This window comes from Calypte anna, chromosome 1 (assembly GCF_003957555.1).
Source record: "Calypte anna isolate BGI_N300 chromosome 1, bCalAnn1_v1.p, whole genome shotgun sequence".
Lineage (NCBI taxonomy): Eukaryota > Metazoa > Chordata > Aves > Apodiformes > Trochilidae > Calypte > Calypte anna.
Window position 1 is genome coordinate 122,700,717 of NC_044244.1, and position 127,462 is coordinate 122,828,178.

A 127,462-nucleotide genomic window follows, 5' to 3' on the forward strand; every position below is an offset into this window, starting at 1 on the left:
TTGTCATGGCTTAATGCTGGAAGAATTAATTTACTGCTAATTATTTCCTCTTTTATAGCCCCGCTCTTTGGATAGCTGTGACATAATTCTTAAAAACTGCTCTAGTTAAAAAGAAGTACACCTACCTCTCCATCTCCCTGCCCATGCCAGCCAGCTCCTCCCATGTTTTCCTTCCCTCAGTTTCATCTCAGCTGTGATGAGGGGACAAAGCCACTGCCCATGGTGGGGAGGTGCTGGGGAAAACATCTCAAATCCTCCCACTGCTCCTTGGGCATCTCCTCCAAGCAAGGGGCTGCTGGAAGCTTGAAAGGGTTTTTCCTTCGTGGTGGTGCCACCCAGGGTAGAAAAGAGAGCACCTCTTCAGGCTGAATCACAGAGCTCACTGAACTCTTGACAAGGAAGGGCCTGACAAAGTAAAGATGAAGTCTTGACTTCACTGAAGCCTAAGGAAATATGATTTCACTTTAAATAAGCCTCTTTCTGTCTCTCTCGCATACACACAATCCCAATGTTAAGTGATTTCATCTTTCATAGTTGAAGGTCAGCCATTTCAACACTGTATTTTTTCCACAGCAAGTCACAGTTTCTGCTCTCCTGGCAGAGCTGCACAATCGACATCCTAGATAAACCACAAAAAAAGCAAGGCAGCTTGAAGTTATTGGACACTTTTATTTTAACGTAGCACCCAGCTCCATATCACATATATTTTCCAAAATTAGATGGGCATAGTATAGAACACTATACATTTTGCAGCTTATCACGTGGACAGTCTGCAGCTGTGAAAACAAATTGCTTAAATCTGGCTATCTACTTTATAAGTTAAAATTCAAATATATAGTAGCCTCAGGGTAATTTTTTTTTAGATTAACAATGATAATGGCTTGCAATCTGATCTTTTTATATATAAAAAATCAGTAACAGAGTAAAACATAATGCATATCCTCACAGCACATTATCATAGAGATAAATGAAAAAAGCTTCAAAATACATCATCTCTTCTCCAACATACTGTATCTTTTTTTTTTCTGAAAAAAATACTTTAACTCCTCAGTCAATAAAATATGTGGCTTCACGAAGGCCACTCTTCCTTCTTTGTGTATTTTCTTGTCAAGGATTATGTGAGCTGAAGGCCAAAGGCTGATGGGGCTGGAAAATGGACACACCTCATTCCCTGGCTAGCAACTTTCCCAGGCTCTCCTTCTCCTGATCTGGAAGCTCAGCTGGAGGAAAGCAGCTTACACACCACCAAAAGGCAATTTTCTTACCATGCTTCCTGTGGAGGGTTCCAAGTCCCAAATATCCCTTTGAGGTCATTTTATCATGCTAGTCCTCACCACCCGGCACTGGTTAGTACTGGCAGTGTCAAGCTGGGACTTTCTGGGTGATGGCCAAACAAGTTCCACTCTCCAACTTGGATACAGAATTCCCAGCAGCAAAACTACTGCCACACATGTAAAGACAATTTAGATATAATCTTTTGAGTTAAAAAGGATATTCACCAACTTTCCCATAACAGGGCTGAGCTGCAATTTTTGCTACATCAGCAAAACCCTCTGGAAGAGAGAACTGAGAACTGTCTGGAAAGAGGTGGTAAAGTTTCCACAGGACATTGATCATGAAGGATTAATGTTTACTTACAGATTGTTTGTTTAAAGAAACGCCAGTGAAATGGAAAGTGTTTGCCTTGCTTAATTACCAGGTCATTGTTTATATCTAAAGGCTTATATAAAAATGGCTTGATCAACAAAGGCAAGCAGTCCTTGCACTTGTCTGAACATGTTTCTTTTTTATAACGATTTTCATTTTTTGTTTGTTTTGTTTTTTTCTCTAAACAGATATTTCATGATATGAACATGAACAGAGCCATAAAGAAATGCATTATCAAAAGGAAGACACGTGAATGCACAGATACATTGAGGAGGATCTTTACCTGCCCCAGGTAGTCTTGTCCCGCAGACAAAAATATTTAATTATCCAAACCAGAATAACTGCGTAAAATTGAAGACTTAGAAAAGGGCACCAGGTTCATGGTCTGCACATCTGCTCAGATGCTAGGAAGCTGTGTTCCAGCTCCTGTTCCCAGTTATCCTCTTCCTGGGAATGTTCTCCTCTGCATAAATACTTACAGAAACCATGAACTGAGGAGTGTGATTACCTCATGCATGGGAAACTTCTCTCTTCCCTTGGTTGGGCTGCAAGGTTGGACAGATGCCCTTGTTACTGTTCTGGGTCAGGGTTATCAGAGGTTTAAAGCTGATTTCTCTCCTGTTGCTCAAGAAAGTGCCATGAACATTGAGCAAACTGCTTGTAAGGTCTCCATTTCTAACCAGACAGCCTGTCTTGGGTCAAGAAACATCTAGGAGCATCTCCTATCCAAAGTTTCAGAAAGTAAAGGTTGCTGCAAGAAACTGACTTTGCTGTACCCACATTAAAACAAACACACACCCAAAGCACTCCAAAACCTCACATCAAAAAAAACCCCAAAACAGTACAAAACAAAAACATGCAAAAAAACCCATCCCAAACTGTTTGAGAAAATCTGTGCTAATGGATTTAGATGTGAATTTTGACAAGCCAGGGTCTGTTAATAGTAGCCATGAGTGTGGCTTCATAAAACAACTGCCAGAAGCACTGTCATAGCTTCCTGATGCCTTCCCCTGTCCCTCTCAAAATGCTAATAGCTTCCCAAAATCAAAGGCACTTTTTCATTTTGCATTGGCTATCATGAATGTTTAAGTAATGAGACAGATGAAACAATTTTCTGCATTGTACACATATACACTGACATTTCTTATTGAACACTTTGCTTTACTCTCTATGTGAAGTACTGTATCATAACCAACATTTCACCAAAGAGAATACAAATCAATTCACACTCTAAGTCTTGAAGATGAGTGGAACATTTGATTGCATCTCTAAAAATGCAAGAATGGTTAAATTTTAAATTTATTAAGATCTGTGATAGAGTAATAACTGAGTAAATATTTCATTGTTGGCTAACCAGGTGCCCTAATTTCAAGTGAATGAAAAAAAACCCTGTATGTTAGACGAGAGACATTAAAAGAAAGACATAGAAACCAGACTTCTCCACTCTTCCTTTGAACAGCATTTATTCCATGAATAACCCAAGTCAAATAAATAAGGGGTTATTATAGAGGAAGCTCCTATCAAACATGAAAAAAATCCCTCCACTGCCTTAAAAATACAATGTGCACACTTCTTTGTAATCATTGAAAAGCCTTCCTCTAAAAATCACCCATAAAATAAGAAACAAATGTGCCACATGATTACTTCCTATTGAATACCAGGGGCTTATTAACCCAAATGACAATGTAAGGACTAAAAAGCAAAGAGTGAGCACTGAACCTCAGCAAAATCTCAGGAATGACTCAGCGTTATGAACATAGGAAATAAATGACGATAAATTCTGAAAAGTACCACTACCAGCAAGGGGGCAGCGTCTGTTTTGCAGCTTCCCAGAAAAGTTTGCAGTTCTCGTGTTTTGTCACTGACCAGGAATGGCTGTCTGACCCCAGCTATGCAACAGCAGCACAGAAGAAGTTCCAAATCCAGACGAAGGGTTGTTGCTTGTTACCACAATGATACTTAGTAGAATCAAAACCAAAGTGTTACCAAAAAAAAAAAAAAAAAACAGATTTCCAGTAACAAGTTTGCAAATTATTATTTTCAATTTCAGACTTCTGGATCCATGTCACACATCCATATCCCTTTCAGCAAAAGCTGGCAGCTTCCTTGTCACTTCAAACACTCCCAATGATGTCTCTCAACAAAACATTTGATTGCTCTGGTGTCCTCCAACACCCCACTGTAGCCTTTCCAAAGAGAAGCTACCCAGCTGCTTCCAACTTGCTTCTCCATCCTCTCAGCCCTAGGGCCACCTTATCCTATAGCTACAGGGAGAAAGCATCACACCAATGATGGTAAAACCATTGGTAATACGATTTTACCTTTTACAGTGGTAAAAAACTGCTGCACCACGTCTGCAAGGCAAACGCATGCACTTAAATTAGGTCAGTGAAAACCAGGATATGAAACACATGCAGCGTCACCTTTAAGAAGGACAGCAGGTAGGTGACACTCCCTGGCAATGAAACATGCATCGTATCTATAGGAGGAACAGGGCTGACATGGCTGTGCCTGAAGTAGCCCAATACAAGAGCATTGGCCCAAAAAATAAAGTGACATTATTTTTAGTCAGCTTCCACTGCAAGAATAGAGACTAAAGCCAGTGACTGCTGCATCCATGGAAAAAATTCCCATGACATTCAGTTAGCCCTGGATCACACCCAGGTAAAAACTGAGCCTTTGCTTCTTCATTTGGAAAACAGATGGGCATTACCAGCTTCATCCTATCAGCAACATCTCCAGCAAGGTGCAAAGAAACCCTTAACAAAAGGCTATTATTTCCATCACACGTTTTATAACCTTACATACAGTACTTTTGCTACCTTCCTTATGCTGGAAATACAGTTGTTGTATGCATCCTCAAAACAGATCAGCAGTTATTAAGACAAAGCAGACTACTACAAACATACGTACAATAGCTTTTATAAAAATGCCCAGAATGCATTTTAACCTTGTTAGAAATACAGTTGGTAAAAAAAGAAAACAAAACACTGGCAGCTGCAAGCAAGTGATCAAACACTGGTGATAGGAAATAGTTATAACTCAAAAAACAGATTTCTTTTTTATTTGTAATTTCCAAAATAATTAAATTTTATCCTTTTTTACTTTTCTCTCATATGATTTGGACTTACAAAATACAACTTCTCTAACATCAAAATACATCCATGATTGCATAATAAACAGCGCTAAGAAAATAATTATCTGACACATGATTGTAGATAAAGACTCTGTACGTCCAGCGAGTGTTATTCCTGTAGTACATTACTGCTGGTACTCTACCATGATACAATCCTACAGGAATCAGTAACATCCAGGAGCTCATCTCAAAGGACAATATTTAAATTTTAGCAGGAATTCAGGAACACTGTACCTCTTAATGATCAGGACAGGAGGTGCTGCCAGAACGAGTATAAATCAGGATTTCTTTACATAAATAAAATACTCTCAGGTTACTGGTTTCAGTGATAAGCTGCATTTACACATTAGGCTGGGAAGAGGAAGGAAAGAAGGCAAAGCATCTCCTAGCTCAAAAACGTCTGACAGTCCAAAGTTTGTTTATCTTTTTCACCTGCAAAGGCAATTTGCTCAGCGGGGGTTAAGGGAGACTGGACAAGCTGGTCCTTCCTGCCACCACCATCACCTTGGTGGAAACTCTGCCCAGCCACACTGCTCTCCTCTCCTTGCAAGGACGTTGGGACACACGCTCCACTTCCCCTGCTATACAGCTGCTGCAGGAGGTCATAAGACAGTGACGGGACGAAGCTGCTCCAGCTGTGTCTCCAAGGCAATCCGTTCCTTGTGAACCTCCTGCAGGAGGAAGGAAAATGCACTGTAACTTTGGGGATACTCACATGCACTGCTCTGCCCTGGTAAACTCTCAGGCATTAAATGGAGGCTTGGGGTTCTGCCATTTAAGAAACTCTGCTTGTGATCTCAAAACCCTGCACCAGTGCCACGCAGCCACCCCACACAGCCACCTCCTGCCTCCTCCTTACAGTGGGGCAACACGGAGGCTCCATTTCTTGCTAAGATGAAGAGGAGGAGTAGCCATCCACTGACCAGAGGAATATCTTGGGATGCAGCACCCAGGCAGGCTCACAGCACAGCCTGGGAGTGAACCTAAGCGCTCCCCATGCCCTGGTGCACACTGTGCTTGAGGGGTACTGCCACATCTTCTGATCCCCATAAAAACAACAAGGCTCTGCTCCATCAGAGAGCTTCCAGGAAGCAATACGACTTGAAGGACAAGTTCAGTTCTCTGCTCTTGTGTTAATTCAGGCAAATCTTTCTGTCTTCACATTCTTCCTTCATCCTACTGTAAAATACAGGTAACTGTACTGGCCTGTTTTGTGAAGATTAAGTATGCTGAAGATAGTGCAGAGAAGTAGGTAAGACCTGAGCCAAAGAATGGTGGCAACGTGTTGTCATTAAAAGCCTTCATCTTCATGCTTATTTCAATCACTGTCCTGTATTTTGCTATCCTTTCAGTACAGAACATTCACCCTACATTTCTTTTGGGAGATGCTTGAAAGCCAGTGAAAAAATTATGTTGAAGCAAAGTTTAACATGGAATCAAACTTTCACCTTGATTAAAGAAAAGTGAAACTGGGGGTCTGTTTCCAGACAACTATGTTCATAATAGGCAAGGGAGAAAAAGCTGTAGCAGATATAAAAATAAAGTCTGTACTAACTTTGGACTGAGAAAACACTAAAATCATATTTTTAGACACCAGAACTGATATAAGAAAAAAAAACTCTTGAGAATATGCTAAAAGACAAGTCAGCAGACATTAAAAATCAGTGTTATGTGTTCACGTAAAGCAAGGTGACTTTATCTAGTCTGTGCATATCAAATGTCTGACTTCAGGAGACACTTATGTAGCACAAATCACCAGAAGACCAAGATACAGCTGAATTGCTCTTCTGCAATGAGTGACACCATCACATTATTTGAACTTTTCAGATAAAAAATTTCATACTTCTGACTTATTCTAATTGCCTGTGGAACTGCAGACCCATAGGCTATAACTTTTTCCCAAAAGCCTAATCCTATCCCCACACACAGTACAGTCATTCCCTTCCAGAAAGCAGGAAACAATGCAGAAAGTTTCAGCTGAGCAGATGAACTTGATTCTGTGCTGGAGGTGACATGTAACTGATCACAGGGAACTCTGTCACCAATTTTCATTGCATTCCTTACCTTCAGCTGCTGCTGGAGCTCACTGTTCAACCTGGCAAGCACAGCATTGGCTTCTTTGTTTTTTCGTATGGCGGTCTGAATAGCCCTTTTCTGCTTGGAAGACTGTCTGCCAGACAGATAAATACAAAACATTTCAATTAAGAGTCTCACCAGTGGCTGATGCCAGAGGACCAGCCATTCATTTTGCACATCTGTACTCTATACACACTGGATTACAGTTCAAAGACAAGGTACAAACTACACATTTAAAAGAAGAAAAATGGAACACTGAAATGAGATGGCTGAATCAGGTAGAGTATTTGAAAGAAAAATGGGCACGCTTGTTAACCTGAATGACAGAGACATTTTAGGTTGTCTCAATTATTTCAGAATCACTGCATTCTGATCTTAAGAACAATCCCTGCATATCTGTGCATATTGCATGCAGCATCTCTGCTTTAGCTGTTTTCAGACATTCGTAGAGTTTAACAATTCAGGATTGGTTAAAAGGGAATACACAACATATTCTAAGTGGAAAGAAGATTAAAATACTGTATCAGATTTTGGGGGGCACTGCTGATTCTGCATTTCAAAAATTAATTTTTTATTCATAGCAGCCATTTCCAGCAAAAACGTCTGATGCCACAAAAAGCAACAGGTAGATGGCTTATGGACTTTCCTCGTCTCTTTTGATGCTTACATAAAGGATTTCTATCCTATTACTATTATTACTCTTTAGCCCACGGTAACTGGAGTTTGGAGTTAGGCAGACAGATACGAAGAGACAGCTCTTTACATAAGGACCAACCTATTCCAAGAAGCAGAAGTAACACGAAAAAGGCAAGAAAATACAGAAAATCCTGGCTGAACAGACAAGCTCTTCAATGACAACTGTGATCTAACAAACACGCCTGTTTTACATTAGGTCTCCATTAGCTCTTTTCTCTTAACAGAGCTGATGGCACTGATCTTTGCAACAGGATCTGTTTCACAGCACAGGCCTGTCTCTGTGCAGTTGTCTTCCAGTGAACTGTCACTTTTCTGTTTCATTATTTTGCTTCCATCTATTCTCCATAGGCTATGAATAATGATAGGGAAAAAATAAAGAAAAAAAAAAAGAAAGGAGGAAAGAACAGGGTGATATACTCTCTGGTCATCTAAACGTGTTAGGAAAAAAATATAGACAAGACAGGACTAAGCTGAGATGAATTAAAAAATGCTGTTTTCTTCATTTGAACCTCTATGGATTATGCACTCCCAAAGCACAAAATAGCACTTTAAGGGCATCCTAGAAGTCTTATTACTTATGCTAATCTCCAATTACACACCACAGATTAAGCCTACTGATAAAGAGTTTGCCAAGAACTGCTCCACTGATTTGGGCACCTTGGTTTTGTTCCAAACTGAACCAGAAGTCTTTCCAAGGCTTCAGGTGAAATTGGGCTATCATGTTTGCACTCTACTTCAGCTAAACCCAAGAGGGCTTCAAGTACCTCTGCTTACCATTTGTACAGCCCCTTCTCTACTGCTATGAAATAAATACATGGTGAAATCTCTACAGGTCTTTGTTGTTGATGGCTTCCTTCAACAACTATATTTATGAGACTAAGAAACACATGCTGAGGTTTGACAATTATCAAATTATTACAAATGGTCTATGGCTCAGCTCATACCAACAGTGAGCTCATTTCCAACCTGCTTTGTGATGATGAAAAATTGCAAGGATATGACCAACATCAGGCATTGCATGACTCAGTTGCTTGGCATTTATCTGGCCATATCTGTCCACGTTTGAGCAAAATCCAGAATATGGATAGAAGGCAAAAAAACATACCCACAGAGCTAAAAGTAGTCGTGTTAGAAAGGCTGGTTAAACAGCTAAGCTTGCTCTTTACGCATGTCTCCCAGATACAGAGGTAGGACATCTTTGAAGAGACTATCAATCAAATATTATCACATTATACAGTCACTACTGACTTAGTCTGCATTTGAGAAGGCAGATGTAGATTTCGGAGAGCTGTATCTTCTGAAGCATTCTAAAAACCAAAACTCTTAAGCACAAAGCTATGCAAAAAGCAAACCCTGCCACACCAGATCTCACAGTGCAGTTTGGCACAGATGGTACAAGTTTATTACTTTTGGACTGGGAGGTGAGGCTTGACTGCTGGCAAGGAAGAAGTCACATTTATAGTGGGAGAATGCTCGGGGGTTTCCAGCCCCTGTGTCTCTGTCCGGAGCTTCCTGCGGGCGGGTTTGGAGGGCGGCTGAGCAAGAACAACCTCCTGCAAGGGAGAGACACAGAAATGTTCTGTCAGGCTGTGGGCATCCCATGGTGAGGCTGGGGAATCCTTGTGGCACAGACATTGCTGACAGCTGGCCTAAGATTTCATAATTTAAAACGGTACAGAGCTTAATTCAAATTTTGTAATAGCCCCTCAGGATTCTGACTTTGAAAAAAAAGGAACAATAACCCCTCAAAGCCCTTAATGAATGAAAAATGAACCAAAACAAGATTTTAAATCATGGTCAGTTGGTAAAAATCAATAATCAGTTACTTGCATCCCAAATTAATACCTCACCCATCTGGCATGAAGTCTCTCCCTTCTCCTCCTCTCCCCTCTAACATGAAACAAGCCTGAAAACAGCTTAGAAAGACTCATGTATAAAATAAAACATGCAGAATTAAGATGTTGGAAGTGTGGGAGGACATTTACTTCTCTTAATAAGTTACATCGGAGAGATAAGTTTGGTTTTAAGTTGAAACAAAAGGTCTTGATTTTTATGCCTTTAATGGTGTTTTCATTAGCTTAAACTAAGACATCCTTTCTTTTGCAATGAGAAACAGTTTTAATGAGTTAAAGCTGTTTTAAATCTGAAACATAAATATATCCGTTTCAGAATGTTTTATTAGATCTCTTTTGCAAGAAATGTAACTATTACTGCCCCATTTCATGAATGAGAGAGCTAAGACTTGAAAAGATGAGGCGATTTGAAAAAGGACATTTAGTGATACAGTCAAGATCAGAGACCAGATTTTATTATCACTAGCACTGTGCACTTTTTCCCAGGCCAGACCATCTTCATGACTGTTTTGGCCAAATATTAAAAAAATAAGTTAAATGAGGAAGCATTTAAAGACCCAGCAATCATAAGAATAAAACAAAAAAACCCTGAAGTAAGCAGCCTGACTCACCGGAATAGACCACTGTGATACAGAATGAAACCAACACAAGGCCATCAATAAATAGTTATTGATAATAAACATATTAACATAAACATCAATAAATAGCTATTAGTTATTAGCAGGATTACAATTATTTTATTAGAGAAATCAGAAACAAAGGATTTCAACATTACTGAAAAAAAAAAAATCTAAAAATGAGTTATTCTGATCAGGACATCAGCACTGCATAGATCTCAGATAACACTGTGCTCTGAAGTTTTATGCATATGTGTAGCTCCCTGGAAAAGCAGAACATAGGGCAAGTGAGGAACCTGTGTGTGCCTTCTACAGCTATAAATTGGGGGGATGCCAAATGCATAATCCCAGACTGCCTGCTTGAACTGCCAAAAACGTACCAAATCCATAGGATAAATCCTGCTTCCATGTCAAATGCAATACTGATAGAAAAAAATCCAGTACTCAAAAGCAAAGCCCTCCACAGGTGCTCTGGGGAAGGCTGCTGTCACATCAGGCCTTGGAAGGTGGGTCAGCCCATGGCCTGGGCTGCTCTAAAATACTTAGGGAGCTGGGTGGGATGAGGGCAAGCATGAAGCAAATGGACCACAAGGATTTAATTTCCTCAGGAGAGCTGCAAAGCAGAGCAAGGAAGAAGCAAGGTGAGGCTAAGGAGTAGCATGCAATCAGCACAAGTGGAATGAGAACATTGCTCTGAAAGCCCTTCTGCATGTAGGAAATGGTAACATTTGTCTGTGCCCCCCATTAAGGTAAGAATTATGATGATGCTCCCTGGGCAAGGCAAGCACAGTAGGGACATCACCTGCCAACACATCTTGGTTGCCCTGAGCAAGGGTCTCGTTCCAAAGCTCCTCGCTGCAGGAGGGGTTGGAGAGGAGAGAGTCTGCATTTGCCCCCCATCAAAAACTTCTGCTGGCTGGGCCTGGTGGAAGGAGGTGGTGGGAAAGGCTCACAGCCATTGCTAAGGCCAACCCATCCCTAAGCAACACCCTGTGAAAAAGTCCTATTGCAATTCCAGTGTTTACTTTATTCTAACAGTATGTTCATACAAAAAAATATGTTAGCAACTGCATAAGTTAAGCAAATTTCTTCCAGTCTTTACACATTTAGTAGCAGATTCTGACCTCTAGCAGACAGGTGTGTTTACATCAAAACCCAATCCTCAATCACCGGAAGCAAGGAGTGTGTCACAATTTGGAAGAATTACAGCAAGACAGGGGTCAAGTACAATCAAACTCTCTTTTGTCTCCCCTAAGGCTCCACAAGCCCCTATTGATTTGAAAGAAATGGCAAGCTGCCTCTCAAAGCATGTGCATCGATGAGAATGTACTAAGAGCTTTCTTAATGATTTATCTCAGCTGATGTCACAAGCAATCCCAGTTCTCCCTAGGGTCTTGACCTCCAGAGAAGGTAAACATGTGAAGACGTAACCTTAACCCCCTATTTAATTGCTTTAAAACTTACAACAACCCCATTTGTTGATGAAGGCAAATCACTCCACAATGGTACAATGAGTGCAGGTCTCACCTTTTTTGCTGAACTGTTTTCTTCTGCCTGTGATGGGGGTCTATTCAGCTGAGGATGTAATTCAACCTCAGATACTGGCTCTGTCTGTAACAACAAATCAGTCATTGCTACACCCACAAAGCGATGAGCAGTCACATACAATAAAGTCAATGAAAGGAAACATTACACACAAAAGAAAAGTTTCTTTAACAATTCAGCAGTAGGGGAAATGGAGATCTAGGGTGACAGCTGAATGGATGACATATGTCTTCTGCAGATTTCTAATGAAACCAGTTTCTTGCATTTTATTGTGCTAGGCAAATATGAGAAAAGGTTTTCTGTGAAGCATTAGGAACCATGTCTCTGCGTGTAAATGACCTAGTACCCACAATTTCTTCTAGAGTTACCTCTAAGGCCTGAATACTCAGAGAAACTCTAATGGGGGTGGATAAAAGCCAGACAGATCTTGGTTGCGCCCTGTCACCTTATCATCTCCTGAAGCTGATGAAAATTCATCAGAGTAAGCCCCTGTCTTTGAAGTTTGCAAGGCTGGAATGTGAAAGTCTGAATTATACCAAAAATTGCAGCAACTGTGTTACTAAAAACACAGTCATAAAAGAAGCCAAGAAAATCTTTCCTCCTCACAGTTCATACAGAAGCAGAGCTGAACACTCACTACATAACACAGGTCTGCTCTTCAGCAAAACAAAACACCCTCCCCCAGCATATGTGACTGAGCAGCAAATTAAAACAGAGGGTTAATCCTTTGCTTCACCTCTCCTGAAACCTCTCAGCATCTTGAGATACTTCTTGAGGACAGGGCACAACACATCACCCTGGGGAGGGCACCGGGATTTGGAGCTGTTGTTCCGCAGGCAGGATGCAGCAAACAAGAGTATAAACATGCTGTGGCTGTTTTCTGTCCAGGAGGTATGGGCTGGCTCCAAGTCAGGGAAGGCAGGCAAGAGCAGGAGGCTGAGGGCACTTGGCACTGGCAGATCGCCTCTTCTCCTCTTTCCTAACTTCTGCCAAGTCTGAGCCATGCTGACAACAGCCCCCAGGCAGGAGAGGCAACCTGCCATCCTGCTTTCTCTTCAAAAAAGGCTTGTTTCTACACAGGTGAAAGCTTGCATTTAAAAACCAAGTTCAAGGCAGCCCTGAGAGAGGCCAGGATTTTAGCCATAATAATAATAATAATAATAACAACCTGTCACACCTGAAGAACCTAATTTACTGATGCCAAGAGATTTCTGCCTGCGCCCATAAAGCTCTGTAGAAATCACAAGTTTCTCAGTGCTTAAAAGCAAAAGTTAAACAAAACCAACAGAAAGCACATAATTTGGCGTGTGTATTTTAAAAATGAGGGAGTTTTCATACCACTTCCTCTGTAACATGCACACTACCAGCTGTACAGTAAGATGCAGGGAAAAAGTGGTTCTGCCAGGTTACTGCTGTTCAGCCATACGGTATGGAACATGTGCACAGTGGAGAGAGATTTGGGATTTTTTTTAAAAAAGCATGTGAAATTCCTCAGGAGAGGAGGGAAAGGAGTTTTGGCTGACAGGATTTCTCTTTCCCCATCTTCTAAGTGTGATAGAACTGCAGTGTAAATGATGGTTTAAAAAACCTCAATTACAACAAATCCACCCAGTAAATTTCCAGTATTATTTGAATATTAATACCTTAAATATTTGGATTTCAATAACTAACACTTTAATTCTGGAAGGCTTGGGTTGAAGTTCTGCTTCTATAACTAGATTTCTGGTACACAGAAGAAAATGAAATGGAAAAAGCAATCTTTTTTTTCTGTCTCCAAAAATCAAAGACCTTTGAAAGTCCATTTAATGCAACAGACAAATATCAGCACTCTGAATAGCCCATAACCTCCCTGACTTCTACAACCACTTTTTTATGTATTTGAAAGAAATGAAAGCTTTAAGCACTGGTAGCAGTAGCTGGGCAATGTCCATGAGGCTTTCAGGAATGATTTGGGGACAGCAAAGCTCAAATATTTAACAGAACCACATGATAAATTTCAGCCCAAACTGCATCACTTTGACAAACCATTCATTTAGGGACAGCAAGAGCAAACAGTCTTTCAGAGTGCCATGTAATATTTATACTATCAACTATAGCTTTGCTGCACAACACAGAGAAATGATGGAGATATAGGAGAGCCAGCTCTTTATGACCTTTCCTGAACAGAGAGCACTAGATTACCCCCTAACCTGGCCAGGCAGGAAGTCTCTGGCGTTCACACTGTTGTTGGATGCTAGATCAAACCTTGTATCAAAAGCAAGAATACAGGAACTTGTCCCACAGAATGAAGAAGAAGAAAAGGAGACCAACTATATGTTATGCAGAGATAGAATGCAGCTTTTCAAGAACCAAAGTGTTTAAACAGTGTAAAGGCAATTAAATAGGCCAGTACTTGACAATGTTAATTTTAGATGAGCAGGAAAACTGAAATCACAGTACAACAGAGGACCCCTTTTTAGTGGTCTAATTGGAGGAAAATATTGCTTTGAACTGAAAGGAACTGAAAAGGGAAAAAAAGGTAAACTTGTTCTGGTAGAAGCAAATAAAAATCAGAATGCTGACATAAAAAGGTCTAAGATTTCAACATTTTCAATGGTTTGATATCACAGTTCCTACTGACACAGGACACATTTTTTACTAGCAGAGTGCTGTGATGTGGCTGTCAGCTGAACAACTGTGGCAACCACTATCTGAAGTTGGGCCACTGGGCTGGCTACTCCTCCCTGGTGCCAGGGTGAGGGTGGCAATGCTCAGCATGCAGCAGGCAGGTGGGAAAAATAAATAAACGGTTCCATTTGACAAAGAAAAGAAAAAAGAAAAAAAAGAAAAAAAAAAAAAAAAAAAAAAAAAAAAAAAAAAAAAAAAAAAAAAAGAATTAGTTCTGGTGGTGCAGCTCATGTCTCATGAATAAACTACAAAAGCCAAGGGACTGTTATGTCCCTAAAGTGCCACCTAGTGGCATGTGGGACAGGTAATTTCATAGAAACACAGAATGGTTTGGGTTGGAAGACACCTTAAACCATCTAGTTACAACCCCTTTGCCACGGAGGTCAGGGGGAGTTGTGTGGACACACAACACCTCCTACTAGACAAGGTTGTTCCAAGCCCCATCCAACCTGGCCTTGAACTCCTCCAGGAAGGAAGCATCCACAGCCTCCCTGGATAACCGGTGCCAGTTTCTCACCACCCTTGCTGGAAATAATTTATTTCTCATACCTAATCTACCCTCTTCCAGTTTGAAACTGTTCTCTCCTGTCTTATCACTAAATGTCCTTGCAAAAAGTCCCTCCATAGCTTTCCTGTAGGCCCCTTCAGGTACTGGAAGGCTGCTCTAAGTTCTCCCCAGTTCTTTCTCTTCTCCAGGCTGGACAACTCCAGGCACTTTCAGAGCCCTTTGCTTAGAAGAGAGTACCAGAAGTCAGCTGTCAGCACTGTTCAAAGCCTACAGTCAGAGCCTACCCCAGAGGGTGGGCAGACAGCCTGGGCTCTCTGGAGTATCTCTTTTCCCTTCCTTGCAGAAGCCAGGTCTGTGCATTAATGATCTGCCAGCAGAGCAGATGTTCTCCACTATGAAAGATCTCCATTCCTCAGAGCCATGTGCCTCTGACACAAGTGCCGAAGCGTAAAAAAAAACCCAGGATGCTGTTGCAAGGGATTTTGTTCAGGGACTGATAGCATGTACAGGCTAAAAATCTTTTGTTATCTGCAGTGTGCATCAATGCAGAGAAGGCTTGCTGATACAGCTGACCCAACAAAATCCTCTAGGCAAGGCCTGAGAGGATTTACACACGTTTTAAAAAGCTGGCACCTCCCCACAATGACCCTATACAGATTTTATACGAAAAAATAACTCCCTCTTTTTCTTTTGGCAGAGGGATTCTTCAAATTTCCTCCCCTTCACTGATTTGGACAGAGAATGGAAATCAGTCTGTGTAGCCTTCAGGTCATGGGCATAGTGAGAATGGCTCCAGGATACTCCCTCTAGTCCAAGCTCCCATGGAGCTTACTAGACTATGAGGAAAAAAGTGATCCATCAGGAGTACCTGAGGTTGGTTCCCTTTAATTCTTCACTGTTTTTATACCATGCTTAGTATAGTCTCTGGGCAACTCATTTCTCATTCAGAAACAGAATTAAACAGGCTCACTCTATCACAGACATAAATGTCTGAAGTTTTCCCACATTTTAGAAATTCCTCACTATTTTAATATTGGGGTATACATACTTCATCACTGATTTATAAAACTGAGAATTTATGCAAAGGAAAATTCACAGTTACATTAGTGAAAAAAACACCTAAAAGTGCATCTTATTCACACCCACAGAACTGAGTAAGCTCCTGGCACAGGAAGTGCTGCTGTGCTGGTATGGCTGGGTCCACACCCAGGGTTACAGTAGCTGGGTAATGAAAATCCTGCTCATATGTACTACCAGCAGTGTAAAAGAGAATTTGCAGGCGAGGCTCAAGAGTATCTTGGTTTTGGGAAGAAGAATAAGTGACCACAGAAAAGTGCAAGATATTGTCCTATTCCAGATCTCATGAAGAACTTCTCTTTGTCAAGACCAAAGTCCAGTTGTTTATAGGTAGTATCTCCTTTTTACCCAAAGCAATCTCTTATCACCTAGGAATAGCCATATCCTCCTCATTCTTCCAGGTAGCAGCTAAAACTGGCCAACAAAGTTTCTGTACAACGCCCACAGCCAGAGGCCAACCTGTGGCCAACATTGAGCATTAGAACAGATAGTTCCTCATCATTAAGGAGAGCATTAGGAATCGCAAATGCTCCGTATTTCATCGCATGATCCTTGATCAGCCATTCATGATCTCCTCCCTACTCCATGTGATGATACTTAACAGTCCCTTTCTAAAAGAATAGGTTATGCTCACTTAAGCACTAAGTGCTTGGAAAGCCTCAGATGAAAGATTTTCAACACTATAAGAGAACACATTTCCGTAACAACCGGTTCTTCGCTTACATATCCAGTTTTTTTGCTTTGCAATGCTGGATTATATGGAGATTTCACACCCACTTTTCAAGACAATCCATAATTGATCTTCCAGAACAGAAGGTGTATATGGAACTTTCATATTTCTATTACCTGAGAGCCTTTTTGCAAGAGGTGAAGTATATATTAAATCTTTCCCACAATTCAATCTCTCCCACACTTACGCTCTGGGCTAACTTTACACATGGAAATAGACCCATTGTAGTCAATAGCACTACTCACAGACATGAAATTATCTCTGTGAATACACTGAGAGAGCCCATAATCATTACCTATAAAGTGCCACTGCTTAGGTTTGCAAAAAAGAATTGTGAACAGCTTATCTGTAAGAAGAAGTAGGATACTAAATATGCTCAGTGCTCAGTATGGGCCCACCGCAATCTTCAATCATCTCTATGTAACTTCATTTAAGAGGTATTTTGCTCCTTTCTAAACATTCATATTTTTACTCTTAATGCCAATTTCTACAAAGTTGAGATGTCTCAATTCCAGCTTCTGCGAGTATTGTGTATTCCAAAATGAACCATCATTTTTTTTTATTGCTTGCTACAGAAACTGAAAATGGTAAGACAGAAAGAAAACTCATAGGGATGCAAATGCAACAAGCTGCCAGGCTCTTAAGTGTGCTGGGTGCTTTCTCAGCTCTGTGCAGCCCTTAAGTTTTGATAAGCTTTTTCTTTCCCCAAGCTATCTGAGAGCTGGTGATAAGACTGAGGAAAAAAGGCTGTAAATACAAACAAATTGCTGCAATGTTCAGCCCATTCGAAAGGAAAGAATAGGACCCAGATGGAAGCATTAACAATCTGTTTTAATACTCCACTTTCAAAGAAAGGGGTGTGTGCATTCCACTAGAGATACAGGCATTGGATTATCTTTTTTTTTTTTTTTTTTTTGCTATTATACTAAGCTTGAAGCCAAATTCAAACATTATTACAACACATTTTAATTAAGATATTTGCCCTTCCTTCCACACCCCCAGAAATCTCTTTAGAAATTATTTTATGGCATCCATCAACTACTTCCCATATTCAAATTTAACTACGCTACTTTCCACCACTTCTTAAGCCATAATTTATTTTGTCTGGCTGTTTTATATTTAATGTATAATTTTCAGGAGAGCAAGATAATCCACTTGTATTTATATTAAGGTGGCAGATGGCAAAATCTTTCATGTTACGGAAGACTTCCAGTTTTATTACAGTTATAGGCTTCTTCAGTACCTATCACACTGATTATACAACATATGTTACTGTGCAGCCAAAACTGTGGGGATGATCAAAAAAGCCCACCCTCTTTCTGTACTGTAGTTGTAAATGCAAGGTAAAGAAGTATTTATTTGGATAAATAGAAAATGGTGGTCTGGTAGAATACTATCATGTATATAAATATTATGTTGGCAAAATCAGATTTAAAAAAAAAATTATTTCTGTAACAAAAAATAAATCCAGGTGTTCTGCCAGCATTTGAAATTCCTCACATAATTTTACAGAGAAAGGCTGCACCTCATCTGGATGAACGTTTTTTCAGAACAGCTCTGTAACAGAGATAAAACGAACCCTACCTAATCCTCCATGCATCTCTGCTTGACCCAAAGCTGCTGTCTGTGGGGGATGCTCAGACAAGATCTCAGCAGAGAACCTGTGGGTGGCCATCCTGCTCTGGAGGCTGACAGCTCTCAGCAGCATGGAGGGGAGTCCATCCCCACCCTCCTGGCTGCAGATGAGGATGGGCACAGATAATTGACTCTTACAGCCCCAGCCTGAGCACACCCCCAGCTCCTGGCCCTCTGGGGATTCAGCAGAACAGGGAGGCACGTTAGCAGAGACAAGTTGTTGAATTGGGTCCCAGTTTTCACTTACAATTCTGGATGATGAATGGCCAAAAAGCTTCAAGGGATTGTGAAGTATCAAGTAACATTTGGAGTGCAGAACATTTGATATGTTAAAAAGAGCAGTAACTTCTCATTCCAACAACAAAAGGTGTCTGTGACTGGGTATGGTGACCCATGCATCCTCACTCACATTTTGTTTCCAGGATTTCACCAAATCAACAACATCTAAGGTAACAATGGACACTAAACTGATAGCCTAACACTCATAGCTCACACAACTAACTCTTACAACAGTGGGATCTTAACCTTTAGGAATGCAGCATATTCAGGACACATCAATTCGATAACAATAACAGCTGCCTACCTGCTCCACTTCACTCAAGCACTTTGCCTTAGTCCATAATTTTTTCAGCACCTGCCATAACTGCCAGCCTGGAATAAGTGGGAAAATCAGGTCCCAGCATCTCCAGAAATACAAATCCTGCACAAAGCAGTGTGAATTTACAAAACCAACAGGTTTAAAATTTAGACTCTGGGAAAAGACTACGAATATCGTTTTTTTCAGCCAAGATGTACAATGCTTTCTTCCAGTCCCACTGCTTTCAAATCCCCACAATACAGAATAGGCAGGATTGAAGATATGCCTCTATTACTGGACAGAAAGGTACTGAAATAGAGCAATTTAAACAAAGGAATGTTGATCTAATTGGGCAATGTTACAGATAGCAAGCTGATGTTGGATAAAATCCTGAAGTTATATTTGCTCTTCAGTATTCATCAGTAATTCCTATTAGTATAAATGTGCTACTGAATCTGTGTAGTAGTGCAGCTGTGGTAAATTACTTCTTTAGACTTAAATGACATCAGTAATAAAATATTATTTTGTTTTCCATTAAGAAAAACAACAGAGGCTTATACAAGATATGCATGACCACCCAAAGATATTCTCTATCTGAAATCTCTGTCAGTACAAATAAGCTACATTTGCTATTGTGTTCCTAACGTGATTCTTGACACCTCCAAATTTTCTGTGTACAGTTCTGGATCTGCATAAAAGTTTTGGGGCCACCTTTATGCCACTTCTCCTTGATGACTTAAATTTACCATCAACTTAGGAACATTAGATCTGGAAAAACTACCTGAGCTACTGAATCGAGTCCTCTGCAAGCCCAGAAGAAAACACAACTGGTATGTCAACCTACAGGTTATCTGTTCTATGCATCATCACTCAAGGTGGAGGGATAACAATAGGAATGACACAAAAACCCTAAAAACTAAAAAAAAAAATTTTTTTTTTAAAGAGTGGAAAAGCCATAACTATAGCACATCTTGAGATGTGAACAAGAGAGGTAAGGCACTGACAATGTCCTAAGTCTATACAATAGACTGCAGCATATTAAGTATTTATGGTCCAAAGAAATACAGAAACTGATACAAATAAAATTATCCTGAAATCCAAGTAGCTGTTTCACACTTCCTAAGTATGAGAAGTGCTACTAGGCATTACAGAAGGTGTCAGTGAAGTAATAAACAGTCATAAACAAAAAAGTAAAACAGTTCAAAATCACATATTATACAAAACAAAATTCTAGGCATATGCCCGTTTCTATACATAATCTTTCCAAGTGCCCTTTATAGAATTTAGGCAAAACTTGAACTACTTTCTTTTTTCAATAGGAACATGAGGTGAGAATTCTAATAAAGCATTTCATACTGCATTTCACAATATTTTACTGGAAACATCAATTCAAAATGGCTCTCAGCCCAGAGAGATACAAGTTGGCATTTGGGTTAAAATATCCTAAATTGGAGATAATGGTGCATTCACATTCTGTAAATTTTATTTTGTCCATCTTTATTTATTAGATTTATTGACAGTCACCACAGGGACCTCAGATGAAAGTACCACTGCATCAGATAAATGTCTCATGAAAGCTCTGAAGAAAACTTGGGTTCTGTTTGTGGACTGATACTCGCTTTTTACAAGGAGTCATATGGAAAAGACAAGAGGTAACAGGTGCAAGCTACTCCTGAGGAGATCCTGGCTGGACATTGGAAGAAAATTTTTTACTTTGAAAATAATCAGAGACTGGAATAATCTCCCCAGGGAAGTGGTGTATTCACTGGACATTTTTAAGACTCAGCCTGACCAGGTGCTAAACCCTGTCATCTGAACCATGTTCCTACCTAGAAAGGGTGGAGCAGATTATCCTTGAGGTGCCTTCCAACATGGCATTCCATGATTCTATGATGTCAACAGGAAGCTGACTTTGGTAATGGAGAAAAATCCCAAGATGGAGCTACCATAACCTTTTACAGGCCATCAATAAAGAAAGAAATGCTGAGTTCATCCACCAACCCTAAAACCCATCGTGGAGGCAGGAAGAGATGTAGGACACTTGTAAAGGTGTCTACAATAATGTTTTCCTTAAGGTTGAAACAAATTCTACTAAAAACAACAGCAACCCAGGACCAAAGTCAAGAGGCCATGTCTATACTGCTATTGACAAAACTCACAGGAGGACTTTCTACTCCACTGAAATATAACACTTACCCCTTGGCACCTCTCTTCTGTGCACTTTGGCCTTTACATCTCACAAGACCTTTACTCTCACTCTGAAGAGCCAACTGGTCCAGGCTGCTTCTCCAGCCATCCATAGAAAATTGCAGTCCTCAGAGAAATTATTTCCCTCTCCTCCTCCATCAACTCATTTCCAAAGCTGAGCCAAAATAATCACACCATGAGCATACTTATATGGTGCACAGCCACCTGAAATATGCGAGGTTCACTTCTTTTCCAAGCTACATTTGTCATTCACAGTGCTTAACTGCAGGCATATAGCAGAATGTTCCGGCAATAATAAAAGGGTTTTCAATAACATTGTTGAAAAATAAATTAAAATAGAAATTTAAGAAGAGTTTGGTAAATCTTGAAAGGGGAGAAAGTTGAATGTGTCATTTCAGCATCGTGGCTTTTCTTCAGTTCTTGATCCTGCCTCAGTTTTGAAAGCAGATCCCTTCCTCCAACTTCTTCATGCTCTTTAAATCAAGGGCCCCACTGGACTAATGTAATCCATATGCTTACTGTTGCTTACATGCTCTTCGTAAAGGTCAGCTCAGCTGAATTATAACCCCATCACACAGACTTCCCTACTGTCTGTTACCTTTATCACAGACAGGCATGCTTGGAGATAAAAATAAACAGCAGGTGACAAGCGTGAAGTTTATTGTGTTTTCAGGAAGTGGTTTTATGTATATTTTTAACAGATACCAGAACAAGAATATTTGATAAAATACCTTTTAAAATACTCAGAAATTAGAGTAAATAGAAGTGATGCATGTAAGGAAAGGATCAGCTATATATTCATGTTTTAACAGACACAGAGGCCACTTGCCACTGCTTTGTTTTTTTCTTTCAGAAAACAGACTTTTGTATTGGAGATGACTGGATCTAGAATTTCACAGGAGAATCTGCTTCTGTTTAGCATTTTAGAAAGATCCTAGATTTTCCATGGCCAAGAATAGGATGAGCAGCTGGCTTAGTATTTACGATGTGGTAAGAACGTTGCTGGACATTCACAAACAAACATATCTCCTCACTGCCCTGCTATGGAAATGCAAATCTATCGCAGGAGAAGAAAATGAACAATTAGAACAACCTTGCTTGAAAAAAATGGGGTTGGTTTTCTTATATTTACTGCTTTTTCCAATGGCAGCAGAAGGGCTTTTTGTGCATGAAGCCAGTTGCTGTGGCAAGTCCAAGCAGTAGCAGGAGGGCCAGCACAGATGCTGCAGGCTCAAGGCAGAGCCATTCCATGGGATCAGAGGAAGCCAGAGGGAAACACTGCTCTCCGAGAAGCAGTAGACCAAGCAGGAAAGTGATGGGTGCACTAAGGAGCATTATGGTCTTAGAGGCATGGCTAATGCCCTAGTGACTGGGGGAAGTATGACAGCTCCAACCAGAACATGTTACAGACCTCAAGGTGAAAACTGCACTCAGGTGCTTAAAAATGGTTGAGGAGAAGAGAACAATGAGCTACTGGTGAAGCTGGGGGTGGCAACAAGCTTTGTAACACTCCTTTTCATAAGCAGTGTGCAGCAGGAGGTGCTCAACAGTACCCAGTCAACATCTACTATCAAGAGTAGATCCAAAAGTCAAGTGAGGACTGTTTATGGCCCAAGGAAGGTGTCTTACCAAGTTTTTATATGCAGTGGGTTGTTAGCTCCCTTATGGGCTTGTTTTCTATTACACACTTCACCTGAAGGAGCAATACCTGAAGCATGCTGCCACCAAAGACTCAACAGAACCAACAACATAAAAAGAACAGGATGCTGATCCTCCATCATGTACTAAAATACGAGGTATTTGGATGCAGAAGACACATGAGTTAGTAAATTTGCATAGTCCTGTGGCTGTGTGATGCAAACAAACAAAAACTCATCCAAAAAGCAAAACAAAAGTACAGCACTAATGGGCTGAAACTTGATAACATAACTGACATCCCATTTAGTGTTGTTTTTTTTTAACCCATGGGTGAAATACACTTTTACATGCCACAGCTCCCTTAACAGATGCCCTGTGAGCATTTGAAGCTTGAGAAGCAAATAGCTAGTTATCAAGTCCATACCTTTCAGGCATGAAACCCTTATTAGTCAACCAGACTTACTAGCCTTTAATTTCCAGTATTTTCTAGTGGGTGCATGTCAGCTGCACTACAAAGAGATTTAATTAGTCTGTAATTTTGACATTGCAACACACTGGCTAGACAGACCAAGGAAGGAGGACATGTATGGAACTGCAGATTTGCACTGATTTGGAAGCAAAAATAATTGCCCCGTGCAAGCCAACTTGTGCTAACCACTACAACAGTAGCATAAATAAGTAAATAATACACAGCAAAGTGCTAAACGTTTGTCCATACCTGAGATACTGAAGGTCGAGGAGGCAGTGCGGGCGGTGGTGGAGGCAGCCAGCCAGACCTCACAGCTGAACAGTGAGAGAAGAAATTAAAAAAATAAAACAAAAAACAAACAAACAAACAAAAACAAACAAAAACAAACAAAAACACAAAAAAACCACACACAAAAAAAAAAAAAAAAAAAAAAAAAAAAAAAAAAAAGAGAAAAAACCACATTAATTTAATTCCAAATAAAACCAAAATTAATTTCCGTGATAATTTATAATGAAGAGCTCGTATTCAACATTTTAATAACAGGAACCAAACTTGATCTTTATTAAGCAAACCTGTTTGAAACAACTCCATGAGGAGTGACCGAGTAGTGATTTAATTGCTGTAAGAACCCACAATGTTATGATAAAAAGCAAGAGATGGAAGCCAGTCAGCCACAAAAGATGCAGCTAAGGCAATCCAATTCTAGTTACAGAATCCCAGAAACAGGGTCTGCTTGTCCTTGGGACTTTCCTCTTTGTCATTAATATTATTGCCATTTTAAAAAGTGATGCTTTACCATTCAACGTAGACATTAGCATTCAGTCCAGATAAACACACTACTTGATGGAGTGAAGCTTTAAAAAGAAAACATCTGCCATGGAATTAATAGGACAAAAGCCTAAATGAACCAAAAAGAAATCCCTTTCTTTGGCTTTGTATTTGTGTGTTATCACTCACTGGAGGTATTTTGGAGGGAGGAGGAAAGCCCTAATGGTGAGTTTAAGCCCCTTCAACACAACTCAATGTCAGCTTTTAGTTTGAGTCAGCACAAAGGGAGGGTAGCAATCATATAGGTCCAGCCACTCTATTTCTCAGTTTCTACAAAATATCTAAAACCCAGCATGGGACAAAACTGCAGACATCTGCAGAGAGGCGGGCTAGACTAGCAGAGACACCAGCCAAGACGAGAGGGAGTCCTTGGGTGGTTTACCCTCCCCAAGCTCCTTTCCCACTGAATGCTCAGCACTTGCACAGATATCAGATAGCCCATCTTGCACTAGTAATTTGTGCAGTAAAAAAACCCCAAACCAATATTAAACTTAGAAATGCCTTTTACCACAACAGTGCTAAGCAAGCAATTACATTTATACACTTTTTATTTCCCATGCATATTTTTGAAAGCCACAAAGACCATTGTTAACAGCTTAGCCATTAACATGTTTTTATGCACCAGGTCTTAAAAAGTCTACAGGGTTGAGAATATGAAGACAAAAGATATGGACCATTAAGGACAACAGTGACATAAGAGTAAATGTGTGGATGACAACATTAAGAATAATCATAATGACTATGTACAGCAACAAAGAGACTTAAAAAACACTGGGGCTTTTTACACCTTTTGTATCACCCTCTCTTTAGTCAAAATGTAGCCTAATATCACATAGTGCCAAGGAAAGAGGCAAAAGAACTAAAATCCAATTTAGGGTAACTAAGGGAGACACTTGAAAGTAAGGGAGACATTTGAAAAATTATCTTCATTAGAACTCTTTTTCTCCTGTGTTTAATTAGTTTGGTTTAGAGGGCCACCATAATAAGAGAACAATGTTGCCACTATATTCTCCATCTCTTCTGTGCCACTAGTCTCTAAGGAAGGAATAGTCCAGCAAGAAACACTTCTTTCCTTTAGTCTGAACTTCAGGTTATTACACATTTATCTGAGCAATGGCAATGGTTTTGGCAAGTAGAGCTAATAACAATAATTGCCAACACCGTCTGACTCAAACACCAGTGCTCTGTAGGTCTTAGTGGACAAGTGGACACATGCTCAATATGGTACCTTGATCTTCAGGAAACCTTGTTGGAGCTGTGCTGTGGCACTCCAAGAAAAACACCTGCATGCCCATCACTTTCCCACCACCACCAGTGACTATCACTACGAGGGTGTCACTTTGCTCTCCAAACAGCTCTAATGTCACGGGAGAGCTTCCTAAGGAGCCCCTGGCAGCCCAAACACATGGAGGGCACAAGCATGGGAGCTCCCCCAGCCCTTCAAAATGTGCAGATTCCCTTCAAGGGGTTCATCATTTTTCTGTGTGCTGTCTTATGCTTCCAGAGGCCCTCAAAAGCTTTAATGCAAGAGCTGCATCCACTGAGAACTGGCCTCATCTTCCACTCTGAAGGATACAACACTTTATGTCCTTGCTCACTGGTTCTTCCAACACTGTGATATATCTAGAATAGGAGCAGTGTAGTCTTTATGTAGAAAGATGCTGAGAGAAGATGGAAGATGAAAGAAGAAAAGACTTTATGTAGAAAGATGCTGGAAAAGCATCTCCTGAAGTGGCTGCACACACTGTGAAACCCTTTAAGTCTCCTGAGATTTGGCCCTTAAAATTCCAAAGGGAAAGGTAAATTTTCTGCAAGATGGTCATATTACAAAAAAACAAACAAAAAACAACAAACCCAAAACACCCAAACAAAACCAAACCAACCAAACAAAATAACCTAAAGCCCACTCTTTCAGATTTCAAAATATAACATGTATGAATTTTGCATTAAAGAAGTTAGATGCTTACACCATGTGCATTTGACCCAGTTTCCTCTTTTTAATCCTTAAAATTCTAACTTAAGCTACTCATGAAATATTCATAAAATTCCTGCTGTTGCAGAACATCTTCGGCCTGTTAGAAGGAAATTATGCTTATGTGAGCACAATTGCTAGCCAAAAGTTAGTTGAATTTTGAGGACTCATTATAACTTACAAAAAAACCCAAAACAACCCTCACTTTCTTTCCCCCGCAGGGCACTGAAAAAAAAATTTAATGATAGATGCTTTATGCTTCAGTCTTCTGTAGTGTCACTACCCTAAAAGAGGGCAATATTAGGATATATTCATAGATTTTTATGTGTATCAGCAGGTGAATTGCACTATTAGATTATTTCAGAATGCATACCTGCCTGCCTGCCTTCCTGGATAGTCTGGTTTTTGATGTTAAGAGACAGCATTACTACATTAGCTCTGAAAGCAAACCCAAACACAGGATGACATCTTTTTCCAAAATGAAAGCAAGTACCTTGGGACCCAGCAGCAAACAGACAAATGTCATCCTTCCAGGTGCACACCCCGGAGCTGGGATAAGCTGCATGCCATAGCTCTTGGAAAAGAAGCCTTCACACCCTGAGCAAAAGCAGAGGGAGCTGGAAGGAGCAGGATGAGCATCACACACATCACCTGTTACTGAGCAGCTTGGTGTCATTCACACCAGGGTGAGCAATGTACAGCAAATCTCAGAGAAAGCACTGTGGAAAGGCCATTAGGGTACTAAAATAAAGTGGACTTAAGCATATCCAGCATCCATATCACATGTAATCCTGTAAACTACAGCATTTTCATGCACTAGTTATTCTCACAAAGATAGTGGTAAGGCTTTCAATTCAAAAATCACAGGTCTTTACTTAGTGTGTTTACACTTTAAGGCGGATTATCTACATGGAAAGTTTCCAGGACCATTTTTCTTCCCTATTTTGGCAATTACAAAGGTCTTATATCACTAACAGGGCACCACACTAGATAAAAAAACAGGTTTTCCAATCTGAAGCTAGATTAATATTTTAAAACAAATACCAGGCTGTAATGCTACACTGAGAACAGGTCATGCCGTCCTATCTGGACATACTGCTTTTCTTCTTGCTTCCCTAGCAGACAACACCAAATGCCATATATTACTCATAACAGAGAAAAATATCAATAAGGGTGACCAACCAAGTAGCACTTTTACCTGCCTTATTTGATCTAGGAAGAAGAGGCCAAGGAAAAACTAAAAAAAAATCATAGTCCAGTCAAACCTACGGGAAGTAGGTCTTTAACTCACCAGGCAGACCAGCAGAAGAGGATGCCAAACTCAAGAGTGGAACAGATTTAGGTCCTTGAGATCCTTAAAGCAATGTGAAAGAGCAATGCACTGCAGCTCTCTCACCCAGTGACAGTCATTTGTCCTCTTGTTTCTGAGTACTGAAAAGAACTGCCACAATACACTGCACTGCTGGACATACGTTATCTTTTAATTAATAATTGAACAGCAGCACATAAAACTACATTTCCTGAAACATTTCCATGCCAAGTACTTTATTTCTGTTCTTCATAGCTGTCTTCATTCTTAGTTTTATATGTCCATCACTTAGAAACCTGAGAATCATCTCAGACAAGTGAGAGCTGCTGGTCATCATCATCTGAACACTTTCATAAGCAAGCATCCTGAAAGAGGGTGGTTTTCCTAGGTCAAGGGCCATTTTGTACCTTTCTTGCAAAAACGAAACAAGATACTGCCTGCCAAAGTAGGCTCACCTTATCTCACATCAAAAACCTACACACCTTTCATCCCATGACCAAAAGGACACCCAGAGTTTGGTTGCTCCTCTTATTCTGGTCACCATTCCCAAGGAGGCCAGAGCTGTTTCTCAGCTCACACAAAGGCTGCAGCCCTAACCAAATGCAACCTAAATCCAGGCTGACCAGGATCCAGATGGCCTAAACCCAGGTTCTTGGTTCTATTCTGCTTCCCCACCACCAGCTCCCCTTCTGCAACTGGTTAGGGACCATCCCAGGACTTAAAACTGGGGAAAACTCTGATGAGGTTTCCTCGGTAGAGTCTGGCTGATGTGTTTCGTATTTTTCAAGTGGATGCTTCAGCACTGTTGGATGAAGGGAGAGGCTGCTTGCATGGCAGATTTACAGCAGTCTACACAGCTGCAGAGCTTTTAGCTTCCAGACCAGGTTTAACAAAAAGATCAACCAACTCATTTTATAAGGAAACAAAGGATCTGCAACAGATATAAGCCAAAAGAATGAATTATTCTTCAGTTCCCCAAACTACCTAAGGCTTCAGTTCCTTAAGTAGTGGGAAACTGGCATTTTCACCCTTCTGCTTTAATGATACTTTGAGAGTTTTCTGAGATTCTTTTCCTCTTTTGTTGCCAAGGGCGGACTGCAGGATAGTTTTGTGCCAAAGCTGCTTTCTGTTTACCTCCATCTTACAAAACCTCCCTTCTTGTTCATGGAAACTGGTACTTGGATAGCCCATAATAACACTGTCTGCACTCCTTCGTTTATTTACATTCCTGAGAGCAGTGTTAGGTGATTGTGAAACAACTGTTTTTCAAAAGATTTGATTTATTAACTCTCACTAGTATGTCTGCAGAAACTTGCAACAACAACAACAACAACAAAAAAATATATAGCTGGAGCCAGGAATGTGAATTTAATGAAGGATTCTAGTAAGGTAGTTGTGAAATATTTATTCAGGGATCTATTTCAATAATCCTTACTAATGTCTCATCAGAAGGTAATAGCAACGTCAGAAAAGATTTTAGGCTTCTGATGTTAATTTTGTTATCAAATTTGTAAAAGGCCTCTAGAAAGCATTGCCAGCACTCTCTTCCCACAGCTTTGTGAACCTGCTTAACAGCAAAGCCTCCTGTGTCACAGGCACCTGATGTTACCAACACACTCTTGTTACAGGTGTGCTTTGTGTGTTTAACATACAGAGAATATCAGTCATAACCTCAACTACACGGAAAATTATCCAGGTACATTTGAAGCGATTAGGAAGAGACAGAGTAAAGCTTTAATTAATGCTTCTGCATTAGGTGTGACTTTGTTTAAGGACACTGGTGTGCTTAATATTTGATTTGGGCCACTTCCAAATCAAACAAGGAAGAAGCTCAAAAAAGTGCTTTTTATGATGTTTTTTTCTAAACACCCTACCCATGAAATTCAGCATGTTTTTTTGCAAAGCTGTGAAGCAATTACCTTTTTTTGTGAAAAACTATTTTCTGTTTTGAGTCCTATATATCCACAAAATCTGTATTTTTAACTTCCTTTCCCTCATTTTCCCTAAACCACTTAATTTCCTAGTTACTGTTTTCTCTACCCCTTTCTTTTCTCTGTGTTTATATTTAGGGACTGTTTCTCCCTTCTGCCTTCCCCCTGAAATGAAACTATTCAGAATTATAGATCCCTCTCACTTCAGCTTTTGCTTCATTTTCCACCCACAGGGAGGCACAGTCCCTTCACCCACCTCCCACGGACCCATGTTGCCAGAGCTTCTCTCACCTCTGGAGATCCCACTGGGAATGCTGGGGCCTCCTTTACATCTGTGCCAATCTGTTCTATGATGGGCCAATATTTTTCCATGGAACAGAGTAACCCATATGGGATCATGAAAATAGGTCAGTGGGGCTGGCAGGCCTTGCTGAGAACATTTCAGCTTTAGCAATATTCAGTAGAAAAGAGGTTTTAGATTAAGATTTCATTATTAACAAACTGCAACAGAATGAAAACAGACTGCAAACCATTTCTTGATCCCAGAAAAACTAGGATTAAAAAAAATAAACAGGAAAAAATAACTTAAAAGAAGTTTCATTTATACAAATTGGCAAGAAAGAGTTACACTTGAAGGACTGGTAAGGTTTACCCCAGTTTGCACGCAAGTACTCTCTGGACTCAGTCCTTATAGACAGACACAGAAATTTAAAAACACAGAAATAAGTTACCCCATCAGTTGCCTATCATTTGATAACCATTTATCCTTTTATGTCCTATTTTCTCCAGTCTGTTCAACCTTAATTATATCCTTGTCCAGTATGGCCAAGAAGTTACATGGCTGAAAACACATAAATCCTTCATAAAAAATTCTAAAAGGCTGAGATGCGTAAAACTCTTCCATTCAAATCAGAGTGAACACATTCATATTTTATTCAGAATAATCTCACTTCATATAAATTGAAGACGACCAGGAAAAAAAAACAAAACAGTAGCTCCAGTAACAGATCAGAAGCTGAATAAAAAAAAAAAAATTCTGCTTCAAAAAAGAAATATTTGTGCAACATTTATGCTTAGAAAGCATTTTATAGTATTTTCACTACAGTAATAATAGTGCCAGAGAAGACTAGTAACAGCAGCTTAATAATGTGTCATCTATGGTATATGCATAAAATACATTTTTAATTTAAATTGCAATTTTTGTTACAGCCCTTACAACCAAAGTTATTAATTTGACTGCAATCAACTCAATATAGCCAGCAACATTAGAGCTCTTGTATACTGTGCAAATGATGATCAGCAAAATGGCATATTTTGCTGATGGTATTTGCCATTCTAAAATGAAGGTCATTCAGAATTGTCTTTTTTCTAATTTAGTGTTTTGGTCTGATTAACAAACACAACACAGTAGCATATAAAACAGAGTAGTACTACAGAATGAGTAAAATGCAGTCCTATTACCCAAGAATCTTACCCAAGATTTTACTTAATCAAGACCAATACGACAGGAAGGAGAAGAAGGAGTCCTGAAAATTAGTTACTCGATTAACTTCATCAGGATCTAAATCCAGCATAAAAAGAGGACACTAGTACTCTAGGCCTGCCTTGTCACTTGAGCTTTGAACCAAAAACTTAGTTGAGAAATCTGTATTTATGGTGACAAAAGCAACACAATCCCCTGCATAACCCCTTTAAAGTTTGTCTTCAGTAAAAGTCACGTGCATTTGGGTCACTAAGCTAAAAACCTGATGTATCTGAAAACGGCATAAGGGTAAGTATTTGGACCTATTTATATCAAAATATGTATGACAATGGAGAAAGAATAATTTCAACTCTCAAGGTCCTCTTTCCTACACAATTACAGAACTGTTTTATTAAATAAAATTTGGCTGTAGTAGGGCAAACCTGAAAAAAACTAAGATATCTCAACACATACCTACTATTCAGAAATATCTACACTTAGTAAATGAAACCCAGCAAGCCTGCACATTGAAGGAAAGGTTGTGCTATTTGAACGAAGTAATGAAGGTTCGATGAACTAGAGTAGAAGCAAAAAGTTTACCACTTCAAAGGTTTGAAAAAAAGGGTACTGAACACCAGTCTTCCTCTAACACTAACCAAAATGAAAGGGTGCAAGGAGAAGCTTGTACTTACTTTTGCAACAAGAAGTATCACTTTAAACAGTGTAGAAAATATGTATACAAAGGGGCACAGAAGTGATGTAGAGACACATTTATATCAGAGGAATGCTGATGCACACGAATAAACCTGTTTGTTCCCTTGTTCTTTTTCTATGAACACCACACAGAAAGCAGAGGGGACATTTTTGTTTTCTTGTTTTGGCAGTGATCACCGGCCCAGCAGGGGTAAGGAGAGGTTACAGATCTGATTGTAGTTAGGAATACATCACCCATAACAGAAAACACTGTGCTTACAATAAAATGCTAATCAAGCGTGGTACTTAATACCTCACATTCTAAAAGGAAAAAACCCAAAAATAGTAGCCAGCACCCCAAAGGAGTGAATGCAGGTTACATGAGTACTTGCTTACAAGCCCATGTAAGTAATGGTGCCTGCATTCCACACGTTCCTCACTGCAGGGACAGCCACAGCAGGAGGTGAGTTTCAAAAGCAAATGACCCTTCAGTGAAAAATTCATTTGTAAATACTTATATAGCTATTTTGATGAATTACAGAGATATTCGATCTTCCTTTTATATCAACATGGAACTACACTGTTGGTGACAAATACGTTGTTTCATCAAAGCAGAATTCTCTTCTCCGAATAAGTATCCTTTGTTTTACAAAACTGTTAACTAAAAAGAAGTTATGCAATTCAGAAATGAAACTAGATGGAAAAAAAAATGTATTTCAGAGCCATCTGTATCGATCCAGCAAGACCCAGACTGCTGTCACTGTCTACAACTGTCCAGAAGTAAAATATTTAATAGGTATCACAGGCAGGAAATGTAACCAAAAGGCCAGAAGTCAATGGATGTATTTTTAGGGCTTAAGCTGGGACTTGTCCCAGCCCCACAGTTACCCCCAGACCCTAGCTTACAGATGCTATCAAGGGTAAAAGATGGCTGGGGGCCTTGATGAAGGACCACCGGGCTCTGAGCTGCAGCAGTTTTGGCCACCTCAATACCTGCTCCCTAGCCCAGATTGCAGGACAGACAGAAGAGCACAAGGAGCTCCAGAGAGCAACTAATTCTTCAAAACCACCTTTGCAAACAGTGCAGGAAAGTTTTGCAGGCTACAGGCTCCCAGTTCTTACTCTACGAGCTCTTGTTTTGTATCTGACTAGACAGTGGGCTAGAGAAGAAATGAAGATGTATGCTGGGTCTTGTATGTATTTAAAATTACATTTTTGCTTCTACTTAAAACCTGCTCTTAGTCTTTCCAGGAATGCAGAAAAACTCAGCCAAATATTTTAAGATGTACATAGGCCACATGCCAGAGATTATATATTCAACAAAATAAATATATTGAGAATCTAGCAGTGCTTAATTCTTCTCAGATGCTAACAAAAATATTATACAGTGATAAAAAAAATTAGAAGATATGTCTATCTCTTAACAGAAATTCACACATGGGTGTTTCAGAACATGGGGTTCTTCAGCAAGTTTCTATTTTTTTTATTTTTCTAAGTAGACACTAACTAAAGTGTCCCAGAACAACAACACAGCTATTGAGTATGAATGAAGGCATCTTCTCAAGTGCAGTTATGTCTCAGTTCAACTATTTTAAAGCGCAGTTTCTCTGGCTATTATTACATTGCTGGGCATCCCAGCCATCAGATAAATGTTCTCTGTGTATACTTCCCCAGGAGAGAGGCATGGTGGAAGAGATGCCACCTATACTTCCAGGTAGATGGTGGCAAACATGACATAGCAGCAGTAATGAAAAACAAGTAAAAGACTCCCCAAAAATCCAGCACTCGCAACAAGGATCTGTCACAGACTCTGACTGAATTCACCAGAAGAGATTTTTCTTTTTCTGTCCTTTAAAAACAAAAAAAAAATATGCTCCAAGCCACTGGTGGCTTTACAATTAAAGAGATACCTATAGATCAATGTGACCAAAAAGCAACTGAAAATAAAACTCAATACTACTGAGCACTCCTTTTCAGGTGTGGGAGCAAACTCACAAAACAAGGATTATTTGTGAACAAGAATTAGTAAGACAAAATGGACAGGGCTCTGAGCAACCTGGTCTAGTGGGAGGTGTCTCTGCCCACTGCAGTGGGGTTGGAACCAGATATCTTAAAGGTCCCTTCCAACCCTGAAAATTCTATGATTAAAAACTGATGTATCAAAATGGGATTATTCTAATCATGTTGGATACGCTCTGAAAGACACTAAAATGGTTGATTTTACAGCCTGTTTTTCTGTACTGACACTAGGCAACAAAGTGGTGCTAGAAGGGATGGTCATTCCAACTAATTTTTGTGGTTCAACTGTGACAATGAAACTATTTTTAAAAAACTGAGAAATAATGAAGGCAGGGAGAAAACATCAAGTAAAAATTCAGTCGAGAGTAAATTAGGACAGAAAGTAATCAACTGACTGGGGTAGTTGTGTAGAAACACATCAGACTCAATATTCATGCCAGACCATTATCCCAATAGCCAAAAACCTACACAGTACAAGACCACCATGTCATCTACATTTCAAATCTGTAACTGTATTATCTGATGGCAAACAGAAACTATTCTACCTTCATTTTTTATACTGTCATCAGAAATAAGAATACAGCTTGTTATTATACAACTGCATGTAATTTATTTCACACAAACAAGCACTCTCTTTTTTGAGAGGTTCTTTGGTTTAAGGAGACAGTGCTCAATCCCTCTGTCTTCCTGCAAACTGTCTTTTTACAAAGTACACCAAATAAAGAGTTTGGCTACGAAATAATGACCACTCCCTAAAGAAGGATAATCTCCAGATGAAAAAGCCTTCCAAAAATTATGAGACTGGAATTTCTACTGAAAACCAACATCAGCAGGGAAAAAGATGGAAAAAGGTGAGGTGATCAAAACAGAGGTAGAAAAAAAAGAAAGATGTGTAAAAGCACATTATCAATAGGCTGTTGCAGAATAACAATTATTTGGGGCTTAATGACAGGGAAAAGTAGGCATATGTTTCCTAATAGAATAAAGAACTGAAAATATGACTACCAATGCAGACATTTTATTTCATAGCAGAGTAAGGTAAATGCACCATGGTACTTGGGCATACTGGCATGGACTGACTGAATCCCCTTCTTCTGATGATGCTGATTTATTTGAAAATAAATTTATTAATAAATTAATAAATATTATTATAAATTTATAAATTTGATATTTGAAATAAATTTATTTGAAAATAAAACCCCTTCTTTGGGGTGGGCTAAAAGTTATTAAATAAGTCCTTTCTTTAATTTTTCAAGGCTACAAATGCCACCTTATTGCTTCCCAACATTTTTGGCACAAAATGTAATAGTTCCATTAGAGGAAGATGACCACCCCAAATATTCAGTACTGATCAGGACACATTCAAAAGCATAAAAAATGCCAGGCCAACACCTTGACAGGTATAGGAGGAAGCTGGACCTCTGGGAGATTTTCCACATTTCTGAAATTTGGTGTCACCCCATACTTCAGGTTTTGTCATCCTAGAGCAAATTTTTATTCCAGCTATAAACAGTCATAAATTTGAACCAAATACAATTAAGTTTTATAGGGCGACCAGAGCACTTTCTCTGTTTGCAAGTAATCAACTGCCTACTGTTACGTAATTACCCCATTTCCTGTGAAGAAATCCTGTAAAAAGTATTGATAGGATGAGTAATCCTTTCCTGCACTCACTGTCAGTTGGTCAAGTTGCTCAGAAGAAATAATTATGTTACTTCAGAAGTAATGGTGACTTTCAAAGGAATCCATATCAAAAGCAAGATGTTACTCTTCATTCACAGAATGACTTCTTGAGAATTTACATTCTCCTTTCATTTGCATTCCAAGAGAAACTTAAATCCAAGTTTATTTCCTTCCAGTTATACTTTTTTTATCTGGACTCTGAGAGGATATGCTGCCTTAGAAAATGTGTACTTGGCTCTGCTTGGGGTTTTATTTCAATATATAATTAAATCAAAATTGGATCCCTGAACAGGAACCACAGAAAAAGTCCACGAATTGCTCCTCTGTGTAAGGCAGGGGGAAAAAAAAATAAATTTATTCTTAGTGAGTTTCAGGGTTCAGCACACATAGCGAGACTCTTGAATTCTGTCTGCTGTTTGCACAAAAAAAAAAAGCCCCATATAGCAAGAAGTGAAACTTGTTTCTACTCCAACAACCACAAAAGAGAGACCAGTTAAAACATTCCTTGACACAGCCAAGCCTTGGCTTTCTTCTGAAGCATAAACATGACCATGTTTAACCTAGTCCTTGAACCAGATGATTGGTGTGCACCACACAAAGCTCCAGTCTGGTTCAAGGACACCTCTAAAGCACAGTGATGCTGGGCGACTGCTACTCTGAACTAACAGCTCCTCTTTCCACCACTCACTGTGCAAGGCAAAAAGGATTGCTCAAACAGCAATGGGCTGCAAAGGATTTTTCTTTTAGTTCACTCCAGTTACTATTCTACACTTTCTTTCTCTCCCCTAAACACGCACCCATGTCAAAAGAAATTACCCTTTCTTTTTTACTCAAAGAATGGTTTCTGATTGGCCCCATCCATATGGAAGACTTCTACATCAAAAACGTTTGCACATGAGAAATTTTGTTTTCTCCCAGTTTAAATACTAAGGGTTTTCTTTCTGCTTCTGAGCTACAAAAAATTAGTAGTAATAAAAATCAAATATATTCTAGTTACTGATTAGAAGTGTCTAAACAGCCAGACTAGTTATAAACAGTCAGTGATGACAGACTACCATATGTGAAGCTTCCCATTAATGTGCCAAAACACGTTATAATCACCTTAATTATAGCAAATGATTTTCCCCCTCAGTGGAGAAGTAATGCCAGGAAGTGTAACTACTTCTGCTCTGTAGTGTATTGCTGTCTATAGCAAAGGCACACATAGCTTATGCACATGACCACCAAGCATTCATGCAAATGGATCAAATTGTTAAATATGCAGCTAACCTAAGTGGTCTCAAAAGAAGGAAAGAATGCAAACTTTACCTTGTGTGTTTTGTTGAAATATTTTGTTTAGATCCAAAGAGGAGGCTCTGGAATGTGATTTCTGTGGCCTTGGAGGTGGAGTAGGGGGCTCTTCTCCCTTTTTCATGGCATCTTCTATTGACGTGCTAGAATATGACCTAAGGAAGAATGGGGGAGGGAGAGAGTAAAGCAAAAAATATTTTACTTCAAAAATTCATTTTAAACAACTATACAGAAAAGCATCTAAAAATACAGTGACCAGAACTCCAGTTCACGGTGGAAATTCCTTGTCCTACTGACTAACAGTTCCCTTTTATAACAACACAGATTTATCTGGCAACAGAGGGACCTATGTGCCTGGGAAAAGGAATGGGTCATGCTTATAGAGCTGATACTTTAATAGAAAAGGCTTTAAAAGAGCTTCAGGTTGTTCTCATGTGACTTTAAATGCTGATACAATAATTGTAGCAGCTATTTTGAATAAAATCAGTAAAATTCCACCCTCCCTCCTCTATAGTTTTTATTGCCTTTCCTAACTGAGAGGGTAGTGTTTATACAGGTACAGTTTCAACCTACCTCTTGCAAGTACCTCTTTTGTCTCTCATATTATCCCAACTATCATAATAAATTTTTCATTGCAAACAGCCATTTGATTCCACAAAGCCAGAAAAAACAAATGGCTCCAGAGTGACCAAAACTGGTTAAATACATGTCCCATTACAGCTTCCTACGCTCTTCCACATCCCATTAATCCCAATGCAGTGCATTTGCTAAGAATTTTGATTTTGCTGAGTAGCGTCCAATATTTTTAAGCTGTTTTAGTTACTATTTTTTCTGCAAGACCAAGAGCTTTGTTCAAAATGAGCACTGACAATGCGAGATGTTACACTTAACTGTAACGCATTATGCATGACAGGCAAGACCAAAAACACATTCAAGTAGAACAGAAATAACTCCCACTAATGGGAAAGGGATCAGCTTTTTGCCAAGCACGCTGTTGTCAGGAAACAGCCCTTTAGCAGGACAGACATTTGGCAATGCTGAGCCTATGCTTCTTTCTGATACAAACTTTAATAAACACAGGAGTGAAAGATTGCTTAAAAAATGACACGTGACACAAAAACCTCTGCTGATGCTGAGCTTTTTTATCTTGGTAGAGTTCTGACTGCAATAGCCCTATCATGTAAAACCCAACCTGAGCCCCCTGAAACAACTGGGAAAGCTTCGAACGAGGATCTTAAAGGTTTTATACTTTCCCTATCCATACTCTGCAGTGTATATTTCACTTACATTACAATTGTACAACCTAGCACTTTAAAATCTTTCATTTGTTTGAAAGATCAAGGTAACACCTATCAGGCAAAAACATGCCAGCCTCAGCAGTGCCAACACAGAGCCCTGCGACAGCGAATCATCACTCCCAGCAGGCAGACCTGGCACTTAAAACTCAGCAGCCAAGAATCTGCACAACTGAGACAAGAATTCAGGCTCCAGAGCTGAGAGCTGCAACAGACTCAAACTGCAGCCTCTGCTGGTCTGGCACATCTGAAGACAGAGAGCCTCAAGGTTACAGGGCTCTCCAGGCAGGGCAAGCACATCAGAAAGTCAGGGTTCAAGGATGTGTTTCCTGAGTTCAGGAATCTTGAGTTTCAACTTCTGCATTGAAGCAGTGACATACAGTCATATGTGAGACAGTCATATGTGACACAGCAGTCACATTCAAGTGACTTCTTTCGAACTTGTGGGAGCGTTTGCTATTTTATGAATTTTGGCATTAAATAATTTTAAAATACATTTTGCATATTTGAAATTCATGATTCAGTAACATAGCAGGAAATTTTAAAACAGTAAGACAACTAAAAAGCTTTGGCTAGAAGCAGTAAGATAGCCTGCAAGGCAGTTCAGTTCCTGGCTGTAGATCCTAAGAACAGGGGAGGATGTAGGTCCTAAGAAGAGACTATTTCAGTCCTCATTCATCATACATATAGCTGATCCTCTCTTATTAGCAGGCTTTGACAAACTTCTAAGAAGGGATCTGCTCCTGATTTTACTCTCATTACCTACGTAAAAGAAATTAAGCCCTCCAACTAGTACACACAAAAAAGGTTTGAAGGTGGATGCACAATGTCTATACAACAGAATGGTGAAAAAACAAAGCCAACACACCATCCATTTACAGAACAGTATTTTCTAGGACAGGTTTCCCTTTCCTTTCAAATATTCAAATCCAGTGTCATTTCTTGCATACAACAGCATAAGTCCATAAGCTTTTCCACCACACCCAAACCAGCCATAGCAGAACACACGCAACAAAAGGATTCACTCACCCACATCCACGAGCTGAGCTACTCTTGCTCTTTCTGTGAGAGTGTACAGTTTCTCCCTCCATTGGCAACCACCATGCAAGTTTCAACAACACAAAACTGTTGGGAACATTCCCCACGATGGGGTGGTCCCTGCTGTCCCACCACGACACCCCTGGGGCAGGGATGGAGGCAGTCACCACTCCCATGAGCAGCAGGGCTGGGCAGAAAGGCAAAAGTCCCAGCACCTCATGACCAGAGATCACAGGGCTCTAGGCAGTACTTATGTAGGGTCTACAGCTTACAGACCTATCCTAGTAAGTATCTTTTATCTGAGCTGGACTTCCAGCACAATGCCAAGTAAAAATAAAAAACAAAGAATTAAATATTGAACATCAGTTCTTACACCTTGTGTCTAACACCAGAGAAAGGTATGGATTCTGAAACAGAAATGAAAGCAGTACCTGGAACGTGGTCTGGCTTTAAGTGCATGAGATTCCTGAGCAGCTGAAACAGAAAAGAAAAAAAAAACTGCTAAAACTTCATGTTTTAAATAAATGCCCTCATCTGCATCAGTGTTCATTAAAAATGTGAGTGTTCCAAATGTGGATGTGAGAGTGTGCTCATCTCACATGAGCAGCGGGGACTTATTTTCACTTCTACTTCCCCTTTGTTTCTGTAGTGTGAAAATGTCCCAAGAATTTAAAAGCCCACACATAGTCACAAATTCACCCATTACTTAGGTAACCAAAACACAGGAAAAGTAATAATGATGGGTCTGATGGCTCTAATCTGTACTCCTGAATGTAACTGTGATAAAGCAACATCAGGAATAGCATAGACTTAGCACAGAAAACACCTTACTTGTAGTCCAGGCATTTGGATAAATTGCAAATATCCTGCCACATGCAGGTTTAATGTGATAGGAAAACAGCATTGCTGACTTACCTTCTCTGGTTAATTCCTCACAGCTGTTCCTTGGTTTATGCAGTCTTTTTGTGACTTTTCTGTTACTCTCTTAGTAACATCAGATAACTTTTGAGAAAACATCTGTGTGACTGCTTTCAAATTCAACCCACTGAAATATCCTCAAGGTATTACAGCAGCATCAATTGTCCCAATGCACACACAAAGTGAATCCTTGTATTTTCCCATTATTCTGCTTCAGAGAAGCAAGTATGTTATGGGGGAAAAAATAAATCAAAGGGTTTCTAGTTCCTTCAGATATATGCCTACTTCCAAGTCAGATACTTATCACGAGCTACTACACAGCACTACCTGAGAATACAAGAGATGCTCCAAAACACAGAGCTACCTGTGGTAGCAGCTGGCAAATACTGACTTTTAATGGCTTGCACTGTACTACTGCTCACATTTCTCCCCATGGGAGGCTTTAGGCTCACAGAAGACAAGCAGTGACACATGGCACATGTACAGCCACACACTATTTCTTCATAAAAGAAAGTGCTTTTAGAGTCACACAGTGCTAGCTGTGACTTTGGATGGAATGAATCCAAAAGCAGATGGCAGTGACACAAATGACCACTTATAAACCAAGTTCTAGTAGATTATTGTCACCAACAAACTGGCTCACAGTCACGCAAATTTCTGTGCAACAAACTCTCCCTAGAAACTAAAGGGGAGAGAGGGAATTATTATTAAATAGGCAGTGGTGATAATCCTCCTCTCTCGCTGTATCAAACTCCCAGAGAAGACAACTTCAGACACTGCTTCCCTACAGCGATGTGACCCAATTTTCCTAGTGCTGAAATTGCTGATTATTAAATTACATGCACAATTAATAAATAGATGCCTTTTAGAAATAGGATGTATAAATCCTTTTCAAGCTAAGCCATGTTTAAGAACCTTCAAATTTTCCTTTTTATGGAGACCATAATTCTGTTCATATTTCTTTTAGAAAGTCTTTTGTCTAAAAACCTGCAGGTAAAACTGACATTCAGACTCTATAAGGACATCTTGTTGAGGTAAACAGGAAGGCACACAAGGAAGAAAGTATCCTGAAATGCCTACTAATAAAAAGGATAGAACACTGACAAGGATTTTCTTTTAAGCTTTTGAAAAATCAGAAAATTCAAGGCTAGAATTACACAATACCTAGACTTAGCTTTACCTTTTGAAAGAAGTAGTACAATATAAAAAAAAATTATAAAGCAGGTATTTATTATTTGGACATATAAATAATTTTGGCAGGATTTGTATAAAAAGTGAATTTATTTTTGTACACTCAGTCTGTGCATACTTTGCATTTGAAGTGCAGGATTATACATATATACAGTGTCATCATTTAAGACAATGCAAAAATATCTATGCAGTTTTTGAGTTTTCTATATTGCTATTGCTCTGGATACCTAAGCTTAACTTACATGAAAGTGAAAAAATAAAAAAACCTAAAGTTTTTGAGTAAATTAATTACATTTATTTAAAAGTTTGAACAATTCCTGGTCTGCTGAATTGAACAGCTTGACCTGCACTAAGACACATAAAATCATAAACTTATTCACTCCCAGGAGAGTGTGAAGATTCTTTTTGGGTGTTTAAATGTTCCTCGTGACCCTATCCCAATCAAAGAAATAGAGTCTAAATCACCCCACTGCCTCATCTCTTAATGGTGACCTAGGCAGAAATGTACAACTTGAATACTCACAGATTTGCTGCTTAATCCTTTAGAGTCTAAGGCCAACAGTGATCTTGCACTTAGAAGCCTAAATAAACTGGCCAGATCAGATAGTAAGAGATGCTGAGCATATGAAGTCTTTACTGTTTTTTCCAATTTCTAGTCCTCCTGGTGGCAGAGAAAACTTTCCCATAATAAAAGACAAAACAATCATCCTTCCAGAATTTACATAAACAGCCCAAATCAATAATTGAAGAAGGATGTAAAGTTTCTTCTGCTTCATCCCGAGTTTTCATCCCGAAGGGCAACGATTACAACCTTTTAGAATGATGACCAGTTCTGAAATAGCTGTCCCATTACCGTTCTGTATCTAGCTCACTGCACAGATAAACATCTTTATTTCTAACACTTTACTTCTAACTATGAGAACTGCTTGCTCAAACCCTCAATGTGCAGGGCAGCAGGGGTGAAATCTCTTCAGTGACAGGAGTCACGATGATGAGGCAGAACTCTGCCACCATCTCCCTTGGTATAAGAAACACAGCAACACTGCATCCAGAAGACCTCCCTGCTTAAGAGATGAAAGACATGAGAGAAAGAGGATAGTGGCACAGGAGATGTGCATATGACAGTAGGTTGTTTTTTTTTTTTGTCCTAAGTGTACTGAAGATGGACTTGCTTAACTGAAAATAAAACTGCATTGGGTGCTCCTGGGCAAAATGGGAGGGAAGAGTACAGAACCAAAAGTCTCACAACCACCCTCCTCTCCCACTGAGAGGGAAGTGTAAGAGTGTGTGTGTCTGAAAGAGAAACAGCAATCATTCAGGAATAGGAGCTGAAGATATGAAATCTGGCAACTGCTAAATATTTGGGGAAAAGCCAGGAAAAAAAAAAAAAAAGAGTTGGGAAATGAGGCATGCAGCTGTTGAGCAGCCACAAATAAATCGAGCTGTAAGACAAAACTGCTGTGACAGACATGTGGGGTAATTTTTCTTAATCAAGGATATCTTTATCAGTAAAAACATCTATGCAAAAGGAGAAGAAACTAAGTCCAAATTTTAGCTTGACTGGGACCACAGAAGGCTTGCAAACACTTGAACCACCCTAGGGAAGAGATTTACGAAGGGGAAGGCCAGGGAGGTCTGACAAACTGAACTGAATGCATGGGATGTTTCTGGAGCAGCTAAGTAATTTTGGCATATACCATTCCAGAAATAATATTTTCCACTGTGACAAGAACAAGGAATATATGTTGGATTTGAAGAGAGGAAAATCAGGGGTGGTTTCAACAAAGAAAAGCCCTCCAAATCAAAAGCTGGTGTCAGTGCTTCAAGTGCCCCAAGGTCTGTGTTTCCAAAATGCTATCTAAACTTAAACTCAACAGATAATATGAAGACTCAGTTTTTTTCAAATATACAGGATGTTTCAAAATAGTTACTGAATTCTTATTCCATACTTGAGAGGAGGTTATATCAAGATGTACAGTGTTTGTGCTCTGGAAACTTGTTTGTAGTACAGAAAACAACAATTCAGACTGCTTAAAAAATGCTATGGTAGAAAAAACTTCCCACACACGAAGAATGCACATATGCTAACAACGAGGGAAAGAAAGCAAGAAAACGTTTTGACAACCTGTACTATCAAGTTTAATTTTGCAAGAAGTAGTCCTTATGAGGTAAAAGCTAATTTCAGTAGTATAATAGCATGAGAGTAAAAGGATCTTAAAAAAAAATTAAGCAAATTAATTTAGGCTCACCATGATATAAAAATATTTGATTGAAATTTTAACAGAAGAAACATGTCAATTTTTTTCTTCTTACCTGTTTTCACACTCAAGTGTTGAAATTCCTTTGGTATTGTTTTGACAGGAGTTCTTACTTTAAGAGCTTAATAAAAAAATAAATAAACACCAACAATGAGAATTACTTTGCATGTGTGCATGCAATATTAAAAGGTATCAGCTCTGAGAAAGCAGCATTTCAACTGGTATTGCAACACAATAATAATAAGCATCCTTGACAAAAAAACAGAGGTAGCCAAATACCCTTAGAACACCCAAGCACTCAAAAAGTAAGGATTTTTAAGTGCGTAAGAGTTCTGAACAGAAAAAGCCTATGCCCAAATTCCCAAGCAATCCCAATTTTGAGAACTGGGCAGGTTTCGTGTCTAAATCCATGGACTCCTGTTTCAGAGATGCAGTGCTCTCAGAAAGACACTTGGCAGAGCTGGGACTCACCTCTCCCCCAGGTGACAAACCTGGAAAGCCAGGGCACACGAGAAACTGTCTGCTCTTGGCAACACAAACCTCAAAGGGATTCCCCAAGGAACGTCACAAAGCACTGACAAAGACAGGGGTAAAATTCAGGCAACCTTTGTACTTATTCACCTTCCACCTATGCCTATGCATCCTTTCTTAATGACCTCCTTAAGGCATTCCTAATGCATTGTGTTGTATTTTAATGCACACAGTATTATAAATGACAACTTGGAATGAAGTCTCCCATCTCCATCTGCCTTAACAAATAAAAAATGTGGGAAGAGTCTGGTTCTCAGGATCAATTTCTATTTACACTATCTTCCACATTTAACTATATTATAAGCTGACAAAGTAAAGCTAATTTAGTTGTACAGTTTAGAAAATTCAGGAAGATATGCTTCTACAGTCCTGAACTACAGTTTCTTGTCTTCTAGGGAGATCTCCTCAGTCCAGAAAATGATCTGCTCATTTGTCAGAATAAAAATAAATGGCAGAACAAGAGGATTTGGTTTTTTGGCTGAAAAAGCAGGAACCTCTGCCATAAATACAGCAAATCTTCAGTTCTCAAGGACCGGGATGGGAAGCAACTTCCCATCTGACCTAACATGTCAGCTACAAAGAGCAAAGCTACAGTTCTTCATCTACACAGGGAAGAAAAAAAGATCCCCCACCTAAAAAACTAAACCTGCCCTAGGTATACGAAAGCAATAACCTTCAAGGTTCAAGTCCTCCTCTAGTTCATTATGAATTTTACAACAAAACAAACCTTGTCAACAAAACATGAATTTCTTGGAACATGCCGAGTTTTCAAAATGTTTTACCAACACTCATCAACTCTGACAACCTTTCTTTGAGCCAGGGACACTGGGAATCTACCAAAACACAGTCAGACCTGAGTGTGGAAGGTGATTCAGGAATGTGGACTACCTGGTCTCACAGTTCTAATGTAACCTCAGCTTGTAGACAGCTGGGAGGTCATCCTGTAGAATTCTTTTTTACTAATGTATAATCCACAGCTCTGAGAATAGGGCAATAAAAGAGCCACGATTGTTCTCTTTCCACAGCTGAGGGGCAGGAACAGCAAGCAAAAACCTGAAAGGTTAGGGAAAGGGTATATAAAAGAGAGGATTGTGTGATGTTCCACTGCTGATTCTGGAGGCCCTAGTAACTGCTGAGTGGAAAAAGAAAAAGACCACTTTAATATCACATGGTTTGCTGCTGACAGCTTTTGAGTGAAATCCATATATCTTTAATTTGCAATCCACTTTGTCCAAAACTTTTATTTTGCAAGAAAATATTGGGACTTTTTTTCAATTGGAATAAAAACTAATTTTGAAGTGTTGGTATTTCCTGAAAAAAGAGAAATCCAAAATTTGACACAATGTAGCCTTTAGTCTTACAAAATTCCTTATAACAACAATTAAAACTTTGTTAAAATAAAAACTGTAACATTAATTGTCTTAGGACTAGACATGTCAACTTAGCTGCTGTCAATTTATAAGCAACGTGTTGCTTTTAGATCTATGGCAACACATAGCCAGCTTAGAAATTCAAAATACTATTGCTTTTGTCAGCAAATATATGGAATAATACACAGAACTTCATCCATAACAGTGGAAAGGAAAAGTGATTTATTTGAATACCTTGTTTGTCATCTTTCTTTGCATCCTGTAACAGGGCAGAGTTATCAGGTGCCTCTTCAGCTGATGCCTTCTGGAAGAAAGGAGAGGTATTTATTATATTAATGGGCACAGTGCCCACGTATCCACAGTCAAATATTTAATAATACAGACCAACACAAAAAAAGGTGGTATTTTCTCTTGCACCATGATTTGCTTTGCAAAATAAAGAAGCATAGAGGACCTTAAAAAAGACAACTATAACTGCTTTTTAAGGTACAGCAGTTCCACACCAAGAATTTGGTTTGAGAATCACTTAAAAATAACTCAGAAGGAACTAAAAACAACATGGAAGGAGAAACTTCTAACAACAGAGTTAGAAGAAGACAACATTCTGTGTCTTGGTTTCTCTTTGGGTATAAAACCTGTGTTAGGGTTGAGGCAACCTCCAGCCCCTGCAGGAGAACAAACTCCCAGCTGCACTGCAGAGCCCAGCAGCTCTGTGTCCAAACTCTTCAGGCTGAGGTGGCTGACCCTTGGATTACTCTTTTCTTCCAACATACAGTCAAAGAGATGGGAACAAAAGCAAAATTTCACCAGCACTTCTGCTGGAGGCCCACTCAGGCCTCTGATGAAAACAAAACAGTAAACTTCACCTCTACCTTATTCCTCAACTTTTTTTTTTTTTCTCCAGCAACTTATCACACAGGCATTTGTTTTTCTTCTAACTTCTGCTGCGTAGCTCACAAGAGAGAACTAGGAACAAATTCTACTACCGTTGTCTCTAAGAGCAAGGATACACACTGAAGCCAAAACAAATATAAAGCAAAAGTCAAAAATACCAAACTTCCCTAAATATTAAGCGATGCTGTTTTGTCTTAGTGAGCATGGAGGAGGCTGGGCCTAAAAATGGCCTGATATCCATTGGGCCTAAAAAAATTAATCTACAAACACAGATTGTGAAGATATTATAAAAAAGCCCACAAAAATCCCAAGTCAGTAATTCAAGAAGGCCAATTCCACGTGTGGGATTTACTAATGCTTCTGAGGAAGCAATGTGGCAAAAACGTGGTGGCTTAAAGACTCTGAAAATGTTTGTAAAAAACCTTGCATCTAAAAATAAAAGAGTGTCAGACTAAAGACCTAATTCAGTGCGTGCTTGAATTGGTGGAATGACAGATTTCAAACTGTGAGCATAATATTTCTGAGGGAGTTTAGAGGAATCCCAGCCGGTCATTTTATGCATATAGTGTGAAGCTTTGTGGTTTATATTTAAGCTTTTGGCAATGACAAAGCTTGTGAAAAACAAACAAGGTAATTAAAAGAAAAAGAAAATAAAGAAATAAGAAAACAAAACAAAATGGTGGGAGGCAAAAACTTGAGGGAAAAAAAAAAAGACAAAACAAAACAAAAGACTGTCACCTTGTCATTCTTTAGCATAAGATCAGCAGTCTTTGCATGTTTCGTAAGTTTAAAAAAATCTAGTGTTCAGTTGACCTGTCTCCTGCCAGTATTTTCTTTATGGATGTATTAAAAAACTGTTCTAATGTACTACAATACTGTAGTTCAGCAGTGACAGTAAGAATGGTCTTCTGAAATTAAATTCAACAGCCTGAACAGATGAAAGGTGAAAACAACAAAGACATGGGGATATGCATAACTGATTGCATTAATAATATAATACTTTTTATGTAGTGATGAACTATCTAAATTATTTCTTCAAGTAACCAAGCTACAAATTAAATTGCAACAGTGAACTACTGCATTTCCCAAAGAGGGAGATGAATTACTGATCTTCCAAATGGTACTCATTCAGTGTATTAGTTCTGAACATAAAAACATCAGTTGAAAAAAAAGTCAAGTAAAAATCTTTCTCAAATCAGTTTTGAGAAGAGATTTCATAGTCCATTAATCTTGGGTAACAAAGGACCAAGATAACAAGACTTTGAAAAAAACTAATTGAGAGCTTTGCACTGCATGTCTAGCACGCAGACAGTGAAGAAATGGAGCAAAACCAGCCAAAGAATTGTAATTTAGTCATGTAACACAATTTGTGCTTAGCCAGCAGGCAATTATGCTACAGTCTCTTTTTTTTTTTTCAACCTAGCCATAAAAAGCCCTGGTTTTGCAGACGTCTTTCCACCTTGCAGAACTTAGAAACAAGAGCAGAAGATCCAGCTGTCCCCTCAAGTACATTACCTGCCTACAAAGACAGTAGAGTAATCCTGAAAGTTAATGGCAGTGATGGTGAGAATGTCTCAAGGAGAACAGCACAGAGATAAAGCAGAAGAGGTCTGAAAGCTTAACTACTGAAATTCAAATTAAAAAGTAATCATGAAATGTGAAATGAGGCATTTGTTGCTTGTTTGGGTTGTTTACTCACTAGAGCTATTTAATAATCACTGTAATATTTCTACTATTATCATCTTCACCGCATCAGAAAAATCACTCTTCACATGCACTGAAGAAGAGCCAAAACACAGACATTTACTAAGACATTTGTAAGACTGCATCAGACTACTGCATCAGGCTACTGAAATGCTACTCTACTTCTAAGACACACAGGATGACCCTGAAAGCAGTATTTCTGAGCATTCTGAAATGTATAAGGGAACATTTTAATCTCGTGGTCCCAAAGGATGTTCTACTAAGGAGCAAACTTCCTCATAATGTTAAAATACCCAAAGATCATTTTGCATATCTGGGTAATGACTCGCAAAGCCAGTATCCTAAAACAAGGACTCCTTATACCACGGACAGAGATACTGAAGTAGATCCTGAAGTCAAGATGTTACATACATTTTTTATTTACATTTTATTTATTTAATAATTTAATTATGGGTAAAACAGATAATTATATTTTTACTTTGTATTTTAACTATAGTTTATATGTTATATCTATATTTTAACACATGTATTTGAATATGCACATGAAAATGCAAGTGAAAAGAGAAGATGAGACTTTGGGACCTTGCCTACTGACAAAAAGAAAAAAGCATCTAAACAGTGGTGTGACAGCTTGTAAGCAGAAGACAAAAAATTCCCTCTAAAAACTAATATCCTAAGCTAATACAGCGAGCTAACCAAAATACTCAGTTGACTCTTCCTGCAATCTGGACATGGAGTAATATATGGACATACATATACATGCTGACATCAGTGAATGAGTTTTCAATGCAAAACACCTTGAATTTTGCTTCTTGGACTTGTTTAAACTGCAAACATTCTCAAGGGACTGATGAGCTTTGCTGCACAATGGCACAGTGCAGACACACCAGTGCATCATGGCCTGTGCCACAATCTCACAGCCTCCTTCAAACCAACCTCCAAAAGTCACAGAATTACCTTGGCTGGAAAAGACCTTCAAGATCATAGATGCCAACCATGGGCTAACACTGACAAGACCTTAACTAAGCCATATCCCTAAGCACCATGACTATACAACCCTTAAATACATACCTCCAGGAATGGTGACTCCACCACTGCCCTAGGCAGCCTGTTCCAGTGCTTGATAACCCTTTCAGTGAAGAAATTCTTCATAACATCCAACCTTAAAAATTCTTCTGTGGTAAAGGATCTGCCTTTACTGTTAACAGTGCTACCAGAACAGCCACGCTGCTCTCAGTTCCCAGAGTAAGATACTGCTGTTCTTTGGCTGAGCTGCTGTACAAAGAGAAATACCACCCAGGGAGACCACACGTATTTTAGCAGTACCAAAAGATAAACTGATTGCTTAAAGCATTAGCTGCAGCATTGCCCAAAGTGAACATTGCACTCTGCAGCAGCTTAGGAGAGTCTGCTCAGTGGTACCACTGCTGAACTGAATTCTATGAGGAAACAGCTGGGTTCAGGCCCAGGCACTCTCCAGAATAATGCATAGGGAGGTAATAGATAGAGAACAGCCTCACCAAGCTACTGTGACATACCCTTACTTTTTAACTTGGAAGCAGTGTCAGACAGGCCTGTAACTACAATTAGTCTGCCACTTGATTCACTAACTTAAATACTAAACCCTTAAGTCCCACAGCATATATATTCTGAGTTGCAATACCCAGTGGCCATGGTTAGTTCAGCTTTACAGGATCTTTAAGTTTTTTAACCTCAGTGATAAACTTCTCCTTAATTTAGTTTTGCTTGCAACAATCTTCCATCACAAGGCTGGTATCTGTTGTGATATTGCTACTAGGGATCTCCATTCTTCCTTCAAAACATTCTTCCCAGCTCCTTACAATTACTACCTAGACATCTAGATGGTAGTTCCTTAGACTATGAGAAGTTGGATATTAAAATGGAGACTGGATTGCTTAGAGCAGAATTATGCACTCCCATACTGCACAAAATCAGGCATAATTTCCGTCTCCAAAGAGAAAGTACAAGGAATCAGAACATGACTTTTTTTTTTTTATCATCAAAACTAGGGGAGCAATTGTAGAAATGGAGCACTGTAAATGGAATAAACACTCAAGAACAAGCCAGGAGTACAAAGTCTGCATATGAAGTCTGGTATTTTGATTAATTCATATTCAAGAAATATTCCACCTGAGCACTGTCACTGTGCCACCCCTCCTCCTGCAGCACGAGGTCTTCCCAACATCGTTGCACCCCAGCACAGGAGAGACAAATGCAGTCCAGCAGGACATGAAGAGCTAAGATGTGTTTCTTTATGAAGAGCTAAGATGTGTTTCTCTGCATACTCCAGCATACACAAGGCTGGAGTCCCTCAGTGATTACTGTGAACTCTTACACAGAAATACCTTCTGAAAAACCCATTGTCCCTTTCCACACATTGAATCAGTTACAGAGAAGGGGTTTGAGATGGCTTTATGAGAATAAGAGGCTCCTGAAGTCCTATAGAAGACAGACAGTTCTGCTGCTATGCATACCACAATCACTGTGAAGTTGTGCTATTACTCTACAAGGTAACTACCTTGGTTACCTTGCCTTCCTTCTTACCTCTGTCCGAGCAAAGTCCCGAGTTTGCTGACCACCTGGCAAGGACTCAGAGTAGCAATCAAATAGTGTGCAATCACGGATGGGCTTCAAAGAAGCTGCAGGGAAAAGAAGAAAAATGAAAACAAAAAAACCCAAACAAAAACCACAAACAAAGAAATAAGAGATATGCCAAGCCTTAGGTTAAAACATACTTCTTAAGAACTTGTTTCAGCATCATTTTGCCCTTCATTTCTACACATCAGAACTATCTATAAGCCAGGACAAACACCATGAAGATTATTTTCCATCTTGTATTTTGAATAAGTCAATGTCATGAAAGGGATAGCATGCATAATTTCTGCTGTAGAAATAATTGTGAAATTTGAGTGCAGTGAATCTGAGTAAACATTTCAGGACAAACAACAATCAGTTCTCTGTGGAGATAGATACATATATATGTATTGTGTATCTTCATGATGCACTAAAATCGATGGCCAGCAAAAAGCAAGGACAATAAATGCAGAAGATGCTTCATCTTAAACTAAACAGCATAGAGAGCAGGGATGGGGGAGGAGTAAAACTAAATCAACTATCTTCACTCAGAAATATTCACAAGAACCTCATTCCTATTCCACAATCTCAGATCCTTCTCCTGATGCAAGTCTGGGATTAGTTAACCTAAGCTGGAAAACAGCTTCTCCTCAAGGCCAATATGTGGAAAAGCAGAATAACAAATTCTCACATCAAATTTCTAGTTTCTGGCTAGCATCTAGTTTATCTGAATACAGTAAGCCCTTTGAAATATCTCATATTTACAACACAGTGTGTTACATACAGGACAAATAGCTTTACAGATTCTGGAAATTAGTTTTAATAAAAATTTTCAGAAAAGACGGTGGTGGGTCGAATTGCTAATGGAACTGTGCCAGGATAGCATTTGGCCCTGAGCTTGTAGTTTACAGAACAAGCTATAAAACTATCAAGATTAGTTCATTCTTCAATGGTCTCTCATGCTCCAAGTAATTTTATTTTAAGCTTTAACATTCTTATCAGATGAAAATAGCTCACTTGAACTAAATTCTGACTCATTCTGAAACTAATACAACAACCTAATGAAAAACAGGTTCCAGTAATCGTCACTGGGTTCCTAACAAGCCAATAAAAAAAAATAAACCAAATTATGAAAACATGAAAATTAAAAGTTTCTCTTGAAAATCTATTTTGACATTATAGATAAGTGTATGAGGCACTTATTGCTTACTTAACAGTTTGATTTCAGAAGTTGATACAAACAGGGCTCTATGCTTTCTTGTTCAAAGTGTTACAGTGTGTTGATATCTTCTGCTGTTTATTAATGCAAGCCTTTCAAAAGACATATCTGAAACCTGACCAGGCAGCAAAACAAATGCAAGACATTTTCAGACCCTCAAGCTAACCAAAATTAACATATTAGCTGAGGTATTTAGTGTGCCCACAAAAAAACATGTAGTCTTTTCCCCTGTTCCTTATAGATCAGCTTGAAATGCTTGGCTGCATGCAACACCATGAAACTGTAATCATCTAAGAAAATGGTAGTGCTGAAAGAGGCAAATTTGAGAAAAAAAGAGGACTCCCAGGGAACAACCACAGCTTGCCATACTCTTCTTCTCATAGGCATAATGATACCCTACCACTAGAGACAGTTACTTACACAGTAGTTTTACTCAACAAGAATCTGCATGGAGGATCTTACGAGGATCTTACAAGCTAATTTATGATGAGAACAGGCGTGAGAGTAGCAAATAAAGTGGTAGTCCTGGAGGGAAAAGGGTAGTTGTAATTATGAGAAGGGAATGTAATTAGAGAGACAAGAAGGGATGAAGACTTGGAAGTGCAGGTTTCACACAAGCTTCTCCTTTTGGATATGAAGATAGCAGATTATAAAGAACATGACTCCTCCAGAAATTACTTCACAAATCTGATACAGTGTGAACATTTAATTTTCCTAACTACAGCTTGATTCGCTCTTTTCCTGTCTTTTAATATATGCAGTGTCATAAAATTTAATGGAGATTTTATTAGGTCTTAAATATTATCCCTTAGCACTGTAATTATCATCTGTGATTAATCCTCCTTGCCCTAGAAAGTCATGCACATTTTTTAGATGGAGCAGTATATATTTCAGTGTTCATTTATAATTAAAAGAGACATAACTGAAGAGAACAAATGAAAGGGCAGGTCTCTCGTTGCAAACTGTTACTGAGCTATGTTGTATTTTGGATTACTATATATTCTTGGGCTACACAAAGTGTTGTAATCCCCCTGTCATTACTGTAAATTACTTATAGAAGAGTCTGCAGATTACATGAAATGAATCACAAAAAATTCAACCTTTGATGCATCAGGTAGCTGTATCTAACAAAATATATTAGCATAAAAAGTTCTAAACCAGTCCAGTATTATTTTCAACATTTTCTTCAAGAGACAGACACTTAAAGGAAAATTCATCAAAACAGTTAAAAGTCATACAGTCTTGTAAGAAATATTTTGCTACTCGTCATCAGCCACCACTATTGCTCTAATGGTACCTGAAGCACACTGGAGCAAAGAGGTAGACATTAAAAGGCAGGCAGCATCCCTTCTTCAGCAATAGTCTCTTAAGCACAATTAAAAACACCTGCCTGAAAAAGCAACCAGGGAGCCATCAGGCCGCATACCACCCCATCCCACCTGCAGGAACAAAACCTGTCTCAGGGGCACATTACTTTTCTGAGATGGCTACAGGAACACAACCTACTGCAGGGACATTACCTGTTTGGAGGTACTCGGGCAGCAGAGTCTCTGGCAGCACCTCTGGCAGGGGGTAACCATTCTTCCTCGCAACCACCAGGTGGAAAGCGGCACAAAACTCCGGGAGTGTCAGCGCCCCGTCACAATCCACGTCGCTCAGCTCCCTGTGGGTACAACAGGTGTGTGTGTTCCAAGCTGCTACCTCAGGGAAAAATGGGTATGAAATGTCATGGGGAGATAGAAATGCAACTTTGAGAAGGGGTATTTCAGAAGACAAGCAGCTCTGTCACTTGCACTTGGTCCTAACTTATACATTTGTCTTGGGAAGATGAAGCAAGCTCATTTTCTAATACTGACTTGTCACTTTTTTCTTTTTTAATAAAGTATATTTTTTCTTATACATCATGGCATATAGTATTATAGTATATATAACATGAAATACATACCCTGTACTTCCAAAGGTGAAATTAACTTTCAAACGGCTGGAAACGTTTTTGGCCAATCCATGCATGATCTCAAACCAGTTAAAGCAAAAAAAGTTTAAAATGGACTTCAGCAATGGTTACCTTGCAACTAGCCTCAAAAAAAGAGCTAAATTAATGCTCTTGAAAAATTTAAACAGTATTAACTTCTCATTAAAGTGGTTCTCTTTTTAATGCTCCTCAAACACTAAAGCTGGACTTGAGAAATTCAAGAATTCAATTTTATAAATTAACTAACTTTGCCAGAACTGGGTAATTTTATATCATGAACACATGGACTAAAACAAATAAACATATAACTTCCTGCTCTTTGAAAATAAGGCATTTTTCAAGCTGTTGAGATTACAGTGACAAAGACCAAGACATCTTATGTGTTTACCCCAGCAAAACAACCTGATAACATCATTACAAAATAATAATTATTTACTAAAAAGGAATATTTTAAATTTGGCACAAAGAATAGCTTATGTCAGGAATAGAAATAAAACATATTTTATTAACATATTGGGTTAGTCCACTCTTCTTCGGTAATCTTAAATTTAAATTCCAGCATCCACATCCTCCAACACTATGTTTTTTCAGTTTGGGGTTTTTTATTTATTTTCACAACTGACAATCTGTTTTGAAAAGATTCCAGACATATTCTTTGACCCTGACAGATGTTTAGGCTCTTGCAAACTTTTTTTCTCATCTCTCTTCATAAAGCCATATGTAAAGAAAAATCTCTATCAGAACTTCTGATCTATGTTTAAAACTGGTCCTCCTAGCCAAGATGCAAGGATGACACTGAATCGCAAAGTCCCATATTGTTTATGGAAATATAATACGACCCTTGTCAAATGTTATCACGCACAGTTCCATCCACAATTGTTTCTAAATAAGCTCATTAAAAGGAAGTGTACTGATTCATTAGAAAAGCACTGATGAATTATGTAGCCGTACTTACTAAAAATTCAACATTAATTAGGCCACCTCTGACAAAATACAGCTAGGAACATAAAACCAAAACCACATGAAAAACATTCCAGAGGTGCTTCTCCCATGTCCCATTTCATGAAAAATGGCAGTTCACTGAGCTAATGATGCTGCTTACAACATACTTAAGAACAGGTCTCAGTTATACATCACTGTTTAAACCTTCCCAGTCCTGCTGAGTAGGAGTCCATCTTTTCAGAAAACAAGTAGTCATAGGAAGACTATGAGCACACTGCTGTTTGGACCTGAAAATGATTCTGGAGGTAAAAGCAGTAATTATAACTGAAGACACCTTTCAAAATTTAACAATTATTTTTGACTTTAAGTGTATTTTTAAAAATGGAATACACATCCCCAACACTATTACAGTACTCACCAGATATGAGAAAGCTCTGGGATGGGGAGTTTTGATTTTGTGAAGAAATTCTTTGCCACAGAACCTGTTGGGAAAGCATAACTTACCAACCACTGAAAATTAATTATCTGATTATTTACCTTTGGTCAGAGCTGCCATGACAGAAGCAGCTGCTTACTTTACATCCTACAGACGCTCAGATTAACTAGATGCTAATACAGCTGTTGGGCCATTTGTTGTTTGTTGAATGAGAGAGAAAGCCAGACAGAGTTGTTGACCTCATTTCCCCATTCCCTCCATATGGGAAAAATAAATAAAGGAAAACACGATTCAGCACTAATGATTCTTACTAGTATAATTAGTATGTCATCAGTGATGACATAACACAGGCAAAAAGCCTTGCTTCACCCAGAAGCCATGTGTGTGGCAGTATAGGGCCACAGTGTCTGGACTGATCTCCAGAGACACTGCTTCAGCCATCACTTTTCCCTGCAGAGGCTCAAAAATTATGGAAAGAAAAACAACCAAACACACACAAAAAACAACAAACAAACTGAAAAACCCTAAAAAAATCCAGGACATTCAGACAGCACATAGCTATTGTCCTGCTGCGGGCATTTTCACTCACCCTGACACAAAAAACCTTCTCCTAGCTAAGAAGTCCACTTCTTCACCATGCAGGCTTACAAAACATGAGGCAACATAAAGTACAGACTTCTCAGTCTACACTCCTCTGCCCTTGGGCATTCAGGCCTGGTCGCTCACTGCAGTAGCTAAGAAAAGCTGTCACTGAGGCAGGCCCAAGACTCACCTAGCCCAGCACGTCCTCTCCAACACTGGACACCAAAAAGAAGAGTGCATGACCACAACAAAGCCACACAATAATGGCTCCAGAATATCCCTCAGCCTCTGTCCACCTGTGATTCAGGAACTTTCTCAAGCAAGGGTAGCAGTTAACTGCTGACAGATTTTTCAGTCACAGATTTCTCAAATAATTTCCTAAACCCAGACAAACCTCTAGCATCTCTATCACCCTGAGGCAAGCTTCCTGTAGTGGAACAGAGCAACCAGGTGCCTCTGATCATCAGGAAGTGGGTGTGAGCCGCTATCAACTCCACCTGTGCCCAGTCAGGGCAGGGCCCCTATGGAGCATGTGCAAGACCATGGGGCCAATAAATAGTGAGGCTCACACCCACTGAGGCGGCTCATTCTAGAGCTAGCTTAGAGAGCGGCTGGTTGCTTCCATAGCAGCAGACCATCTTGCTAGTTCCTTGCTGTGGGCAATAGACTCAAACCACATCCTCCAAGTCTATACTACCATATTGACACCTCGATCTCGGACTAGAGACTCCATTCCGGTTACAGCTTCCTGCTGCTTAATTATTTTACAATGTTGTGGAAGCTCAAATTCACCAGTAATAAACACTCAGTTTAGATGTTCAAGGGCTGCCTGAGAATCTTGCTCAACACAAAAGAAAATGCACAACTACCTGAGAGGCTGCATATGCCTATATATATGCATACACAGTTACACCCATAAACAACACTGTAAGGAAATACAGTGTTGTTGAACAATCATTTTCTCTTTCAAGAAAATCTTATGAAGGACACTTAACTGAGGAAAAGAACTGATGTAGCACTAATTTCTGTCAGCAGCAGGCAATTTATTTCAACTTTTTTCTGGATCCAAGCCTCCTGATCCCCAGTAACACAGCAGGGCTCTGTAAAGTTGCCTCAATTTAAAAATGGTAGCATCTTCTTTGCAAGACTGACTGCACCTTCCTGAAGTGACTCCTCTCACTAGCAGTCTGATTGTCCTATTCAAGATGGAAATACAGTCTCAATGTGCTGTCAGCAACACTTCTACCAGGTGTGTGCACTCCATGATTTGCTTTTAATCACATAAAGGGCAAAATCTCAGTCCCTCAGAGGTCTGACTTCTGTTGGCACTCTGTTGTGTTGACATACAACAGTTCACTGCTTGCTTCATCACATAGGATGCTGCCCTATTTCTGCTGGAAAATCAAGTACAACCCTAAAGGTTTTTTCAGCTCAATATACACTGGAGGTGTGTTCCATAAATATGGTGGATCAAATACAGACACAGCTCATTTGAATTTTTATTGAATTTCCAGCATTTCTCCCTTAGATGTAATTATTTTCTGAAATCAAGAAATTTAGGGAAAAAAACCATAATGGCCACAATACTTGTTTGCTCTTTGAGTTGTCTGCCTTTAAAAAAGAAAATACAATCAACTTTTTCTCATAAACTCACTCCAGAGAGAAAAAAACTAGTTCATTCATCTAGTTAACACTTCTCACTTCTCAGCCTGGTCTCTCTACTCCACACACATGGAATTTGGTAAAAATTACCTGAAATAAAGGAGTTTAGGTCGGGCTGCAGGGACCTGAACTGGTTGATGTAGTAGTCCCGTTGCTCCTCTGTTATCCTCCAGGGGTCATCTGAGTAGTGGGTGCTGCTGTCCTGCTGCTCCCGCTCCACTGAAAGAGACTGAAGGGAGGGACACTGGCACCAGCTGCAAGCAGGGGGCCAGAAGAGCACTGGGAACCTCAAGAAACAAAATTCACTCTCTTCTATTAGCAGACATGTAGTTTAAAAGGACAAGAAGCAGAAATGGCCACGCTGATTACTGTTCCACTATTTGTCTATTAAAACAGAGGTTAATGTTAGGTATCTTTACCCAGGCAATTAAGGGAAGTTTTACACAGAATCACAGAATAGTTTGGGTTGGAAGGGACCTTAAAGATCATCAAGATTCAAACCCCCTGCATGGGCAGGGACACCTTCCAGGTTGCTCAAAGCCCCATCCATCCTGGCCTTGAATACTGACAGGGAAAGGTCATTAACAACCTCCCTAGGCAACCTATTCCAGTGTCTCCTGGTGAAGAATTTCTTCCTTATATCAAACTTAAATCTACCCTCTTTCAGTTTAAAACCATTACCCCTTTTGCTGTCACTACTCTCTGGTGAAAAGCCCCAGCCCAGCTTTCCTGTAGGTCCCTTCAGGTATTGGAAGGCCCCTATAAGGTCTCCCCAGAGCCTTCTCTTCTCCAGGCTGAACAGCCCCAACTCTCATCCTGTCTTCATAACAAAGGTGCTCCAGCTCTCTGAACATCTTTGTGGTCCTTCTCTGGACCTTTAAATTTGCTAAGAATCAAACACAAAACACCAGTTCTGAAATACATCAAAAGATCCCTGAACTAGGCAATATCATAAAGCTGTAAATTAATTTTCATTTTAAAGAGATGTACAAATGCACCCAATTTCATTTCAAGTTAGCATGGATTATGTGATTCTACCTATAGATCTTTTCCTGAGGCTCAGGTGACATCTTATTATAAGCATCGGGTGCTACACTCTAAGGAAAAGGTACTGAGTCTCTGAGTCTTACATATTTAGGAAAAAAGATCTCCCTTAGTAGAGCTTTGTCCTTCCTTAGGGCAAATTACCTGTCTGCATAATAAATGCACAGCAGGCATACTGGAACACTGGATATATTCGCTTTTGCAAGCAGCAGGAAAACATAAGACCCATCTCATAAAAGCAAACAAATGCCCAGAAATTCATTTATTCTGTTTGAGATGAGATTCAACCAACTGGGGTGGAAAAAACAAAATATGCAGAATATTAGACCATAAATTCCATGCATGTGTTACACAGGGCATTCTAAATCAAGTAGGAATCTGTGAAACCTCATCTGTTTTAAATGAAAATGTTTCACTTTTGCTAGGATAGCCCCACTTTTCTTTTTTTTCTTTTTTTCTTGAGAAGTGAAGATTCTCAGTCTAGTCTTCCTATTTGGTGTTTCTCATCCTTCTTAGCTTCAGCAATTTAATTAACTGGATTATTTACTTTGATTTCTCCTTCCCATCAGCTTTTTAATTTCTTTTTCATATATTAAAGAGTACATTTCAGCTTCCAGTATAGATACAATTTGCAGAACACTTTTTACTTTGGAAGTGAAAAATCATCCTCTTTTCTTCCCCCCTCTATTGTTGTATTACTAGTACCACTAAAGAAAAAGCTGCAACTCATTACCCGATTAAGAGTCGAACAGGCAGCTGCAGGTTTGGCTCCATAATTCCCTGATGATGGTCCATCTTGCTGGTGAGTAGAATGCCTGACTTCATATGGAGCTACAGACATTTAAAATTAAGTATATATAAATGAAAGGATAATAAAAAATATTCTAGCAGGCTAAAGGAAATAATTAAATGCCTCAAGATCAAAAAATCTCATTTGTGAACTTAAAATCCAAGTCCATTCTGTCAAGCACCTCCCAGATGAAACTGGTACCATAGTATCAAAGTCCACTTCGTCTTCTTCAGCAAAACTCCAGCCACACACTTGTCTTTCACATTATATCATTCTTCTTCAGATACTACTGACAAAACCCACCAGTTACATATTACTAGTTAACAGAAATTATTGGTCACCATGTTTAATTACATATTTATATAGCCTGATTATGTACTTATCCATTGGAGATACAGCCATACGTAGCAAAAGAATCCATTACAAATGAGAGTAACTGAACTGAGCTGCAAAAAATATGCCCTGACTGATTTTCTATACTCTTCTTCTCTTTTACCTAATGTCTGTTGAAAAATCAAAATATACAGCTCATCAACTGACATTATTTGGAGTAAAGTTAGCAAAGAAAAATAAAGTTTACTTCTTTTGCTAAAACACGTCATTGACACTCCACTGCAGCAAATATAGTAAGTGGTGACATAATACCATGTTTAAGAACAATGTTTTAAAAATAGGCCAAGTACACAAAGGCAACTCACTTGCAAACCCTTGCTGAGCTGAGAACTTCTGCTGCCAGCCTATTTAAAATGTACAGTTTCATAGGACAGTCTCCATTAGACAGACAGAACTTAAGAGTCTTAATGGGAAGGAATACTAAGAAAATCTTAAAAATTTTTAGTTTAGGAAGACCTTAAATATTACACCCCTAAGCCCCTCATTTTCCTAAGTGGTCTTATCCTCTATTGAGATCTATTTTTGTTCCTGTATAACTAACTTCTAATTTTTTCTTTTTTTTGAGGGGGGGGAAGGAATAAAAATAAAAATTAAAATATAAAAAAACAAACAAACAAACAAAACAAAACAGGAAGGAAGTTGGGAAAGAGGCAGATGCCCTTGGAGAGGAGATTTAGGGACAAGGCCACACTGATGTGTGTTTGCTAGCAAGAAAAGCGTCCAAAACTACCAAGAAAAAAAAGACTATATAGTCATGACTGCAGTGTGAAGGGCTGCCCTTGAAGACAGATTGTCCACCTCCTGCATGCCCACTAACCCATTGGCTTTTTAGACCCACACTTATGAGACCTAATCTTAAAGGCCAGGAAGAACCAGTAGGTCACTTAGCCTGGCAGTGGTACAGCAACAGGCATTAATATGTTACCCACTTGCTCCCACTGAGAACACATTTAGCTGAAGTATCTCCAGTAGAATTAAAAAAGGAGAGATCCTTTTTCTGGAATACAGAAGAAATTTCCTTTCCGTAAAATAACTATTTTGTTCTACACCTCTAGGATTTTATCACCTTAAACATTCAAGTGGTTGAATAATTAATTTTAGAAGAAGTTGATTGGATTGGATGCTACTCCCTCTACTCACCTTCCATAGGCACTGATTCAGTGAGAAATTTCACCAGAGTTTTGACTGTAATCAACTTCAGAAGAAATAACAAAAAAAAAAAAACCCAACACCCAAAATATTCAAAATAATCATAGCACTGATAGATAAGGAGCAGAGTTCCAGAAAACAGCAAAGCACATGACAGGGAACACAGTTGGCTGCTTCCAATGGCTGCCTCCTACCTGGCTCTACAGCGTGTGGGCTCTCTGCCACACATCCCCTTCACTGGAGCAGAATATGTGCCACAGCAGAAGACAACCTCACTCGAGCTGTTCATTTCAGAAGTCACCCATCAATGCTTTGATCAGTTATGCTGAGGTTGGGGAAAAATCCCACCTCTGAACAAACAGCAGTTAACCTAACCAGCACATGAATGGCTGTGACTCAATACATCCCCATGAAGGCCACTTGATAATGCTGAACACACTGTTATCATGGCAGTAGTGAGTTTCCAGATGTTGTAATAGCTCTGCTTTTTCACTCATTTCTATAAGAGGGCAACAAGTACTGAACCAGTGTGTTTGATTCCTCACTCACTGCAAACACACTGATTGAAAGCAGGTGGGATGCTACACCAATGCCTGCTACTGTACCACCTTGGTCACCAGATGCTGCAATCAGGTGAGCACAGATGCCTTATATAAAACAGGAGTTTCCAACACCTTAGTAAAACTGGCTTCTGCCCCACTGCCTTCTCACTAATATTGGGATGTTCTGCCACCTCCTATAATGGCAGTGAGATCAAGGACAAAGCACCTATGTAGTGCCTTATTTTCATCTGTTTTGCCTAAGATACATTGTGAGACTGTTTTTATATTCATGTCCTATTGTTATTTTCATTATGAAACGGGAATGATTATTATCCTTTCCTGCAAAGAAAGGCTCATAGCCAATCCGAAAACCTATACAGCATGTACTTGAATCAGGAGTGGGCTTTTCTTCCCCTCTAATGAGACCAAAAGCATCATGCTCTTTGACAATACTCACAAACACTGTCACTGGGATACATTGCACAGAGTCTTGTCAGAGATTAGGCATTAGCATTTATTTGAAAGCAGTGACATGTAAATCTAATTTACCAGAAAGTAAAAAAAAAATGAACAATCAGAATAAAATTAGATGACCGAATTGTTTTCCAAAATATAGGTCAAGTTAAGCATTAAAATCATTAGGCTGATGGTCAGCATGTGAAATCTGGATGCTTCTGAGAATTTAAAAAAAGAAACAACTGAATACAACATGTGCAACCCCACTTTTTATCCTACCTCCATGCTGCTGCTCCAGCCCACTTCTTGATTTACCATATCCGTAACTTAAGGGTATTCTCTGGTAAGTAGATGGAGAAGCAGGTGGTGAGCAGATTGGAGACATTGATGGAGACTTGGGTTCCTATTTCAAAAACACACCAACACAAAATGGAATTCAGAGATGACAGCAAAACAACCAAACAATCCTGCACGGCAATCTGAACATGAACAGCACAATGGACAAAGAGAAAGCAAATACTGTAGTTCCCTGAGGCCCTTTACTTCCAAGAAAAGGAATCTTAAAAAAAAAAAAAAACTTGGTAAAGACAGAATTTGGTATTGAGCTTTCAAGAGGTAAAGCATGACAATGCTACAGCAAAGTTTTACAATGAAGAGCTTAAGGTAATTTACTTCCAAAAGATGCCTGCAGAAGTATATGTAAGAAAGCTTAATGTGAGAGGGTATCATTTGAATTTGCTTAGCAGATTTAGGGTGAGTGCATTTTTGTGGGAGAGAGCATTTTTTATATCAAACACTTTAAAAAAATTAAAATATATCTCCACATCGGTATTTTAAGCACTCTGTGGATATTTAAGAGTTACTGAGTATCTATCCTACAGTGTTCTCTTTACCTTCACTTACAAATTGCTGAAGTAAGTGATCCTGAAACAGTTTACCGCAGAAAGAGGAAAATGTAACACAACACAGATAACCTAGATGGAGCCAGGGATTTGAGGGAAGTATTCTGCTTCAGTGTCAGTGCAAATAGGAGTACATGCTGTGCTTCCTCATCCTGTTATTCCACCCATGTATCTTGTCATCATCTCATTCCTGTTGGTTGACCTCAGGCTGGGAACGCTGTTACTCATGCCCTGTGATAATGCCCTGTGATAAATGTCTGTGTGCACGTTACAGGAAGATAAGGTACCTGCCACCAGGCATTTACCACACAACCCAACACGGTACCAGAAGAGAAGGTGTCAGGCCTGGGCAAAATTATGCAAATTACAAGTGACTTCACAGCGCAAATTTATCTGAATAAGCACTCTCAAGTCTCCTAAATACAGGTAATACACATCTCCCTGAGACAGCTTTATTAAACTGGCAACTCAGAACAACAGACTTTGGGATGTTGTTTCTCTGGGAACAAAAGAAAAACAGGTTTTTTCTGGACTGCTCCTAGAGGAGATTAGAATAGAAGAAAACCTGCTGGCATCACCCCACCCAGAAACAGTGCTCCATGATTCAACACCTTTTCTCCAACTGAGGATTTCTGTAGTGACTAAGCACTGTAATGGCCAGGAGAAATTGCTCACTTTCCTGTTCAATTTCACGGACAGGTTTCTATTTGCTGCTCCTCCCCTAGTCGTCTCCAAGAAACAGTGATAGCCTAAATAGCAGGATATATAATAATGTAGTATTACTGGACTAAGTGGCAGGGTATATAATATACATGTAATAGGCTATTACAGAGCTGACAAGCTTTATACAAGCTCATACAGAGAACTGCCTTCAGAGATGCAGCTGGGATGCATCAAAATCAGAGCACAGCCTCAGTGGGGATTATTTGCACATCAGGAGTTCATCTTCTGTCTAGCACTGCAAAACTGAGTGTAATCATTTACAGGACCACAAAAGGAGGACGTATAATGGCATATTGGTCTGAAGGAGACAAGCCTGTTACCTGTTTGTCCCCTTCATCTGTTCTTTTGTAGGAATTTTTTTCCAAAGTTGCATGTGGAACCTGAAATTTAACTCCATGGAGTTCTGCTGGAGTCCCGTAACGTACTTCACTGTCATTTTTCAGCGCCACAAACCGCGGCAGAGGCAATTCTTCATCAAAAGAGAAAAAAATTTAATTGAGACTAGAGAACAGTAAAAGTACTTTAAGCGGTATCGTCTTCTAAAACCAGTTAGAAGTTTATCTTTAAGAGAGTACTATTTAAATTTTGTAACATTTGTAAATCCTGTTGTTATTTTATGTCCTCATAAAAATGTGAATGTTAAACAAAGCTACATTCACTAGCTTAATATATAATCTCTCCATGCAAAGAGAAAGAAATAAGCCTTGTGCACATTACCAAGGCAAGTGGCAAACTCATTTCCTGCCTTGAAAACGTTGTCTGTAATGAAAAGAATAGTTTCCCAGAGAAACTGTAGGACTGATGAATTAATCAGTCAGGATCACAGTGTCCTCAACACTGCCATCGTAAAAGGAACAAATTAGAAATGGTTGGGTTCAGAGATCATGCCAAGGCCTGATGAGACGGCTGTGTCAAAGTGTCCCACATCATGTCTGCTCTGCAGAGCAGAAGAGTGACACTGTGTGATAAGTCGTGATTATTTTGAGGAATTACCATTTATTTTTGTGCACAGTCACCCTGAAAGATCAACACAATTAGAATTAACAGAAAGCTCAAAACTGAGCAAAGCCATACGTCACCTCTGTAACTATTTACATCTGCAGGTACTACCAGGAAGAAAAATAAATCAGTTGGAGCTTGATTTACGCTGCTCATCCCACTCTAAAGGCACTCATACATTTCAAGAGAAAACATAATTAGCACCAAAAGTGTTTCACTAAGTAAGCAGGATATCAATACAAGGACTGCAAGTACCCTTCTTCACTCAAATCCGTGGACCATCCACACGTGCTAGACTTGTAAAACACACAGTAAATATCACTTGGTTCAGGTTTCTAATTCTTTTTGTTAGGCTTTGGTCTTCTGGGGGTTGTTTTGTTGGTTTTGTTTGTTTGTTTCCAAATTACCATCCTTAGAAAGGACAGCGATGCAAGAGTGAGTACACAACCTGTCAGTAAGGAAGCCTGACAGACAAAACCAGGCCACCACGCTTCACACCTGGTTTAAACTCCCCTGCCAGTGAGGCACCAAATCAAACCATGCTGGCTGCATCTGATCCCCTCCACTCAGTCAGGAGTTCTGCACTGCAGGAGCTCAGCTGAGGTCTGCACATGCTTGCAAGTCCATCTTCCTGCCTCAGGATGGGGCAGACCTGGGAGCCCCATCCCTGCACCTTGTAACACGGGTCAATTTTACATTTTATTGCCTTTAGCAAGGAGAACAGAGCAGAAAATGCACTGGGAGCAGTGACCTGATTGGTCACTATGAAGCTATGGCTAAATCCTGTTTCCTCCCTCCTCTCTGATCTTGCGGCTGGCTGCATCACTGTCTTCAGCAAGATGGTGGCACACACTCATCCTGACCGTGGCCTCATGGCATGGAATAAACCATGAGACATGGGCTTAAGCCTGTTCAGGCTCAAAAAAACCCAGATGTTTTGAAGCCTGAGCCCTGCAGAGGCAGAGCATGCATCATCATGGCAGAAACACTGAGTTCCTTCCATTAAGTTGCTATCAAGGTTTAGCAGCTAAAAGGGAGCTGCTTTCTCTCCTCATTGCTCGAGTTTGATAAGCCTCTTTTAAGAAGCATTTTTCTCCAACAGTAATGGTACATTTAATGTTACTGTCAATTCATTGGGAAGAACAAATCTGTTTTGTATTACATCTAATACATGCTTTCATGCCTACTGATAGAACAATTACAATTTTTTAAGCACTACCCATTTATTTCAGCAGGATTACTTTTTTAAAAAGATGCAAGCTGCCCTGAAGAGGGGGACCCCTGACCTGCCCATGGCCCCTGCAACACATCTCCACCCAAAGCGGCTATCAGCTCCCCCTCTGCACAGCTGTCAAGACAGGAGGCTGAAGGTGAGACAAAAATGCATGCCCAGCACTGATCAGCTGTCATTCATGCCATTCCTTTGGTAATGCCTCTTCCAGACAGGAATGTCATCTCAGCTTTGCCATCCACATAATTCACTGCAATTTTCTACCAGTCACTTAGAGAATGCAACATGACCTCCTACTCCTTCCCTGCTCCTCAAGATACAATTGTTTGTTTCAAAGACACATCAGAAGGAAAGTTTACCACCGCAGAGAGCTGACAAGCGCCAGAGAAAGCAAGAAGTGCCTAGCACTGCAAGCAGAATTTCCTACTTACCATTCTTAATACTCTCAATCTGTACTGGGAACCCAGACTGCGCTGCCGCAATTAACTTCAAAGCAATATAAAACTGAGCAGGACCAAAATAACCCACACGCTTGGCTCCACAAATTTCTGTTATCTGAGAGAGAAGAGAGACATTGTTGGTTAAATACACTTCACTCTTCAAGGGAATGTAACATCTCTATATAAAGAAAAAATTCTTTAAAAATGCATAAAGCTTGTTGTATTTAAAGTTTGCTATTAACCACATTCTTTTCAACTCAAGACATTGATGTGTGATCACATTTCCCTTAGTAAATTGAACAGGTAGCTAAGCTTTTCAGCTGCATTGCTGGGTAAGTAGCACTGCTATCATAAAACACCTTACAGGCTTTGATACTACGTAGGATTTTAAAAGCAGGGGAAATTATAACTTTTTAAGTACACTGTCCATCATGGAAGATATGGCATTCACAGAAAATGGTTCTTAATATTAGCTTTTATTAACAACAGTTCAGGCAGTTACTGTAACTGGAACACAAAAGCAACACAAGAAATGCTCCATTGCAGTGCTTGAGCAGAAAGCTTTTCTTTGTGAAGAATTAACACAGTCTTAGCACTGAAGCTTAGTTTCTGTACATACTTCAGTGTCTGCTGTTTCATTTCACCCAGTCACCCCTATGAAGCAAACAGCTCCACGTTCACAAGCTCACACAACAGGTTAACAAACAACAGGTTTCACAGGCATCATTTCTCCCATGCAGAGAGCTCCCAGATTTTCCCAAACCTCAGCCAAGCACCGAGGTTAGAACAAAGCCCCATCCACCCCAGATGTACAACTTCATCTTGTTTTTCTGAGAAAACACCTAGATTAGCAATGTTTCCTGGCTGGTGAGGCACATCGCCTGCATACAAGCCAACAACAGAGCTGTGCCAATTCTTCATGGCCAAGTGCTGCTCTACAAAAACTCCATCTGTGGATCACTCCCAAGATACAGCAGCATGACAGAAACTATTCCTATGTCATGTGTATGAGTAAACATTACAAATTAATAATCTACTTTTTTTCCAATTTATTTTTATCTGTGTGTACACACATACACACGAGTGGAAAAATGTCAGCTGGAAAAAAAATGTTTTGGTATAGTAATTCTTACTAATCAAAGAAAATTATTGTCACACGAACTTTCTCCTCTGGATGTGGCTTCTGCTTTGATTGAATGAGCTCTGGCTTCCTTCTTTTGCTGTGCATTTTGGAGATGCATAGCTCAATTGCTTGATCACAAGATCTATCAAGCAGCTTTCTTTTCTCTTACAGCACGATGAAAAGGGATATCGAATCCATGTTCAAGGACAGCTTCAATTAACCAGCAGCATTTGCTATTCCTTCTCCTCTACATATCCTTTCTCTGAAGCCACTCCAGCTTTTTTTTTTTTTTTTTTTTTTTTTTTCTCTCTATTGCTGGCCTTCCTTATTTTCCTGTGGGAATGCAGGGCACTCGGCATCTGCCAGAGATAGATGGTGCTGAATGTTGAAGCATGATTAAAAACAGGAGCATGCTGGGGAGGGAGGAACAGGTGGAGCCAAACTCTTTGGAGGAGAGCTGTGCCCTGCCCAAGGGAAGGGAAGGGAAGAAGCGAAGCACAGCACACCACATCCACCTCAGTGGATGGCATAATGCAGACCCCAGTGCTGCAAAGGGCTCCCTGCTGCCATAAGGACCAACACTATGTCCCCTGTGGGATCCCACTGCACTAGTGGGTTTCTCAGCAGCAGCCTGCCAGGGTCCTGGGGCAGGAGCTGCCACCAGAGGTGGCCAGAGGAGGTCCATGGGGCTGCAGAAGCAGCGCCTGACTGACTGCTTGTGCTGGGTGTGCTGCCGGCACAGCCGATCACAGTGCAGCATTGGTACCATTTCTGAACTCCAAAGCAGGCACTGGCTTCCTTTGCCTCATCCCTGGATGCTCCTAATTCACACCCTACTGCCCACGCCTCCCAGTCCTGCATGGTCCTTCCCCACACCGGCGGCCCTGACTCTGCCTGACCCAGAGGTGCACAGCACAGTCTGTCAGATTTTGCTCACACACTGTGGCCATGGCCCAGACACCTCCTCATGGGCACAGCTGCCCAGGAACACCAGACCCTGACAGCTCTGGGGACACCACCACCATGGCAGGTATGCCAGAAGCCACAAGCCAGGAGTGTGTTGCATGTCCCATGCACAAACCCCAGATCCTGGGGAGAAGCAGATAGAGCACATCTGAGCTGAAACTCAGTCTGGGTACACAGCCCTGGCTTGTTATGGGACAGATTTGTTAAAAAAGTGCTCAAGAAGGCAGTTTTCAAAACCTGGGCACCTGGAGGGAGCGTGGGCACTCTCCTCCTGTATCACCCACAGAGAGCACCTACAACAGCAGCTGCTGTGGCACAGAAAGCACAGAATCACAGAATGGTTTGGGTTGGAAGGGACCTTAAAGATCATGTAGTTCCAACCCCCCTGCATGGTCAGGGACACCTCCCACCAGACCAGGTTGCTCAAGGCCCCATCCAGCCTGGCCTTGAACACTGCCAGAGAGGGGGCAGCCACAACTTCCCTGGGCAACCTGTGCCAGTGTCTCACCACTCTCACAGGGAAGCACAGCTTCCTCATGTCTAACCTAAAGCTACCCTCTTTCAGAGGCACGTAAAATCCTCAGGTATACAAGGGTTGTATCCTAGCAGCACTTTTTTTTCTCACGTTGGGCTTCTGTCCTTCCTGAAAAGATACTGAGAGTTAGCTTTCTGTACCTTTTTCTATACTTTGAAACATTAAGGTCACTGAATACTGTAAATGCTCTGCATGCTCCCCATAAGGAAACATGAACATTTTATTCTGATCAAGCATATTAGAAACTTTTACCAATGATACACTGTGTCTCAAACATACCCTGTTATTTCTCAAGCACTCATACAGCCAACCAACCTGAAGCAGTTTCTCTGTAATTTTGCTCTTTGAGGGTAAAAACAAACCTATTTTGTAGACACAAGTTCCTCTGTGTTATTTGTAGAACTAATTACTCATCTTTGTTAATGGTTCAGAGCAAAAGTTGTAAGCTGAAAGAGTTGTCAAATTGTAGGTATTCACATAGATCAATTGCATGTACAAGCATTTACTCTCATCAGGTTCCATCTGAATTAAAGGCACCCTATATGAATGCACTAGGATATTCTGCAAGCTGAAGCTAGACTCTTTCTCTAATTAAGTAGAGATCAGTTTGGAAGCAAGATATACGAGAATATCCTCTGAAACACAGGAAAAACATCAGTTCTGCTTTCATTCACCTGATATTTAATAACAAATTCTCTCTATCCTTTCCTGCTGTCAGTTTGGGTTACATACTTTTCAGCTAGTTAGCAACTAAAGAACTGAAACTTTCTTTTCATACAGTGTTAAACAGACTGACATGTAAATCAAAACAACTTGCATACCTTGATACTTCAAGGGATTTCAATCTGAAACTACTGACAGTCAAGTTTCATTGCAATGTTTTAGGATTTCTAATTCTTCAACAGCAAACTAATCCTCCAGTGATGGATGAATTATTAAAGAAAAGTTTGATGAGTAACATGCTGGAAATAATTTCTCCTGGTAGCAAGGTACAGTAAAGATCTTGCTTGCCAAATGTAACCTCAGGATAATAAACAGAATTTGTCAAAATTGATCTATTCAGTGTCTTGCAAGGCAAGAACACAATGCTGAGTGTACTAAAACCAAGTTTACATTTACCATGAGGTATAAGTGTTTACATGATACATTTTCATAGGTCATTTGCCAATTAAGAAAAAAGTTAATTCCACAAAATATGTGAATACACCATTTCTCAGAGAAGGATGTAAAGCTGTAGTGCCTAATCTCATGTTTGTTCTCTGTCAGTCCTCGAACAGCATCTCTGTTCAATTGGATTTCAGCAGGTAGCTTTGAAACACACATTCTGTACAAAAATCACACCACCTTCTGTATCAAGGAGCCAGAAGAAGGGGAGAAAGAGCTAAGATACAGATACCTGTACACCCTTCTGACAAACCAGAAGTTTTTGTGTGGTTTCTGTGGTTGTAAAAATATATTAGGTTTTGTTTTTGTTTTTTTTTAAGAAGAAATCTCCAACTCACCAACATTAAAATTTAAAACGCACTTACAAGCTGTTTGGAGAAGAGGCTGCTTTAAATTACTGTTATCCATGCAAACTCCTAATACAGAAGTTTTGCATCTTGAGATACTGGAACACAAAGCAGATTTTTGTATTTATTATCCACTCACTGACATGCTCTATCGGCTGACAGTGAGTGTTATTTTTGTAATTGCTCCTTGAAGACATCCCACATGAAGCAGCTTTTCCCAGTACAATCTGACATGGTTCCAGCCCTCCCTAGTTCTCTCCAAACAACTTTCCACTGCAGCCTCCAAGAGCACTGACCTCTCAAACACCCTGGGCAGGTCTAATTTCAATTGCAAGAGCTAAACTTCAGGAACTGAACATGAGCCTAGAGCTGAAGTTTGTTTTCCATAAGCAGAAAAAGAGGTAAACCCAGAAACAACTATTCCATAATCCTATGGACAGGCTGAGATGATCATCCTGCAGCCTCAATGGAAAGGTTTTCTGCTGCAAGGCTGGAATTTTTGCCTTTTACATTTAGCCATTAATGCTGCTATGGCATCCTCTGTATCGAACTGGCATTCAATTTTGCCTGTTCTGCCCCCCTGCTGGTACCTGCCACATAGATGGCCACTGCCTGTCATTTGTGGGCAAACATAGTCCAAAGGTGCTCCAGTCCCTGTGAGGGTTAGGAGAGTCTGAAAGGAACACATGTAAGCTGCAGATGCTTTCAACTCAGTAAGAAAGAAAAAGAAAATGAGCATAACTGGCTCCTATGTTGAAGGGCATTTTCTCACTGCACCTTCCATCTCAGCCCAACAGCAAAAAACACGATTTTTTTTCTTTGTCATTGCTCAAGCTATAATGATATAAAAAGTTTTTGCAGTTCATCAACCACCTCTGTGTTTTAAGCAACATGTTGAAAAGCTTCTGCCATTAACCAGTGCACACCTCACCCAAGGGTCTCAGGGGGTGACAGCTGTGATGCCACAGCTCAGATCTCAACCATGGAGCAACACCTGGCTCCTGTCTGGATCAACCACCCTCTTATAACTGTTTGAAAGACAAATATTTCCAGCAGTGGCTTATCAAGAGCTTATCTCAAAAGTGTGTCATGCCTCTGACCCACTTAACCCCCCCCTTTTTTTTTTTTTTTAATGGTGTTTACAGAGTCTTTGATCTGCTTGTTACAGACAAGTTTTGCCACATTCTTAAACAGGTATTTCTTTCTGAACAGATCACTGTACAGCTATCGGTATTGCTACCTGGAGCCTAGGGCTGCGTGTCTATCACTTCATTATTTAAAAGAAACTAGCAAACACCACATGCTGGATCCAGGAGGATTACTGCCTGGGAAGGCAATAGGAAGAGGAACATAACAGAGCAGTTAACCCACCAGAAAAGAGGAAACAGATCAGCTATAGATTAGGTTCTTTAGCTCTGATCCTTCTGTCAGTTGTGTTTCTGTAGCTATTTTATTTTGTCATCTTGTCTCTTAAAACCAGATGGTTTATCTATTTTTAACTTTTTTAGACATCAACTGAAATGCTTACTAAAATCTTACTATTTTGAGTAAGCGTGCTTCCAACACCCAAAACAAAAGGAATTAAAAAGGCATTAGTTTATGAAACATGAGGCAACACATACATAGTGAATTTTTAAAGACCTAACTACTAAACATGCTTGGCATTTAAGCTCTATAGGATCACCACTTTACACTGAAGAACACCACAATTTTACATTGCAATATGAGCTACTGACAAACTGCCAAAGCTTAGCAACTTCAGTTCATACGAGTAAAAAAGCAGAAAGCAACAACCTCCCTTAGGCAAAAACCTACGGATAGCACTGCCAGGGCTTACCCAAACTCTCCCCTCCTGGCACAACCCAGAGCCATTCACATCTTCCTGAGATGGCACTCAGTGTGCCATGGCACCTTTGCACATCTGGGGGAAAGCACTTCAGACACAGGCAATCTTTCCAGCAGCGTCAAGCAGAACATTTTATGCTAACACTGAGAAAAAGCAAGGCTTATGATCACTGAATCACACGAAACAAACACTAAAACGCTTTTCACACAAATCTGAGACACACATTTTCCTGCCTAACAGCAGAAATATTTTATATACTGGAAAAAGTTGACTCCTGAGCAAGAGGTTAAACAAAACCAAAAATGCAAACACAACTGCTTGCCATCAGTAAAAGTTCTGTGAGTGGGCAGGGCAGGAGCAGGGCAGTCATACTCCAGGGTCAGTTGAGTCCTCCCTCTTGTACCTGACAGCAGCCACCTGCAGATGCCTACAGAAACTTGAGCACACAAATCTTGCAGCACTTCTCTTCAAGTGGAAAGACTGGCAATGCCAGCATCATACCACAAGTTACAAAAAATACTGATGTGAATTGTGCAGCTACCAGGACATGTGAGTCAGCGTTGTTAATCAAAGCATTTCAATTATGAAGGAGTGTCAAGTACAAAAGCTCTTCCAGGGAATAAATGCTCCTGATGCATGCTAATATTTTAAATCTTGAAGTGTACCTGAAACAAATTCCATCTCCTATGCTCAACCTTTTGTCTTTAACATACAAACACTAATGAATCTTCTATCTGCATGTGAAGTGGAAAAGTGGACACTTTCAACTAATGTCAATCTTGTTGGGAGGCTAAGAACCACCATTCCTGAGAATTATCTGACAGTCTCCATGCCAAGTAAATTACTTTCATTATAGCAGTGCCTAGAGAATTAGGTCAGAGGCTGTTATGTACATTTGCTGATACTTCATTCTGTCCTTCCTTTGAAAGAAAAAACTCACATCATCTTCACTAAACACATGACTTTAGGAGTGTGGAAAAAGCCTGCAGGGGTGAAAGAGATGAATTATTTTCAAAACCTCCTTGGCCTTTTTCTTCTTACTGTATGAAAAATGAATTCTCAGAAAGTATTCATTCATCTAAAACTGTTCTAGCTGTGTTTCTTTTTCACTAGTTTGTATCAAATTCATATTAAAAAAACCCTGACCAGGTCAACAAATACAGCTTGTGCAAATAAATGGATATAGGATTATGAGTGAAATTTTAATACAGCTTGTAACAGTAGGAACACAAAAATAAGAACCCTGAATGCAGCTTACTTTGAATTTACTACCTCAGCATTAGGATACCAACAAGTACACATTTTTATAAAAGTGTGATTCCATTTTTTCACTGAACGGTCTTTGTAAGTAATCAGTTCCTCAACATCTGGATATGGAAACACACATTCAGGAGCTCGTTCTCTGAAACGCTGCACACACAACCTTGCCAAAATAACTATTAAGAACTGAAATCCCATGGAAATCCGCAGAAGACACAGAGTTAGGTTATAGATATTTTTTCTGCTTTTCAAATCTTACTGTAGAAGCAAGGGAGTAAGCATAATATCTCAAGTAAAATGACAAGTAAAGAGACGGCACACCAACCCATCCCAACAAGCAGATTGCAAGAAGCTTCCACAGGGCTTCTCCAAATTTCTTCTGATGCAAGTCCCTGTCAAGAGCATTTCATTCTCTTGGACATTAGACATGAGTTTCATAAAACCCATCATACAGATGGTTCATACTATACATTTTTATACATTGTAAATATGCTTTTCTAAAGGCACCAGTCATTCCAATCATTTCTGTTCATCTTCCCCCTCACCTCTTTTCTTCCAAGAAGGTGTCCAGGGACATAAAACAGAGAAGGTCCAGGATGTGAGAGAAGAGAATCCAGACCCTCTGGCTCCTGCCCACTCTGCAGAGACATCCCAATCCCCCTTACTCACAAGTGACTGACACTGGTGATAGGAGCTTGATGGAGGCAGGAGATAACCACCCATATAGGAACTTGGCCAGGACTGGCACCAAGCCAGTGAAAAATACACATCCCTTTCTAAAATCTTAGTTTTCTGAAAGCTGAACTGAAAATAGTATCTAAACCTCACTCCGAGCTGGAGAGTTCCTGTTTAGCTCAAGTCCAGACCCCTTGTTTTGCACAGGAGCTGTGCGAGTTTCTTTAAGAATGAAAATACAGGATGATCACAGGAACATTAAGGAACAAAAATGTTTTCAACAAGGACAGATTTTAAGGAAAGGCAATATATCCTTTTGGTTTTATCATGTTAGATGACCGCAGCAAGCAAATTGTTATTTACTTCAAGGCACACTTTACACAAGCAGCATTTCCATGCACATATTTTCATCTTGAGAGTCCATTTTCACTGACTTAAAGTATGACACTCATTTTTAAGCTCGGATTCATTACTTAGATCTAATGACATTTATTATGGACAAATGCATTTCAACATGTCTATTTTTAAAATCCATTCATAACACTATGTATCCAGAAAATTGAAATTAAATGAAACTTGAAGCTCACCTAACAATGAAACCTTGGTAGGAAAGGTCTCCTCAGTGTGCCCAAGTTTTCTGGGGTTTGTTTGGGTTTTTTTGTTCTTTTGTTGTTGTTTTGTTTTTAAACACAGGAAGAATGGTCTCTCCATAGCTCCAGTTCAGATAGGGTATAAAACATAATTTGAGTTAAAAAGAAAAACTGAAAACACTGAAATCTGATAATGCAGCATGAAGCCATTTATAATGCACGACTGCTCAAGTCTGCCTAAAAACATCTGACTGAATCCTGTAGTTTGCTACTCATCCAGGAAATCTTGATCCTACCTTTCGTCAAATGCCAGTCCCTTAACAATGTTCCAAAGTCTGAAAAGCCGATGATTTTTTTCAGAAGAAAAACAAGATTCACTGGTTTGGGTTGAAGTAATTTTCTTTGCTTACGTCAAAATTCAGTGTGAGTATTACTCATAAAAACCAAGTATGTACTACAGAAAAATCCACATTTTTATATATCATGACAAGTTGATAGACAGGATTTACCTTGCTCTCTGACCTAACTTACAAAGCCCAGCAACACAACTCCTTTTTGTTCTCATGTTAAAATATTATAATGAAAAGCTTCAATATACTGATGCAGGTTGTGAAAACACCGTTCCATTATCCATAAAGAAGATCACCAGTCACACATAAGGTGCAAAAATAACTTCAAACAGATGAAGTGACAAGCTTAGTGCTCAGCAGTGAGGAGCTAACATCTCCTGAGCAGACATTATAACATTTAATTAATAGAAAATTAAAATATCTTCTCAAATTTGAAGACTCTAAGGAAAACTATTGGAAACGCTTACTAGATAAATCCTAAAGTTCAACTACAATTAGGAAAATAGGCAGAAAGGCCACTCCACAATCTACTTTGTGAACGTATAAAAATTAACTGTCATTAGAAGTCTCTTTTGATACTTCCACTGATAGCCAAGGTCACACGAAGATATAAGACCTTTACAGTTAAATCTTTACTTCCTCCCTCATTCAATATTATTGTTTAAAGACTTAATTCTGTCCTAGTACACCATGCTGCAATGGGAAAATCTCAGAGAACAAAGCTATTTGAATTGCCATCAACCATCAAGAGGTCCTGTGGACTGCCTACAGACACTGCTGCTGCTGCTACAACAGTTGCCTTATTATTTCCACATTTCTTTGCAACTACAACAAGGAAATACTTCAGGAGTTTTGCTCTCAGATGCTCTGCCAGGATAACTTTACAATCTGTTCCATTTGTAGGCGTTTTCACAGCTGAAAGCATACCAAGAGCAACCAACAGTAAAAACCTCATGGCAGTTACTGTTATCTTTACATATCCAGGCAAAAACATTTCTCTACTTATTTTGGAAGGCAGACAGCCTTTTCTTCTTTCTCAGTGAGCACACTTTTACTTCTTGATGGATGCAACCACTCCGGCCACCATTGCAGTCCTGAGGCACCCACTTCTGAGCCAAATTAGATGTAAATACATTCTTTGCCTCAGTTCATAATTAAAAAAGGCACCTTGCTTGCTTCAGCTCTGCACGAGGCCAAGATGCTCGGATGCTGAGCCCCATGGTTTAGCTCACAGTACATCTGTGGGATCAAATGGGTTGTAGATGACAAGAGACTGAATACAGAGGGCACCTAAAGTTGGCTAGAAAGATCATAGAAAAATATCTTACCTTTATATTTTAACATTTCAGTGATGGTTCCACATTACAGTACAAGGCCCGTGGGGAAATTCAGAATCTTCTGGCTCTAAAATTTCTGCATAAACATGAATCTCAGCTGTTTGAGATCTAGTACACAGGAATTTACTACAAGTAATGAGGTAGTCTGGGAAATTAAAAAGCCATAGGGAGGGATGGCTCAAGATACAGTCACTGCAGTCACTGGGGGAGACAGGAATAAAAAAAAATCCTCTTGGCCACTGTCAGTATTTTATCTCAGTTTGGCCAAGCTTGTTCAGCCACAAGCAGCAGTACCATCTCTACCTGCAAGCACTTTGTGTCATCCTTTGTGTTTCCTCCCACTGACTCTTACAAATTACTTGCCTGAAGCCCCAGAGATGCCCAAACTTCTCCTTCCAGCTTAACCAGGGCTGAAGCCCTTTGCAACACCCTTGGCAGCTCTGGGGACAAGCTGCAGGACAGTACCCAAAAGCACGCTGTGGGCTTTCACACTTCATGGGCTCATGCATCCAGACAGAGGATTTTCAGAGCAGTCTGGAAAGCCCCACACTTGGGAACACACAGGCAAAGGGTGTGACAAAGAGTTCAAGCAAATGTTGCTCAGCTTCGGTCTAAAATAATACATTCTAAATTAATTCAGGTTTCCCTTGACTTCTTGGACAAACTCTTTAATATGCAAGAGAGGTAACCACCTTCAACAGTTAGTTGAAGAGCAGTCTTTAAAAATAAGCAGAGGTGGCCCCAAAATGGAGCCAAAACCCGAGTTTTCTGCAGCCCTGTGGAGCTGTGGATAAGTTGCACGACTGCCATTATCTCTGGCTACTCATGGGACCCACAGGCCACCCTGTCAAAAGCCTTAGCACTGCCACCTGAGAAACAGTCCCTGACCCCACCAAAATACAGTGACCCAAACCCAACTGGTGACTGATATGTAGCAGAGCTGGCCAAAAAAATACAGCAGCAGAGTTATAAGCTGCAGGTTTCTGGATTTCACTGCAGAAAGCCTGGCACATGGATCAAAGCAGGATGGCCTCTCCCATATGAGACTTGGTTCACAGAGAGATTTTCCTACAAGACAAGACTTAAGTTAATTCCTCTGGATCTGTTTTCAGTGAGCCTTGGTTTCAGTAAAGAAAAATGAGAATAAAGCTTTTCTTACATATTGGTGTCTAACATATAAACTATATCCATGTGATTCCCACTGAACCCAAGAGGAAAATTTTTCACTATGGAACAGTCAGACATTGGAATGGTCTCCCAGGGGAAGTGGTGAATTCCCCCACTTTGGAAAACGTTAAGCCTCAGCTTGACGGGGTGCTGAGACATATCATATAAACAATAATATCATAAGGGTGGAACAGATGATCCTTGAAATCCCTTCCAACCCAACATTCTATGATTCTATGCTTCTATGATTATTCACCATTTATCACCAACCTTTTAAAATCTGGCCAGTCCAATACAGATGAGTGCTTAAACACATTCAGCTCAGCAACACCTTTCTGGCTGTTTCCATTGGTCTTAACCATGCAGAGTAACTGTTAAAACCCAAATATCATATTATCCAAAAATAAGTATTATACCACTTAAGAATCACAGGTGTCTTACAAAATCTTCCATAGCCCTACACAAAAATTATATTACCCAGCATTAACTTTTAGCAACACGGGTTTAAAGACTCAGCAAACTGTTTAGCAAAACTACTCACTTGGTTTTCTTAATCCAAACCCACTCATAAAATCAAATTCTGTACATTAAAAAAGGAGACCAAAAGTCATACGGAGTGCTTTAAATTACATCTTTTCAGAAGTCCCAGAGGGAACGACTGATGAAGCTTGTTTTCCAAGACTTGGTAGTGGAGCAAAGATTCGTGCAATTTAAAATTAATTGACATGTTGTTAGAAGCACTGCACTATACTGAAATGGGTATAATTCACTGACAAGAGAGGCAAGTCTGGAGCGAAATTCTGTCAAAGGATTTTCTAACTACCTGATCTGTGGCAATTTGTGTGGAACAGCTAAGCATGGTTCATTCTGGAAAGGCAGCAGTCACTAATGGTGCAGCCCATTTATTTCTCATCTATCACTGATACTGCGGAACCCATCACACATCACCGCCACAGAGATTTCTGCTCCACCTTTCTCTCTTCAGATAAAGAGAAGGACAGCAGAATTCGTGCTTGCAAGGAACTGTCAAAAAGTGCTTTGGACTGCTAAGGTTTCACCAGATTCTGCAGGTGTCTGTGCAGCAGTCCTTTCCCCACACAGGCACCACACCAGGGAACTGCGCAGGCTTGCATGGCTGAGGAGAGGAACCCAAGGGCTGAGATTCGCAAGAGGTATGCAAATCCCTGTCTAATTCCTAAGTCATTGGCACAATTTTCAACAAACATTTATGGCTCAAAATAGCAAATTAATAGGGAAGAACTTAACATACTGGGTAGAGAAAAGATTGCTGATTTGCTTGACTCGGTAGAGATGGGTACAGCAGAGAGTGATCTGTAGCAAAGGCACTAAATCACTGCAGGAGACAGATACTATGTGCAAAGCAAGAAGGAAATGTCCAATAAAATTTCTGGATTTTTTTTCCAGTAGTAGTTTTCCACACACACTAATTTTAAGAAAGATTTTCACTGTTTTTGAAACAAAATACTACAACTCTTTCAAAAATTCCAGCGTGTTCTTCCTCCTCTTACACATTTAAGTAACATTTTGCCATCTTTTGCACTAAAAAAATGAAAGCTTGTATCCCTGCCTTTCCTTTCCAGAGGTCCATTTTATATGGATATGAGCATAGCTATTTGGGATCCATCTGTCATTTCACACAAGGTACACGAGCTGGCATTTATCTTCAAGCCTGCAAGAAATCCTCAAACTGTCAAAAGGGACAGTTCACACACCAAGCATCACCCATTTTGGGATGATATCCAAACCCAGGGCAATAAATATGCATTTGCCTTTGGAAGACAGCTCCAGACTTCTCTTCACAAAGCCTTCTAAGCTGTATATTCAGTGCTTAAAATCTGCATCAGGCCATCATTGAAAGAAAAGGCATGGGAATGGGAGTGGGATGCAGTGGGAAAAAGTGGTCACGTTCTAGTTCCGTGCCATGCCGTGCCACTAAGGCATGTGTGAGAGGAACTCACAATGTATTTGAAATGATAAATTATTCAGAGTTTGTCATTTCTGTGGTCTTAATGCAGCAACTAACAACATGCTTAATTTATTATACCTCCATTATTACGGAAAAAAACCATCACAGCAGGCAAGGTATTTAAAAAAATCAGCTGCAAGGCTTTTATGACTCTTTCACAGGACTTTCTGGAGTTAATCTAGAAAAACAAAAAGACATCTGTACACATTGCTACATGTTAGAATAAAAGAGATTTGTAAAAGCTTGTCAAAAGCAGCTTTTAAAAATACCAGTTCATTTTAAGCATTACTTTGCTTCAGTACTGAAAATTAAGTCTATGCACTAGGACAGTGAATGAACTATTTAGCAATCATTTTTCCTTTCAATTGCTTTATTTGCTCTCTTGTTTAACATTTTATATTTAGGCAGAAGCCTTTAGATGAATTATTGCTTAAAAGTAAATGAAATGAGCTCGTGTTGCGTGCCAATTCATGTCTTAAAGGCAGCAGCCTCTTTTCCTTCTCCTAACATTCTGCTTTACACTTTGCACAATTTCTGCACTAACTGGAACAGGAGTCCTGCGGAGCAAGTAGTTTATCATACAATTAAACCCTAAAACATGTTCACAAAGGGGGGCCAAAGTGCAGCAGATTTGCAAAGAGCAAACCCACAGAAGGCTTTTGATAATTTTAAATTTCTGCAAGCACGTATTCTTTGTATGACTGTATTTCTTCTGTAAGATCTGGAAGATTTCTCTCTCTGAGATTCACATAAAACAGCCCTATGTAAATTCAGTGGGAAAGCTCACAGTCTAAAAACTCAGTTTCTCAGCTGCTTTGTTAGTTTGGAGCTTAACTGAGAGTGAGCAAAAGCATTATTACTTAGCACATACTCTTTCCCCTATTTTTCTTGCCGAAACCTCCTATACTCCTGAGAGTACAGAGCCTCCTAAGCTTTTAATTCCCTCATTGCTTTTGCACAGGAATCTGTTGGCTTAGTAGACTTACAACAACCACTTTGTTAAGCAGAAGCAAGATAACAAGGAAAAGTCCTACTTCTGATGCTCCCCATCCCTCCAGTCACATCTCAAAGATTGCTCTACCGACCTGCTGCAGAAAGTATCAACAACTTGGGATGCTTCAGATTTTATTTTACAGGAGGAAGTTAACTTACTTACTTATTTGCTACAGTATTGCTACATTTCTTCACTTGAAATCTCTAAACTGTGGCTTAGTGTTATTTTACTGTTGAAACTAGGTCCTCAGTCAAAAAGTGGTCATGGGTTTTTCCACGGGTGTGAATACTTAACATAAATTTAGATGGCATTTCATCACTGGCTTTGGGGGTAGGCTGAGAGGAGGAAAACATGGAAGAAGAGTTGAGGTATGATGTTGCTTTTTTTTTTTCCTTGCCTGACAAGTTCCTGAGACTTGTGTATGGGCAGAGCAGAAATGAGTTTTACATCCGTGTTGCTGCATGACACAACCTCCACGTAACCAAAGCACCAAACACACCGATATCCATGACCTGCTCCTCACTGCAGGCTCACAGCTCATGAGAGCAAACAGTTTTGTTTTCCTTCCTCCCTCAGCTTCTTAGCCACACCAGCTGAGAAAACTGTTCTATAATACACGTAAAAAGCATTTTCAACCTCAAAAAACAAAGCTTCACACTATACCAGAAGCACTTTTTTTTCTGAAAACAAACCAGCGTATACATATTTTTACACAATTTCTATCTGGCTCAGATTTTATAGAAAATGTTACATCATCATAAAATTATTTTAAATTTATAAATTATTTTAATTATAAATTATTTTAAAGTTATGCCATTTTAGTTCTGAATTAAAACAACTTTCCTTCTCTAACAAGTAACAAGAAAATTAAATGCAACACTATACAGTAAGAAAATTTTTAAAATATTTGGAAAAAAAGTATTAAAGCATTTTCTCAGTATGTATGGCAGGTACAAGAAAGAATGAACTCACTACAATTTTAAAACCATGGCTGGGATTGATGACAAAATTATGAATCTTTGTGCCATTTGTACCCTGCAAGCACAAAGAGAGGTATTTACTACTTACAGATAAAATACAGCTTTGAAGAACTGTATGCATGTGGTTTCAGGTGATCTTGACATACATACAAAATCAGTGTGATTTCAGTTCTTCCAAAAGAATACAAACTGTACTACCATTTACTCTCAAACAATGAGGAATACCTATATATCTATGCTTTATTGGTATTTTCCTATGCAAACAATCATGGAAAAAACATGACAACTGCAAACATTCCATTAAACAGTAAAAGCATGCAAAATGCCACAAATTAATTGGTGCTCCCCAATTGTTCATATTATTATTATTTTTACCAGAAAAATCAGATTTCGTGCCCCTTTAGAAACCTAATGGTTTAGCTATGCATTTAATTTTTCCAGACTGAGAAATATGGAAAACTTTTTGTTCACAATGAACAACTCATGCAAAAAACAATCCAATTAAACTACAGTTCGTAATGGAGTATTTTTGTATTCTGTACCTTTCTTTTCAGTGTCACAATATTTGGGCACCATACCCTAGGCTCTCATTGTTTTTAAATCCCTCAGAATTGCTTTCATAATTCTCACAACACATAATACCTTTGTCTTCATACTTCAGTGTCAAAAGGAATGAACTCAGATTAAAAAAATACAGAAGCTTTTGTCCTTTTAAATAAGAAATTATAGTGAGGTACATAATTATACCTATTGCACATGAAGAATACAAATTTAATTTGTATTGCATAAGAATAACAGATTTATTTACTTTTTCCAGCTTACTAAAAAAAGCTGGAGGCATTTCCACAGAGTATTAGACTTAAAAGTCTTGACACTCCTCACAGGAAATTAATTTTCTACAAAAACTTTGGGAAGGATTCCATTTAGATTCCTGTGCAAAATATCTACAGTCTGCTTAGGTCCAACTCTACAACACGGCGCACAGAGCGGAGTCCATACAAAAAAACCTAACACATTGGACAGTTTGATGTTTAATGAAACTTTGAGAATGTAAGTCCCAGAGGAGCAGAATGGAAGGTAACAAAACAGTTTAAGAGTTTAACATTTTTCCTAAGTCTCCTTATTAAACAATCCATAGTGATTTTTTTTTTTCATGGCAAGTGCTGGTCTGTAAGTCTTGACAGACATGCAAGATGGCAACCCTCCAACTTATCTTGCCCCCATGAGCTTCATTTATGGCTTGTTTTCCATGGGATGAACAAGAAAACATTTCCTACTCAACAAGACATTTACTGTTAATTCATTCCCTTACAGAGGGACCAGGTTTTGGGGTTTCTGTATGTTGTTTTTTTTTAATAGAATGGTGCCAATAGTCCAATGAGGGTCCTGTGAAAACTGGCCTCTAATACCAGCCCTTCTTTTCTGGTCCACAACCAAGATGGGTTTCAGGGGCAAACAGCATACATGACCAAAACAGGAAGCCACATGTAGGAGGAACCATGTTTTTAAAAGGAGAATTTAAATAAATAAAAGAAAAAAAAAAACAACAAACAAACCCAAACCACTTGACAAACACATCATGCAACCCAATACACCATTGCAAAGCATCTGTTAGAACCGAAACGTCAAGCCTTCCTTGGAAAGTATTATGTTTTTGTGAACATCAGAATCTTCATGAACTCTTTATGGATTAGCCATTTGGCGTGAGGGGATGGTCTTGGGGCACACAACGACTCAGGACACAAATCACTGATGGATGGTAAAGATTCTGTAGTCAGAAGGTGCATTTTGGTTTCCTTCGGGGTTGCAGTTCCTGGCACTGTCCAGGCACACAGCAGACCTGTGACAGGGCAGCACAGACCCAGTTCCCCAGCACCACCATTCCACAAGGCCTTTGAAAACATTCTGGTATGCTCAAAGCCCAAAAGAAAGCTGCAATGAAACTCCCTCTTCTCTAACTAGTGCCCATATGTTTTTTATTGTTATGCCTGATATAACCATTTGTACCATTATCTATCTTATTATCAAAGTATATCTCAAGTTTCACAGAAGGAAAATTTTTTCTACTTTCATTTTTCCAAGACTTGCCACAGAAATGCCCAAATGTGCAAATGAGAGTTTGAAACATTGAACTAAAAGGAGGCATGATAGTAGCTGGCTTAAAAAGGGAGAGGAATAATCTTTTCTTATCCTCTGTAGACAGTCCATAAACAACGTAAGACTTAAAAACCAAATTTTTTAAACCCAAAGATAAGGCAGCAGTAGAGCACATTGCCTATAAACAGTAGAATTATCACCAGGGATTAACAAATTGCTCATGAATAACACAGAAAAGTGATTTAGCTCAGGACAGGAGAGGGTGTCTAGGGATGGTCTGAGGACCTTTTCAAGCCTATAAATAATCCAGCCTCCTACAAAGATGAGGCTGATATATGATATACAATATCACACAGCACCAAATCCTCTCCCTAATATTTTTCAAAGCCCACTTGCTTCAGTGTCCATTTGGTTTGAAAGAAGGGGAGAGGTGCCAGAGAAATTCATATCCCAGCCTTGGATTTTCACAGGTCTCAGTAGTATGGCAGATGCAGCTCAGCCCTTTCTCTGTCCTGGCTCAGCCATCGAGCAGATAGAGAGGGCAGGGGATGCTTTTGAACCAGTTCATGGTTGTGCTACCAGTGGCCCATGAAAAGTGGTACACAGCACTCATGCTGCCATGTGCCTTTCTCCTATTAAAAAGGCAGTGTGCAAGGCAGGGACAGCACACCAGGATGACTCTAGGATGAGAACCCTAATTCCTGCTGTAAAGGAAAAGACTCTGTCCACCTGTCCCTATTTCAGTTGCTGTTTCATGAAGAAACTACAGAAATATCATTTATTTTGAGTGGCACCTGACACCTCCTAAAAACTCAGATATGCTTTTGCTGATTATCCTTTACTTCATTTCCTGGCAAACCTTGAAAAGTAAAAATTGCAGGCAAAGTCCTGTCTCAGTGTGCAGCCTCTCTTACTGATGATCAAACCCTCTGCCTCTTGTATATTAAAGGGATGCACCATCACTCCTGACTGGTGCTCCTCTCCACCAGTTTCCTCCCCTGAAAGCAGCAGAACCAGTTAAGGAAGCAAAGAGCAGAGAAATGTCCAGACCTAGTTCACAGGGGTAAAGGTGTATGTGGCTCTCTGCTTGGGTCCTGAGCAAAAGCTTAGCCCTGGTGCTTTCAGAACATGCACGATGATTGCTCTAGACTCAACACCCAAAAGGTTCCCAGTAGACTGGGCAAACTGGTTACACACAAGCATACAGGATTTCACAGCTTTCCAAGAGAGCAACAACCTGTACTTCACAATGTCTTTGACTAACATGTTTTTATGTGTTATGAAAAATTGCAGCAATGTGTTAATCTTAAACAAAAGCATCTATATTGAGCAATATTCCTCAAAAACCTAGGTAAGAATGTGAACAATAACGTCTCATTTCAGAAATTATTTTCCTTTGAAACACTCTTTCAAGAAAAGCCTGCAAAAAATATTTTGTGTAGCTTAAGACCTTAAACTCGTTTACAGAATGAAAAGGTACAAGGTCAAAGTTTGGCTCACAATTAGATATTGTTAAATATTTTTTTCCAAGATCTAGTATTGGCAGAAATGCATCTGCAATGCGATGAATAGTGGTGTCTGTTATTTTTAAATTCCACTGGAAACAGTTGTGCAGTTTTTGTACAAGAAAGTATTTCCCTGCAATAGTTATACTTAAACATACTGTAATGAAAGTTTGAAAATAAGGCCTATTTTCCTTCCAAAAAAAAAAAAAAAAAACAAGCAGCAGAGACACAGTAAGAAATTAAGGCAAGGCTATTACTCCATTTTTTCTCATAATAAAAAACCACTGAATTTTGTAGAGAGAAATATACAGAAAAACCTGTAAATGCTTTCAGAAGGTGATATGAGCCTCTTAATTAAGAATGGAATAGAAAGGGAGATAATTAATGAGATACATCCAAGGCAAAAGAATATTTAGTGTTAAGACATAACCTGTATGTCAAAGAGAATTAGGCAGGTGGCCCCTCCTCTGCAACCAGCACAACAAGGAGAGTTCCTGTGCCACAAGCAATGAAACATCCCGAAGGGACACCACTGCTAAATGGTCTGGACTTGTTAGACGTGGCTGGAGGAACTAAAGCCTCCTTTCACAAATGAGCAAATGGCAATAAAGCCGAGTATTTAATTTAGAAGCAGCTATCAATTGCAACATGCTGAGCTGGCACATTGAATGTGAGGAGGCTCACTTGGTTGCTGTGCCAAGCATAATCCACCTGATCATCTGAATCCCCAACATAAGATGAGATGTCACTTGGGGGGACGGGGAACCAGAGCCTAAGTACAATTAATTAAAAAAATATTTTAAATAAATAAAAGAATGGGCATGTTCTCTCTAGGTTGGGCAGAGCTAAGCCACAAAAGCTTGAAACTCTAAGAGAAAATACTGGCACAAACAGAGTAAAAATAGTGCTGGCACAGCATCTTCAGCTTCCCAGTGAGTTTATAGGACAGAGAGACAAACAGCTCCCATAGCCCAATAGTGATCAAATTTAAGCTGCAGGTACACAGGTGAAAGATGCCTTATAAAAAAAGCAGCATTAGTAAGGAGTGCATGCAAACAAATACAATGCATGGCAAGCCCTTAGGGGACTACATTAAACCTCTCAATGGCCATGGCATATTTAATAGCCGTATAAATGAGAATCCATTTCCAACACATCAATGTTGAAGCACTTGCATTTTTCTCAATGCCAGAAACCAGGGAGGCAATAGCATTCAGCTCTAGTTTTAAGGAAATTTTCTCACAGCAATGCATTTTTGCAAGACATACAATTAAAAAAAAAAAAAAAAAGCCCTAAGTAAAGCTGACAAAAAGAGCAAGAGCACATCCCTTCCATTTCTCTTCCCACTATTTATTTATTTCCTGGCAGATGCAGAGAAGTGCTGAACCAGCAGCTCTCTTGGCTGGTGGAAGTCGCCAGCTGGAACCAAAGGGAACAAAAAGCAGCGCAGGTGGAGCTGCGTGGGAAGAGATGGGGAGAGGGAAGGAGGGGGTAGAGAGGGGCACAAAAATAGGGAAACAGAGCAGATACAGAGAGATTCACCTCCCCTTTTTGCTCCTCTTCACTATCATGGTAACTTTAAAAAAGTTATTCTACATCCATCTTCTACCTCATGCCCACACCACTGTTTAATAATCATTTGTTTCTCATAAGAAGTTGCCTCTGAGCAGAAGCCAACAAATCCCAACTTTCTCTGCACCTTTGTCTAGAGGTGACTTTCCCCTACGTATTCTTTGATGTTTAACACAAGTTGAGTTCACGTTGAGCCCTTTCCCTCAGCAGGAAAATGAAGTGTTTTCTTTTAGCAAATGGCATGGATTTTTCATGTAACTCCTAGGAACTCTTCAAAATCTCTCAATTTTCTGTTAAATTTTGTTGAAATAGTTAATGGGTTCAGAAGTTATTACTGGGCTGAATTAACAGCATCATCGCACAAGCCTCATTTCTTTTGAAATTCAGGCCAAAAAAACTCTAAACCTATGACATGGGAAACTGGCAAATTTTGGATTACATTAAGAAAGATGCAGTGGAATAAGCAGCAATAAAGAAGATCATCTCATTTTTGTGCTCATTTTTGAGCCAAAGCCATGCAGCTATCTATAAGAAATATCAAGACTTTCCAGGCATATAAGCTTGTGATTAGCCATATAATGAAAACAAAAAGATCATTACTTGCTCGGTCATTCCCAGCAGGAGATGAAACCTTGTGTTGCATAAAGAGCAGAGCAGCACATTAAACAAGCCTCTGATGGAGAACCAGAGGAAAGATACCTTTCCTTTGGTATACATTACACATTCAGAAACTCAAATGTGTCTTCAGCCATTTGATCATTTAATGGTTAATGAGACTGATGGGTGTTCACAGAGTAATATAACCAGCTTTCACATTCTGTGTGAAATCTTGGTAATAAATGAACTACTGATGCCACAAAGGGCTAACCTGAGCATTCCTACTGCAAGCAAATGAGCACTTCTAACATTGCACTTTTCTTGTGGTCTGCCAAGGAGAACTGCTAACTCAACAGAGAGCGGAGAATATCCTAACAAGGTATGAAAAGCATGGAGATGCAGACTTCTAACAGAAGAGAAATAGCAGCAGCAAAGCAAAAGGCACGTTCTACATTTCACAGGACTGAAAGTCGTATTAGGTTAAAACTTTTCAAGCATAAACTTTAGGACGTGGCTCGCTATGACAATGTCATTCAGCTTGTGATTCAAACCCAGCTTTCTTTGGAACTACACAACTCCTGTTTCATCATAAAACCACAGCCCCAGCCATCTTACAGCAATGGTGAGCTGGTTTTGAAATGGCTTAATGAAAATGGCTGTACAGTGTTGCTTGCAAGACGTGTTGTCTCACAATAGCTATTGGGAAGCAAAGCAAAATTTCAAGTATTTAGAGCTAGTCCAAATAATTTCACTGCTCCAAACAAAGTGCTTCCTTTTGCTCTGCAGAGTAACACAGAAATCATGCCACTCAACAAGACAGTGCTGTGGAATCTGCAGAAATACTGTTCTGGGCAAATGCCAATTTGATCATAGGATGGTCCAGCCATTATTTGCTTAAGGCACTACACATTGCCACAATTCTTCATATGGACAGGAATTAGGAACACAGAAAATGAGACAGTGGTACTCATCCACTTCTTTAAATGTATTTTACATCTACAGCCCTTGACACATGGCTCCTCTTCATCAAAAAGTCAATCATTCTGAAACTTAACTTACCCTGAGTGACCATGTCACTAAAAGGACCACCCAAGTACTACTGGGGGAGGGCTAGCAGAAAACAACAAAAAATTTTCACAAACTTATCCTCTACGTTTGCCCTTTTGGGTATTTCCCCTACACAGAGATGTTTAAGACCTGTCCTTCAATATCTGAATAGAAAACCTTGACTCCAAATTCAGAATGCCCTATTTTGCTGCAAGGCTTAGATTCAGTAGTTATATATTAAAATAAAGTGCTAGACTTAAAAACTTTACCTCTTGCACAATTCCCTGCAAACAAATATATTCATGGCAAATAACATAGTCTAAAACCAGCTAATGAGTATCTTCTATGGAAAAATATTCCTTTGGAGAATGTTCTCCTCAAAGAAAGTCCTAATATTAGATCAAATAAGATATATAATTACTACAATACAGCAAGGGGGGCAAGGAGGGGGGCAAAGAGAGAGAGAAGGAAAATAAGGGACTGATAACTCGATGTAAATAATAAAGAATTATTTTCCTGCTGACATCATCATTGTCCAGTACTGCTTTCTCTTGTCCTGACACAATATTTGTTCTGGCCAGTGAACCCAGAGCCTGTCACACTGTGAGGTACCAGGAGCTGCGACATCGTCACACCCAGGCTCCTCATCCCAGCTCCTTCCTCTCACAACACTCAAAACATGTTTTGACAGGCAGGACTTCACAGCTGTTCTATTTTATAAGCATACTACATCTCCAGAATAATAATTTAGTGCATACTGTTACAGTGATGCACCTCCATCACATACCAGGTGGAGAAAACAGAAAGATGAAGCTCTCTCCGTTTATAATTTTGGCAGCATCGCATGAGAAACTCAACATCAAACCAGGTGAGATTTTGGTTCTGTAAATTTTTGTTTGATTGATCTGCGGTGGTTTATTAGCTTTGGGGTTGGGTGTTTTTCCTATTGATTGGCTTTTCACAAGACCACTCAAGGACTCTGTAGGAAGCTTGACACGTTGGCGTAATTTTAAACCTAGGTTCTCTTTTGAGAGGTTACCAGACTCTGGCCTGTTTCACCTTCTATCTGCAGCAGAAATTCGTATTTATAACCTGCTCATCACCATGGTGCCTAAAGAATCTAATAAAAACCAGAAACAAGCAGCTTCCTGGTTCCTGGCTTTTATCACTCAACAACAGAGAACAGCAGTTAACAACATAATTGGGATTTATGTATTTTTTGCCTTCTGATCTTCTCTCAGTCCAGCTACATCCCAATACCCTGGCCACAAGGCTGACTCACATTTCTCCAGTCTCTTTCAAAACCACTACTTGTAATGTGAGCCACTGCTGTCCTTCTTCTACTACCTCTCCAGCTCCCTCATCTTCAGGTAAGATCTCCATTTGTCTTACATTCCTAAAATGGGAAACTAGTTTCAGCCCATCTGCTCTTTATGCTTCCTGTCAGAACCATGAGGGATTCCAAATATTTACCAGAAGGACAAAAAGCTGCTGGGAGTCATGAGCATCACAGTTACCAAATCCAGAAAGGAATCCAGGCAGTAACCCTGAGGTCAGACCACAATGACCTACAGAAATATAGGTCATTATCACTTTGGAATAGCCTTGTATACAGTTTCTTCCTTTTACACTGTTTAAGAAGGGAATTACTATACTTTGGGTTGAAAGGAAAATTTTCAGGAACCCTTTTTAACATTAACACTATATTCAGATTTTACAAAAGAGAAGAATAGACAGCTGGGATGCACAGGACATATCCACATAGCTAAAGAGAAGAACATTTCTAGCAGCTACAATCATCCAGGCCTTCTACAATTTTCAACAATGATAGAAAAACTCATTCTTTAGAGATCTGAACATTTGCTTTACTCTTCTGAGAAAAAGAATTAATTATGGGCAACTCTATGTGACAGATCTGACACTCGGCGTCTCCCAGTCCTCCTGAAAGCAGTGAGCAGAAAGTGCTTCAAGTTGCTATGAATCCCAGGGGTTAGTACATGGGAAGCAATGAACACCACATGTGTAAACCCTGACAAATCCTCCCCAGCTAGATGGAAACCACCAGACCTAGTTATCTTGAACTAGACTAACTGAAAGAACTGCAAAATCTTGAGTTTCTTTCCCTCCCCCAAAAAAAAATTTAAAAAAAAAAACCAAAAAAAAAAAAACCCAAAAAAAAAAAAAAAACCAAAAAAAAAAAAAAAACCAAACAAACAAACAAACAAACAACCCACCACTTAGATTCCAATAAGCCTTTCAGATTTCTGCCAGGAAATCAAATGTTTTGTTCCAGGTTGCCCTAACACAAAGGTACCATGAAGTCTTATGGAAGCTGTAGTTTTGCTGTTTCACACCCTTGGAGTTCTTCAGCAGACAACAGTTTTAAGGCAGCACAGTCTCCCTTCTAACAAGCTGCCTGGCCATCATCACTGCTCCATGTAATGGCTGTTAGTCTAATGAACAGAAAGGTTCTGGGTTTTTTTTTATATTTAAGATGTCACAGTGCTTTAACCTTCATCAATTCAAAACAAAAGTTTTTTTATTTAGCTCAAGAGATTATAGGTAGGTGTTCACACCTTTCCAAAGCAACTTCTCTTGCAAACATTTCTCATGGTTAACTTTGTCCTAGAAGAACAGAAAAAATTGTCATTTCCCATAAAAATGTAGTTCTGGCTTTTGTTCTGCATTGCTGACAGCATGAGACCCTACTAATACAGAAGAAAACAAAGATTCCACGACATAAGATTCATTTTTGCCACAAACACAATTTTCCTACAGACTTCTCTCTCATTTCCAAGATATTTTTTTCTAAGATGAGCTTATTTCTTTTCTTACTCCAACAGTTACTGTGATATGATTTTATAGACTGGCTACTCAACCTATTTTATCACATTTGGAGTGTTTCCCAAGTTCGTTTCCCTAGCCCTTACAAAATACAGCAGGGACTTTAAAAGGCAATGCAGCAAACACCAAAAACATTACTCTCTACAGCTGTGCAGTTATTGTAATCTATTTCACAAACCAAGACACTTCTTTTGTTGAGAGTTGTCGATTATTTTTGTAAGACTGATCAAAAGACTTAAGCAAAAGTGTACTCTTGTAGCTAACAACAACACATACAGTGCAAGTAGAAGACCCTTCCTGCCTTTTCTGGATCTTATACCCCATTTACCTCTAGTTTCAATCAACTCATCGCTTGGAAAAACAGCTTAATTTTTTTTTCTCTTCCACACCACTAAACAAAACCCTAAAATTATCACCATTTCACCCAACATGCTTGCACCTTATGTGTTGAAATGCATCATTCAGCCAGTAAGAACGTACTTGGTGGTGTCTAAACCAAGCATTCATCCTCAATTTGACTACAGAGCACAGGACTTCAAAACAGCAACTTCAGAGTCAAAGACAACATCTTCTCCAGTGCCCATGCTGAGTACACCAGCATTCTATCACACATTTAATATCACAACTTGTAATTGCATTTCCATCTGCATTAGTAAAGGAAAGGCAGCCAATGTCTATGAAATAAAGCTGTTCTTAGAAAGGCTGCAATTATTCAAAGAGGAAAGAAAGGGCAAAAAAATGACATAAATTCATAAATCACACTGTTGAGTTGGTTTTGTCTCCCTCCCCATTTATTTTTACTTTTGGCATTTGAAAACTTGAAGAATGTCACCTTTTACTGTTCCATGCTATTACTGCTGGTAACAAAATAATTTTGAGTATATCTGTTAGCCCATAGCTCTCATCCTGTTTTGCAAACTATTAGTCATACTGTTTCACTCTGAAAGACCATCATCTTGCCTTCCATAGGACACCACTATATAAATTATGCCAGAAGTAAATCATGAATGAAATGTGAAATGTTACCTATGCTAAAACAGAGGTAATGTTTCTGGGTGCAGAAAGGAAGACTCAGAAGAAAGGATTTTTTTTTTTAAGTTAATTAATTTCAAGAATTCATGCCAAAAAACACGTGAAATTAATAATAATAGTAATAATAATGTTACAGACATTTGCTATTGAAAGTAGGATTCAGTTTCATGACTCATACTGTACTGAGCAAGCAGACACCATGGGCCATGTTCAGACAGCTTAAACTCAAGCTCAGTCACGTGTTTTCTATTAGCTGACCCAAATTTTCCACCAAGCCAGTGGAAATCACGAAGACTGAATACAGTGCTTCATGTATGGCCCTGCCCAAAGGAGCAGCTCCCCTCTACCTCCCGCCAGAGAAGAGGACACACCAAGGGGTATGTAGAGATGACAGGACTACGCAGGTGCATGGGTAAGATACTGGAAGAATGATTTGCAGCTTTTTTTTTGGACACCTGTCACCCAGTCCAAAAACAACTGGCAGCACAAAGCATCTTAACCTCCTCAGAGTTTGCGAGGAAGATTCATAGAAGAAATAAGTTTTTCAAGACGTAACTCTGAAGAGATCACAGAAAGATTTCAGATGGAAGGGACCTTAAAGAGCATCTGGTTCCAACCCCCCTGCATGGTCAGGGACACCTCCCACCAGACCAGGTTGCTCAGAGCCCCATCCAGCCTGGACTTGAACACTGACAGGGATGGAGCAGCCACAGCTTCCCTGGGCAACCTGTGCCAGTGTCTCACCACCCTCACAGGGAAGAATTTCTGATCTAAACCTACCCTCCTGCAGTCTGAAGCTGTTATCTCTCATCCTATCACTACATGCTCTTGTAAAAACACCTCCTCAGCTTTCATGTAGGCTCTCTGCAGGTACTGCAGGACTGCTATAAAGTCTAAGATCCATATTTTTTGTTTGTTTGTAATGGAACTATTAAGTTATTTTTCTAGATACAGATCTACCTCATCAGTCATCACCAAAATGAGACTCTATTTTTTTTCAAATAAATATGGTAATGATTTTTATTTTTCCAGTGATTAATATTGTAACACATATTTAAGCAACCATGAAGCTTGCTATACACCTTAATTTTTATTTTGCAAGAAATTTGCTCCATTATCATCTTCAATATGAGATGCATCTACTTATGTAGGCACATGATATATGTAAAGTTAAATTTAGATGAAAGCTGGAATTTATTTAAAAGTACACAGACCACCTTCATCTGCTAGAAAACAAAACCTACACATTTCTTATGTATACAAACATTTAGAAGATAACATTTCTTTACTGAAGCTTTTAAAAGAAAAACAAATATAATTTGCAGTTAGTGATTTAGCTGATTATTTCTGCTCACAGTGTCCTACCAGAAGACAGAATGAATGGATCTTGTCCCTCCACATCCTGCCACCTTGCCATCATATCTAAACTACAGAGGAAAAAGAAAACAAAATAACACTTCCCAACAGTGTTCCCAGTTTTATGTAGTGGTCACTGAATAACGTTCCTGAACACACTGGAAGAAAATATTCCCTCTGTTCAGGAAGAGGGAATTACTATTTGTCCACAGTTGGTTTCCTACTATAGCAATCTTTTCTAGTTAATTATCCACTAACTCAGCTGTTCAATCATCTGACTGTCTTCAAAAGTTGAACAAGCACATCTTGCTCATTAATGTTTTATTTTACCATACTGTGGGTATGTTTAGACATTAATGCATCAAAGAACCTTGCTTTACAAATATTATATCAAACGTACTTTCATAAAATTTTAAATTTAAATAAGTTATTTATCCTCATTCCTTGTCACAGAAATGCTTGTTCCACCTTTCATGAATTTAGCTCGGCTAAGTTCTTCAGCTCAGTGAAATTCATGTGTTCAGATTTTATACCAACCCTCTGTTGCAGGGGGGTCTGGGCTAGAATCCCCCACTGAAGTGGTTGGTGAATTCTGTGTGCTACCTATCCTTTGCAAAACAGATTGTGGAAGACATCAACCAATCTGTATATTAACATCACAATACAGCATACTGTTGTAGATACATGCACAATTTAAAAATAAAACTCAGCTGCTTGGTGAATCCGGTACATCTCTATAAGCACCATGACAAACCACTTATTTAAATAAAAATAAAAACCATTCTTCATCATTACTGCTTCATACTGCAGCAATCTCACATGACAAAAGCTATTCATTTTCATCCCAATGGATCTTTTTCCTCTATCCCTCCTGTAGAGTTATTTTAAATCACTGGCATAGCAAAGCATTATTTTATTGGAAAATAAACTAATTAATTCATAGTTGGTGGTAATGAGGGCTAATTACTGAAGGCTTCAGGCCCTGAACAGGCTAATTTTGACTACCCTGCTGAATATCTATGACAAGCAGACCTAGGAGTCTCTGGTTTTACAGACTGATTTGAAATGCATCTGGCAAGGAACAGTTTCTACAAATTTTCTTGCCTGTATCTCAACGTTGAGACTCCCAGAATTACTGATCTCTCAAGTAGTGACTACTGAACGATAGTTTAAACAAGAAACAATAACTTAAAGATGTACAAGGATCTCTGTTTTTTAATGGACTATATCATCAAGATCACTTCAAATGAAGTTTTATACCCTTTACTCTGGAATAGTTTAGAATTTATAATTAATAGTCATGATTTTCACATCTGGATTTTGCACGTCCCTACTTTCATAAACACAAGTTTGCTTGTGATCTAGAATGACAATGACAGTTTGGGGGCTGCATCCAGAAGTACTGACACCAAAACATCAGCTGTCCTTTCCTCTTCTTGCTGTGCAGCTTACACGATGCTGTACCCACCTTCTCTTTCTTCCTAACTCAAAGGTGTCAATAGCATGTAGTTTCTTCACGTGTACTCTAACCTAACATCACTTTTTGATGGATGTACTGTTAGTCAAGACAGCTAAATCACATTTCCTGCACAGTAAAATACCAAATTTTGTTAAGGGCCACAATAGAGTAAATTTCATCTTTTACAAAGTAACAGCAAGTCCAAATTTTCCTCACTCAAAACATTTCTATTTTAATTGCGACAGTTCTTACTCTTTTTTTTTTTTGGTTGTTTGAGGCAGGCAGTTAATCCCACCCCAGCTATCATGCAGGTACTAATTTACTCTTATGGAATGAATAAAATACTGGCCTTTTTCCAAAGAAAAATCAACTCTAGCTTTTTTTTTTTTTTAATCTATTCGCACTGCTGCTTTTTTAACACAAAAATACAGTTAAACTCTAGAGTTGTAACTATAGAGACAAGGCATGATAAACACAAATTAACTCACAAAGCCTGTGGAAAAAAAGCAAGATCGTTGGTCTATATTTCCTATTCACTCAGAGCTGGAAGAAGAGTCCCAGCTAAAAAAAATGCAACTTCTGTGTAGCTCCAGCATCACACAATTAGTACTTGTCATCCCTGGAGCTCAGAATAACGCAGTGTGTTCATTTGCAGAGGAAGGAATACATTTTCTTAAGAAAATTTCATCTCTGTGCTGATAGCGTGAGTCCACAAGCAAGATTAGGGTTTATAAAAGTGGGAATTAAAAGATATCATCAGACAACCAGGTAAGAACCAAATAAGTCAGAAAATAATGAAAGAAGCATTTCAATGCAAATGTTGAATACAAGCCTGCTACCTAATTTCTTAAGACAAAATCTTCAGGGACCACAGTAATTAAAACCAACAAACAGTGAAACTAGCACAAAGTGCCTATCCTTTGTTGATCAGCAGGTGATGTGTCTATAAAGCAGTATTTTATCTGAAATCCAGGCAGGCACCAGTCTATTGGTACTTGACACACGTAACAGATGCACTTTGGGGTCCTGGACTCAAAGAGCAGAGGCTGTATTTACTGACAGCCAGTTTCAAAATGGAATCATGACTGATTTAGCACATACTCTCAGGGTCATGGTGATTTTTTTTTCTCCTTTTCTGGGGGAACGAGGGGGAGTGTTGAGAGTTGGATACAGAGATCTTAGAGGTCATTTCCAACCATAATGCCATGATTCTGCAATAGCCCAAAGTAAGCAAACCAGCCATGACCAACACATGTTGCCCACCCGTTAGTGCAGATTATTGACATTCCAACACACTCAGTGAGCACAGTCAAACAGATTCCTCCAAGGAAAAAGCCAAAACCCGCAGAGAGAGTTTGCCTTTGTGGGCACATGAACCTACTACTCCTTGAAGGCCATCAGCTGTGCCTTCTGCCGCAAGGCACAGTCACTTCTCCCTTCCTCCCAACTGCTACCTCTGCCTGCCTTCTCCCCTCCTAGGAGGTGTTGCCTATTTTGATCTATGTAACAAAGCACACTTTGCTTCAGCAATATTTTTTGTGGCCTCAGTAAGTTCAAAACATTTATTCCCTTCAGGGTATTTTTTTTCTCTTTGCATAAATCCAGTTTTTTTCCCTTTATTAGGATCCAAAGCATAGGGAACACCATTTTCAACTTGAACAACATGGGTAAATATAAATCTGGCTGATGCTGCCCTATTTCTTCTATTTCTGGCAGTCTCCATAACTGCATGGCGCGTGACTAGTTTGCTCCTTCCTCCTTTGACATAAACATTGTAACAAATAAAAACAAATTTATCTTGGACCTTTCATGCAAGAGATTATAGGCATTTTACAGTTACTTTGAGAGCCCCTGGTGAAAGACTTGCCACTTGTTCAAGTCTAAATAAAATCTTAATGGTTCTGCCTTTAACCACAATATATGGCTAGTGACAGACTCGGTACACAAGGGAGGTATGATTATACAGTTCACAAAAAGCACAGTGTTCTGCCCCTGTTGTTCCTCCTCCATCCTGTGAAGTGTCTGACATTTTTAATTTCAGTACTAACTTCAACCATTTTTCCAGGAGTGCAGTATTTCTCACTGATTGCATTCTTCAGTCTCTTTAAGGAAAGTTACACAGGTACCACCTCTGCTGCATCCTATTGCCCAGCAGAATAGCTGGCTTTAATGAGCCTGGGTGTAATGAATGTGTTCAATCACTTCATTCTTCACAAGACCTCGGGTGCACACCATCTGCTCCCACCAACACGGCTGCTCTTGGATTTTATCCATTTATTCCAGTATTTCCTCTTCTGGCACACACTCTCACATTCCCTACCTGCTCTCTGTTACCTAGCCTCTTTCACCTAAATAACCTCTCAGATCCTGCCAGCTAACATTAAACCAAACAAAACCTTGCCTGTTTGGGAAGACACATCATTGCTTTTCCCACAGGAACTGCCACATTTAACAGCAGTCTTCCAGCCAGGATGCACCCACATGATCTTTGTCTGGACGGCAAACCCAGCCATTAGAGTTAAAGAAGGTAGAAGGATATCCCGTGATGCTTGTGAGCAGCTTTCTAATCAACAAAAAATCTCAACCAAGGACTATATAGAGAAGGGCTTCTTCTTTCTCATAGATTTACCCCACTTATTACAGAAGAACAAATCATTGAAGACAGCAGCAGTTCAAGGTTTTGCCTTGGCACCAAATGCCACTTGCAGATGCAAAATGATCCATAAAACCACTCCTCGATGAGAATAAAAAAAACTGTAAATTGCACATCATTTACAAAACCATCCTCTTGTTATAGCCCTGGGAACAGTGCTAAGTACCTTCTAGACTGTGCAGGCTCTGCTTAGTAGGAAGTCAGGATGAGTTTCCAACTCTAATCTCCCCACTTCTGACACTGCAAAACTCAGCATGACTCAGTGAGTCAGAATGGATGCCTACATATTAGCACTTAAGTGTGACTGATGGGGGTTTTAAAAAGCATTAAAAAAAAAAAAAAAGAAAAGAAAACTTTATGGTCAACAACTACTTCAAAGAAAACATATTATCTTAACCCAAACAAGCTGCCTCTCCCTAAAATCAGTGTTCCCTGTAGCAGAAAAAGGGGAACTTATACCACAAACCTCTGTGCCTGGTTCCTATAACAGGTAGAATGGTAGGGCTTTTTAAACAGAAACTATTAAACTACATTTTTGCAGAATGATAAAAGACATACCAGCCAACTACTTCAATCAGTGTTGCAGGGTTTTCCCCTATCAGAACATCTGCATTTCCGTTTTATTTTTAATTAAAAAAAACAAAAACACATCACGTTAATTCATTTTTTTTCTTAAGTTCTGGTAAATTTTAGTAATAATATTTGGACAGTGGGTGGGTTTTGAGAACAGGCACTCTAATCGTAGAGCAGAATGCCACTGTAATTAGTGCCATATAAACAAGAGGGGGAGGGCAAGAAGGAAGAAGAAAAACAGCCCCTGATCCCACAGGCCTTATTATCCAAATATTCCTGAAGCCAATTACAGGCTTGTTTGCCAGTAATATTCTCCTCACAGTACAAATATACCTGGAAGTAATCTAAAATAGTGGAAAACAACAAGAACATTAAAAAAAAAACATGCTTTAGTCACACATTACAATCAAAATTATTCCCAAAACAACTATAATAATATGATAAATTTCACTTAAATAATAGGGTAAAGAACTACCCAGCAAAAAGAAGAGGGTTTTTTCTATACTTCTTTGGAAAATGACGTGACTAATACTAAAGTCACACAAATTAACTAACAGGGCTTTAAAATCTTCTTAAATATGCCTTATTTGAAATTAAATACCCTCTTCTTCCTCTCTGGTGCTAAATCTTACAAGAAATCTCTTACTTTCACCACTCAATTCACATCCAAGGCCACAGTCTGCCTCAAAACGAAGCAGTGCTACAGTACTGAACATTTTTGTTTTGCACATCTGGTAAACAGTAAGTGAGGAAAACCACCCTTGGCATATCATCATTTTGATGCAGAATAACCCATGTAATATTCATTTATAAAAGTCATTATGACTTTCAGGCGTTGCCCAGGTATGAGGATACTTCAGCTCAGTTTCAACTTGACATTTTCCTGCTTGATAAAGACAGGCTTCTGAAGACAACAGTTCCTCAGCTCTTGTAAATAAAAATAAAATAAAACGACAGGATTACCCTACCTCTGTTTATTTTGCTGCCAGAACTATGATGCAACTACAGTGCATTACTCAAATTACTAATCCACAGGTGGAAGAGACCACAAGTCCAGCTCTTCCCTGTGGAAGCTGGATGGCACCAGCCTTTTCACACCCTGACCAAGCTCCTCAAAATTTGGGAGGATTTTGCCAGGGTGGCCTCTGTTGGTGTCCTCTTCTGGGGCTCTGCTGCTCCAGAGGTAGGAGCGGTGGAGAGAGCCTCTTAGTTCCTATCTAGAAGTGTTTGCTCTCAAGAACCGATATATAAATACCACAGAGACATTTCACCTTCAGGTTTTTTTTTTTCATCAAATCAACTCTTGAAGGGAAAAAAAACAAACAAAAAAACCACAAACAAAAAATAACCAAAAAACAAACAAAAAAACCCCACTAAAAACCCCAAAACAAAACCACAAAATAACAGAACAGGAATTACACGTGTCGCATGTCCTTTACAGATCTGCCAGCACAGATGCCTACATGGTAGTGGGGGGGGCCCTTTTGGGGAAGTTGCTGACATTACCGATCTGACCCGGCAGACCGCAGGCAGACGCCAAAGGGGCTGCGCGTCCCCTCCCGCTCAGCCCGGTCCCTCTGTGTCAGGGCACAGAACAAACAGAACGTCGCCTCTCCCTAACACGCAAAACACCTGGAAAAGAGGGACAAACGCGACCGCTGAGCACCGGCACCACCAGCAGCTTCTCTGAAGAAAAGAACACGGACACAAAGCAGCCCCGGACACCGCCGTCCACGCCGCCGCGCTGCCGTGCGGAGCACAGCCCGGTTCCAGCGGCGTTTTGGCGCCGGCAAACGCGCTGCTCCACGCCCGCCCGAACCGCTCTTAGCTCCGAACCCTCAGTGCTCAGGCCGGGAGGGGAAAGGGTGCCGGGACACCGGCCCGCCGCGCAGCCCCTAACTTTCTGCTCGGGGGAAGAACCTGCCCCTCTCCCGCAGTACCGAGGCAGCGGGTCCCCTGTCACCCAACACCCCGCCACACACCCAAACCCCGCAACTTCGGGGCGAACCGGTCGCCCCCCGACCCACCTGGTGCAACGTGTCCGGGGGCAGCTGAGAGGCCCGGAACAGCTCGCCCACGCTGCTGCCCCCGGCGGCCGCCTCGGGGGGTGGGCAGCACCGCGAGAAGAGCTCGGAGTAGCGCTGCTGCTCGCTCTCGCTCAGCGGCAGTACCAGACCCCCGGTGCCGGTACCGGTGCCGGCGGAAGCTGCGGTGGTGGCGGCTGCAGACCCCCCCGCCGGCCCCTGCTCCATAGCGGGGCGGCGCAGGCAGAGCCGCGGCGGGGCAGCGGGTGCCTGGCCGCCGGGGATGGGGGGAGCAGGGGGGCTGAAGGGGGAGGAGAGCGGAGGTGTGGCGGGGGGCGGTGCCGCGCTGCGGAGGGGAAGGTGCAGTCCCCGCCCCTCGCCCGGTGCGGCCACAGCCGCGCTGGCTCCGCAGTGCCGCGGCAGCCGCCACCGCCACCTCCCCCTACCTCCTCCTCCCTCCGGCACGGCCCCGCCTCTACACACCCATCCACCCACCCATCCGCCGCTCTTCTCAGAACCACACAGCGCAATGTCCAGACCCCGACGACCCCGGTTTCCCCCCGGTGGAGGAATCCCCTCACGGTCACCCCGTAGGCCCATGTTCGTCCTAGCCTGACGTCTTTGCGTCTTTTTTCTTTTATTTTTCCTTTACTTTTCCTTTTTTTTTTTTTTTTTTTTTTTTTTTTTAAGTTGGCTTAGTTTTTATTCTGAAGTGCCGCGTGTGTCGCCGTCCGCGGGATTTGGCCGCTGCGTTGGGGCAGAGCATCACCGTGCCAAGGGGCAGAACCAAGGGGCCCTGCGCTGCGGCCGCTGGCTGGGTTCCGAGAGGGGTTCTGACATCGCTGCTTTGGCGACTGCGCTCACAAAGCTCATCAGAAGTCGTTTTTCTACCCAGACGGGGTGGGCCCTCATCAGTAGCATTCCCAAAAGTTCCTCTTCATTGCTCCTCTGCCAGCAGCAAACGCTGAAAATGTTGCCCTTACAAGTCGACCAACTCCTTGAAACTCAAGGGAGGTCATGACCTAAAGTGGAAGGGCTGGGTACACCCCAGTGAAGAGAGTATTGGTGGGTCTCACGCTGCTTTTCAGGACCTTTCTTCTTCAGGGCATTTCAAGAAATAGGGCAAGCAACCTGAAGGTGATGCTTGTGGACATTGATGACCAGCAGAAGAGCAAACAGCTCTACTGAGACACCACCTGGCCCAGGAGAAACCAGATGACCCACTATCCATTTGCAATGCTGCATCATTAGCCACACTGGCTAGCATTGCCACGTTTCTAAAAACAGAACATTCAGGAAGCCAATATAATTTATTTTTTATCTGCTTGTTTACTATTAATTCTGGCAAAATACAAAAGGCAATTGTAATATTCTTACATAAATGTTTTTACAGGAAAGTGTTAGGTTAGGTTTACACTTCAGTTAAGTTTGCTATCATTTTAATTTATGGTCTGTAAAGGCAAAAAAGTAATTTGCTAGCTCATCACCTGTGTCCTTGTTAACCAAGGCCTGTTATCTCTTTTTAAAATCTTTTCAAAACTTTTTCGTCCTCTCCATGCCATGCTTCCTTCTCACCTACACAAAACATGCAAATCTTTAATTCCTCTAAGCCAAAATCAAGATATCTGCCTAACTTTTCAACATGTGGAACGCTGAACTGGTTAATAGTACATTTACTGGCAGATGAATCCTTTAGGATCATCAAGTTCAGACAGAATGAATGGTTTAGGTTGGAGGGGAACTTAGAGTTCATGTGTTTCTAACCTTCCTGCATGGGCAAGGCCACCCTTCACTAGACCAGGCTGCTCATAGCCCATCCAACCTGGCATCACTGTTGCCAGGATGGTGGCAGCCAAAACTTCTACAAGTTATGTTTAAGGATGGAATGTTATGGAGAAATCTTTGTTCCTTTAGGGATAGTGTGCTGTCATGGTCTTCTTTCATTTTGAAGTGCATTGTTTGGAAGGCGGGCAGGTATATTGCAGAAACTGAAAAAAGTGGCAAAGACCTGAAGTAGCTCAGTAAAATGCTGTGAGTCCTCTTAAGAAGACTCTGCAGAGCAGAGAGTGAGTGACCCCAAAACTGCTAGGTTCTTCACCTGGAGAGTCCTAAAATGTCATTTGACCTTACCTATATCTTCAGTCAGGTGGAAGATATTTGACAGAGGACATGGTACCAGCCATGTGAGGATGACTCAGGGCTTTACCCAAGTATTGCCATATTTAACTATATGAAAATAAAGCAGTATCTTCAAACTACCTTATGGAGGAACAGCTGTCTTGCAGCTGAACTTAAGCAAGAAAAATGTTATGCTGGCAAGCAAAGGAAAATACTGTTGACAATTTATATTAATTGTGCCTTTTCCAATGCCTGAAGATGCTCACTGATAACTGACCAGCTTAGTATTTGCAATGCTAATGTCTCATCATAACAAATACTCCCTCTCCAACACCCCAGCAGACAGTTTGACCTTTACTGATGTGTCAGCCCAGCTTTTTAAGTATTTCTAAGGTGGATTGTGGCAGGAAGAAACACCCACTGTCCCAGAACACAATAGTTTGTCTTACTAGCCACACCTTTTACTGCAAACAAACACAGATGTGTTTTTTTTTCCTTTACTGGCTGTTGTTTTTTTTTTCCTTTAGACAATTTTCTCTTCTTCCTTGACCTGTAACACTTGCATTCCTCTCTCCATATGTCTCACTGTCATCAGAAATGACAGAGTGGCTATGTTCAAAAGCAGTCTACCCTGGTATTGTATTCTCCAACCTTCACTGAAGAAGTTGAACCTCCACAGGCTGAGGAAGGCAGAGGACCCCATCCCTCTCATCTCAGCAAAAGGCATGAGGTGTGAGCTGATCACACCTGACAGGGGAATACAGGGACTGTTCAGGTGTCTGCCTGCCACCTCTGGATTACAGCCATCCTTTAGCACTTAGCAGTGCCTACCACACTGACTTACTCTGCCAAACCCAATACTTACAGGGAGTAAGTAATCCACCTTGGGTGCCAGAGCCACCTTCAGTATAATCCAGTGTGCCTCAGTTTCCTCACTGTGCAATGGCATTGGTGGTCCTTGCATGCTTTAAAGTTCTTGTGAGGGTACAATAGTTCAGGCTGAGAAGCACTTCATGGTACCAGAAGCCACAGGAATATCATAGGAAGAGGATTTCAACCTTCCTGTTTATGGGGAAGTTGTGATGTCATGACAGGTTATAAAACATTTCTATAACTGAGAAACACTACGTACCAACAAATCAAAGCAATTCAAGTATTTATTGTTTGCTGGAAAAAAAATAACATCAGTAAAGTAAACTGGTTTGAAATCTGACTTATCAAATTTTGGTTTAGATCTGTGTGTGGTCCTCCTTTCCTCCTCCTCTCCCCACCCAAATAATAATGCAATGACTTAGTCTAAACCAAGCCAGCAACAGCCCTGCAAACAATTGTGTGATTATGTGTGGAAGGGAAACCAAAGTTATAGTAAAAAAAACCCAACAACTACTTCCAAAGATATGCTAGTAGGAATAGTAGTACTTTATATGATAGTTATATTTTTCTTCAGGATGAAATCATCAGTATAAATTGTAATGTAGAATAAGACATATACTATATAATCATCAGTAACAAATTCCCTCCCAGTATTCTAGTATTTCACGGATCCTGGGAACTGTTTTTATATAAGTGGTACAGCCAGGGACTAGTCACTCAAATTTTATATTATTTCACTTGCCTTAGGATTCAGATCATGTCAAATGTGTCCTGGTCCAAAGACATGAGACCTGACCAGCAGCTGCTTCCTGTTGATGATGACAACACCTCACATATCACTGTGTGAAGCTTCGGAAACACAGGCAGATGGTTGGATGGAAAAACATAATTTAGCTTTTACCAAATAAGGTTGAGTGAATCTCACTTTTTATTCCCAGTAACAAATATTTTTCTTTACTCTTTCTGCAAAATGAAAGAAGACTTTGATGACAAGCAATTGGTAGGGCAGGTTTCTCAGCCACAGCAGCAGACAAGCTGTAGTTTAATTTATTGATGCAGGTGCAAATACTCTTTTTATTCTTTGCACTGTTTCTTGCATGATGTTCCATCTCTAAGAAAACCATCAGAAATGGTTAATTAACTGTAAAATGTGGTTGTCTATTTTCCACTTTGTTAATACCTCTAATACTTAAAAAACACCCAAGGAAAAGTAGCTGTTTCATAGCTCTGGCCTGTTCATTGTTTTAAAAATTTAGATAGAATCACAGGTGAAAACTGCCTTCTCTGAGCAGATTGTGGAAGATGCAGTTCATGTCACTTTTTTCTGTAAGCAGATGAGTACATAATAGAGAATAACAGTTGGTGTCATAAAAATATTTGACAAATACCCACTTATTTATTATTTGTGTGGGAAGGGAAGGAGGACCACACACAGATTGAAGCTATACTCTCATAAGTACAAACTTAAATCTGGTTTACGTAACTGACATTACTTTTTCTAGCAAACAATAAATACTTAAAATGTTTTAATTTACTGGTATGTAGAGTTTTTTAGTTACAGGAAAGTTTTCTAACTTACAGTGATATCACAACTATTTATGTTTAGAAAAATCTTTTACAAAGTCTTTTTCCAAAGATTTAAGCAAGTGGTATGACCTTCAGTGGTGTAAGTTTAAGCCCATCCACACATCTTTGGAAGAGCATGACCTAAAAGAGAATATAGATTTTCAGCTAACTTTCCAGGAAAGTATGGTTTCATTTCCGTTCATTTCCATGAGGGCCCCTGGCAGTTTATTTACTTTAAAATAATGGCTTCTCACAAAATTTTAAAAAAATACAGTATTATACATGTGTATTTGTTATTTTTTCCTTTTAGTTTTAAAATATTATCTTCTTAGTTTCATGTTCTGTAGATGCAAAAGGTCATTCCTCTAACATTTGTGCTTTAACTTTGGAATTTCACAAAGCCTTTAGCAACTATTCAAACACCCTGTTTCAACCAGAATATACCCAACCTTACCAAATCCCAGGGCTACAGCTCCTAGAGGTCATATCATCAGGACACTTGAAAGCCTGAGCCAAGAAATGCTGCCAGAGTAAGATCTACATGATCCTGGAAGTCACAGCCAGGAAAAATAAAAACAAAATAAAAAACAGATCTGTAATTGTCCTCTCCCACAGACATAAGTTAAAAGACTGATCTTGCAGTATATCCTGAAAGTTAAATGTATTCTTATGAACAAGGAATAAAATATATGTCAGGCACAAGGGGTTATTACAAGAACATAGATTACAATTAAATAAAATTTCTTAGTGTTTCTTAGTTCTTAGTGGCAGCTAATATTCCATGGCTTGTTTCTTTAAAAAAAACTCTTACTGGCAGCCACACTCTTAAGTGAAAAATAATCACAGAAAGGCACAGAGGCATTAATCATTACAACAAAGCCGTTAATGCAAAGCAAAATAAATCGTTTCTCATTTGAAGAAATAACAATTAAGTAAAAAATCCCAGCATGTTCACTCTTCTGTGTGTCCTTCAACTAACTTGTCTCTCAAAAAATTTACCTTCAGACTCAGAAAACAGTTCTAATAAGTGTTTCATTATGAGTGTTTCATCATTCATCTACTGACCAAAAAGGGCATTCAATGCTGCTTCTGCAGTATCATGCTTCGTGTGCAGTTTTGACCTAAATAAGGTTCCTTTAAGGCAAGTAGCATGCCCTTATGCCTTTTCCTAGTTACATTTTAACACAGCAAACAGTCCACATTGTCCCCTAATGAACTCATGAACTCAATGTAAACCACAAACAAATCAGCTACAATAAGCAGTGGTTTCTGCTGTTAGCACAGGCAGTAAAGATATGCCAGCAGTAAATTCTGTTTACAACTCGTTTTCTCCAGCCACAACGATGTCATTGCAATTGCAAGTGTCACTGCAGGCATTTTCTGCAGAAGCATGCAGTGTGCCATAAAGCTTGCAACCTTCTGGTGACAAAGCTTTTCAGCCAGCATCAGCCTGAGAAGGGCTGTGCTTTCACTGCATCACTCATTATGCAAAAGCTGCTGTAACTTCAGCCTGGCCTGCAATGTGATAGCAACCTCCAGCTCTCACATCTCCCCTGCAAAGTTGGAGAAATACACAGCTGGCTCATATTCCCCAGCAGCCAGAGTTGCACCTCCCTTGTCTGCAGCACCCTGCCATGGCCTCTCTGCCTCTTGTTAACCTCTCTCCGAAGACAGGATTTGTCTGGAGCACACAGTAAGGCAGCAGGGATGGGATGGGATGGGATGGGATGGGATGGGATGGGATGGGATGGGATGGGATGGGATGGGATGGGATGGGTGGCACAGCTCCATGATGTGCCAGCCACAGTCTGGTGGCACAGCCACTACACTGTCATAGAATCAGAGAATAGCTTGGGTTTGAAGGGACATTAAAATTTGTCTAGTTCCCACTAGACCAGGTTGCTCCAAGCCCCATCCAAACCTCATAGTGAAGAATTTCTTCCTAATACCTAATAAAAATCTGCCCTCTTTCACTCTGAAACTATTACTCCTTGCCCTATTCCTAAGGGCATGTGTACCTAAGGCCATGTCTTACCTAAGGGCATTCCTAAGAATGGCCTGCTTAACAGTACCTCTCCATGTGGAACATTTTTTCCCTCCTCCCACCTTTCTAAAGTGACAGCAGATACTTGGGATATCACTTTTAAAGAAAAGAAACCTAAGACACCTGAGTTTCCCAGCAGTGCAGACGAAGGTCTTCTCATATTCTCATACAGGCCATCTCTAGCAGGAACAGCCTCTGACTGTCAGAGCCCCTGAAGCCACAAACAGAGGACTGCATAGGAAAAATCCCAATGTCACAGCTAGCCCAAATATCATGAGCTTGTATATGGTCAGCAGTCTGCAGGGGAAGGGACCGTGGGGGTAATTTATTGCCCTCCCCTCATGTAGAAGGCAGATCTGCAGAGCTGAACACCAGAGAACCCACACAGATTAGAGAGCTGGACATGGGCCACAATAAAGGCAGAGCACAAGATGGTTTACACCATATCCCCAGAACTGTACTTCCCTTGGAGCTTCTTGCATCATAGATCAAGATGCTCTTCCCAAAGCCCCCTTCAAGCTTCGTTTCCAGCTTGCAGATTCCAGGAGGGAACAGGGCTGCCTGACCCCCTCCTCACAGGGTACTGCCAACTTGCTTCCTCAATCACTCATCTTTGCTACAGCAGCTTCACCAAAGTTGTTCTTCATTTACAGCAGTGTGAGGAAAGAGATGGCTTAGATTGCAACTCAGGGGGAAGTTTAAGTTAGATATTAGAAAGAATTTATTTACCGAGAGAGTGATCAAGCATTAGAATGGGCTGCCCAGGGCAGTAGTGGATTCTCCATCCCTGGAGATATTTAAAAAGAGACTGGATGTGGCACTCAGTGCCATGGTCTAGCAACGGTGGTTCGAGGGTTGGACTCGATGATCTCTGAGATCCCTTCCAACCCAGCCAATTCTATGATTCTATGATTCAATGTGCTTAAAGTCCTTTATAGGTTTGTTGTTGAGGTATATAAAGCCAGGATTTAAAATAGGCATGTGATAAAGTCTAAAATAAAGATTAGTACGTACATATGTACATTTTATTATTTATTATTTTATTATTGTACATTTACTGAGCCAACATCGTGTTGATAACTAAAGAAAATCTCACCATTTTAGTTACCGGTATGCTTATTGCTATTATTGACTGGCAAGAGCTAAATATTTTCAGAATGCTATTTGCTTTTCCATTTATATATGTTTTCCATTTTCTCCCCTGGTGTAAAAATGCCAGGCAGTTGACAACTGACATATTATTAACCTGTACGGAGATTAGATACTGAATCTCATTATGGGGGAGAAGGAAGATGTGTGTAAGGAAGATAAATTAGAGTCTTGTGACTGAGGAGTATATCTTATTGAGACTCAAAAAAATCTGGTACTGCTCCTACCTTTGTTACATTTGCCATGTAATCCTGCAGACATTCTTTGTTAGTAACACAAAGAAACTATTTTCTAATCGTACAGCTTGTGAGATACAGGCAATTTTTGTTCAGATGCTCTGAAAGGGTGATGGGGAGCAAATAAACTCAGTGTAGGACTTGTTATCAGGAGATTATTCCTGACTGACTTTGGAGCAAATTCAGGTGTGATGACAGGGACTAATATGAAGTAAGTTGTTGAAATGCAATATTTGATTATACTTGGCTTTGCAATTATTTCATTTTTCTATGCAAACAGCCAGGCTCCACAATTAAATTTAAAGATCCCATGCAGGAGCCAGACCTGTGCTAGCTGGGTCAAGGAGTCCCTACCACTACCTGGTTTCTGCTGCTCCTCCTTTTTTCCTCACTGGAGAAGGACAGCATTACTGAGACAAGTCACCTGCTACTCAGGGTTTTTCAACCTTAAAGTCTCTCTCTCTTATTCCCTCTTTCTTTCTGGGAGGGAAGTGGGAATAACAGGGAGCATCTGTCACTGCCCAGCCACTCTCCAAACCATGACAGATTTACTGGCACGCAACATGGAGGGCCTTAACCCAGCTAGCACTTCAACCAGACAAACCCCAACAGAGCTTTCTTGGGAGCCATTTTATACTGGGCAGCAATGGAAGAAGCTTGCAATGGGGCTTCTCATGGAGAAGCAGAGGAACACAACACTTACAAGAAGAGATGTAGATGGAGGAATGATTAGTGACAAAGTAAAAAGGAGAGATCAGGTTTTAGAAGCATCTTTCAAATATAAGAAGGAAAGAGTACCTCCCATGTTGCCCTTGGCCTGTTTCATTTCCCTCTTCCGAGTGATCGCACTCCTCCCTGTCCTGGGTGTGGGTGACTTGGGACCTTTCCTATCATATCTCTCATACTCCTTATCAGTGATTTACCACTGTGTTCCTGACCTTCCCATGCTGAAGAAAGGGAGAAATTAAAGAAAGAAAATGAAGATGGGAGAGGAGAGGAGAGGAGAGGAGAGGAGAGGAGAGGAGAGGAGAGGAGAGGAGAGAGAGGAAGGAGAGAGAGGAGAGGAGAGGAAGGAGGAGAGGAGAGGAGAGGAGAGGAGAGGAGAGGAGAGGAGAGGAGAGGAGAGGAGAGGAGAGGAGAGGAGAGAGAGGGAGGAGAGGAGAGGAGAGGAGAGAGAGGAGAGGAGAGGAGAGGAGAGGAGGAGGAGGAGAGGAGAGGAGAGGAGAGGAGCAGGAGAGGAGAGGAGAGGAGAGGAGAGGAGGAGAGGAGAGGAGAGGAGAGGAGAGGAGAGGAAGAGGAGAGGAGAGGAGAGGAGAGGAGAGGAGAGGAGAGGGATATCTATGCACAGAGATGCAGGTTGATCTGTGCCTTTCCCCCAGGTTAGCTGTACATGAGGTAGATGTGATTAGGAAGCTGCACTGGTGCAAACCATCCTCCTGCCCGCTCACTCAGGCAGCTCTGATCACAACACTGAGGAGCTCGTATCTGCCTGCACGGATCCTTCTGGACATACTCTGTGTCCCCTCTTGTCATACACGGCTGCAGAACAAAGCAATAGATGCAGGCTTTCCTGTTTACTCCACTGGGTGTGGTGCATCAACCCCTCCTGGCCCTAAAATTAGAAAAACAATTAAAGTTGGGCCACAGGATGTGTAACTACTCTCTCTCACTTGATGGGTTAGATGTTTTACAATTATTTTCTGCAACAACACACCGATGCTGCTCATAACCAGCATTACAATCCCTGCTGTTTCAGTGGAAGAACATTGCAGTGAATCTCAAGATCAGTCTGTCCTAAAAAAGCACAGCTACAGACAAAATGTTTTACAAAATATTATGGTGCTAAATTGAAGCTCCTGGGGATATCTGGTTCTTTGGCTTTAACATATGAACTGATTAAGCAGTGGCAGTCTTGGGAAACCAGTAATGGGATCTGATGAAGCCACAGAAGACCCAGAGAACAGCAGGGTGGCTCAAAAGCAAAAGCCCTCACTACTGGAGTCCCCGCGTTCCTGGTGAGCATGGAATTTTTTTTTAGCAAGCAGACAATCATTTTTGAACAGTTGCACTTTTGAACACTGTTGTACTTTCCACACAGTGTAAATAATAAACATTTAGGAAATTTTGCCTTCTCTAAACCTAAGGATAGCTTAAGGGAGGAACATTTCCAATCTGTCTGTCAGGATTTAATGAGTGTACTTACTCGAAGTGTAATTGATTTGAAGGAGTAGAGAATTGCTCAGAGAGGACCTTGGGGGGATTCTTTTGTTGTTGTTGTTCTCATTTATTTTTCTTTTGCTCACTCAGGGTAAATAAGAAAAATGGAGTGTATTTGTGTATTTGTAATGCACAAAGAAGTGTATTTATTTTCTAAAAAGATTATGTTATTGGTGTCATATTTATTAACTTGCAATATTGGGATTAAACAATATATATGGCTATACTGAGTTTTGAGGGTAATTTTCCTGTGCTTTGTAGCAAATTTGATTCTTTCTTGTGCTAACCCTTGTTACATAAACACTGTGAGGTAATCCCATACCCTGAGGGCCATATCTCTTCAGTGTGCTTAACTTTAAAATCTATTAAGGACTACTGAATTTACATAGCTGCAAAGTTAATTGTGTGCAGGGTAATGGCCTAAAAATTTACTGCAAAGTAGACAGCACTGTTAAGATTTGCAATGGATGAGTGTGCCAGAAGAGGCCTGATCTCAAACATTAAAATGTCATTTTCTCTTTTAGCGAGCTGTCATTGAAGCTTTAATGGAAGAGTGCATCCTAAGCAAGGATCTAAATGAAAAGTCATCAAAAAATCTAACAACTTTTCCACTTAGAAGAAATACCATGTAAGGAAAATTAAATGCAAAGAAAAGAGAAAGCCAAAAAGAATAGCTAAGCAGAATGAGTGGGTATGAGTTTTGCAAAATTCTTCAAAGTTTGAAAACTATGTGGGGATTTTAAAATATGTAGGAATTTTTAAAGTATATAGGAATTTATCAGCTTTCAGACAAATACGTTTCTCCTGTTATCCACATAAAAAACATTTCACCAAGGGGAGTAAAGATGCTGGTATTGCATGGTAATATTAGAGATGCTTGAAATTTGCAGAACAAAACCAATCTCTCCAGGACATTCAGTGAACAGATGTTCAGGGGCAGTCTGCTGCTTGGAGTACTTACAAATCAAAACCATATGAGAAATGTTATAGCTGCTGATGTTCTCAGGAAGGACAGGTTGTCTTTTGTGGATTTTTTTCGTGTCATCTCTACAAATCCTTGATTCAGAAAATACCTGATAACTTATTCTGAGAACCCTCAGAAGAGATATGCAGAATGCAGACGGCAAGTAATTTAATTATCATCATTCTTAATTAAAATAAATTTTTTTAAATTAAAAAAACAACAAAAAACAAACAAAAAACAAACAAACAAAAAAAAAAAAACAAAAAAACAAGAGAGAATTGTGAGAAGTAGGGTTTCTAATGTGTGGTTTTTCTATATTACCTTCTTGTATGGATACTTGGGTGTCCATAAGGGCTTCAAGGAGCACCACAGACTATCCCCAGTGAGTACTGTTTAGTCTCTCTACTTTCACAACACTGGCAGAAAACCAAATTCTTCTCCTCTGAAGACTTGAAGGCATTGCCATTAACCCTTTCTTGCTGCAGTCACTCTTGTCAATGCACAGTGATCTCAAAACATCATTATGAAAATACTTTTTTCTTCATTGGTAGAACCACCACTTTTCTCTTGCTTTCTGTGCTACTGATGTCCTGACGATCCCTCTTTCCTTTTCTGAAGTTCTCTCCTACAAGCTGGGCAGATGGGTATTGCCAAAATTCAAGAAGCACTTGCTTGTAGCTTCTCTTGATTATCTGTGAAATTCAGCATCATACATAACTGGGAGAAAAAGCTGCCACAGCAGCTATTAGTCAAATCCTATGTTATCAGTTAAATTAAAACTGACAAAAAACCTCAAGCTCAGGAAGAAGAAATTAGCATCCAGTTGGCAAGGCAGCTATATTAAACCAGATATCAATCTTGGCAGCACCAGAATTAATTAAGAGTAATTGCAATCTACTTCTGCACTGACGAGAGCAATTTTTTTTGTGATTATGTATTTTCTTATCTCTGTCTTTGAGCCTTTAAGATTATAATCACATGTTTAAATGTGACTTTGGTTTGATAACTGAAGATGGTATCTAAGGATAGATGTCATTGTATTAGGACTGTTCTAGATAAAACAATGTACACAAAAATAAATGTTGAGATTAAAAATTAGGAAATACCACAAGTAAGATAGCCTACACAGTGTTATTTCTCTCCTGTTTTGGGTAGCTGATAGATTAGAAGTAAAATTCAATTATTTTATATTCAGCTATATTTGCTAAATAGTGAGGGAATTCAGCAGATCATCTGCTGTTTGGTAGATACAACCTTACTCTAAAAATATGCAGAAGCATAGAGGTGCACTCTATTTGTTATTAAATGCTTATGAGAAAATGTTTAGCAATAAAACTGTAAAGAAGAAGAGGTGAAAGTATAAATCATGATAACTTGTCTTCTAAGCCCGAGCTCTCTCCACACGAAGGACACAGTTGATGAAATAAAGGGCAAAACCTTGCAGTGCCCCCACTCTTACAAACCTCTAGAGTGCTACATAAGTTTAGCCAAGCTGTTTGTGTGTAGTGCAACTTCTAGAGGTATGGTGACTTTCCAACCATATTTCTACAGGCTGGGGACAGAGTGGTTGGAGAGCAGCCAGGCAGAAAGGGACCTGGGAGTCTGGATTGCCAGGAAGCTGAACATGAGCCAGCAGTGTGCCCAGGTGGCCAAGAAGGCCAATGGCATCCTGGCCTGTATCAGGAACAGCGTGGCCAGCAGGTCCAAGGAAGTGATTCTGTCCCTATACTCAGCCCTGGTGAGGCCACACCTCGAGTACTGTGTCCAGTTCTGGGCCCCTCAGTTCAGGAAGGATGTCGAGGTCCTGGAGCAGGTCCAAAGGAGGGCAACCAGGCTGGTGAAGGGACTCGAGCACAGATCCTATGAGGAGAGGCTGAGGGAGCTGGGGGTGTTCAGCCTGGAGAAGAGGCGGCTCAGGGGAGACCTCATCACTCTCTACAACTCCCTGAAAGGAGGGTGTAGCCAGGTGGGGGTTGGTTTCTTTTCCCAGACGACTTTCAACAAGACAAGAGGGCATGGTCTTAAGTTGTGCCAGGGGAAGTTTAGGTTGGATATTAGAAAGAATTTCTTTACAGAGAGGGTGATCAAGCATTGGAATGGGCTGCCCAGGGAAGTAGTGGATTCTCCGTCCCTGGAGATATTTAAAAAAAGACTGGATGTGGCACTCAGTGCCATGGTCTAGCAACCGCAACGGTGGTAAAAGGGTTGGACTCGATGATCTCTGAGGTCCTTTCCAACCCAGCCAATTCTATGATTCTATGATTCCTAAATATGGCTTACTTGTACTTCCACAATGAAGAGATGCCATCAAGAAAAAAAAATTACTTTCTTTTGTCACACTTTTGCACATCTGTGCAAATCTAAATAACTATGTAGCCAGTGAAATAAGAATAAGGCTCACGGTTGCTGCAATGAATTATACTCTGTAATTGAATCAGGGCATGTGTATCACAGCTCTGAAATCAGATAAAAATGAGACTGTTGTGTTCATGTATAGCTGTGCTGATATTACTGGTTTCCTCACGAGTCAAGATATGTATCAACATACTGCACTAATGATGGGGCTGTTCTGTAATGAAATATCTCTCAGTAAAGAGCAGTCACAGTTAAAGAAAGAGGAATAAAGAGGGGAGGGAAAGCTCAGCCACTCAATTTTTTTTCGATACTGCTCAAGACGTGAATTGCAAAAAAAAAAAGGCTCCTAAAATATCTGAATATAGATGTCCTCACAGTCCTCATATTGTCAGCTCTGTTCATTTCTCTCCATTGTATCTGTTTTCCCCATTCTGCTGGTCTTTTCCTTCTGCTGCTTGTCAGCAGAAGCTGAGGATGTTACTGTCTCCCAATATTACTTGGGAAACAGATGCTTTTCAAAGCAACATCTGTGCTTCAACAAAAAACTTTAATTTTCTTTAAAGTTTTACAATGAGATAAAGCAGCTGGAACAGTTTGGAGATAAAGGAGCTCATGAATAATTCACTTGACATCTCTGTACTGAAGTGTGGCTATCTGCATTAAACAAAATTGCCTCCTGTCAAGGGCAGTGAGAGGGTCTGGGGGGAAGGCAAAGTTGTTTCCACTTAAGACCCCAGAAAATGATGGTGGCAAGGTGGAACTTAATGTCAGTATCATTTGACAATGTTTTTTCAATATTACCCTTTAGATCATTTTAATATAAAAATCATCTGGGTTCAATACTCTGGAAAGCAATGCAAAGGCAAATTTCAGCAGGTATGTAGGTTGCAAATGTTTATGTCCAGTGAAAAAGAATAGATTGTGAGTGTTTACACCGGTGGCTGAAATCACACACTGCAGCGTATGAGGTATTTTATACATTTTTTAGTATGAAGTGGAGCTGGGGACCATCCTAAGTGCTACTGGGAGGTGCCTGGGAAGGCTCTGCCAGTGGCCCAGGGCTCCCCCAGCGCTTGCTCAGCAGGGCTGGTGCCCTGGGGCTGGGCAGGGCTCCCTTAGGATCCTGCCAGATCCTTGGTGTACCTGTTCCTCCTGAGGCAGAGCAGAAAGTGTGGGCAGTTACCACCCTTGCTGCTGTCACAAGGGCAGCTTTATGAGAGATGGCTGCTTTGGTTCATTGTGGCAGAGCAAGAGTGATGATCCAGGAGTGATGATCCTAGCATGGGGTGAGGGTGGAAGATGTGGGGTCTTTGAAGGTGAAGAAGGCTGCTGGGGAGGTCTGAAGTGACACAAAAGTCCACTGCTCTCCTCCAAAATACCTGCCTGCTTGTTCCCAGGAACATTTCATCTCTCATTTCATCTCTCAAGCAAAGCTCCTAAAGCTCCCATAGCACAGAAATGCTGGCAGGTTACTGTTGGCAGGTACAAAGGAGCAGGCAGATGTCTTACTTGAGCAGCCAACTATGTATTTAGTCAATTGCACAGAGAGAAAAGCTGGGACAGGGCCTACAGTTAAAGAATGGTCCTGAATTGCCAGCAGAAGCAACACAGCCCTTCAGTCAGGATCTGCCAAGAGGGGGATATGTGGAGAAAGCCATTTCAAGGTATTTATGAGGAAATTTTAAAAGTTTTGGGGAGCTGGTTGAGAAGTAGCAGTGAGATACCTCCTCCCAACCAGGAAATCTGCAAATGAGTGTGGACTAAAACAGGCTGAGAGGCTACAGACTAGTTCTTCAGAAGATCTCCACATGTAGACAGCTGCTACAGAATCACGAATGCCTTGTTGATGTTGTAATTCTCACCAGCAAAGTTGAATATATTAATGTAGAAAAAGGCATTCTTATTCCACACATCATTTTGGAAGAATCCTGTGTCAGTAGAGCCCCCTGGGGAAAGGATATAAAATCCTCATTAACAAATAGTTTCTGATTTTCATTCAGCTCTGCTGAATGCATAGAGAAGTTGGCTGTGCTGAGATAGAATATGTGCCTATGCTGCAATCAGTATGTGACTGCAGCTTGCAGGGACAGCCTAGAGCTAATTTCTGCACAGATGATTTGGAGAAAGATGTTGTAACAGGCTGATGAGGATAGCCATGCAAATGTTACCTGGATTCTTAAATAAGCTTTGCAGCCTCTGCTGACCCATGTGGCAACACCTTCTGTAGACTCCCTAGCTAGCCTTAGGATAGCTTCTGTATATCTACTTAAGTTATACTCACATCGTTCCCTTCAGGGTAGAGACACTATGTGCTATGTGACCTGACCATGCTCCCACAGATGGTGAAGGAAAGGTGAATACTGTGAGTATAGTATCACTAAAAATCTCCACTGAACATTTTTTTTTCTAGTTTCCACCTTTAATGATGTGTACTTATGTATATTCCAAGTAACTGCAGCCTTCTAGACAAAGTTTCTGTATTGAAAAGAGAACTCTTCTATCTGCCCCAGTTAGATGCAAGGAGCATAGCTGTTCACACTGGGCAGCTTTTGGCCAGATTTCATGATACCTCTTCTGCTTGCAGACACTTTTTGATGACAGTGCATCCCTTCTATTTTGAGTTCTCTCGAGCCTGGTGCAATGTGAGGAATTTTGCTCTCAGTGATTCAGCTGCACTGCTGTTAGCAGCTTTAGTGCAGCCAGTGCTGCCAGCAGAACCTCAGGAGCAAGGGTAACCCACATGGTGCCAAGAGGAATGCAAAGCTGTTGACAAATACATCTCTAAGTACTACTGACTGTGAAACAGGGATGGAAAACTTCCTGCAGCTTCCTTGGTACAAACGTGAGTGCAAAGTCATTCCTTGGGTTTTCAGATTGTCTAGTTGGAGCAAAGAACACCATGGGAGGCTGCTGAGTGATGCAGTCTGGCAATGTTCCAATGCTAAAAATACAGTGCAAGATAATTGATTTTTCTGGGGAGTGTCTTCCTCCTCTTATTTTTTTTCTGTGGATTTTATGCTGTGTGTATATAGTGCTGAATGGGAAGTGTAGCACCTCTTTTTTCACTCAGGCTCAGCAATTCTTTGGTCTGGTGCCTTTCAGTTGGTGCATGGTTTTGCTCCCAGCTACATTTCTATGAAGGTGTTTCATGGCCCTAGGCTGCTGTCAATTACAATTTATTAAATCCTATAGAGGCCTTTACCCATTCTCACTGATAACAATTGATAGTCTTGGGGAGAAAAAAAATTGTTTCATTTTGAAATCAGTGGACTTCTAGCGTTGCATTCTTCATGCAGATCTCTAACAGCATTTTGCTAGCTGCATTTCAAGGCAAAATATCAAATAGTATCTCCAATACAGTGGAAAAGCCAAAGTTTTTCCTAAGCTGTTTCCTGAGTGGCTAATGGTCATGGCTTTAGAATGAATGTAAATAAGCAGCCTATCTATTAATTACTGTGATAGCAGACTAGAATTCCAAGGCTGATACACTTTTTCACTGAAGAAACAGTTGCAGTGATTTAAGATGTTGTCAGTCCTCACCCCCTTCCTTCTCAGACCCAATTATTTTTTCCAAACCTCCTGCAAGGGATGGTTAACTGTTCCTAAGACAACATTACATGAAATATGGAAGCTCAGCATGAACTGCCTCTCATAGTGATTCGGGTTCAGTTACAAGACTACTGGATTTCACATCAAACTGGCTGAAGTACCATTTTGCTTTACTGATTCAGGAGAGGAAAATGTGGAAAATGTGGTTGTGCTCACCTCTGGCAAAAGAACAACAAAGAGATGGTCAATAACAACTTATATTCTTGTAAGTATTTCTTTCCTGGATGTGTAACTGAGATCTATACTACAGCTTTGCTATGTCAAAGGGAATAAACCCAGAGTTAAATTCTGCAGCTGATTACCAAGTTAGTTATTACACCAACATTTATTTTTAGTGCTGTGTAGTTTTGGTGACTTTTAACTGGTTGCAAGCCACTCCAATAAACCTAACCAAATAAACCAATTCTTCATAAGAGTTGTACAAGAAAAACTATTCCTCCACAGTCCTCTATTACTTGGCTGGATGCATTTACTGAAGACAGGGCTCTATGAGACTGATTCAAGCCAGGATGACAAATTCCATATTGCAAATGGCAAAATATTTTCCATCAGGCAAAGGAAGTCAAAGAACAAGCAATAAAAGGATCTGTATCTTTCAGAAATAGATCTCTTGCACGACTCCAGTCTTGTGACTACAATTTGTTGTAATTTGAACTGAATACTCTTTATTTTCAGAACATTGGTGTGAGCTTGTCAATAACCTGCAGTAATTTTTAAAAGTATCAATACCTAGTTAATGTTAGAAGAAAATAATACAGGATAGATTTCAGAAGGTAGTTTTCAAAATTTCTTCACATAGACTAAAAGTGGACAATTTGGAAAGAGGTACGAAGCGTTTTATTCTGCAGCTGACCAGGGACAGTACATCTATACCCCTTAATATCTGCAGCAAGGAGAAACACTTTGGAATACTAAGTATTTGGCAGACTCGTGCTAACCATCATTAAAGTGATTTTGTGACTTGATTGACTGTCTGAAAGTAGTTTGAACTTGAGTGTGTGTCTTTTTTTTTTTCCTGTTAAGTTAATAAAAAGTATTATTTGTTCATATAATCTTTGTGTCTTCATATAAGTTGTGAGGCATTCCCCCAAGGGCTTCTTTGATACTGGGGGGAGTAATGATTGGAAAGCAGAAGTAGTAGTCTTGGGTCAGAGGCAAGTATCCAGGCATGTGAAAGGACCTTCAGTTGACTTGATTGCAGAATGATAATTATTTATGATCACATTACATCTCTTGAGGTAATGCACTTGAAGGCAACACTTCCATGCAGCACTGAGATTTCTGAGGCCATACGCCCAGATTCTCAGTAGTAAGCTGAGATGTATGATGAGTTTCTTTGCAGTGAATGGTGTAAAAACATGTTTGCCATTACATGGTGTAAAGATATGTACAAGGTATCCCAGAATTGGTCTAGATGTAAGTGTGAAAGCCTCAGGAGAAACAATTGAGCAAAACAGCAAAGCTACTTCCCAGCCATTCCTTTTCCTGTTATCTCAACACGAGGGCAGCCCACAATCATAAAGATACATGGGATGAAGAAGCAAACAGAACAGACAGCAACTTTGTTGAAGATACATGGAGGATAAAATAAACAAGGTTCTGAAGCAAAAATGGACTTCCTTAATGTGTTTGCTGTTCTCTTGAGCATAGTGTCTCAGAAATTCTGATTCTTGTCTCGCAACACTTCATTCATAATTTCAAATTCAGGTAATGGTGGCGGAGTGGAGGTTTTCCAATATACATGGCAAGACAAAGTTAGTTAATGGTTTTGAAAGTAAAATCTGATAAATTTATGTAGAAATGTATGGCATGATTGCTTATGCAGAGTAAGGGCTGGCTCTGAAAACCCTATTGGTCCCTTGCAAATCAATATCCTGAACTGATGTGACCAGTTTGGATGACCTTACAGGTATGTATGGCAAAATGGCTGTACAGATAGCGGAGGACATGAATTTCTGTGAGTTTTATTCTTTACTTTCTGTTAGGTCAGACTACTTGAGTTTAAAATTTCAGTTAGAGATGAACATGAACAAGAATTTAAAGGTATTATTCAGTAAAGCAAAGCACAGGAGAACTTGGTTAGAGCCAAACTCTTTGTACAGCCACTTTGTGTCACTTAGTGTACCAGAGGGACAGAGATGGCACTGTCACACTATTGATCCAGGTGATACTGTTAGTGATGAAAGCCACTGTAGTCTATATTTAAGATTAAAAGATTGCCCCTGCTTTAGCTTATGGGAAGTATCAACTTCACATTTTTAAGCTAATTCTTAATTTCTCTTTGTGTTGTCAAAAAAAGGAGTAATGTCACCTGGATGTTCCCAAGTAAAAGAACACCTCTTAACCTTCATTCAGAGCTGTTTAAGGAGTGAGAGTCCCTGGATGTAATAAGCCCCCCTTCCAGAACCAGAGAGGGAAGAGTTATTTCTGAAAAAGATATAGAGAAGAACAAGAGCAGATGACCAAGAGAAAATTAACTATCTGCATCAACAGTTGTCAGCCTGAGAGACAGCACCTGCAGTGGATATAATTTGCTTTAACATCGGTCTCGCAGTCCTGTTAGTCCCTGTTGCAAGATGAGTTATAAAGAAGATAATCTTTGCTGGCCTCAAAGCTGTGAAACAAGATGCCTGGGAAAAACACAGTGATTACATCAGTCTTTTGGCTCATCTTCATGTGGTTTTCCTCCCTCTGCTTGCTAATTCAAATGCTGGTAGGAAGCATTGCTATCTTGTGCAATATTGTATTATGGACTTATTTAATGAATTTGTCTTTTTCTTGAGCAAAATGACGAAGAAATTTGCTCACAGTTCACCCTTTGGCAAACAAACCATAACTTAGAACATTACAAGAGACAGCATCTTTTAGCTTCGGGAGCTGTGTTTCTTCCACATTCCTTTGTTCTTTTCACACCTGCTTCTTTTCAGGGAGAAATGGACAGTCTTGGAGGAAAGCAACACCCACACACAAACCCTGATATTTTGTTTGTCCAGTTGCCCACTTTCACAGAAATCCACCCCCTAGTGTAAAGCTCAGGTAGGTAAGTCTGCTGCAGCTGCAGAAACAGATATACTGACTGCTTCAAGCCTTCACTTTCCCATGAGAAAATTAATTTGCAGCATACTGTAACCCCTATGTGTACTTCAGCATTACTCTATGCAATAAAAGAAATATTAGTTGCTATGCAGCATACTCACTCACATTTGTAAGGAGTCCCCTCCTCCTTTTCTCTTAGTTCAGCAGCAACTATTGTGGCGAGAAGGGTTTAGGTTTTTTTCTCTTTTAACACAAATTATTTTTGCTGTTTAGAATTTCTGAAGTGATCAAACATGACCCTGTTAGCCAGGGTCTGGTCCAAGACCCATTCTAAGTCTGTGCCTTATGCAGAAAGATCACCTCATAGGTATTATCAAGGTCCTGATGCATTCTGAACAGTAAGAAATGAGAATCCTGAATAGTGTTGCACCTTCCTGTATGGCAACAACACCCAAACCATCTTGCTACCCAGCACTCAGATACTTCAGCTGATTGCTTGCTTTCCTCTGAGACAGTAGCTACTATGGCACTTCAAGCTGTTGTTAACCCAGAAAAAAAAAGGGGAAGCTGATGTTTGAAAAAAAAAAAAATAGCTTCATGGCATATTGCCACGTGCTGCCTTACCCCACTTGGAACAGCTCTTTACACAGATGTAGTTTTGTATCTTTATGCGAACAACACACTTAATGCCATTATCAGCTGCTTAGAAAAATGCTATTCAATACAATGCATTTTAAGTATTCTATTCTATTAAAATAGTTTTTTCATAACAGTCTCAATAGTTTCTTCATAACACATTTTTAAAGTTCTTCTAAGAATGAATTACTGGTGTGGCTTGACACTTGTAACATGAGGTTTAGTATTCTTTTATCCTTTCTTAGGAGGGGGGTTCTGGGTTTTTAATTTAAGGATTACTCTTTTTCCCCTTTGCTGTTAAGTGCCTATAGTGCTACTTGTTCCTCCTGTATTACAAAGGCTGTGCTGAGTAACTGCTCCTGGGATTTGTGTTGACAAGTGGGGAAATTTATTGTCCTAAATTCTTGTAGGAGTTCAGTCCCAATCCAACAGGGATTCTCCAGGGATCTGTCTCTCTGACCACCACGTCATTCATGCGTAAAGCCTCAGACACAGCACTACAGCAGAGGCTGTGGGTAGCTGTATCAGTTCAAGCACAGGGAGGAACCAGGTTTCACCTCCCCACAGCCTTCCTCTTCCCTGTGGCTGACTGTCAGTGTTACATTACCCCTGAATGACCTGTGGTTAAGTTCTTCCCTTTCCTCTCCCGGAGTGTATGGAGACGGGAATGTTTTCCACATTTCTGCCCATCTCTTTTTGTTCCACGTGTTAACAGAATGTCTCTCTTCAGAAATTTTCTGTGGGATCTGAAAATGTGCTAGGCCTTGATAAAACACATGCAAGATCAACAGTATACTGCCCCTAGATATTTCCACTGCAGAGCCAAGTAGGTGGGGAGGAGAGACTGATGAATGACTCTATGGCCACACATGGGAAAGAGGGAAAAGTGTTTCCAAATGTTCCTTAAAAACCTGTAACATATTTTTTTTAAATCTCTCATTTCAAGTCAAAATTGCCTGAGATACAATTTCCGACTTTCACTATCTTTAACTGTTTGTTTCCATATGTGCCACTGACAAAATGCTGAGTAGGCATTTAGGATTTACCTTCAATATGCCATTTTAGCTTACAAGATGCTTACTGTCAATCCAGACACTGTGTCCTGAAATAGGTGCAATTTCACTGCAAATACTAAGCAAAGCATATAACACTACCTTGGCAAATACCACTGAGGCATTGCAGATGATAGGGCATCAGCATACTAAATAAACGTAAGCAAAGAACACTCACATGTCAAAAAAGCTATATTAAAAAAAAAAAAAAAAAAAGTCTCTTCACTAGCAAATAGTACCATGCAATAGGTGTGGATCTTTAGTGTAAAGCAACAGGATTTAAGGAATGCAACTTCATGCTAAATATTTCTGCAGCTTTAAGAAGTTATTTTACATTGTATCTTATCTGGTTCTGTACATCTGACCCCCTTATTAACAGATGGAACTTATTTCTGACTTAGTTCAAAAAGAATGCAATTAATGTGCTCTGTGACCAGTCTGCAGTGGAAACCAATGTGCACTAAGTGGGGGTGTTTAATAAAATACTAATGCTAATCCTGGAAGTCTTACAATCGAGATTCTGGAGCAACTCTTTTGGGAGGCAAGTTTATTAAAAAAAAAAAAAAAAAAAAAAAAAAAAAGCAAAAAGCATTACCTGAAAATCTATCTATTCCTTTAAAGTTATCTATTCCTTTTTTTCTCTTTTTTTCCTACTTGCTTATTTGACCTGGGCACAGCTCTACTATAAGCATAAATAAAACCCTTTGTGTTTCATTCAAAGCCTTTTTCTGTATTACGTCTCCTACCAAGAGGCTGCAACTATGAAAACTGCTTATTTTGCTCAACAGTTTTTGTTACCTTGCACCGTCCCATTTTCCTGTATCCAACCATCTTATTCTCAAAATCTAAGAATACAGCAGATCTTCAAGGTCAACAACTGATGTCTTTCTGTGGTGTCAGTGGAATGCTGACAGAACCAGGTGCTGTGACTGTATTATCCAGATGTAATGGTAAAACATAACTAATAATAAAGCTGTCCTGGCATTCAGTATAATGGATCTGAATCACTGCTCCAAAAAAGAAAACAGGTTATTCACACCCTACTTAACCTAGCATGTGCAATGTATTTTAAAGTGAGAGATAGCCAAAAATGACTTCTCACACAAAAATATGTGATCGTGTGGTCTGCACTTGTCTCCCTAAGCTTCAGCAAAAAAACCCCAGAACAGGTTCTTCTTGAGAAAGAGGGCAGAGGTGTTAACAGTCATCACTGCTCTCCTGTTCCCCCCATGCACCTCACAGGAGAGACTAGAGAAAAAACACAAAACAAGAAACCCCAAACTTTAGCATTCTGGGCATGTGGCTAGAAACTTGAGCTTGTATTAGCAGTCAGCAGTTCTGATTCCCTAAATTACTTTGGCCAAGTTCTTAGGCTGTGTTTACATTAGATTTCCAGCTGTATGGAGAAGTCGTTCAAATATGAAAGCTTAGGTTTTTCTAAAGCCCTTAGTGTTAAGGATTTCCTCAGTTGATGGATGCTCAGTCTCAGACACCACTTAAAAAGTCTCTCTGCAGTATCTCAAAACACAAGATGCTTTTAAAACTCAGGTTTTATTTAATTTGATCCAGTTGTGCTGTCTCTCAGCAAAGCAGCAATTCTGTTAAAACCTTTTCCTATAAAAAAATCTCTTTGAAGAATATTTTAAATGCATGTTAGATAAGGTCTCAATGGTGTCCCATGATACTGTGAGTCCCTGCCCTCATATTTAGCCCAGTTGTCTCCCACTGACGTCCTAGTTATATATCCCATTTATGCCAGTAACTAAGTAGAACTCTTAAGGCTTTCCTCCCATGCCAGTAAAGTGCTAACACGATTGACTTGCACAGCCTGTGGTGCAATCTCATGATTCATGCAAACTAATCTGAAACCAGAGCCTGAAGGGAGCCATTCCTGCTCTTGCCCTTTGGCCATGTGCTCCCCTTGCTGCCAGGCTGAGGACCAGGAAGACATGCAGTGAGCAAGCTCAGCTTGATCATCTGGCTGAAACACAACTCTGTTAAAAAAAAATTTAAAAATCAACCAGTCTGAGGACCTCATTCAGCTCCCCACTGACCACATGAATGTCAGCACTGACACGAGAGCAGGGGCAGAAGAGTGACCTAGCTAAAGGAGAGACCAGGTCCACCTCTTTCAGCATTATTTTGGGTTTAGACTGGCTTAAGCTATCTGAAATTCATTGCAAAATGGCATTAACAGCATAATGAATTTTGAACTGGCCTACAGGGAACATAAAACAGAATGGTAATTACAGAACATGTTCAAGTGCAATTCTGACTTGACAGGGCACTGTCTTTCTTCCCATTTCTCAAGATGTGGCTATGCCATTTTAGACATCACTGGGAGAAACTGGAATAAACTAACACTGCAGCAAAAGTTTAACTGATGGATACTCCTCAAATCCTTGGGTACTCTCCAGTTTTAGAACTGTCTGAAAAAAGGTAAACAGGCACCAGTAGATGGTGTCAGCAGATCTTCCATCTGCCTGTTCCTTCTTCCCTTATGTGATGTCCCTACAACACTGTGAATCCACACTTAATCTGACCCCAGCCTCTGCCTCCCAAAGTAAAAAGCTGTACAGCCATCTGACATAACACCTATCCATCACTACATGCACTGTGAAGTACTGTGGTTCTCAGTATTCAAAACACTTGGAAAGAAGACAGAATATAAAATTTGAGATCTCTAGAGCTTTTGAAGACTGCATCTGAGTTGGTCTGCCATAATGACTAAATCAAACATAGCAAGCAAAAATCTTCATTACCACAGAAACAGATTGGTGCGCTAAAACAGCTTGGCATGATTCTTGTCTCAGTGGATTCACCTCTGAGGTATCCAGAACCTTGAAGATAATGCCATTATTAATCACTTTGAGTCTCAAAAGCGTAAGAGTGAAGAACAAAGAGAGAAACCATATGGTGACCTCAGAGAAGACTCTGAAAAAGAAGGCCAGGCAGCTCAGGTAGGGAGAGACATTCCCAAAGATTAGAAGGCAATAGTAGAGATCACTTTCCCCCAATGAATACTTGTAGAGGCTTTTAAGCCCTAGAGTGGAAGTTGAAGAGGAAATGGATTATAATATACATCTCCCTTTCACGTTCTTTGGCACTGAAGGCTTAGACACTCCTGTGCCTCATGATGCTTCAGCGCATTGCTGAGAGCAGCAGTTTGCCTTGACCCCTTTCCGTATAACTGAAAACAGCAGCTTCTGGATTACAGTCTCCTCTAATTTCTGTGGCCCAGAAACAGGTTTGGAACTACCCCAGTCCTGCTCCCCAAGTTCCCCCAAGATCACAAGGAGGGAGTCCAGGGCAACAGGTAACAAGGGACTCCACTGAGCCAAGTACTGGAAGCTTCAGAGGTTAGATGTCTCCTTCCATTTTATTGCAAAATCCCCCTGCTGGAATGCATTTAAGCATTTATACTTTTAGGAAAACAGATTGCTTGTTGTCCAAATTTGAAAGTCTGTTGCTCCTATCAAAAAGCCAAAATATTTTTTCCAAAAATATATTCTGTGCCATTTCTTTTAATACCCCTACAGGTCTGTAATAACCTGTCCAGGCCAGTATTCTGCAGGAGTTCAGCAGGCTATACAGTGAAGGCACATCTGGTATCCTTTTGGAAATGTATAGCATGCACACCAGCACATACTGCAGCACTGTTTGACAAGATGACCTGTTAAAAACTACTCAGATATTCTCCTGATCCTTAGTAATTCTACCAGTTCCACTACTCTGTGTGAAATTTATACAAGTATACCAAGCTAGTTACATAAATGTTGAGGTCTATGCCTCACATAATTTACCTAGCACTATATATGGAATAATTAAAAAAAAAAAGCGTAGAAAATAGTAAGTAAATGCCAGAGCACAGAAATACCCAACAAGCCTAGGCATTAAGGGAATGCTCCCATGTCTATGGCAAGCAACAAATTCATCAGGGTGGGGTTTATTAGTTTGAGCTTAGTGCAGTGTTAGTGTTATTTTGGGGGGGTGGAGGGGACTTATTAAATGAGAACAAGCTGACTTTGTACATTCCAACATAAAAATATTCTATAACAAAGGTAAAATACTGCTTATTCCTGAATACTAAAGGAATGAAAAAGACTGCTTTAGGATTTCTTCTTATTTGCAACATGAAGTTCAATACAATCTACCATGGCTAGCTGAAAGTGACAAACTTATCCAAAATCATTAGTTCCCCATTACAGCAGGGAACAATCCCACCTAGAAAGTGCAAGAGGAGTATTTGTCAGCAATGCTGGATGTAACCTGAGTGAATGGTGCCTTCCTCTAAGTACGGACATTCCTACAAAAGTACTTTATTTGTTGCAATGTGAAAGCTATCATTTGCACATGGCTATGCAGGGTACATATGTTGCACATCAAGATAAAACACAGCCAAGCCTATTTAGAAGTGAACCACCAGAGTCATGCTGTCATCAGACAAATCCCAAACTGAATGGCACAGAGAACAAGAAAAGTCTATGACACTGCTACAGCTCAACATTTCCTGTGACAGCAGGGTATTGGTTAGGTGTGATTTATACTGGGAAGATAATAATGCCCGGGTAAATACAAAGAAATATTGGATGAGCTATGTGGGAAATAAATATGGTCTCATTTCAGGAAACTCTGAATGGATGTTTGCATCAGTTAAACCAAGGAGTGGTTTTCTTATCTGCATGTTTGATGAAAACTGTGCTTTAGTCCAAGCAGGCTACTGATACTGTGTGATGGCAAGTATATTAGGCATTAAGAATCAGATAAGAAATAATTAAACATTAATATTATACAGTACCAGCTAAGGCTGCTACTTTCACTTTACAATAGGCAATTCTGAACTTTTATCCAAACTGGATTTTCTTTAAACAGTTTTCAGACTGAGAAAGCAATTCACAAAAATACCTACATCTACTTGATGAGTTGTGCCAAGAACATCCATCAGATCTTCATAACATGTAAGAAACAAAAGCATCAGCAAGCCAGCTAATTCTTTGCAGGGTAATTAATCAGCATATATGTATCCAAGCTAAAAATTAGTAAGTGCATATAATTCTGTGAAACACGATGCAGCACACACAATTGAGGATGCAGGAAACATTTATTTTTTTTTTTTTACTGAAATGAAAATCCGGTATTTTTCACTTAGGTTTGAAAAAAAAGCCTAACTTAATAAAATAAAGCTTGTGATTCAAGTCACCCTCTTACTTCAAAAGCAATATATCGTACATTTTACATATACAGCAAGTGATGGAACATCAGCCTTGGATAATTACTTTTCTTACAAAGCGTGGGAATAAAAAGATGTGTTTCAGATGTGTGGTCACAAATATGACCATGCTGATGAATTGCAAATAACCAACCTATAAGTTGATGATGTACCTTCTTTGATAGCTATACTGTTTATAAATTGTCTTTTTTTGTGACACTCTCAATTGGGAGGAAAGCACTTAATAGTAGGATTTTTGGTGTGTGGATTTAAATTAAAAGAAAATGTAGCTGTGTGCAAGTATATTTGCTAACAAGGTGAAAAGAACTGTGCTGGTCATTCACCAATGATTTTGATGTATAGGATAACAGCTTTTGTTCACCAAAGTTAGTACTAGTCCTGGCAGCCCAGTAGAATCCAACTCAATTTGCAGATCCTAAACAGAGTCTTCAAAAATGTGTGGAGGTTCAGGGAGCAATTTGTAGTTCAGCCAAACCCTATATGACATCTTTGAAGTAAAATTTTGTTCATCATTTTAGGAAACTAATTCACATTTTCCCCAACATATCCCAGGTAAGCTGTGGCAAAAAAAAAAATAAAATACTGCTGATTACAGCAAAAAGACAAAACCAGCATCCCACATGCTCGTACAGGCATGATCTTTCAAGAGGCCATGCAGTCACCCCGCTTTTAGAGCTAACAGTGGTCTCTTAAAGCCAGGAAGCCTGACAGAGATTTCCTTTATCCCGTATCTGAGGTTTAAGTGATCAACGCTC

General features: G+C 39.9%; 1 protein-coding gene across 4 annotated transcripts; it reads right to left on the reverse strand.

The window, feature by feature from the left end:
- Positions 1-861: 861 nt before the first annotated feature.
- On the reverse strand, positions 862-99,895 carry REPS2 (RALBP1 associated Eps domain containing 2). Of its 4 annotated transcripts, none has more exons than XM_030462059.1 (18): positions 99,626-99,895; positions 65,534-65,657; positions 63,193-63,341; positions 61,527-61,650; positions 58,651-58,748; positions 56,964-57,102; positions 54,612-54,675; positions 52,800-52,942; positions 50,031-50,125; positions 45,102-45,168; positions 43,022-43,087; positions 39,031-39,073; positions 36,285-36,421; positions 23,329-23,393; positions 11,553-11,636; positions 8,963-9,108; positions 6,848-6,953; positions 862-5,454 (listed from the first exon to the last, which is right to left on the reverse strand). In XM_030462059.1, exons 1-18 carry the CDS (start codon positions 99,848-99,850, stop codon positions 5,386-5,388), a joined length of 1,944 nt encoding a protein of 647 aa, XP_030317919.1. In that variant the 5' UTR covers positions 99,851-99,895; the 3' UTR covers positions 862-5,385. The 4 variants fall into 4 exon arrangements, with proteins under 4 accessions (XP_030317919.1, XP_030317914.1, XP_030317927.1 ...); XM_030462054.1 differs by having other exon boundaries at positions 45,102-45,171; XM_030462067.1 differs by lacking the exon at positions 11,553-11,636 and having other exon boundaries at positions 45,102-45,171.
- Between the last annotated feature and the right edge of the window lie 27,567 nt (positions 99,896-127,462).

Excerpts from the sequence above, each read along its gene's own strand:
- REPS2 (XM_030462054.1), bottom strand. The coding sequence starts at position 99,850 with ATGGAGCAGGGGCCGGCGGGGGGGTCTGCAGCCGCCACCACCGCAGCT. Across the intron at positions 50,126-52,799 it reads GCCCGAGTACCTCCAAACAG|CTTCTTTGAAGCCCATCCGT; the intron begins GTAATGTCCCTG and ends TTTTCCCTGCAG. Across the intron at positions 9,109-11,552 it reads AAAACAGTTCAGCAAAAAAG|GAGGTTGTTCTTGCTCAGCC; the intron begins GTGAGACCTGCA and ends TCTCCCTTGCAG.